Source organism: Sebastes umbrosus, chromosome 16 (genome assembly GCF_015220745.1).
Source record: "Sebastes umbrosus isolate fSebUmb1 chromosome 16, fSebUmb1.pri, whole genome shotgun sequence".
NCBI lineage: Eukaryota > Metazoa > Chordata > Actinopteri > Perciformes > Sebastidae > Sebastes > Sebastes umbrosus.
In genome coordinates, this window is record NC_051284.1 from 4,983,569 (window position 1) to 5,102,425 (window position 118,857).

The window sequence follows — 118,857 nt, forward strand, 5'->3', positions numbered from 1 at the left end:
AAAAAAAAAAAGTACATGCATTAAGTGCTTGTTACACAGTAGGTCACGAAAAGCTGATATAAAGCTTTCATTCAACGCTGACCATAACCATAACTTATAAACACAGCAAGCGTTTTATTAAACAGAGCAAGTGTTTTATTACAGCCTCATATGACAACAGTCACAAGTTTACAATCTTAAGAGCAGTTACAGTAATCCAGCATATAGACCAATCTTTGCCCTTTACCCAGTAATAGGCTTCACTGAGGAACACACCCTTGTGTACTGTATCTTGTATTTAGATCTTTTGATGGGCAGGATGGTTTTGAAAAAAAAAAAAGAAGTTACAGTATGTAAGGACATGTACAGTATATCCAGGCCATGCAAGAGTTGTGTGACATGAGTTCAGTGAATGTGAGAGAGGGGGGACATGATCTCCAGTTTTAGCCTTTTATTGTAACCAACCCTGTCTCCTACAAAATTGTGTTCCCATACAACTAATTTGCATTCTCAAATACGTTTCTATAAGTGGGCAACTCCGGGTTCTGATAAGTGAAGACAATGCAAAAGTGCCTTAAACTTGCATTCTTTCTAATAGCCAGCAGGGGGCGACTCCACTGGTTGCAAAAAGAAGTCTGGTTGTATAGAAGTCTATGAGAAAATGACCCTACTTCACACTTGATTTATTACCTCAGTAAACATTTTAAACATGAGTTTATGGTCTCAATCGCTAGTTTCAAGTCTTCTTCAATACAGCATGATGTTCATTTAGTAAATTAAGGTCCCATTTAGAGTCAAATAAACCATAAAGCAGGGGTATGCTTTAGGGTGGGGCTACCTTGTGATTGACAGGTCATTACCACGGCGTTGTCCGGTCTGCCAGTTGTCCGTGTTTTTGTCTTAGAACTTTAACCCCTTTCACAGTGTGTTTTCACGTCATGAAAGTTAACTAACATTTTGGTCGCTAAAAATGTCTTATTCAGCGTTCGGTTGTTCTTAGCTCCACCCTCTCGTGTCACTTTAGGTTGCAAAAAAAACAATATGGCGTCAGCCAAAATGCTGAACTCGAGGCTTAAAAAAAGCACTCCAAAAACCAATGGGTGATGTCACAGTGACTATGTCCACTTCTCTTTTATAATCTATGGTTTCGAGGGAAAAATATTTTCTCCCGGATTACAGTCGCTGTTTTAAACAGTTTTACACACATGGTTAAAGGTACAGTGTGTAGGATTTGGTGGCATCTAGTGGTGTGGTTGCAGATTGCAACCAACTGATTACCCCTCTGCTCACTCCTCCCTTTCCAAGACTGCAGTAACGTGAGTCGCCAAATGCTAAACCGTGGTAACGCTGTCCGCCTCGCTCAGAGGCCATCCTTACCATAATAACACCACTTTAGGAGCAACGGAAGTAAGACGGCATGTCACAAGCGTGTCAGAGAACTACGGTGGCCTTCAGGTAACATGAAAGTCTCTCTCTGAGTTTGTCCGTTCTGGGCTACTGTAGAAACATGGTGGAGCAACATGGTGGACTCCGTGAAGAGGACCCGCTCCCTATGTCGATATGAAGGGCTCATTCTAAGCTAACGAAAACAAAACAATTCTTAATTTCATCTGATTATACACTAATGAATACATAGTTATGAATATTATATTCCATTTCTGCTAATAGATCCCCCGGAATGTTACTCACTGACCCTTTATCGTTGTAATTTGAAACAAAGCAAAACAAAAACGCAACAAAACCACTTGGTTAGGTTTCGTAAAAAAAACATCATGGTTTTGCTTAAAATGACTGCGCTTGTTACGTTATTTAAGCTACGGACGTAAATTAAAGTAAGTGAAGGTGGACTTCTAGTTTCACACGGGACACAACCGCGGTCTCCTGGGTGAAAGTCCTGTGTTTGTTTGACCCATCCATTCACTGAGATCTCCTCTCTAAGGGATTTCCACGGACTGTCATTAGAAATGTATTTGTGATACGTTAAAAACAAACCGCAACAAAATATGTTTCCTTTGAAACATAATTCACAATGCAGTTTCGTTGTATGGGAATGTCATTTTCAGGAGACTAGGCTGATTGTAATGCAACAGCACAAAACACAGTATATCTTCTGTAACCTATTAGCTGCTCTCTTGTTGATTCAGTCGCATTAACTTTTACCAGCAGACCCAATAAAACACTTTGCAAGTGTTACAACAATAAACTCTCACTAATAAAAAGCTTTTCATCAATCATATGGGTTTTTTGATTGTTTCTAGTAACCAAGGGGTGGGGATGGGACCTTAATTTTCCTCGGGTTTACAACGTTCTTTGACAATTACATAAGGATTTGTCAGCTGGTGTGAAGTGACTTTATGGCGCACATTACAAGACGCCTGTACGTGGAACTCACACTATCACAAGGTCATGTTTTTCCTTGTCTTGTTCTTGCCCCTTTCAGATGTATTCTCATTGAAGAAGCCTGTACAGCACCCTGTGTTTTACACCCTGGTGACCAACGTGCAGTGATAGCAGATTTAGGGATGACTCAGTATAACACCGGGTGGATGTAAATGCTTGAGAACAATCCTTCAAATTATTCAGATTTCAGCCTGAATTAACTCTTTATTAGACACACAGCAAGCTGCGAGTCTAATCAGATAATATTACTATCTTTTTGCGTGCTCGTGTCTAATTGTGGTTATGGATTGCACTTCAGGTTATCACTAACCTGTAATCTGTTGTGCACTCTATAGTCAAACACAGATGTGCAAACATGCTCACAGGTTCACTTAGAGTACAAACTCAGACACTAAACACACAGATTTAAACAAAAGTATATTTTTTTGTGTGTGTCTATACGCCGCAAGGCCTCTTAAGTCACTAAATCTCTGTAGTAGTTGTCTGGGTTATCAGGGAGTATGTAAACAGGCCACTGTTTCAACTCAATTAAGCCAGAAAAATGTTGAAATTTATGGTCATTGCCCAATAGGTCAAGTCAATGTCAACCTTTATGTTCTGCAATCTACACATTTATAATCTGTCCAGTGTCACAAACACGTCTTTGATGTTCTGTTAAAGGTGGGAGCAGTAGCAATAGAACAGTAGTGTGTTCCTTGGGTTTACTTTCCACGTTCTAAGACAAATCGGCATCCACTACAACGCTTACTATTAGAAATTGAACCTTTGTGCTTTTAACAAAGTTAAACAATGATTACGTTGTGAGCGCAGAAAAACACTCCCATGAAAACATATCAGCATAGCACAGTACTTATTTCATTGGAACTTTGTCTCGTCCATATCCATAAAATTCACCAAAACTGTCCTCTATAGCAATTTTTATAGTTGCAGTCTCTGCTGTCTTGGAAACTCTGTTATCAATCACCTAATGTATGCTGATGACATGGTAATTCTCAGTCCATATAGTGCTGGGCTGCAGCAATTACTGCTGAAGGTGTGCTCACAATACGGCAAAGACTACGACATTAAATTGAATGCCAAAAAGAGTAATGTGATGATAAAAAAAATAGTTTTTTCTGTGTTTCACTTGTGCGATATTCCTTTCACGACATGCAAGGAAATAAAATACCTTGGCCATTTTCTCACTGATGATTGGAATGATGACAGAGATATCTATCGACAGTGCTGTAAACTATATGCTCAGGCAAATATGTTGCTTCATAAGTTCAGTATGTGTTCTGTAAATGTAGAATGTTCATTATTTAGAGCTTTCTGCACGCCTCTGTACACAGCTCATCTTTGGTTTAGCTACAAGAAAAGTAGTATGCTGAAGGCTCATAGTGGCTTACAATGATGCAATGAGGTTGTTGCTTCGGGTTCCCAGATGGCATAGTGCCAGTCAACTGTTTGCGCCCTCTGGTATTCCTACATGTGAGGCACTTTTAAGACATTTGATGTATAATTTTATTTGTCGCTTGGATGAGTCAGAGAACAGCATCATAGAGGCTTTAACCAGCCCGAGCAAGAGCTGCACTAGACAGTACTCATCCAGGCTCAGAAAACACTGGCGAGATAGCCTACATATGAATTGAATGATGAACTGCTGTGGTCTTACAGTATCTTGTATGTTTTTGTTTCTTTTTTCTTTTATTGCTATGGACCCTCCTGTGTGTCTGAAATAAAGTTTGAATTGAATTTACAGCGTTCATTTCTCCTCTCCTCTCCTGCTGTTTGAAAAGGTCTAGGGATTATGGGAAGTGTTCATTAAAGTGGGGGTAGGCAATATATTTTTGGCATGTGCTCCGGCTGGTGGGCGGTGCTTGGTATTTCCTCAACTGATCTCAACATTGCTGCCGGGTCACAAACGTTCTCATTCTACAGCTAAACAGTACACTACAAGATGATTCTGAGAGACGGCAAGGCTCCAGTTTGCCTGTGATTGGTTGTTTTCCTCCGGTCTGTGAAATCTTGCAGATGCCATTAGGAGGACACCGGAGGACACAGGAGGAAACAGAGGGACATGATTTTTTTTCAGATTACCTGTCTCATGCACTACTGTCAGGATACAGTGACCGTTTTATAAAAATAACTTTTTGAATCATATTTCTACCCACTGCAGCACCGCTGTATAATGTTAATGGGACTTTTAATTAAGCTTTCTTACTTTTGGAACAGAACCGGAAATTCCGGTTTCAGTACAGCTGTGGGTGGCAATATACAGTATATAGTCGATCCACTATTTGGTCCAGACTAAAATATCTCAACAACTGTTGGATGGATGGATTGCTCTGAATTTTTGTACAGGCATTCTCATCGCCCAGAGGATGAATCCTGACGACTTTGGTGATCCCCTGACTTTTCCTCTAGCGCCACCATGAGGTTAACATTTGTGGTTTTGAGTTATATGTCTCAACAGATATTGGATGAATTGTAGTAACTATAATAACTGATCCCTGACTTTTTATCTACCATCATCATCAGGAAAAAAATTATTTGTTCAATTAAGGGCTACAAATAAATATTGTTTTATTAATTAGCCTAATTAATCAGTTGATTACTTTCTTGATTGATCAATGAGTGTTTTTCAATAAAATGTCTGAAAATAGTGAAAAATACCTGTCACAATAAAGCCCAAGATGATTTCTTCAAACTGTCTTGCTAACTGTCCAAATATAGTATTTTTAGTTTAAAATGACATGACATTAAATAGAGAAAAAGCAGAAAATCCTAACAACTGAGAAGTTGGAACCAGAGAATGTTTGGCATGTTCGCTTGAAAAACTTCTCAAACTCCTCAAAATAGTTAATTGTTAGTTAATTGTTTCAGCCCTCATCCAACACTTTAGTTTATGACCGAATATCTGCAAAACTACTGAGATTCCCATCACCCCCAGCTGTTTAGTGCTAATGTTAGCACGCATGGGTGGATTATGAGACAACGGACCCTTGGGCACAGACATGCAAAAGGCCCCAACACCTCTCTGATGTAGGAGCAAGACACACACTTTATGGTTGTTTGGCCTTTTTGGTGGTCATTTTGTGTCTTTTATAGGTGTTTAGTGTCACTTTGTAATTGTTTTTTTTTTTTTTGTAATTATTTGTGTGGTCTGTGGTTGTTTTGCCCCTTTTTGTAGTCGTTTTGCATCTTTTTGTAGCTGTTTTGTGCCTCTTTGTAGTTGTTTTGTGGTTGGTACATGTCTCTGTGAGGGACATTTTGTAGGTGAAGGCCAGGGTGTGCACTGATAAAAGACTCGGTAGGCCCGTTCTGTAATTCATCCATGCTAACAGACTAAACTGAGATGGTGCACCTGGTAAACATTATAACAGTAGCACTGTCACTGTGAACATTTTAGCGTGATGATGTTAGCATTTGGCTCGAGGCACCACTGTGCCTAAATACAACCCCCTCGAGCCGCTAGCATGGCTGTTAGTGACACGCAGGTCCAGGGTTTTCTATTACCCGCACCCACCCGACCCGCAAAAATATGCATTAATCAACCACCCGAACCCGACCCAACCGAGAGTGGCACAATTGTCAGGACTGAGGTCTGAGACAAGGACAGAAACAAGCAGACTTGAGCGCCGCATCTCGCAGTGTGTGTGTGCAACGTCATCGCACAGACTATGTGAAATGACCACGACCTCTTGACAGCACATTACGTGGTGGTGGTGGCACGGAATGTGTAAAAATCCAACACAGTCTAATGGCAGTTTGTGAAATAGTCACAAAATGTAATCTATTTCGACAACGTATTTTTTGTGCGTTTTCCTACGAATGTCCAGTCTTTTCAAAATAAAACTACTTACTTATCCATTAAATTTCGTTACTATTTTACAAACCGCTGTGCAACTATGCTGTAAAATTACGTGCCGCCAGGGAAGCTGCTAGACATTTGGGGGCACTAGGCGTAATTGTTTTGTGGTGCCCCCACCCCAAAAAAAAAAAAAACATAACAAAAAAATCTAATAAATGAATAAATAAAAACAACAAATATTTGTTTAAATATTAGTATTTGTAAGAGAAAAGAACTGTTCAATTAGTCACACACAATGCTTTGTCCACACAGGGAAAGTGAGGAGCGCATGTCTCACTGAACGGCTGTTTCTGCTGCTGCTGCCAGCCCTTTCTTTAAAGTTTGCCTCTCATAATGGCCATTTCATTTCATTATAAGTGTCATTTATATTTATTTTAAACAGAAAAAGGTTAAGAAACGTGTGGTAATTTGTAAATAATAGTAATAATCCACCATTAAAACTCCATGCTATATTCATTCAGGGAGCTCTCCAAGTCACTGCATGTTCTACAACACTGTCCTGCAAATATTTCAGAATAAAAGCCTTGTGCAAACAAATGAAAGAATTCTGTCCACAGAAAAAAACGCTTGAGGGCTTTTATTTTGAAATGAAAGCAGGAAGTGTTGATTTAAAAATAAATCTTTACTTTTTTCGTGTCCGTAACATATTCTACAGATGTCTAGACATTGAAACTGTAGTAATGTCGCTGATATGATGTCAATATACAGTCAATAGATCACTTTCACTGTCTATTGCTGCTGTGAACTACGCTGCTTGCGTCAAAAATATGGTTGGTGTGTGTGTGTTTTAGACAGAGAGAGGGGAAGAGAAGGTGGACTATTGCATGCAATGTTTCTGTAAGTTATTAATAACTTACTCGGGATGCTGCTTTGTCAATTTGTCACCGCCCGCCCGAATGTGCAATATTTTCTAGTAAGCTCACCCTAACACCAGCCGACTCGCGGGATCTGGGTCAAACTGCGCATCATTAATGGCTGTAGACTCTTTTTGTTAACATTCAAAGAATATTTAGTCATGCTCATGCATTAAAGGCCTTCAAAAGTATTCTCATGCCAAAAAGTTCCCCTACAGTATACCACGCATAATAGGCCTGCACATCTTCATGTGTATACAACCAGACATGTTTTGGCATGAGTGTGTTGTTAATGAGTACTTAGGGGAAGGTGAACTCTCACAGTGTTTTGGGCAGGTCATCGTGGTCTGGGATTATTATCTGTCTGCTCTGCTTTGTTGTTAGTGAGACAGTTTGAGAGTGGCCTTGGCCTTTTATTTACTGGCTCTTCTATGTTCAACATGACACATTTTTGCACACGGCCTTGTTTAGGTATACTCTGACGTAAGGGTGAAGACAAAAACACAGATGAGCAGAGGGGAGGGGCGGTGATGCTCGCATGTCAGTGACCCTCACCAGACAAACACATGCAGGTAGATACACGTCCATCTTTTTTCAGTGACTCAGCAGCAGACAGAGTTTTTTTTTCAGTGTTTAGTCTGCCTCCTGTCAACCTCTAGACATTCACTAAAGGTGTCATAGTGTATCATAGCTGCAGGTGAGGATGGTGGAGAAGGCTGGAAATGGGATGATTGTTCAAGTTTTTCAGCCATCTGGTCAGTTTATCTGCCCTCATACTCTCCTCTCTGGCTACATCTTTCCAGTTTGTGGCTATGGCAAGCCGTTTTAACATTTAATAGCTCAGCTTGACTATCCGGAATTAACATTAGAGATATCCACAATTGCATTTTGACTAGTCGTAATTACATTGTGACTAGTCAGAATTCTTATTCCAGATATCTATAATGTCATTGTGACTAGTCAAAACGACAGTTAGAGATGTCCGTAATTCAGTTCTGTCTATCCTAAATAACAGTTACAGATAACTCAAACGTCATTATGACTAGTAAGAATTGTTGTGCATGATGTTGCTCATCAAGGCTTCCCATTGGATATCGGCCCAACAGAGCATCTGAACAGTTAGCAGAAGCTTTTGCTAACTTGGATAGTTCGGTAAAGTGTGAAAGATATTCACAGATTCAAACTTCCCGGATCATAAGAGAAACGTAATTAAAACACCAAAGAGGGCTCTTTCTAACCGTAGTAAGGTAGACAACGAGCTACAACCTCATTTTAATCACAATGAGCCTTTAGTCCTCCGAGCTGGATCATAATATTGGTCTCTGTGAGACGAGTGGTCAGCGACCGCTGTGGATCAGATAGTTAGAAAATGACATGAAATAGAAAGAGCTCATCATCAAGGAATCTGTGGCCAACGAGAGCTTTGTTCACTAGAGAGTTGTGGATGAAATTTACAGCGTATTGTAGATTTATTGTCTCCAGACACACTTTATAAACCCATACGGCTGCAGTGCAGCGCCATAGCATGTTTGAATAGCTTCAGCTCCCGTCCCATCCCCCCCCCTCTGACAAAATTACAGATATCTGCAACGTCATTTCACCTCATCAAAAATTTTAGATATCTGTAATTACATTTAGACTATCCGTTTTAGATATCTAAAAATGACAATGTAGATGTCTTCAATTGAGAGGAATTAAAAGATAATTAATTATCTTGAACTGGAATTCTGACTAGTCAGAATTAAATTGTAGATATAGAAACTGGAATCACGACTAGTCATAATTCAGTTGTGGATATCCATAATGACAAGCCCCGCACACATGAATGGCAAAAGTAGTTTGAATCGTACTAGTCAAAATATACTTATTTTTTCTTAATTATCTAAAATTAAAGTTTTGCCTAGTCAAATTAGAATTAGGGATATCTTGAATTAGAGTTATGACCGGGCAAAATGACGTTGCAGATATCTCTAATGAATCTCCTACCTAGCTATTAAACGTTAAAACGGCTTGCCACATGTGGCAGCGTCTTGCCTATACTGTTGTCAACTCAGCACAAGCCCATCTGTCCACTATAGTCTGATCACAGTAATTGTTAAAGCAGCAGTTGATTCCTCGTAAGAGAAAGTGAAACAAGATGGTCAATCGGTCAGGTTAAAAAATGCACACAAACACAGAGGTCAAACTGTCAGAGACGAGGGAGTTTAAGGTGGGTTGACTCAGAACATCAACCGTGTCACAGATGAGTCGAAGCCGGGTTACGGAGGAGAGGAAAAAAGGAGGAGGAAAAAAATACACGCATGACTTTAGAGGCAGAATGTGTATGTTGTCCTCCCATTGGCTCAGAACAGGGAGTTCAGGTCCAATGAGTTGGATGGAGAGGGACACGCATAAGGCAAACATTATCAGTTGACTAATACTGGAGCCAAATGTGAAAGACAAAAATCTGCAGTAAACACCCCCCCTATATGGCTGTTGTATAAGAATGTGATTAGAGATTGACTGCACTGTATCTGCCTTTAATTATTACCCCAGTAATATTTCTCTGGGTCATGTGTCTGTTTTTTATCATCTCATAACTTCATCACGTAAGTATTTACAGCAGTCATATTTTTTAATTGCAGTCCTAATTTAGCTTTATCGCCCACAGTTATCTCTGTGTAGTTGTTTTTCTTTTACCCAGCATGATCCGAGCAGATGTTTTGCTGGTCAATGATTAATAACCACAGAAATGCGATTAGGCAACTGGGTGCTGGTTACGAGGCGCGTAAATATGGGCAGATCAGAATATTTCAATTCTGACTGCAGTTAACCACAAAGGGTTTGAGCATGATGTCACTCATCTCTGTTCCTTAACAACCTCAAAGTCAGCAGTTAAAATAGTTATTTAAACATGACCTGCTAATATACACTGATCAGCCATAACAGTAAGACCACTGACAGGTGAAGTAAATAACATGGATTATCTCGGTACAATGGCTCCTGGCGCAGGGTAGGATATATTAGACAGCAAGTGAACATTTTGTCCTTGAAGTTGATGTGTTGGAGGCAGAAAAAAGGGGCCAGCGTAAGGATGTGAGCGACTTTGACAAGGGCCAACTTGTGATGGCTAGAAAGAAAATAGTTCCAACATGAAACCATTATATTCGAGTGAAGGCAGACATGTCTTCGTCTAATATCTCCTTGTCAACTCACACCAACAGTATCTAGATTGATAAATAGCACTAAAGGTTAGAGGAAACGCTTTTATATTTTTGGTATGAACTGTCCCTTTAATAGTACTAAATTTAATCTGGACAAACTGTTGATGTGCACCAACCCCTTAAAGGACGAATGTGTAGCATTTAGGGGGATCTTTTGGCAGAAATGCAATATAATATTATTAAGTAATTTTTCTTTATTGTATAATCACCTGAAAATAAGAATTGTTATGTTTTCGTTACCTTAGAATGAACCATTTATATCTACATAGGGAGCGGATCATCTTCACGGAGTCCGACATGTTGCGTCACAGTGTTTCAACAGTAGCCCAAAACGGACAAACCAAACACTTTTCCTACTTGGGCCGGTGTCGATAAAGTTACTCTACCGTCGCCGCCGCTCTCTCTCTCTTGCTTCACCACTCACTTCCCACTTACACACACACTGTACACACTGGCTCGGCTCCAAATGACCAAGCGCTACTCTTACAGCAAATGGCTCAAGAGAGGGCCATTCACGTTGTTGCGTTGGCCACCATAGTTCTCCTACACGCTTGGCACACGGAAGAGGCGTCAGTTGGTTGCATTCTGCAACCTCACTGCTAGATCTTATACACTGTTCCTTTAAACCTGATGAACAGAGACTTCAGGGCTGCAGTGTTGTTTTGCCATTCAAAACTGTCAGGAGTACAAGAGCTACTGTAGCTGCATTGTAAAAACATGTCACTTCCTGTGTGCCACCAGCCACACTAAGTTCCGTACATTGTCATTGTACAACTTACAGACACAAAGTCTACCATTAGTAGCAGATATATGTATTTTTTTCCCATATCATGAACAAAAATGGCCCTATAATGTTAATCCCATATGGTTGCAGTTTTTGTAACATGGCCCTGATGTCGTCAGTGATGATTATGCTACCTCATTTGCACTCTATGGGGAGCAATAGAGAGCAAATGAAGGGATTTCTAAGCAAGGAAAGACTTAAGAAGTCATTATGCTAAAGTACACAGTATAATATTTGTGTAGTATTAAAATGTCAATCATATGTGAGGTCTGCACAGTGTTTTAGCTGTCTGGCATGTTTCCTGTATAAACAAAGAAGTAATGCTGAGAGACTCTGTGGTGGCACTTCAAAGATGAATCCACAAAGAGCAAGTTTGTCCTATAAGGGATGAGCGTTTTTACTGTAATAAATAAGGTTCACACTTGCAAATGCGGATCTGGAAAGTTCTCCCATCTCAAGTTAAACAAGAAGTCTGTGTTCTTAAAAAAACTACATACTGTTTTCTGAATTGGCATGTAAGGTCAGACAGTGCACTGCAGGTCACACACAACACTTTGAAAGCACATCCACATGACGGATAGGTTAGTTTGGATGCGTTTCACGTGACCCGTCTGCTGCTCCCATGTATGCGGACGAGATAAAGAACATATACACAGACCTTTGTGTATGTTCATAATAGGGATTTAAGTTGTTTCCTGTGTGCCTGCAGGACAAGTGTTTTGACGTTTATATTAACAAAAGTGAACTGTGAAGTGTGATGCATTGGGTTGAGTGTTCTTTTTGCATGCATCTAAAACGTGACCTTGAGTTTAGTGCATGTTTTTGGTTTGAGTGTGAGTGTGTGTGTGTGTGTGTATCAGCATGACATGCATTTTAGCATTGAAAGGTGTTCTTACTGTATGTCAGTCTGGGTGCACCCAGAATGTATCCACAGGGAACAATATATAACACAGTCAGCTGCAGCTGCACAGTTACATAAAACCTGCACAAGCAGACACACCCTGATACTTCAAATATTCTCCATAGATTTTGCAATGTGTGTTATGTGATTTATTACGCAACTTCAATTCCACATGTTGAATAACCTATAGTCGGCAGGTTTGGTGGGGCGGCAGTAGATCAGTCCATAGGGACTTCTATTGGGAACCGGAGGGGTAGCCGGTTCAAGTCCCCGCATGGACCAAGTACTGAAGTACCAAGTGTGAACTGGTAGCTGGAGAGATGCCTGTTTGCCTCTTGGACACTGCCGAGGTGCCCTTGAGCAAGGCACCAGACCCCCCACTGCTCGGGGGTGTTAAAATAACAGAGTGAAAAAATTGAATTTCCCCTCCTGGTTCAGCAAAGTGCCTTTCTTCTTCTTCTTCTTCTAGTCGACGCGGAAACCTGCAAAAAGAAAAAGAAACACGTCCGAGACCGTTGCGTCCGTGCGCGGCGGAAAATGTTGGAAAAACGGAGCGTCCTACAGCAACACCTGCAGTACATAGGCGAGTATATAGCCCCTTTCCCACTGGACAAAACACCCACTAACACCCACTAATATCTTTTGTCTTTAGTGGGAAAGGTTACAATCGGCATTAGTCACGGGTATTTATCGGCTCCAGCTCCGATCAGCAGTGATGGAAACATGACACCCGGCTGGAAACGCTAATTTTCACCCCTTTTCCGGCTCGATGCTGTGTGACAAGCGTTTAAGTGAATATATAATGATTAAAATCGTCAGGGATTTGGACAGTTATTATCATTTATTGACGTACAAAACATACAATTAATATACTCTTCTCAAAGTCACCAGACTCCAGTCAGACAACAGTCATTTTACCTCGCTGATCATCAAAACTTACTTCATTCAATCTCGACAAAATAAAACTCATCAAAACCATCTTGGTTAGTCTATCCACTGTTGCAACACTAGAAAAATAGAAACATTAGAAGAGAAGGTACGCGATGCACTACCGAACGAGACGGGATTATTTGGCAGAGTAGTGAAGTGAAGACTGTGATGCTTTTATGGAGAGGTTGATGAGCTGATTCAAATTGACCTGGTGTGCCTCGTGGCTGCCCTGGGAGGAGCCAGCCACACTCACTGCCACACACATGCCCTGCCAGGAGAAAAAAGAACAGAGAGGGGAGAGAGAGAGAGAGAGAGAGAGAGCAAACACAAAAAAACCTACCAACAAAACCAAAATCATCACACCAACAATCACCAAATCTGGTTTGGTTGAAATAAACCCTTACTTGACCAAGTTAGATGTGAAAAGAAACTGCCATCATATGGTCTCCTCAAAGCCACCAGACTCCATTGACAGAAACAATAATTTTACTTAGCGGATCATTGTGAAACACACTTCATTCAAACTCGACAGAAACAAAATAAAGCTCATCAAAACCGTCTTTGTTAGTCTTTTCACTGTTACAACAATCACCAACTCTGGCTTATTTGAAATAAACCCTTAATTCACAGAGTTAGATGTGAAAAGAAACTGCCGTTATATGGTCTCCTCAAAGCCACCAGACTCCATTGACAGAAACAATCATTTTACCTCGCGGATCACTGTGAAACACACTTCATTCAAACTCGACAGAAACAAACTAAAACTCATCGTCTTTCCACTGTTCCAACAACTCTGGCTTCAGAGTTTGAAAGAGAGACTGAATCAGTAAAATGATTAATCAACTTTAACATTTTCACTGTTTACTAACCCTGTTTCCAGCTGTCGCGTGTTGTCGAACATGACACACCATTAAAAAAAAAAACAGAAAAGGCCAGTGCAACCGCAAGGCATACTTGCAATGGGAAAGAAGTTTATTTTTATCGGGTTTTCCCATGAAAATCTACATAAACGTGCTAATTTTGCTAGAAAAAGGGGGTAGCAGTGAACACTCACGACGCAGCCGATTGTCTACGTGAACGTGTGGTTAAAAAGCAAATATATCTCCGGCTTTACTCTTACACTATAGGAGTGTCATACTACTTTTGGAATTGCCACTGAAAGATTCCATTGAATATTAGATTGAGTTAGCAGGTGGGTTCTTTTGGTGAATTAAATAAAGATATATGATGCTGGTGATGTTTATGGCACCTCAATTTCAGCGAGCCTTGTCTCACTGTGGACAGTAAGCAGACTAAACCCCTGGTCGATTAGACAGAATGAGTGAGAGGCACAAGCCTTCTCACACATGCTGAGCCCTCATTGAACCGTGGCCAAACAGGTATGTGGCGTTTTGTTGTATAACGGTCACAGTCCTGTCACTCTCACTCCATTCCCCCCCTTCATACTTCCAACTATCCATACAGAGAAAAAAAAAAAGCAGAAATCTTTTCCCTCTTTAATGTCTGGAATTTTGCACTTTCCCTAAAAAAATCCCTCCCTTTCTTCAACTTTCATTCTCCTTGTCTCACCCTCCATCTCCCCAGCACTCTCATTTTCCACTCTCTGTCCCCGCCGCTCGCCTTCTGTCTTTGTCATTCACTCCTCCTCAGTGTTGCCTGACTTGCTCTGTGATATATGAGCCTCAAGAGGCCGTTTGTGCCTCTATGTCCTGCATTGTTTCTATTCTAGTGTGGGCCATTGTCAAGAGAAAGTATGCAGCAAAACACCAACAAACAAAAAACAAATACATAATGAAATCTGTACACATTTATTTAATTATGCAATAAGGACAAGAAATTACATTTTATTGGAAATGTCTTTGTGGATAGTGTAGTTTGGGTTTATAATATATTCTTTTGAATAGGAATATGTAGGAATATATTGACTGTGAGGATGTGATCTGTTTATATGATGACAACATTATTCAGTATACAGTGAATATTTGCTGCTTTGCATCTGGTTTGAATGTTAAGTCCAGTGTCAGTATAGTAACACCACCTAGTGGATACAAAAGCTAATTCCAGCATAGATGAGCTTTCCTAAAGGCTCTACATAGGACATGAATAAGCAAGTAACACATTTCAAATAAAAACAAGAATATTATAGGATTTCTCTAATATTAATATATCAGTATAATAGTATTTGGTATATTTAGATATTAGTTGTTAGCATTTTAATATTGTACATACAAATTGATTTTGTGCTGCCCATCACAACAACAACAAAAAGTGAAAACCTGTGTACACAAATCAATACATTACATTTTGTGACTATTTCACAAACTGAGCTGGTTGCTCAGACAGTCAACAGCAGAATGCCACTAAGTTGGCAAATGACTTGGTTTGTGGTCAGTGGGGTGAGCAACACACCGAGAGGCCAAAGAGCAACAGACAGACTGACTGCAGTGTTCTACTGACCACTAACTCATACACAGATACACGGGGCAAAGTAAGTGTTGACCCAGTATCCTTCCCTAGACTTTAATCTCTTTTTTTTAACCAAGTAGATTAACAACAGTCCCATGTTTACGGTGACATGCTAACAGACTGAACAGCACGTCGATGTCGCATGCCGTCAAAAACAAACAAACCTGACTCAACAAAAATGAGTCAATATTTTAAGGGTGGTTGAGGAGAAAGGATCAAAACTGACAAACTGCTCGTCACATATTAAATCATCACAGACTCTCAACATTTACAGTCTCATAACACACACACACACACATCCTGCCATGGCTTAGCCACATTCCATGATGTATTGTTCCCCATGTCCTGATCTACAGACAAATAATTCTATCACTAGGTCAGCTCACTGAGATCTTCACCTTGTTTTGCAGTTTTAATGAGTCATTGGAGGCTTCTTGATGTCATCTTCCTCCTCCACCTGTGTGTCTGGGTTGTCGATCTCTGCGCTGCCGGACGCTTCCTCCTGCTTCTTTCCACTCCACCGCTGTTTGAAATGGCTGTTGAGCCGCTCCAGGATGTCGATGGAGTGGTTGATGACGAGGGCCAGCCAGGCCAGGCCGAAGAAGATCCAACAGGCCATGAGGATGCTGTACCACTCTGGGTATTCTTTGTCTGGATTACTGTCTGTAAAAGAAAGACTCGATTAATACAAAGCGAAGTATAGTGTTAAAAAAAACTCAATGTGTTGAATCTGTTGACGATCGGCACTGCGCACTCTTAGAACTAAGGGTTTCACAAGGGCTCTTCCTGAACGTCTACCCGGAACCATTTGCTTCTGAAGAACCCTTTTTTTGAAGAAAGGCTCCTTCAAAAAAGGGTTGTAAAGGGGTGTGGGTTCCATTCAGAACGCTTTTCATCCAGAGAACCCTTTTTGTAAGAAAGAGTTCTCCAATGATTGTTGAAAGCATGGGTTCTAACAGCCCACACCCCCCGAAAACTGTGATTGTGAACCATGATTGTTGTGGGTGGCGCTGCACCACACCAACCTGGCTGGACGTGGTACCAATGGTCCCTGGCGACCCTGTTAAACTAAAACCAAAACTAAATTGTTGTAAAACCAGTTTAAAATTCTGAAGTTCAAGACTTCTCTGTGGACCCTCAGCTTAGACAATAGGGATTGATCTTAATTTTACTGTATAATATAACAGAAGAGTCTGGCACAATTGAAATCGACTGCACCACTGAAATAGTAAACGGCTGTAGTAGAACTAATTTAATAAAATCTCCTTGATCGGGAAGCATGAGTGTTGTAGGTTGCGCTGGACCACATTAGCCCGGCCCATTAAGGCTTAAAGTAAAACCAGGGTTAGGGTGTTAAAGGTTCTATGGGTAGTCCCCTGGGTTCTACTGTAGGCTATATGAAACCCCTGGGATATTTAAGAGTTCTTGGTAGAACCCCATGGGTGGGTTCTTGTTAGTACCCTTAGGTTGAAAGGATCTGGATATAACCCCCAGAGAAGGTTCTGGTTGCAACCATTACACCATAGAAGGGTTCTCTGTAGAACCTCTCATAGGGGGTTCTGGGTGGAACCTTTCACAGATGGTTTTAGGTATAATCTTTTATGTTAAGGGTTCCAGGTGGAAACTTTATAAAAGGTTCTATCAGGAACCAAAAAGGGTTCTACAGTGTGATTACTGTTGCCGTACCTGCCACAAAGTCTCCGAAGCCGATGGTGCTGAGGGTGATGAAGCAGTAGTAGATGGCCTGGGAGAAGGTCCAGCCCTCATGCAGCTGGAACAGAATCATGGGCACAACGAAGAAGAGCGCTGCTCCACACAGGTAAGACACCAGGTGGACAAAGAAGCGGGTACACTTCTGCCGAGAGAAGTGAGTCAAATTCCAAAAGAATCATTTTTCCACTTGAAAATGTGCGGAGACAAAATTTTCCAGAGTAATCTGAAACATTTAGGTGATTAAAGATCTGCTCACCCTTCGCCCGGTCTTCCCCTCGAGGAAGTCGGAGATGTTCCTGTCGATAGCGAGCATGTACTTGCCCACCCTGTTGAGCACCACCATGTTGAGCGGGATACCGATCAGGGCGAAGAACACGCAGAAGATCTGGCCAGCAGTGGAAAGGGGACTCATGTTCCCATAACCTGCAAAACTGTAAACTGTTAGTGTGTCGTCTCACTGTGGTGGAAGGACAAGAAGAACTGCAAGACCCTTTCATTGACAAACAAGCGTCATCTTGAAATAAATACACAATGAAAAAAAATAAAGAGGAGCACTTTTGCAAAGTGCCACATGCTCAGAAATCTCCAAAAACACATACAAAATAAAAAAAAACATGTATTTATTAATTAAATTAAAAAAAGGTCAAATAAAACAAACAAAACATATTGTGCCTGATATGGTGATTTCCCATATTATTCTAAATGAGAGGGTAATAGCTAGTTCACACTACATGACTTTAGCCCTGATTTTCACAGTTTTTGGTGCTTCCCGACAAAAGCTACAGATCAGAGGCAAATCGGCATTGGCTCGCATCGTGGCATCGATGCTCAAGCGTCGTGTGTGAACCGTTCAAAGATGTGAGTCGAGAGGCTCGACGATGCTCGCCAACGCTCGCTGATGCTTCGCAGACGTATTCCAGATATCTAACATGCTAAATATCTGGACCTGTTGGGTACCATGGATGTATGAAGAGAACTGGATACAGCGTTGTAGGCGAGCGTCCGTTCATTCCTATGAGAGTTGCTCAGTGGCGCGTGAAGCCAAAATGGCTGCCGAGTGATAGAGTACCCGGATCTACCGGCAATCTTCCGCATCCATTGGGGCCAAAGAGCAGGCGCAGTAGCGTTTCCTTGAACTCCGCCCGCCAGCCCCTCGCTCCAGCCTCTGTCTGGGTCTCATTCACATGAACGGAGAAAGGAGAATAACTCTGGATTCAGCTATTTTACAACTTTTAGGACCTAATGTTTTAAATAAGGGCTATTAGAGTGTTCGTACTGGGAAGTTGATTAACCTCAAAGAAATTTATTCGCTGATTTACCGACGTCTCTTTCCCAATGTAAGTCTTTTTGGGCCAAATGGCATCACGTAATGGATACAGAAGTTGTAGTACCACCGTTTGGCCACTACAAACATTTGCTTTAAAGCCCGGCGCTCTTCCTGGGGGCTTGGTGGAAATAGGCTATTTTGTAAACAACTGCCAACAACAACATCAGCATTGTGTCTCGAGTATGGTATCACGTTTTTTATCGTGTATTTTTGTGACAAAACGTAGTTTGGAGACCTCATGGGGGATTCCTCATGGTGAAATATCTTGTAGTGTGTGACCTCCTGTCGCCGGTCAGTCATGTAGTGTGAAAAACCACAACGACCTCAAGACTCCCGATTACAAGACAGCAGGTTTAATCTGATGACTTTGAAAGTCGTGTAGTGTGAAAAACCACAACGACCTCAAGACTCCCGATTACAAGACAGCAGGTTCAATCTGATGACTTTGAAAGTCGTGTAGTGTGAACTTGGCTTTATTCATACCAACAGGAATAAAAATTTTTGGGGGTCTAAAATGAGTAAAGAAAAACTGGACATACTATGGGTTGTTGACCAGGTTAAAAGCCTGATATTATCAAATCACAGATGTTTAGGTTGCACAAACCAAATTAGATTGTCTAGAATTGTTAGATTATTGTGTGATTAAAATCTCTGGGGTTTCATCCTGTGATGTCTAACCTATAGTTGTGACCACAGTGGCAGCAAACACAGCTGAGCTGGTGAATTTCCAGAAGCCGTCCGTGGTGTAGTTGCCTTTCAAACTCAGTCCTGCCTTGGATGCCTCTTGAACAACCTGAAACAGATCAAAATGACAAACTGGGTAAAAATGGTCAGAGTCAATTGAAACAATGGCGTAACTCATGGACTTGGGTCAGACCTTCTGACTCACAGTTATGTAACTCCTGTATACGTATTGATCCAATACCTTTTAGGTCAATAGAGTACAGTTGTCGGCATGACATGGTGAAGCCCCCTCTCAGCACTGTGTCAGCCAGAGCAAATATGTTGATACAGTCTGTTACATAAATGTCTCGAGTTCATCACCAGAGTGGGAAATTGCTCCAAAAGAAATACATAACAGTCTGAGACCTGTGACCTTGTTATCTAAGTCTTTAAAGGGGAACTACGCCCATTTTTAAAAATTCATACATGTTATTTCTATGGTCTAAGACGGTCGAAAAAATATTGGCAAACATGAACAACTCTCTCCCATGGACTGTATATAAGAAGTGGACGTGATCACTGTGACGTCATCCATTGGTTTGTGGACTGCCATTTTGATGCTTCGAGATTGGCATTTTGGCTGACGCCATCTTGGTTTTTGGCAACCGGAAGTGACACAAGAGGGTGGAGCTAAGTACAACTGAATAAGACATTTTTATGGGACCGAAATATTACAATTTACTTAATGAACACGACCTGATGAGCGACCTGTCAATCACAAGGTAGCCCCGCCCTAAAGCATCCCCTGCTTTATGGTTTATTTGACTCTAAATGGGGTCATAATTTACTAAATGAACATCATGCTGTATTGAAGAAACTAGTGATTGAGAACATAAACTTATGTTTACAATGTTTAGGGTCATTTTCTCATAGACTTCTATACTATCGGACTTCTTTTTGCATCCAGAGGAGTCACCCCCTGCTGGCTTTTAGAAAGAATGCAAGTTCAAGGCACTTCCGCATTGGCCTCACTTTTCCGACCCGGAAGTTGCCCACTGCTCTCTCCCGTCTCTCTCCGTGTTTTCCGCAGTTATGTTACGTTTAAGTACAAATTTGACTTATTATTTTGAAGGTCCAGTGTGTAGGGTCTGGCAGTATCTAGCAGTGAGGTGAGGTGATTGCAACCGACTGAAGCCTCTCCCGTGTGCCAAGCGTGTTGGAGAGCTACGGTGGCTGATGCGAAAACGCGAATGGCCCTATATAGAGCCCGTTGTAGGTCATTTGGAGCAGAGCCAGTGCGTAGAGTGTGTGTGTGTGTATGTGGGAAGTGAGTGGTGAAGCAAGAGAGAGAGAGTAGTATAGAATAGTAATAGTAGAATAGTTAACAGTGTTTGGTTTGTCCGTTCTGGGCTACTGTAGAAACATGGCGGTGCAACATGGCGGACTCCGTGAAGATGACCCGCTCCCTATGTCGATATAAACGGCTCATACTAATCTGACAAAAACACAATGATTCTTATTATCAGGTGATCAAACACTAAAGAAAACTTATGAATATTATAATCCATTTCTGCCAATAGATCCCCTTAAATGCTACACAGTGGTCCAGCCATGATGTCTTTCCTAAACCTAACTAAGTAGTTCTGTTGCCTGAACATAACTGCGACTGTTTCACGGTACGACGTGCTGTTAAATGACAATCGAAAAGCCGTTTCAAAATGTTAAGTTAACATCATAAATGAAAGTGGAAAGCCTGAATTGCCTTATCATGACATGCGGACATGTCGTGCTTTTTTTTTAGTACGCCTTCCCATGAGATTGGGTTGCAGTTGTAGCACGATGCAAATGCTCAAACTCTTGTCTCAGATTACCTGGCAAGAATTATCAACAATCTATTGTTGCTCTTACTATGCAAATAGTGTGTGCAACACAACGTGTTTTTCTCCAGAATGGATTTCATCAGATCAGATCATCTCATCGGTTTCCAATGAAAAGATTGCACAACTTTGTTGCTGTGTAAATCAAGTCAGGGCAGGGTTGGAGAAGCTGGTATTTGCATGGAAGAAGTTGCCTCTTTGCCACATAATGGACCTACAAGTGATTGCAAATGACCGTCCATTTCTTTCAGTGGCAGATTAGTTTGTTGTTCTTGTTCAAAGGATCAAATCTGTATTGCTGAATAGTCCGACTACTGTTGTTGATTACTTGAGTGATTTATTGGCAGTGAAGGTAAAATTGAAAACACATAACTGATATGAATCTCACGTCTTTTTAAATCAGTAAAAGTGGTTGTGTTGGCCGCTACACAGGAGTAAACAGTCAAATACTCAAACACTGCAAAATGTTTCAACTGTATGCTAGCTGTAAAAAGTAATGAAATACATTTAAAACATTCTCCATGTCTCCTCCTCACCCCATTCCTTAAACCTGAATCTCTTTTCATGCCCCCGAGCCTCACCTGAGCCACCGCCTCCAGGCCTTCTTGGTTCAGACAGGTGTACGTCGTGAGCAGCATCTCTTTGTTCGACAGCAAACGACCGATGTCCTTCTGTCCGAGATCTCCCTCCAGCTTCCAGAAAACCACCCCGCCGATCAGCACGTAGGTCACGTAGACCACCCCGAGCACGAGGATGGAGGACACCTGCGCCAAGTTGAACATCTCCTTTAGTCCCATCTCGGGGCTCCCTGGTACAGAACAAGCTCAGCGTCTTGACCTCTGCAGCCGGGGACAGCGAGGAGTGAGGGTTTACCTGCTCGGCTTCTCATCTTTCCATGCAGTTCAGGCAAATGAACCTCCACCCGCACTACTGTTTCAATCACTCCAATGACCTGCCATGCAAATTTAGAGGAGCGAAATGAGAAGAGGGAGAGTCAAAAGTACAGGTTGGGCTGTAGGTGAGGACAGCGGGTAAGGTCAAATGTTGGAGTTTCTGACCACTGTGTGAGCCACAGTCTATGAGGTCATGGAGTTATGGCAGGAGTCAATTCAAGACCGGTCACAGTAGTTGGCGTGTGGTTTCTAGAGGCACTGTACAATCTCTAGGACAGAGAAAAATAACACATTATACATGTATTAAGGCTGTCAAAGTTAACGTGATAATAACATGTTAATGCAAATTTGTTTTAACGCCACTAAATTCTTTAATGCATTAACACAACTTGCATTTTTAGGTTGTAGCGGGGCTCAGTTTTAAAGCTAGAGTGAAGATACTGGAATCATGTGAAACTAAAAAAACGACAGAATCCATTGGTACCAACCATGTCATACTAGCTCGTAGAGAAGGAGGTTAAATAACGCTCCTAACTTACGGTAAATTTTGGATGAGGAAAAACTGGCATGGCCATTTACAAAGGGGTTCCTTGACCTCTGACCTCAAGATATGTGAATGTAAATGGGTTCTATGGGTACCCACGAGTCTCCCCTTTACAGACTTGCCCACTTTATGATAATCACATGCAGTTTGGGGCAAGTCATAGTCAAGTCAGCACACTGACACACTGACAGCTGTTGTTGCCTGTTGGGCTGCAGTTTTCCATGTTATGATTTGAGCATATTTTCCTTTGCTAAATGCAGTAGCTGTGAGGGTTTATGGACAATATCTGTTATTGTTTTGTGTTAATTGATTTACAATAATAAATATATACATACATTTGCGTAAAGCAAGCATATTTTTCCACTCCCATGTTGATAAGAGTATTAAATTCTTGACAAATCTCTCTTTAAGGTACATTTTGAAGAGATAAAAAAATTTGATTAATTTCCGATTAATCATGATTATACATTTTAATCGATTGACAGCCCTAATAGGTATTTTAAGTTGCATTTCATTCTTCGGGACGACAGTTCTCACACCGACTGGTTTCAGACAGAAAGTGACAGTTCTCGCTCCGCTAACAGTTGCGGCCAGTTGGAGCCCTCCTCCTCCTCCTCCTGTATTCCAGCTGCCTCTCTGGGATTTGTCCTGTGTGCTCTCGGGTCACCTCACACCACCATCTTGATTAATGTGTTTGTTTAAGAGAGCCCTCTGTGCTCAATTCACCAGAGTTTACCGTCAGTACACAAACACAGATGTGGACTCACATGATCACACACACACAACATACATATACACATGGACACTTGCACAGAGTGACATTAGAACATTCTAATGAAGCATTTGGGTAATACAATAAAAAGTAAATAAACCAAAAGTACAAAAAGACACAGATTCATCGTTCAGCAGGTGTCCACAATTCAACCTGTTGTCTGAGGGTGGAAAAACATTACAGGATTCCTACCTGAGGAAAAACACTTTATTTCATATTGAGACTTTTACCCCGGGCCTGTATTTATCAAACTGCCAAAAGTAAAAAAAATAAAAAATGTCCTAATATGTACTCCCTTTTCATGTATTATAAATTATTTTGCTATATTATATTGTAAAATATTATATTGTATATTATAGCTTTCCATGTTAATTGCTAATATCAAAATGAAAAGCACATTTTTGCAGAAAAACATCTGCAATAAATCTAAGGATTTAAAAAAAAAAAAAAAAAATGGACAATCAAGCAGATGTAGGTTAAATTTTTGTTTCTAATTGGCTAGTCCTAATCAGAGCACACATGTGATCAATCACATGATCACTTGTGAGTAGAGTGACCAGATGAGAATGGGTCGTGTCTAGAAGGTACCCACAATTTGCAAAAACGTGCAAAAACTCTCTCGAGACTCGCTGCCCGACGACGACCTTAACCATTCGAGGTCAATGCCTAACCTCAACCATCCTGCTAGAGTCTTGCAACTTGTGGGTTACCTTCTGGACACGACCCTTGCGGTGAAATTCGGGACAGGGGAGTTGGAGGTAGGCGTGGTCAAGTGGCCGTGATTCATTACATTCAGTGTCAACGAACAGTAGTAATAGAGTGCTCCAGGGATGACGTATTTTTTGTAGGCCAACCAGGAAGTTAGCATCGCCCTGGGTTTCCTTAACAAAAAGCCAATTGGATTTTTCCATTGGGTTTTTGGATTATTGCAGAAAATTAACTCTGTGGCAAACAAATGTTTATGATACTTACACGTTTTGTTCAGCAAGATAATCACCGCTTTTATGATTTTTGAAGTGTGAATGCAATCGGCAGAAGTAAAAAGCTAACGTTAGACTGTACACGAACTACACCACGGTATACACAACGAGGCTGTAAAGGCGGACGAGTCGGCATGATGACGTTTAGTAGTTTCATTTAACCACTTGTTAGCGACCGCCTTTTTTAGATACAAAGGCTTCAAAATTCAGAAGCGGGTTACTTATTAACGTATTTTATGTCGTAGAACAAAACGTTAAAATCTCTTCAGCTTGTGTTAACCACAGACATTATTTCAGGCATCTAACTAAAAACCCATTCAATAAACCCATTGACTTCCAGATGAGGGAACCGGAAGTGCCAGAAATGCTAACTCATTTACGGGTTTTAGGACTCATTCCTGTAGCTCTGTAACACTTTGTTTGGATGTCGTAAGGCAGCGGTGATACATTGGTTATTTCCCCTCCCACTCCTCCCAGTACCTCCAGTAATGTTTTGGCTGGATGTTCACCAGGTCCTGGGACACCGATGGATGGATTAATTTCCTTCCATAAATGTTTTAATTCAACAACGGCATAGCTATGCGTCGTCGCTATGCATAGTTATTTATCAATTCGAAGCACTACTGCACATGGCTAAAAAACCTACAACAGCCAAAATTCACGTGAGCTACGAACATAACAACGCCCGTCTGTGGGCAACACCAAAATAATGTTTCACAACGATCAGTATTTAATGTTTCATTAGGCTATAACTAATCAAATCTCGGGTTTAGTCTAATTTTCCAATCCCAAATTACGAGCAGTTGTCCCGAATACTATATACTACAGTATACTATATACTATACTACATTGTCAGTAGGAGTTTCTAAATGTGTTCTCAAGTGTAATTCTTAGAAGTTTGATAAATACGGGCTCTGATCTACTGTACAGTACTGACTCCTTGGCTTGGTTGAGGTAGAATTGTCAAACAAAAACCTGTAATGTTTTTCCAGCTTATTTGCATAATATATTCAAACAATTCTCTCAAGGTGAAACGTAAAGCATTTAAAGAAGGAATAAATATGCTGGGGCATATATCTTACAAAAACAGATTTTGCTAATAGCTGCTACATCCGTTTTCTTACTGTACCATGTACCATCATATGTACAGGAAACTGCACTCGAATTCTACCAAGTGAATATTACATGCAGAAGACAATATAGAACATGTAAAACTTCCCATCTACAGTCCACTGTCAGATCTTTGACACGTCTTCTAGTTTACTGGATGATGCGTCCTCTTCCTCCTCCTGTTTCTTAAAGCCTGGATGAGTCAGGCCGATCGCATGCTCCATTACTCTGGCTCCCATGTTGAGGATGAGAGCAAGCCAAGCCAAGGCAAAGATGATCCATATGCCGGCGAGGCTGCGGTACAGAGAGATGTACTCCTTGCCCGGGTCGGTCCCTACAAGAATCAACATTTCAGTTCATCTCAGACGGAAACATCGGGTCAGAATGTAGATGTTCTCGCTTTATATACATTAAAATTACAACACGGTGATCGCCCCGAAGCATTAAAAGGCAGTTTTTATCAGTGGTCTTTCCACCACATTAGCGCTTGTTTGCTCTCTCTACTCACCCACCACATAATCTCCAAAACCAATGGTGCTGAGGGTAATGAAGGCGAAATAGAAGCCCTCGCCGAACGTCCAGCTTTCCACGTAACTGAACACCAGAGGAGGGATGACCAAAAACAGCAGGCTGCCCGTGATGAAGAACAAGCTCACTGCCAGAGGCTCGACTGTTTGCTATAGGAAAGAAACAGGTGAGATCCATACATAGGCATCAGTTGGGCATGACAAAGTGGTCTTTTCTTGGCATATCTTATCGGGTTGATCTCTACAGCGATGGCTAGCAAAAGCAAAGCAAAAATGACCATAAACTGTATCTCAGATGTTTTGGTTGCAAACAGACATGTAACTCAAGTCATTTGGTCTTAAGGCCCTGACACACCAAGCCAACGGTTGGCCACAGAGCATATTTTCTGCAATAATCCAAAACCCAATGGAATAATCCAATTGGCTTTTGCAAATGCAAATAAATATATGTGAATGAAAACATGGCTACAGACTAGTCCCCATCTCTGGTAGCAAATAGAGGATTAATGGCTAATGCGTCAGTACCTTGTGTGGAACAACCGAGACCATCCCCCTCTCCAGTCGACCCAGGTGGATGGTGAGGCACTTCCCCAGCTGTTTGAGGAAGGCCAGGTTCAGTGGGATTCCACACAGGGCGTAAAACACACAAAACACCTGACCAGATACAGTGCTGGGGGAGAGATTACCGTAGCCTGCGGACAAGACAGCGGTTTGTCATTATTTTGATTAAATCAGACAAGTTCAAATGCTGAATAGTGTAAAAGGTGCTCACCTATAGTTGTGACTACTGTGCCTGCAAAAAAGAAGGAGCTACTGAAATCCCAGTTGCTGGGGTTGGTTGAGTTGCCTGAGGGATTCACTCCCTTTTCCCAGGCATCCAAAATCACCTGAGAACACACACACAAACACGTGTATTAAAATGCTAGAATAAGGTCACACTCACCTCACTAATGCTTCCAACATCGACCCAATATCATGGGAATTTGTGTAACAGCTCAGTCGCACAACAGTTCGTGAAATAGTCATGAAATTTAATGTATTGATTTGTGTAATTTTTTTTCGTTATGGTCAGCACAAAATCAATTTGTATGTAATCCACGTAATTGTGAACCAGGAAGTCTAGAGAGCAGCAAACGCTGCGTATAGACGAGGTCGGGGTGGATGGGTGGGTCAAAAAACACATGAACTTGCCGAGGAGACTGGTGTTAGTGTCCCATGTGAAACCACAAGTCTAAGTTGATTTATTTGTCACGTAACTTCCGTACTTAAGTTACAGCACTTCCGAAGTTATTTAAACCCAAACCGCAATCTTTTTCTAAACCTTACTAAGGAGTTTTGTTGCCTAAGCCTAACTGAGTCGATCTACTCCTAAACCTAACTAAGTCGTTTTATTTTGAAAAGACTACAGCGGAAATTGACACATGGGTAACGTGTTGCTGGACATTCGTAGGAAAATGCACAAAAAATATGTTGTTGAATGTCGTGCTGAATGTCAAGAAAAAGAAGAGAAATTAGTGTCCATGTACACGAATCAAATAGATTCAATTTCGAGAGTATTTCACCAACTGCCTTGAATGTGTGTTATGTTTAAATAGCACAAAAATACAAGGACATTCTGCATGTCATGAGGACGCAGGTGACTGTAAACAGTCACAGGTACACACTATATGGTGTAAATGGAACGCCAAAAGCGAGACAGACATTTTTATTGCATGCTAAACACCGTCCGTATTATCGTGGCATCCATACGCGTTTTCGGGTGAACAGGCTGACCATGTACTCCATGAATCATGTTGGTTAATATTTGGGATCATGACCCACTTATTGATTTATTAAGTCAGGTTACTGTAACACCATTTATTGTATTTACTTAACCTAATCATAAAATTGATCATGAGCCCTTATTGTCATCATATTTACTCAGCGAAGTACAGACTTGTATACAATTAGGGGCCTTTTGTCAATCATCTCTACTTTGATCTGTATTTTAGCACGTTACCATTTTGAATAAACTGGCAAATTTGGTCTAATATGACAAAATCCAGATTAGTGTTACATTATAAATAAATGAATGTTCTACTGTTGTGCTTTAAGAGCACTTATGAGAGAAGAATTCCTTAAAGAACTGGGAAGAAAGTGAACCTGAACAAACTTCTCCAAGGCCGGTCCGTCCAGGCAGGTGTAATTAGCCAAGAAGTGCAACTTCTCCAGCTGGAAGTGGTTCCGGTTGTTGCTCTCAGCCTCCCGCTCCAGTACCTGGAAGATGGTGGCCCCGACCAGCAGGTATGTGAAGTGGGCCACGGTCAAAAGTGCCGTCCAGCTCACTTTGACCCGCATCAACTGGAAACTCGCCATCAACCTCCTCCAGCGCCGGAATGGACCCAAACACTGATGCTCAAACTCAGAGAAGAGGTTAATCACTTCAGAAAGGACTAACAATCAAAGTCTTGATGGAACACGCAAATCTCATGAATAGCTCCCCAAAGACAGCTTCCATTATTGCAGATTGTGAGATTCTTCTCCAAAAGAGCGTAAAGGAAATTGTCAAAAATGAGACAAAAATGTATTCAAAGTAAATGAGTTCTCTTACAGCCAGTTTTAAATCACAGCGACATCGAGAAACGGTTGATGTTTGGTATCTTGGGGCGACAGCTCTAAATGGATGACCCTCCGAACATCTCGACTCAGTGCTCTCACTCTGATTGGTCAGAGTTCCGTAGATGTCTGGGCTGTGATTTATGGGTTGCTCGGGTAACGATCAAACGCCTCTTCTCCATTAGTGCGACATCTGGACACACATATACACTTTCAACTGTTTCCACTAATAAGGAAGCGGTGGCAGCATCTCGTCAGCAGAACAAAAGTTAATGTTTGACCTGATTGCTGTCGGTCGTCCGAGCACCCACAGTTGTGGAGTGCTGATAACAGAGCCTTTCAATACTATTCTGCATTGTGGAGGCTCATTTTATCTGGTGAAGTGTATTTCAACCACAAACTATTGGATTCCTAAATTTACTTTGCAAAAAATTGCTGTTGAATTTGGATTTTGGAGAGGTGTAGAGAGCACCACTTGACCGTGGGCCGTAAACCAAAGAGCTGAAAGAAGTGTCATGAGAGAACCTAATGGGGTTTTATGGCTGCAGTGTTTAGAAAGCTGGCATGGGCGAGACACTACAGGCATAAACATCGATTTTTCATACACTGGTCAATTTTGCTTTCATGTCTTCTTTCTGGCTAGTGGAAAGAAAACATTAAAAACACAGATTTAGGTGTTTATTTTACTACTTGGTCTATTTGCGTCTGTAGATTTCTCCTAAATTCACCAAAAGTTAGCATTAGATAATGCTAAGCAAACTTTCTGTTGCTGTAGTTACACTAGCTAGACCCAGCTGCTGTTACCACCAGCGTTGGCATTTGTGCAGACTGAGTTAGAGTTTCTAAAGTCGCTAACTGAAGGTCCGTCACCGAGAAATATGACTGTTACAGTAGCTTGGGAAATAGCGATACGCGGGCACTGAATTTGATGAATTTACTGTTTATCAAACCACAAATGAGAAAAAAATTAGCTTGCTAACGTACCCTCTACTCCAGCCATTCTCAACCAGTGTGCCGCGGCCCACCGGTGGGCCTCAGAGCGCCATCTAGTGGGCCGCGGAGGCAGTGGTACTAGATTATTTTTTTATTATTATTTAGCAAAGTGAACAGGTAAAACCTAAAGGAGGTAAGATGCCAGCTGCCGTAAAACCAAAGCCTATTGAAGGAGGCTGAGACACGGGCGGACACGGGTCTTGTATTGGGTATAACACATGCGCAGTGTAACTGGAGCTGCGGTCGTGCGTTGCGATCGGCTCAATTTCGGCGAGTGCAGAGCAGATATTACTGCGCATGTGCGGTACCCCGAAGGCGCGTTGATTAAGTGTGACCCAACCTCCTTCAATAGGCCTTGTGTAAAAACACCAAACATCATCAGGTAGAGACAAACGTGTTTGCCACTGTTAGCTAGCTAACGTTCTCGGATGCAGTGAGACAAAATGGATCGGTTTTTAAAGCGAAAAAGTGATGTGGGAGACAACCCTGCGCCAGTAAAAGCTCCGAAGCGTGTGGTGAGGAAATATGACCCTGAATACATTAAATTTGGATTCGTAATGGCAGGCAGTGATGCTGAGCCCAAGGCACAATGTGTTGAATGTGGTGAAATCTTGTCAAATGAGGCGCTAAAACCATCGAAGCTCCAGAGACACTTAAACACAAAGCACCCAGGATGTGTCGAGAAGCCAAAAGAATATTTCCTAAGGAAAAGGGACGGGCTTCAGGCACAACAGAAAGTCATCACAACATTAACAACTCAGTCAAAAGCCACTTTGAAAGCTAGCTACATGGTTGCTGCTCGTGTAGCTCGTAGCAAGAAACCCTTTACGATTGCAGAGGAGCTTATTTTGCCAAGCGCTGTGGATATGTGCCAAGAGTTACTGGGGGAAGCCGCTGCAACCAAAATTCAGTCAATACCCCTCTCCAATGACACCGTGAGCAGAAGAATTATTGACATGAGTGATGACATCGAATGCCAACTTCTGGAAGGAATAAAGGCAAGCCCATACTTTGCCATACAGCTGGACGAGTCGACTGACGTTAGCAATGCCGCTTTATTGTTAGTTTTTGTAAGATACTGCAAGGACAGTAATCTTCACGAGGATCTATTGTTTTGCAAGGAGCTTCCAACAAGAACAACGGCAGATAATGTAATGCGCTGCCTTGATGATTACTTCACTGAAAAAGGTCTTGATTGGAAATACTGTACAGGTGTTTGCACAGACGGCGCTGCATCAATGACGGGAAGACATCGTGGTGTTGTAAAACAGATCCAGGAGAGGGCGCCAGACGCCAAGTGGACGCACTGTTTCTTACATCGGGAAAGTCTAGCTACAAAGCAGATGTCACCAGAACTGCATGAAGTCATGAACGTGGCTGTGAAAACTGTTAACTATATTAAGAAAAATGCACTCAACTCAAGGTGTTTTGCTGCTTTGTGTGAAAGACTTGATGCAGATCATTTGCAGCTGTTGTACCACGGTGAAGTAAGGTGGCTTTCAAGGGGACATGTGCTTAATCGCCTTTTTGAACTGAGAGAAGAAGTGCACACATTTCTGGAAGAGCAGCACTCCCCTCTTGCTGAGCATTACACTGATGGTAACTTTTGTGCAACACTGGCCTACTTATCAGATATATTTGATCAGCTCAATATATCAATGCATGGCAGAAACAGCACAGTGTTTTTGGTTTTAGACAAAATTGAGGGCTTCAAGAAAAAACGTATTCTGTGGAACAGAAGAGTCAAGGAGGGATGATTTGACGTGTTTTCACTCCTAAGTGAAACTTTGGAAGCCACTCCTCATGTCAACATATCCAGTGTTATAACCCAGCATTTGACTCAGTTGTCAGGAAAGTTTACAGACTACTTCCCAGAAGATGCACGAGATGGAAACCTTTGGATTTTGGACCCTTTCTCTGTGGATCCTGCTTCAGAAGACATAGCTCTCTCCACTGCGTTGGAAAATGAACTGATGGAACTATCAGCAGACAGCAGCCTGAAACTTCAGCTCACACAAGTAGACCTTGCTTCATTCTGGATACTGGCTGCCAGTCAATATCCCTCTCTGTCAAAACGGGCAATCAAATTTCTGTTGCCTTTCACCACCACCTATTTATGTGAGTCAGGGTTTTCCATTGTGGCTGTCACAAAATCAAAGGCAAGGAACAAACTGAAAGCAACTTTGAATGCTACTCTGCGTGTCAGCCTCTCACCCATCCCACCATGACTTGATCTCATTATTTCCCAGAGGCAAGCCCAAGTGTCTCACTGAGGGTAAGCAGAATATGTATTTTGGTCATTACAGCTGACAGTAGCACAACACATATCTACATCCCAGTTTATTATTTGTTGTATAAACATGTTAGGTTTTTTACTCATTTATTTGGGAAGGTGTGCCTCGGAAATGTTTTGACAATCACAAGTGGGCCTTAAGTTGCAAAAGGTTGAGAACCCCTGCTCTACTCACCCCCCGCCGCTAGGAGACTACTTCCCTGGGAGGAGAGTGGACAGGTGGCTGTTCAGACAGCGCAAACCCCAGTTCCATGGGTCGCAGCGGGCTGGTGGCCATGAAAATTTTTCTCAGAATTCCGAAATAATAATGTCTTTAATTCAGAAAAACAGAGCAGATTTTTCTCAAAATTCGTAGATAATAATCTTGTTAATTCAGGACAGACTTTTTTTTTCTCAAGTGGATGCATTATGCTTCCATAGGAAACCATTACATTTTTTTAAAGGTGATACACTTTCAACTTTCAATAAAAAAGACAAAATAAAATCACTTAATTTGTAAATACACTGTATTAAGGTTTTATTTCTTACATTTTTTTTTTGTATTTGTTTGTATAAATAGCGAAATACTACTTTTACAGCCTAGAACTGTTCTACAATACTATTTTGAGTGATTATTAGGGAATATTTGTACATTTTATAAGAGCCTGTGTAATTTTCTTGTATTTTGGGCTCCCGGTAGCTTTATACTTCATCAGGCGTATAGAAACCGCTACCATGCTTGTAGTCGGACAGTTTAAAAGGAGCTAAGACAAAAAAAATGAATGTAGAGAAAGTCGGCACAAATGAGCCAAAATCAACCTGAACACCAGAGGGGCTAAAAGCAAAGTTGACATTTGAAAGTGAACAACGGTCTACTATGTATGTGGGATGGTGGAATTGCTGTAAAACCAAAAATATTGGAGCTGTGTGTCATGTGTCATCGTCTCAAGAACACTCCCATTATTAAAGGAAACACTATGCTCTCTAAGCCAAGCTATTTGATAGTTACACACTTCATTAGCTACCGCTGCTATTTAGTCTGACGTAGAAACGTTTCTGGGATTTGTGTCTATTTTGGTGTCAATTAAAAAAAGAGCTTTAAGTACAAACGTCATGAAGAGAGCCACAGAAGTGACTGAGAGGAATAACAGATATCATGACTTGACCAAAGAGGGCTCTTTTTCTCCAAGGCAACTGGATGCAAATTTTGCAGCTGCTTGTCATCTGTCAAACAAATCAACGCAAAGCCATGCAAACAGGTTGTCTCCGATGTCCAAAGGTTGTCTTCTGTTTGGGTATAGGTGTGTAGCGAAGGCTCTGACGTGACAGGGTGGGCTGATTTTAATTGCCAGCTGACGTCGACGGATACAGCGAATGTGAGGAGCGCTGGGGCAGTCAGATGAAACCCATCCACTGTCTGATGGGATGGAATCTATCTAAATTGTGAATTGGCCAGTCCAATGCTAATATTCAACTGAATGTAACTTAGCTTGACTGATATTATCTACACTAAACTATCACATGAAATGTTACCATAATTGAATGAACGCATCCATTCAGCTCAATACACAATAATCATTACTCCATGCAAAGATATCTTCGTAATAGTATTTGAATTTCAAATACTGTATCTCAAGGAAGTCCTGTACAGACTTCCAGACACCCTGTCTGGGTGTTTCCTTGCCTTCTGCCCAGTGCATGCTGGGATAGGCTCCACCTCACTGTGTCCCTCAATAGCAGTGAGCACAGATGAATGACCCATTAGTGAAACTGCTGCACAATAATAGATTTTGCTTGTATAATATGCTTTTAACATCTCGTAAAGTGTACAATACTTGCAAATAGGCTCATATTTCAAGGAGATCTTAGAGTCACAGTCAACTCTTCGATACAGCCTTTGGAATGTAACTATGGATTTCCAGTATACCAGTAATGGTGTAACGGGGAATACATTTGAGTAATTTAACTAATGATGCAACCAAACGTCTGAGTCGTCCTTATGCCCTTCATGGCGGAAGTTTGTGAAGAGTCGCTTAAGGAAGTCAATTTTCCTAGGTCATTTTCTGGTCCTTTCCTAAACCTAACTAAGTAGTTTGTTTCCTAAGCCTAACCAAGTCGATCTATTCCTAAGCCTAACCAAGTTGCTCTTTTCCTAAACCTAACCAAGTGGATCTTTTCCCAAACCTAAATAATTTGTTGCCTAAGCCTAACCAAGTCAATCTTTTCCTAAACCTAACCAAGTGGATCTTTTCCTAAGCCTAACCAAGTGAATCTTTTCCCAAGCCTAACCAAGTGGATCTTTTCCTAAACCTAACCAAGTGGATATTTTCCTAAGCCTAACCAAGTCAATCTTTTCCTAAACCTAACTTAGTAGTTTTATTTTGAAAAGACTGTAGCGGAAATTGACACATGCGTCACGTGTTGCTGGACATTCGTAGGAAAACACACAAAAAATACGTTGTTTAAAGGGAAATTTGTGTCTACGTGCATTAATCAAATAGACTGAATTACGGGACTATTTCACAAGCTGCCGTGAGACTGTGTTGGCTGAGCAGCAGCTTCCCAAAGAAAACAGAATAGGCTGTTAAAGTGGACCAAACAACTGATAATACGTGTTTGTCACTGCTAAGTTCACATGGTGAAGTAACTCATAAACAACTTAGGCTAGTAACTGCAAAGTACTACAGTAATACGCGTTATGTTTATTTTTTACAGAATATCAGAAATAATCAGGAAATCTACTGTACATATATTACACACCTCTATTTACAACATTTTACACAAGATGTGTTACACTTAGAATAAAATGAAACCAGACAGAAATATGACATGCATTTGTCATTCTGCGTGAGGACACTTCCTGTGACAATTTCTTCTTTAAACACATATTGGAGCCAGCTGGTTTCTCCTGTTGTCCGCTCTTTCCTCTGATATCTTGAGACAACATTTGTTCAGATCAAATGGCCGGCGCTGGCTGTGATTTATACCGCTGGCCATTATATCACTGACACACTATCCGGGACGAAGTGTGTGTATGCATGTAAAAATCAGACAGGATGTGTGGCTCGTGTTTAGCAAACAATAGTTTTTTATGAAAAATCTAGTATGTTTTGGACCCAGTTGAGATCATTTCTTCACACATCCTCAGTCCATCGTGATAATGTCTAATAAATGTTTTTTTAGGGACAGATGTGGAGGTTGTACAAGCAGTCAGATGACAGGCTTTCATCAGAACTTCATGTTATTACTGAGGTGGGCCTGAAATACAGAAAAACAATGCAGGGCAGATTACACATCCAGATAAAAGCAGTATGCAACCTCAGGGTCTGAAAAGTGAAGCCAATGTGGAAGTGCCTTACACTTGTATTCTTTCTAATAGCCAGCAGGGGGCGACTCCTCTTGTTGCAAAAAGAAGTCTGATTGTGTAGAAGTCTATGAGAAAATGAACCTATTTCTCACTTGATTTATTACCTCAGTAAACATTGTAAAGATGAATTTATGGTCTCAATCACTAGTTTCAAGTCTTCTTCAATACAGCATGATGTTCATTTAGTAAATTATGGTCCCATTTAGAGTCAAATAGACCATAAAGCACCTTGTGATTGACAGGTCGCTATTACAGAGTTGTCCGGTCTGGGTGTTGTCCGTTTTAGAATTTTAACTCTCACAGTGTGTTTTCAGTTCATGAAAGTAACTTCAACATTGTGGTCGCATAAAAATGTCTTATTCAGTGTTCGGTTGTTCTTAGCTCCACCCTCTCGTGTCACTTCTGGTTGCAAAAAAACGAGTCGGCGACAGCTAAAAATCAAGATAGCGACGACCAAAAACCAGGATGGTGACGACCAAAATGCCAAACTCGAGGCTTCAAAACAGTCATGTCTAGATGGTTACCCAGAAGTTGCGAAAACTCTTGTGGGATGAAGATCAAGATGGTGAAGACCAAGAGGCCTGCGGCCAAAAACCAAGACAGCTGCGGCCAAAAACCAAGATGGCGAAAATGCAGAATTCAAAGCTTCAAAACAGTCATGCCTAGATGGTTACCCAGAAGTTGCAAAAACATGGAAAACTCTTGTGAGATGAAAATCAAGAAGTTGACGGCTAAAAACCGAGATGGCTGTGGCCAAAAACCAAGATGGCTGTGGCCAAAAACAAAGTTGGGGACAGCCAAAATGCGGAACTCAACGCTTCAAAACAGCCATGTCTAGATGGTTACCCAGAAGTAGCGAAAACGTGTGAAAACGTGAGACTCTACCCAAACCTTAACCATCTCGCGAGTTTCGCAGCGAGTTTCGCAACTTGTGGGTTACCTTCTAGACATGGCCCTTCAAAACCGTAGTCCACAAACCAATGGGTGACGCCACGGTGACTACGTCCCCTTCTTATATACAGTCTATAGTTGAAAGTGTTTGAGAAATAAACATGAAAAAGCCCCGAAAGTCTTTCCTTTAGCCATCAAGCAATATGTCAAGACAATGTGCTGTCCTTGCTCTTACAAACTCAAAATGTTTTTGTTTTGATTGTTTTTTGTCTTTATTTGAAGAGTAACAATCCCTGAATGAAACGCCCCTAAAGCAGCCTTCACTCTGAAATCATGCTGTCTGTTTCTTTTTGCCAGTTTCCCTACACTTCCCAGCATGCTCTAGTGACTTAAAAGCTGTTTTGATATAGGAGGGATATCACCATACGGGGGTTACCGAACAACCAAGGAGAGGGGCGTTTTCCTGTCAAAACACAGTCGCTATCCAGCTAAGTAGTGTCAAGGTAAAGAGGCATGAAATGAGTCTTCTTTGCCTGAAGTGGGGAAAGTGGGGAAAGAGAAGGAAGGATAGAGACTTCAGAGGGCACATGTGCTCTTCGGCCTGTTTTTCTGTCTGGTGTCTCTGCTCGTTTGGCCATCGTTCTGTCTGTTCACATGACCTCAGCCGTTCTGGATATCTAGTGGCAAACCACAAGACAGCCAAGTCCGCTTTCCTAGCGTGCCAAAGCAAGTAGCTACACGAGGGTCAAAGGAGAGGAGAGAGTGGAACGGAGAGAAGAACCACGTCAGAGCAAAAGCAGAGTAGTTGTAGAGCTAGAGAAAGTGAGGCAGCTACAGTAAAGGGAGTCAGGGGGAGACCTGTTTGTGTGAAATGATGGGATCTTGAACAAAAAAGAAATTCCCAACTAGTCGAGCACTGCTGCCAGGAAAAATCCAAAGTGAATCTGAAATCAATTTCAACTTATAAGTGGTAACTTATCAAGTGTTCTATCTCACAGGTAGTTTCTAATATAGAATGTGGTGTTTACTAATTAAAAATGACTCTCAAAAGCTCAAAACAAGACATTTATGGTGAAGTGCTGCAATACAAGGCATCACACCACCAGAGGGCAGCGTTGAATGCAAGATGCATATTGTGTGAGAGCTGACGGAGTATATTATTTCTTGCTTTGTGCGTGTGTGTTTGTGTGTGTGTGTGTGTTACCTGTCCTGTTGAGGAGGTTTTGCCTGGCTCTGACAAAGGCCAGGATGTCAGCATCAGCCTGCTGATCTCCAGTCATGGGAATAGAAGAGGATGAGGTGGTTGAGAGGGCCCTGAAATGTACATGTGTGTAATGTAGTATGATAAGATATCAGCATTAGTTCTTCACAGATTCTGTAACACAAGTAAGGAAATTATATTGCTCTAACTTGTAGCAATGTTTTTACTTTCAATGCATGTGTTGGGGGGGGGGGGGGGGGCATAAGCTTCAAAGCCCCTTGCCATTCTGAACACCACCATAGCTGTGAAATGTTTGAACTGTTCTTGTTCCGAATGCTTTAACCCTTTGTGACTCATAGGGACATTTTGGGCTTTTTAATTTTTCGATCATTTTGTGCTATGTCAACCTCAGCTCCTATAATAAGTCTATAATAAGCTGTGGAGCCAATTACACAAATGTTCCTAATGAAACCCACTAAAACCACAGATTTTGATCATTACAGTATAAAATCATGCATTCTGTAATATCAGGCTTTAAATCTTAGAGCCCTGGCTTCAAAAATTCTAGTTTTTACTATTTTCCACCAAATTGAGCCATGTTCTCATGTTTGCCCTGTGGGGCAAATACATGCTATTTCCCGGTCTCCACTAGGAGCATTGCTGCTGTATTATAAGTTTGATGCGATTCATTAAAATCAATGTTGTTGCCAATTATTGATATATCCCAGACTGTGAAAAAAAATCCCCTTGATATTTAGTATAAAGAAAATAAAATAATTCATTGTTATCAAACAACAGTGGCATTATGTAAACAAACAGGCATTTAAAGGGTTAAAATACAGAAAATTTATGAATATCCAGGACTGATGTTGGTTAAAACATTTAACTCTGTGAAAGTGGAAAATAATATTGATATAGAATATTTTAATGCAGTTTTATGAAGAAGACATTTTTGTTCTCTAAGGTAACAAGTGAGATTTTTTTTTTTTTTTTTAATCTGACACTGCACAAAAATAAAAATGCATCAAAATCAACATTGTTGCTAATCATTGACATATCCCAGGTGGTGAAAAAAAAATTGTAGCATTTCTTCATAAAGCGTTATGTAAATAAACTGGCATTTAATTGCTTAAAATTTATGAAAATTAATGAATATTTGGTAGTGATGATCAGAACTGAAGTTGGGTAAAAAACTTCCCTCAGTGAAAGTGATAAATAATATTAATATAGCATTTTATGGCAGTTTATTAACACAGATTTTTGTTTTTGATTTTTTGATTTTTGTCCCCTTTGAAGTGAAGCACAAGGGTTAAAGGTGCTAAAAGGGAGATTGGAAGCATTTCTGTTGCCTCTTCATGGCTCTCAATATGGCGCAAGTTGAGTCGCCGGTACGTAGCTAACGGTGCTAACAGTGAAAACAAGGGCAACACTGCCGACAGAGCTAACAGTGTTAACCCGGGAGGCACTGGACGGTGGGTGCTACGCTTCCGCGACGGCGCCATTGGTCGCAACACCGTGAGGCTATGTCAACAAAACACAGAGAAGCTCTGATTACAACACACTGAGGGAGAGTGACTTCATTCTCTGCTCAGGTAGACATTACTCCTCTATATCTTTACATAGACAATAGTTGATGATGATATATTAATGCTGATATCATAGACTCAGGTAGACATTACTCCTCTATATCTTCACATAGTTTATAGTTGTTTGATGCTATATTAATGCTCTGGATATCGTATAGAGAACCTTTAAGGAAACAAGCTAAACACCTTAACAGGTAACAGCTCCTCACATCATGGAGCCTCTGGATAAAACTATAGTATGTCTGTACAACAAGTGGTTGCTGGAGAGACGAATAAAAGCATACAGTACCGTATATGTCATTCACTGAGTGTTTCACTGTGGTTGTAAAAACGGTAGTTCCAGCAGCAGCGTTCAGGTCTTTAATTTGTTAAATAGAGTTTGGAGACATTACTTCACAATGACATAAAAAGTTATGGCCACGTTCATAAGTGGAGAGAAAACACGGCCCAGCTATAAAATCTACAGGTCCTGTAAGCTGTATGTGTAGACTTGAGAGCTACTGTAAACATGTGGCATATGCTACTCTATTGATTGCATGTGTGCATACACTTGAGAAATGTACAGATTGTGGTGAAATACACAGTTCGCTCGTAGGGGAAAATTGTTAAAACATTTTTTTACAGTTGGCCAAGTTTTCAGATGCTTTATCTAATAATAATAGCATGTCGAATGAGCAGAATGTCAGATAGAGAAAGACCTACAAAGCTACAGCTTTGCTCAATGTAGGTGCTATAATTTCATGTTTTCAAAGCCATGCATTCATTTCCAACATGCCACGCCAGCCCTCCACGTACCTCCACTCAGACGAAGGAGTGAAGTCAGTCACCCTCCCATCCGAGGACTCATCACGTCCTGCTGGGACAGCCGTCGAGGGAGGTACGCTTTTGGGGCCGAAGCTTCTGGAATAGAAAACAGAAAATGTAATAACTACAATTTCCTGATGACGAGGACAAAGTGTGACATGAAGTGTTATCCGGGAGTAGCTCATAGGAAAACAAATAAGAGATTAAGTGAAGCTAAACTGACCTGAGGTGTTGAACAGCAGTGGGAGAGTCTGGATTTGGGTCTTGGCCTGCTGGAAGGTCTCTCACTGTGCTGCTCAGACCAGGTCTACTGAATACAACAAGTTAGGAGAGCATTTCTTAAATAGTGTTACACCATAATTCCACAGATTATCTTGATCCATAGGTGCAATACAGCAAATGAAACTCATACAGTTGGTCTCCACTCACTGTATCTCATTCTCTCTTTGTTTCTCAGTATCATCACATACATGTGCTTGTGTTAACCACAAGAGGGAGCAACAATGCAAGTAGTTTTTATGCACACTGGGTGTCTGCATGTTCACCGAGTTCAATTTAAGACTTTTGAGAACTTTTTAATAGATAAAGAATGCAATTTAATATCTGTTTCAGTATGAAAGTATGATGGAAAACCAGTAGGGATGATATGGTCTAAGATTATTTGATATTATATCACATTTACTTCCCAGCAGTATATAACAGTAATTCCTGATGATACAGTAAATTAAATTAATGCAAGCAGGACCCAGATAAGTGGAAGAAAATGAATACGTGAATTCAAAATATTCAGTTAATTGACAAAGCGCTTCCTAGCTACTGTAGTGACAGTGTTTGCTACAGGTGTGACGGTGCTGACTGAAAGGATTAAACAGCCTCCTGCATGACCAATCCACCGTCACAACAATCCAACTTTTAGTTTAGAGGTTTGTAACGTCTCCTGACAGCCTGCAATCAGATACAAAAAAACATTTATAACTAACTACAGCAGGAAAAAGAAAATATTGAAGACTTTTTTATTAATATTTTTTTAATAAAGGCTGTCAATAGATTAAAATATTTAATCACGATTAATCGTAAATTAATCACACATGGATCTTAAAGGGAGATTTGTCAAGTATTTAATACTCTTATCAACATGGGAGTGGACAAATATGCTGCTTTATGCAAATGTATGTATATATTTATTATTGTAAATCAATTAAAAACACAAAACAATGACAAATATTGTCCAGAAACCCTCACAGGTACTGCATTTAGCATAAAACATATGCGCAAATCATAACGTGGCAAACTGCAGCCCAACAGGCAACAACAGCTGTCAGTGTGTCAGTGTGCTGACTTGACTATGACTTGCCCCAAACTGCATGTGATTATCATAAAGTGGGCATGTCTGTAAAGGGGAGACTCGTGGGTACCCATAGAACCCATTTTCATTCACATATCTGGAGGTCAGAGGTCAAGGGACCCCTTTGAAAATGACCATGCCAGTTTTTCCTCGCCAAAATTTTGTGTAAGTTTGGAGTTTATTCACCCTCCTTCCTGACAAGCTAGTATGACATTCCTTAGGTTTTCTAGTTGAATATGATATCAGTATCTTCACTGTATCTTTAAAACTGAGCCCGCTACAACCTAAAAATCGCAAGTTGCGTTAATGCCTTAAAGAAATTAGTAGCGTTAAAACAAATTTGCGTTAACACGTTATTACCATGTTAACTTTGACAGCTACTCAGGTAATTTATTGAGGAAATCTGAATCCAGTGCTTTTTAAGCAGACACCCTGAAGCAGTGAGTAGTGACGATGGCCAACGTCCGGACAAATATCGTGTTCATTGTTTCTGTGAATTTGAAATAATAACCATGTCATAATGTGTCACGGCAGGCTTGTGGCAGACGTGGGATGTCAAATACCACCTGTGTCACGGCAAATGCTAGTGTGCACCACCTCCTCTATACTAATACCCCCCATGGTTGGTGAAGAGACATTACCTTTCAACATTTGTTCAATATTTGTTCCATGGAAACAAGCAGTGATGGAGCTGCAGGTTTGTTGGCCATTAATCAAGTGCTATTCAAGCACAGATGTCGAAAGAGTAAAAATAACAGGAACGAATTGAGTGGAAATGAGTCAGTGAGGGGAAGACGTTTTTCCTTTTTACTTGTCTGGTTTCTGTATGTGAACAATCGGCTCAGTACAGACTCAAAATGAATGACCACTACACCTAAAACGTTAACGTCCACACTTTGAATAAGTCTACATTTACATCTGTTGGGAGGGATTGAAGGACAGAGAAAAAAAACATCATCATCAAAACGTGTCTCACCGAAATCCTGGAGGGCTAGGTGAAGACGGCTGCAGGGTTCCACTTGGCGACCCTGTGTGACATCTGGCTGTGGCCTCACACTCCTAGTCACAATCATTGAGAAACTACTGAACAGTTTTCTGGAACAGTTCTCGGCAAACATCATTCCATACCGATGACAGTTAAACACAATGTGGCCATGTGTACCTTACAGTTAGAGGGGAAGAGACGACCTCGGGTATTTTTGTGTTGTCTAGCTCTGTCGTGTCTCTCACTCAAAAGTTTGATCGATCACATGTGTGTTCCAAAAACAGGACGATAAATAGACGAACAAAGTTGTAAAGCTGCCTGCTTCCTGCTTGGAAGGCATAAAACTGCACATGCGAGGTCTGTCTGTCAGACTTCCTCTTCTTTCCAGTGATAAATTCCCAAAACCTTGCTCAGATGTGAGTGAGATATTGTTCACCATTCGTAAGATCAAAACCGAAGTGTAAAAACGCCAGCAGTGTCTGCTGGTCAGATGTCTGCTGCTTAACATCTTCTTTGTGGTTGGTTTTTCTGAAATGTGCACGACCATCAAAGGCCAGGCAAAGAGTGTGAGACCAGAGACTTAATTCTCTGTGAGTGTTCTTAGTTTGTGACAGTAGATGACGGTTAGCACGCCACCAGTTTGAAGAAACAGACAGGAGTACCAGCACGGGAGCAAAACGATGTGCTGCTGTAGACGGAGGCAGCTGCAAAACACATTTTAGACATCTAAAAGAATCAATATCAGTTTAAGTTCATGCTATATTTTGAATATTTTCACCGCTTTATCTTGCTGTCAGACAGCCCTTTCCGACGGGGAACTGAAGCCGTTGTATCCATCTATGCGCTAGCCAAAGCCACCAGACTCCATCGACAAAAACAGTAATTTTACCTCGCAGAACACTGGAGTTGCTGGTCTACCGCTGCCTCAATCGGTTAGTTTGTTTGTGTTATTGTGTGACTTTGGTGAATCCGGACTAACCAAAGTCACCCAATAACACAAACAAACTAACCGATGTTCTGCGAGGTAAAATTACTGGTTTTGTCAATGCGGTCTGGTGGCTTTGAAGAGAGAGTAGATAATGGCTTCAGTTCCCTGTATGCCTTTTTTTAGGTGTCTAAAATACGTTTTGCTGCTGCCCCCCGTCCACAGGTACATTGCTTTCTGTTTCTCTGTTTCTCTTCGCATGCCAGCCACCATCTACTGTAGGTGATACACTGACTATGGATAAGTACCTCATACAACCCCGCTACAAAAAAATCCAAACTATCCCTTTGAGTATTTGAGCACAAACACAAAACTATTATTTAGGACTGAAAATAAACACTGACTCACTTCTTGTCCCCCACTGTGTTGCTGAGTAACCTCGTGAACATGTTGTCTTTGTTAGGACTCTCGAGTGCTGAGACTGTGTCGATGCTGTTGCTGCGTTGCCTCTAAGCTGCTCTCCAGGCTCTTGTTTGGGTCACATCAGGAATTCTGTACAAATGAGTTTCCGTGTATTTTCCCTCCTACATACTATCTTCCCACCAGAGCCCATTCAGCATGATGCTGAACAGAGGCTGCAAGGGTCACACCGGTGCCGTTAAAAAAGCCTCCACAGTCAGAGACACATGCGTATCAACTTACAAAAGGTACATAGAGGCCAATATTCAGAAAAACACACAAAAGAAAACATCCATAAATATGGAGACAGAAATGAACAGACTCTGCCTTCCCTGGCTAATTTCAGGAACATATCTTTGACACGCTAGCCGTCATGCTTACAGAAGCTTTATGTGGTGTTGTCACATAGATAGGTGGATGGAAAATAAAGGTCCGTCACCTGCACGCTGGAAGCCTCCTGGTTCCACCACTTGTGGAAGTCTTTCTGGAGCTTGACCTTTGCCCTCTCCAACAACAGCTGCAGGTGCTCGATCTCTGTCCTCAGCGCTTTTAGACGGCCAATGGCGCTCTTGTAACTGACGGGGGGATATTAGCAGCACCAAATGAATCTTTTGTCCACGTTACACAGCATCTACTGTGTCTAATCAATCTAAGCAGTGTCTTGGGAGAAACATTTGGTATGTAATGCATTAAAATGCACTTATACTTCACTCACGCCTTTTTTTCTTGCTCAATGTGTTTGCACAGGTTTTCTTCCACCGGGTCGACCTCCTCCTCTTCCTGTGGGTGATTCCCTGCTACACCTATGGTAGGATTGGACAGGCATGTATAGATAAGAATGTGGACAAACTGTATATAAAAATCGAAATACAGTAATTTTCTTTTTTTTGTCTCAAGTCCAGGAGCTAGTAAGCGTGTGTTGTGCACAGTTTCCTTCAAAGACAATGTTTTAAGTGTTTGGCCCTGGATAATAGAAGCCAGGCTGCTGTGAAGCGTCCTCTGATGCGGGACTCAAAATAACAGGAAAAGCCTTTTGGCGCCTGAAATGGAGGGAGATGTTTGTGTGCCTTTGCGACCAGATTATCCTCATCAAAGCGTTTATGTCGCTGATCAAAACAGTCGGAAAAGAGTAAATGAAGGAGTCTTAGAGCTGTGACGCCCAGTCTTTGGTCACTAAGCTTTCAGTCAGCGAGGACTACTGCGGAGGCTTTGAAGTGGGCACTGCCGCACGTACGGTAAAAAGAGCACCCATAAACGATGCGTTCACAATGTTTACTGTCCCCGCTCTGAAAAGGAGTTCAATATCAAAAAAATGGTAAACAGAGATGACAGCTTTGTTCATCTTTTCAGTTGATACTTCAGGAGCCGACTGAATTTGAAGTCAGAGCATAAACCTGGATTCTCAGTTATTCTAAGTTCTACAAAAGGCAAGAGGCATTGTTCTTCTATAGACACATGGTGGGAATATTTATTTTTTTGTTCTTACCATGAGCTGCTCTCTGCCTCCTCTGCATCTCTAACTGTTTCTTCAACTCATCTGAGAAAGAGAGCACATTAGTACATGTTTAAAAAGATGTTCATCTTCTGTTACTCCACTTGAAACTAACCAATCCCTGTCTATGCTGTGATGATTAAAATCTACCAACTCCTCAATTTGACTAACTACGCCCGGCCTAAACCTGTGGGGACATAACGTGTTCGGTCGTGGACTGCCTTTTCGAAGCCTCGAGCCTCAGCCGCTCATACAAACAACTTCACACTCGACACTGCGCTTCCTTGGCTCCTGAGCAAAACACATGCCATGACATAGTTGCATCACATACCCAGGTAACGGCTACTCGTGGTCAGAAACACTGGTGAAATACACTCTGGTTCATAGGAAAAAAACACCCAGGGGCAGACTTTACCGTTAGGGAAGGTAGGCAACTGCATGGGGCCCCAACTAAAAGGGCCCCAAACGGCTATAGATTTTGTATGTTATTTCAATGTGAATTATGTTACTATTGTACCCCGAAATAACTTACAAATGGCCCCCAAAGCACTTAAAAAATATGAAACTAAACTGTACAGGCCTACTATTTATTGTCTACTTAGTAGGCTACTACATTTACCTGACAGAGAAACGTCACAGGTTATGTTACAGATTCAGATTTGACTCACAAAATGTAATAATTAAAATATGATGCATTATTATTTATTTAACTATCCAGCGTCATATTAGAATAGAAAGCGCCACCTTAAACAAACTTTAAGTCAATTTAAGTACACTGTGCTGAGCCCTGGAGCCGCTGCTGAACAGAGCGCTTGTTTATTCAAAGTGTATTAATATTGAACGTGTCGCATGTCCAAATTGCACCAAATTCGACAAAGCACTCCATGGGAAACCCAGCAATTCACCCGCCAAATGTGAAGTTGATCAGATGAATTGTTATCGAGATATGCGAAGGACAAACCTACACACCCACAGACAGACATTCTTTGTAGTTAGATGCAATTCTTTTCGGTTAAAAAAAATCCTATTTTAAGTCTCCTTTCAAACTTTGGAAAGCTCCCTCCAGAGCCACAGAAGACAACATACAACTGTATTCACAGGCTTACTCCTCATGATGATTAAACTGGACTTCATAAAATGAAAAAAATGGTGGAGGGCCCCTTCAATGGAGCAGCTTGTAGACATAGCCGTGATCTTAGTCCACAAGGGATGTTACCGTAAACACATGTCTTGTCTCTGAATTGTCTTTACACAAATTCTTGCATTGATGAACTTCATTGAGTTGTTTGCAGAAGATTATCTTAAACTTGCAGTAGGCAGAAAGTTTTTGGCATCATTGGGCAAAAATTCCATAAAAACCTTTCAGCATATTGTAATTCAAGTGTTCTGAGAGATAACTAGACTTCTGCACCTCCTCATGGCTCTGTTTTCAGACTTTAAAAATCTAGCCTGTGACGGGAGACTTTTGCCAATCACAGGTCATGTCAGAGAGAGAGAGCGTTCCTATTGGCTGTGCTCCGGCTGGTGGGTGGTGCTTGGTATTTCCTCAACTGATATCAACATGGCTGCCGGGTCACAAATTTTCTTATTTTACAGCTAAACAGTACACTACAAGATGTTTCTGAAAACATTTGAGGAGAGAAATAGGCATTACAGTAACAGAATATTGATTCATATTTGATCAGCGCTGCCTAGTTTGACCGTTTGATCGGAGTTTGCGAGTGATTGACAGCTGCTCAGAGATAGCAGACTCCAAATCAGCTCTGATTGCTTGTTTTCCTCCGGTCTGTGAAATCTTGCAGATGCTGTTAGGAGCGCCGGAGGACACACAGAGGAATACGATTTTTTTCAGATTACCTGTCTCATGCACTACTGTCCGGATATAGCGACCATTTTTATAAAAAACATATTTTTTTAAATCACAGTTGCTCCGTTTCTACCCACCGCTGCTTTAACTAAAGACTGCTGAGTTACACACATCCACAGTCAGCATGAACTCTCGTGACTCCAGTGAGCCAGGAAGCAGCATGAGGGAGGCGTTTGGGTCATTGCGTCTCTCGAGTGCAATGATACTGGGTTGACATATGGGTAAGTCATTTGTGTCTGTTTTTTGCTGTCTCTCTTCCCCTAATTGACGTCGTTAATTGCCCCATTGAAGATATTGAATTTGTGAGGCAATGCTTCAGTGGCAAAGGGCAACTGTAAAGTAAATGGACTAAAGCATACTGTATAGGCCATTTCTATCTACACTAAATCAGGGATAAGTTTACTATATAAGACAAGAAAAGGAGACCATTTCACATTGATAGTGTGTCAGATAGTGAGTGAAGTGAATGACCAGGTTAAGTATGAGGCAGACTAACAGATAAAAAAAGAGACATTGAATGGCAGTTCTGCATGTGGTCAGTTTCCATTACTATCCCTCAGGTCTTATATACATGTAGACAGCGCTGTGCTGTAATACGATCCTGTCGCCAATCTAAAAGCCGAGGTCCAAGCTCCAAAAACGAGAAATCCAGATGAAGTATCGTTTGGCAAAAAAAAAAAAAACAGGGTGTGTGTGTGTGGGGAGCTACCTTTTCATGCAACACCTCTCGTGGTGCCATAAAACAGTTGGATCAGAGCTCTCGCTTTGCCAAAGAGAAGAAGATGAAGACACTGAAACATGTGTCCTGCTGAAGTGACCTTGAGTAAATAGAGTTATAGAGATCCTGGGATTAGTAAAGTGTAACTATCATTATTACAGATTCCAGGTTGAGTTTTACATCAGCTCTCAGCATATCACTGATAAATGTTTTTGCAATGTGCCCATGCAAGACACAGACCAGCTCATCTTTCAAACACTCTTGACAAACTCTTTTTTTTAAATGCAGACCGCACTATTGGGGGTTTTGAGCAGACAGTGTGGACGTGAATGGATGATGTGAAACGTTACAAATGACACACAGGGACGTATTGTGCCCATGATGACACAGTTTTTTCCGAGTGCCTATATGGAGCACGGACCAGGGTTTGGGAACCCCTCACAAAAGCTATGTGTTTTCATACAAAGTCTGCAGTTGGACTAGCTGAGAATGTAAATGAGCTGAGACGCCCTGCGGCTCTACATTGTGGTCCGGTGGGCAAGCCCAAGTCTCCTAACAGACAGTACTTTCTAAAACATGACCCATGACTGATGTATAGTCACAATAATATAAAAGGATTAAGAAATATTCATGCTACGAGTATGCCATGTTGACAGGGTGAAGACGTGCAGGGAGCACATATATGTAACAGCACAGGCTGTTCTTATTCACCGTTTGTACTTATATCTACAAAAAGTAGGGCTGTCAATCGATTATAATATTTAATCACAATTATTCGCATGGTTGTCCAAGATTAATCACCAATTAATCATGCATTTTTCATCTGTTCAAAATGTACCTTGAAGGGAGATTGGTCAAGTATTTAATACTCTTATCAACATGGGAGTGGGCAAATATGCGGCTTTATGCAAATGGACGTATATATTAATTATTGGAAATCAATTAACAACACAAAACAATGACAATATTGTCCAGAAACCCTCACAGGTACTGCATTTAGCCTAAAAAAATTTGCTCAAATCATAACATGGCAAACTGCAGCCCAACAGACAACAACAGCTGTCAGTGTGTCAGTGTGCTGACTTGACACATATCACATATCTTGAGGTCAGAGGTTAAGGGATCCATGACCATGACAGTTTTTCCTCATCCAAAATTTAGCGTATGTTTGGAGCGTTATTTAGCCTCTTTCCCGACAAGCTAGTATGACATGGTTGGTACCTTAGGTTTTTCTAGTTTCATATAATACCAGTATCTTTACTGGTTTCACTAGCTTTAAAACTGAGCCCGCTACAACCTAAAAATCGCAAGTTGTGTTAATGCGTTAAAGACATTAATGGCGTTAAAACTAATTTGCACATTATTATCGCGTTAATATTTGACAGCTCTAACGAACAGTAATGCACTGTAACTAATTTGTATATAACCCACTCAATCGTGAGCTAGTACATAGTAGTATAAAGATGTCAAAGTCTGCTTAGGGAGGAGGTCGCTGTGGATGGATGCAACCGTGTCTCCTACAAAATTCTGTTCCCATACAACCAAACTGCATTCTCAATTACGTTTCGAGAATAAAACAACAACAAAAAACAACAAAACTACTTGATTAGGTTTAGTAAAAAAAACGTCATGATTTGGCTTAACGTTTTTTACGTTATTTAATCTACGGATCAAATTAAATTAACAATGAAAGTTGAGTTTCACACGGAACACAGTCAGCGGCCTTCAGGGTGAAAGTCCTATGTTTGACCCGTCCACCACCTCGACCGCGGACTATCATTACAAACGTATTTGTGATATGTCAAAAACAAAGGTAATCAGTGACAAAATATATTTCCCTCGAAACGTAATTGAAAATCCATTTTTGTTGTATGGAATCGTAAATTTTAGGAGACAGGGTGGATGGATGGGTTTTCCCGTGTGAAATCAAAAATCAACAATTTATTTTACTTTACTTTTGTTGTGTAATTTACTTACTTAACTAACGCCACGTGTGTAAATTATGTAACAAACGTAGTAATTATAACCCAATCCACAACCTTTTCCTAAAACTAACCCAACACATTCTCACTCCCAATTTGTCAAATACCACTACTTGGTCAGTGCCCCTCGGCATCGGAGACCGAAGCACGTGATACCCTTCTTGCGTTACTTTTGGACGGAGCGGGTACGGCGTGTCAATATACGCTTGTTACATGCGTAGTGTCCCTTCAAAATAAAATTCCTTTTTCACAGGAAGTTAGGTTTAGGCAACACAACCACTGAGTTAGGGTTAGGAAAAGGTCGTGGTTGACGCTAACCTCACTGACAAGTGACTCACGTAATGACTAAGGGGACTGACGGTACTAATGACTCACGGGTTTCACGGGACTGACGATACCGATGAGTCATGTGACAAAAATGTTACTTTTAGTTTCACACGGGACACGGACACTGGTCTCCTGGTTGAAAGTGTTTGTTTGTTTTGACCGGGTTGCTAACCAAGTAGTTTTGTTGCCTAAACAGGTTTTGCACTGCAGGGGCTTGCACAGGCACACTGATTGCTTGTGTTGTTGTGGGCCATTCATGGGAGAACACACAACACTTTTCATAAGATATCACACAAACTGTTGTATGAGGTCACATTAAACAGCAACATCAAGAGCACATGGGTCCAACACTACCAGCGTGGCTTACATCAGTCACGGCATGTACTGGAGCTGTTTCAAAACCCCAGTTTCACATGATGACTATTTATATTTGTCAGGTTCATGGTACAATTAGATGTGCTTTAAGCATGACTGATGTATTCCCAATCCCAGCAGATATATAATATTCTGCTGAAGCAATCTTAAGTATGGTGTGAGAATAAACTCTTGTTGCTGTTGGCCATACTATTAAAATATTGTGACAGAAGAGTCAAACATTACAGATTATTCGGTCAGAACATCCTGTTGAAGCTTAAGGATTTCAACAGTATTTGACTGACCTTCAATGACAAGAAAAATTCCATGAAAGATTAATTTGCATACGTGTCAAGTAATAGTGGTGTGCGGTGTGCTTACTGCAGTACGTCATTACACTTGAGTGCTCCTATCCCCCTTCCAGGACAAGACTGTGGGCTCAACAGCACAACCTCCTTCCAAACCAGGCAGGGTTTCCCCCCACATTGTTAGGAGACGTGCCGCCGTCTTAAAGGGCCGGTGTCAAACTACAAGCCTCTATAAACATTTGGTGATTTTTGTGGCCTGGAGGTTAAACGTGATATGCCGCACATTACCACGGCGAGCTCGAGATCCAAGGATCATACATACTATCCTGCTTCTCAATATCTGGGTGGGCGTCGATTCAAGTCTACATGATGAATAAACGCGCAAAGTAATATGAAAATCTTGAAAATATTTATATATTCATAATATCTCGTGAAAAACTCCCTTTTTCAGTGCTTCTGCACATCCATTTGGGTATCTGGAGTTCCTACCAACCCACAAACTGTGAAATAAGACGACCCAGTTTTCTGTGGACTGTTCTAGATCAGAAAACATGTGATTCAACAAGCCGTTCAGATTTGACTTCCCTTCCTATGTCACATTCAGGCTCATTAGAATATATCACCCACAGAGTGAGACCTACCTTGGCAAAGGTGCTCCTTATTTTTTCTCACAAGTCAATCAGAGCGGACTGGGCTTTTTCAGGAGGGGGTCTTAAAGAGACAGCCGCTAAAACGGTAAAGACATACTAGAAGTGCACCCGGAGAGCGCAGACCTCCGCCAAGACAGGTTTCATGTACGTCGCCTCCCCCCCAGATCTCCACCAAAATCTATTGGATTGTTCATTGTGCCTGACACCTACCCTCCAAAAACTTTCATTCAAATCCATAACGGAATTTAGGAGTAATCGTCCAAACGGACAAACAGACAAACCAACACCGGTGAAAACATAACCTCCTTCCTAGGCTTTCCTTTGGCCTTGGCAGAGGTAATAAACAGGAAGGAATAAGATAATGTGTTTTTTGAACATTAAAGCACGTAAACATGTTCTAGTAGAAACCCAAAAAGCAAGTACCTGAAAATGAGCGTAATATGTCCCCTTTAAAAGGGACTGTATTTCGTTTTTACACGTATAAATGTTTTTTGTTGTAACCTAACCGAAAAAAAATTAGACCTTCCACGACTTTCTGGGTTTCATCTATCTGCGTGTAGACTGCTTTTAATGTGAAGAATGCAGGCTGCTTTTTCCGGAAAATCCAACGGATGTGACACAGTCATGCACGCTCGCGAGTGCCTTTTTCAGCTCTGCTTACAGGGCTAACAGTGTGTAACTGTAGCTAATGTTTGGTTAGAATGGAGTCTACTAACGCCAACAAACGACCAGCCCCCACCACACCTCAGACTCCAACACAAACTCCACGGAAGCACAAAAAAAAAACAAAGTTATATTTGGAGGAAAACTAGTGTTGTGGGAGTGTGTGTGTGCACGTGGGAAGTGAGTGGTGAAGCAAGAGAGAGAGAGAGTGGCGGCGACTGTGTGGTTTCCCGTGTCTTGTATCCCTGCAGCTGATAAACTGATATACTAATAAACGACCACCACAAGACATGCATAGACACAAGTAAACATAAAAAGTTGTTAATACTAATCCCAAAAACATTACATAAACCACTCTAATGCGCAGCTGATCACATTAGCACTGCAAGAAGTCGTGTCAATCTAGTGTCCGCAGTGCAGAAATCAAGTTACAGTCTTCCTGCTTTGGAACAATCTTCTTGTACATGATATATACCTTTAAGCTCCAATAGACTTTCCTTGAAAATATATCTGAAAGTCTTCGGGTCGCTTCAGCAAAAAGGTGAGCAGAGGATGAAAGTGGGATACCAAAGCAGTTACCAGATGCTTCATCTTGGACTGTACTGCATAAATCCCCCCCCCCACATCTGGCAGAGAAATTGAGAGACGCCACTCATTTCCAGCTGCCCTACACCTTTCATGAGGTAGAAGATGTGCACCGCTGATCTCTCTGAATAAATATATATCCTTGCACTTTTTGGACCTAAGGGCTTGGAACGTATATGCTGCTCCATCCTGGGATTGGATTCCAGAGCCATATGCTGTGGCCAAGAACAATACAGTAAACCAGGGTAATGTTGGGACACTGATGTCTCCACGGGCTACCGCCTCTCCCTCTCTCCCCCTCTGCTACTGACCCTCACGCCGGGTACATCCATCAGAAAAAAAAAAGCAGCACAAAGCTTTTGCCTATATTATGCTAAATCTTTCCATGTTCTACATTAACCACGAGACACAGGTAGTGTAAAGTTTCCAAGAAGGGCTTCCAAGATGGCAAGGAAACACACTGAGCTAAACATTATGGTACTACTTTCCATCCAGAAGAGGCAACCACCTTCCACTAAAAACACTGTCTCTCATCGAGGAAGAATGCTGCACCTAACAATGTAATAATATCTGACAGCATCGAGATGTTTTTTGGGTATCTTTCCAAATGTGAATAAGTTGAAGAATTCAAATGTTTAATCTGATCCAAAAAGCATTCATTTAGTAAATCCAGTGTCCCCGTACTACATGTCTGCAGAACACATTTGAAGAGTTAATACTCAACATGATATCGCAGATTTCTACGTGATGTATGACATGTCTGATATACGACTGTGTCAGCACCTCACCAACTGAATGCTGAAGAAAAAACTTGAAATTCCAAGGGTGATAAGTGTATGCTGGCATGTATGAGGGGGTAACAGCCGAACGCTACCAAACCACCAAGCGTGATCTGAGGCAGCGACGATGCCAGGCGCTGGTGTGAGGCAAACCTATCCATTTCAATGGTATGTGAAATGAGCCACAAACACACACAGTCCAGGGGAAATTCATAAATGTAGCTTGCAATAGTAAATGCAAACCAGACTGAGCCCTAATAGCACATTTGAACTGATTTGAGTTTACTGGAAAATTCAACCGGAGAGCAGTGAAATCATTTTAAACTTGCTGCCACTTGGGTGGTGACAAGCCTTGTCTTTAAGTAGCATTTGTGACTTCAAATCAATGTGGACTCATGTCCAACTACAATGAGGCATGCTCTTTCATTTCTTTTTAAACTGCAGTGCATAGAATTGGAGCAAATATGATTAAAAAAAAGTTAAAGTCTGCTTCCTGGCTCACTGGAGTTACAAGAGTTCATGCTGACTGTGGATGTGTGTAACTCAGCAGTGTTTAGTTAATGCAGCAGTGGGTAGAAATGGAGCAACTATGATTAAAAAGAGTTATTTTTATAAAACGTCACTATATCCTGACAGTAGTGCATGAGACAGGTAATCTGAAAAAAAAATCATGTGTCTCTGGTGTCCTCCTGTGCTCCTAATGGCATCTGCAAGATTTCACAGACCGGAGGAAAACATCCAATCAGAGCTGATCTGGAGTCTGATGTCCAGCTTCCGTCTATGAGAGCCACGAGTCAATCACTCGCAAACTCCGATCAAACGGTCAAACTAGGCAGCGCTGATCAAATATTAATCAATATTCTGTTACTGTAATGCCTATTTCTCTCCTCAAATGTTCTCAGAAACATCTTATAGTGTACTGTTTAGCTGTAAAATGAGAACGTTTGCGAACCGGCAGCCATGTAGAGATCAGTTGAGGAAATACCAAGCACCGCCCACCAGCTGTAGCACAGTCAATAGGAAAACACTTTCTCTGAAATGACCTGTGTTCTTATGGTGCCTTCAAATGAAACTCGTGAGCTCGTATTTACAACATGGGAAGTCGTGTACACGATATGCTTGACGTTCAAGTGGTTAAGTCAAGTGGCTAAGCAGCAGCAATATTAACGTTACTGTCGGTGTCTAGAAGCCACAGAGGCTAACGATTTAGCAAGCTAGCAAGTGGGTAACGTAATGCAGGAAATGCAAAGGCATAAGAGGAAGAAGATTAGTCAGTTGGGAATATTAACATTTTCCTCAGACATAAATTTATTATAAAATTACGAAGAAAAACAATATACGACTGAAATGACAATATATTAACTTATTATGTACCGAAAATGAATTTCCATGGCCTCCTCCATTTCTGACAACGTCAACAAACACGTCACAAGTCGTGAACTCTGAGCTTTCAGAAACTTTCCATTTACGTGGTCGTGAATACAACAAGAGGGGGGCGTTCATATGGACTCTTCTCGTGAACACGGTAAACACGACCCCATTTGAAGGCACCAATAGTTCCGGGGGAAAGTTCCTGTGGTGTAAACTGGGCTAAAGTATTTTTTTTTTATTTAACCCGGTATAGATTATGTAGGAGTTTGCAGTGCACAAGGCCCACAGAATGCTGTTCAGACAGGTGAGTACAACAACACAGTATTTTTACTTGAGTAAAATATTCTAGTACTATTTCCATCCCTGCTGATGGACCATCCATGGAGTCAAAGTGATGACACATGGCAGTACATGCATGTATATGTTTCCCAACAGAGGAACTTGGAGTTAAACTTCATGAAGATATGGCTTATGCCAGGCCTCATTGTGGCATTCTAGTGAAGCCACCTGTCAAGGACAGTGCTGAGAAGAACACAGAGGTGTGCTAACAGAGTCGTCATAAAACAGCCTGAGCCAGTCTAGTAAAAAGCACAGGTTGGAAGAGTACAGAAGGGTGGGAGGAAATCAGAACGCCTCTCCGTACTGGAAAAGTCCAGGAATGTGCTGAGCGACATTTCTCCACTCTAGGGAAACAGAACCCCAACAGTGATCTGTTCATTAAGATTTTCCAGGCAGGTAGGCTGCTGTGTTTTGGGACCCAGGGAACGTTAACAGCAATGATCAGCGTTCTTTTGAGCTTGCACCATAGACTCTGTTTACCATCAGGTTAACGATGATGATGACAGTAAAATGTTGAATTTAACGTTTTCATAGCTCCTGCATGTAATGTAATTTACGGAGGGAGACTTACATCTGTGGAGACAACTTACTTATTCGGTTTCTGGCATCATTCAGTTTCTCCCCAGTTCCTCTGGCCTCAGCTGACCTGTTCAAAGGAATGCAGGTGTTAATGGGCAATGGTAGCAAAAAAAAAGACATTTGATGAATGTGGTTAAATAACAATAAGCACGCCCAACGCACAAAGATCTTTTTCATTTTGCAGGCAATAAAGAATTCAAAAGTATTAGCAGTGAAGTGTTGCATAAATCGTGTACTACATCTCTGTTGGCATGTTACTCAGAACACATAAACAGCCACTCACTATAGAGGTTGTCAAAGGTTCCGACAAAATCAGCACATTTTTAAACCAAGCAGCCTCTGCAGGTGTTAACAGTTCTAATGAAAATGACATGTAGCCAACTATGCAGTAAGTTCTTCTCAATGGCCAAAGTACAGCACTTTCATGCTTTACTGACAGCTCTCACTGAAATAGGGCATTTTTGAAAAATGAACTAGCAGTGCTTTCATTTTCATTGTGGTTTCACTCAGGCATCTTGATGGCTGAAAAAATCTACAGTACAAAAATGCATTTCATTAAAGGTAGTTTGGTAACACTTTCTATGTCTATACAGCCCGCTCTCATTCCAAGGATGTTAAATACCGAGGCTTTGTCACGGCCGTCGGCATTCGATACCGCCGCAAAAGGTATGAGATGCACCGGCGGCTCCATTAACTATAATGTAAACCCATCCACGGCAACAGTAAACGCTCATAGAAAGTGCGCCAATTGACTGTGGTGACGTAGTTTAAAGAGCAAAAAGACACACATGGCGGGCGGGAGTGGAGGTGGATGGGTCCAACAAACCTAAGGCTTTCATCCAGGAGACCGCTGTTCGTGTCCCGTGCGCTAAGTTTCATTTTCACATTACAATCAGCTGTTTGTTCGTGTTCCGTGTTCAGTGTCATTTTCACTGTACAGACAAAGGAGTTTTTGGCGCAACCATGTAGTTCTTTCCTAAACCTAACTATAGTGATTTTGATGCCAAAACCTAAAGTGACGCCAATGGGTGTGACAAAGCGGCAGTATGTGACGAGTTGGGATGAGAATGTGTTGGTCTATAATGCATATAAACATACTTCTAATGCATTTAAATCTGCTTATAGCTCTCTATAATTATATTTATGTAAATAAATACCACATATGCTCACATTGCTCACACTGCTCATATTGCAGAACAAGACGGTCTGAATTTTGGGCAACATAAGGATGTGAATTTATCAAAACTAACAACTAGTGATCACTAACCTCTGTTTGAGTAGCTTCTTGTTGTCTTCGATGGTCAGATGGTCCTCATGGTCCCTTATGAAGGTCTCAAAGGCCTCCTGCTTTCCCATAGACAGCTGAGGGCCTGAGAAAAAAAGAACCAGCACTAAGACAAATATTCTAATAATCAGAAGATACCGTTCATATCATATCACCAGGTCCATGCTGAAAAACATTTGCTAAACCTACAAACTGAAATCTACCATCCTAACAAGATTGCATGCTTGTCCAACCAATTCCCATTCTCATTCCCAGGGCGTCAAATACCGAGGCTTTGTCGCCGTTACAGTAGATACCGAGGCACAAGGCACCCTTGAGCATCGGTATGAGACGCGTCAATCCGTGTCAATAATAAACGCTCAGGGAAAGTGCTGTGGTGATGTAGTTTTAAGAGCGATAAGAGACACACCAGGTGGGCAGGAAGGGAGGTGGATGGGTCCAACAAACTCAAGCCTTTCATCCAGGAGACCGCTGTTGGTGTCCCGTGAGTCACGTTAGCTGTTCATTCATGTATTGTGTTCATAATGTTCAGTGTCATTTTCATTGTACAAACGTAGTAGTTTTAAGCCCGACCTAAACCTAAGCAAGTGTTTTTGTTTAATTCACAACATTAAGCACGTGTTTACTGCGACCAAAAAGTGACGCCGAGGGGCCTGAAAAAAGCGTCGAGTTGGGATGAGATGGCTTAGAGATGGATAAGATGGACAAGAGATGGATAAATTGGCTTTGTCATGCTACTGAAATAAATCTAGTAACCAAGGGGAAGTTGTGTCAGGTCCTGCTGTGCAGATTTGAGCAGTGAGACCTGAGCTGTACGCGTTCCCACATCCGCAGGTACTCAACTCCAATCTGGCAGCCAGATGCGAGCTGGAGCCCCACTGGTAGAGTTGACCTCCCTAATTACACAACTGAAGGACTATTAGCCTGCCATTCACTGTTTAAAGAGAACATAAACACAAATATAAACAGCATTTCTGAGCAAGTCAGCATTACATGGCGGATGCCCCCCCCACCTAATATTGGCAACTTGCCACATGTACGTAAGGAGACTACATAATTATGGACATAACATCCTGCTGATTGTTGATTTTTTTTTATAGGCTTGTAATATTATTTAACGAGCAGTTTTCTTAACGTGCCATTAATACATCTGCTTCAAATACTTTTATCAAAGGAATGAACCAAAACACAACGGTTCACACTGATTACGCAAATGGTTTCTGCAAACATCACATTTAATTGACAAATGGCTAAATTCCTGGATCTAAATTCTGGCAATATGGCATCACTTACTGGCAAAGGTCTGACGTTGGCCCACCCGGAAATATCCCTCCAAACTCTCATATTTTGGCTGGCATCACTACGGCATACGGAACAGGCCACAAGGCTTCATTTTTAATATTTAAAGATCTTCGATCAGAGTACCTAATAGAGTACCTAATGCTCTAAAGCAGTTGTTCCCCACCTTTTTCGTGTCAAGGACTGAAAAGATTTTGTTTGTTAGATCTGATTAAGACCAGCATTCTATAGTTGTCAACTACAGTTGAGGAGATAACCGTAGAGGAAGTGAAACCTGTGATCAGAATAGTCACTCTTGTGACTCTTACTCACATTGGGCTCACTTTTATAGCGAATTAAATAGTGAAAATAAACCATTCCCCATTTTTCTGGAGTCCCCCCCCTGGTGCTCTCTCAAGGACCCCAAGGGGTCCCTGGACCCCTGGTTGAGAACCACTGCTCTAAAGATAGCTTAGGAGAGGGACATAGGCCTTTTACTAAGTGCAGAGGAGCAGGGGAGGGGTTGTGTGGAAACTCCAAAAAAAAATTGTCAAGGGATATAGAGTGCTCCAGGGATGACGTATTTTTTGTAGGCCAACCAGGAAGTTATCATCACCCTGGGTTCCCTTGACAAAAAGCCAATTGAATTGTTCCATTGAGTTTTGGATTATTGCAGAAAAAAAATCTGTGGCAAACAAACGTTTATGAAATTTACATGTTTTGTTCCGTAAAATAATCTCCACAAATGAACACCACTTTTATGATTTTTTTGAAGTGTAAATGCAATTTCCAGAAGAAAAAAAAGGACGTTAGGCTATAAACGAGCTACACCACAGTCGCATGAACGTGAGTGTAAAGGCGGACGAGTCGGCGTGATGATGTTTAGTAGTCTCATTTAGCCACTTGTTAGTAATCGGCTTTTCAAAAATTCACAAGTGGGATATTTACTGATGTATTTTATATATCGTAGAAAAAAAACGTTAAAATCTCTTCAGCTTGTGTTAACCACAGACCTCATTTCAGGCATCTACCTAAAAACCCATTAAAAAAAAACCATTGACTTCCAGACAAGGGAACCGGAAGTACTAAAATGCTAACTCATTTCCATGTTTTAGGACTCATTCCTGTAGAACTCTATTAGGACTATCCAATTCAAAATTCTCAACTGATTTTACTGGACACCTTCTCGACTTCACAGACTAGGTCTTAGGGACTCAGTGGAGTGCTACCGGTGTCAGGTCCCAGACTCAGAGGGCACTTTATTTCACACCCTGTGGGAGTGACCGGTGATCCAAGACTTTTGGAAGCGGGTCCACAGATTTCTTACAGCAATTTCAGAGATTACTTCCATCTATGTCAAATGCCTGCTGTGAAAAAGACCTATTTACTCCCCAAGGAGACCAAAATGATATGTAGACACTGAATCATGTTGGCAGGTAATTATTAAGAACTGCCGCATGTAGCATAGTCAGACTGTGTTGTCATTTGTCCCTTTTCACATACTCAAACACATGAAGTCGCTTCGTGGTGATACATTGACTCTTAGAAGTTCGGTTGTGCAATCTATCAATCTATCAAATTTACAGTAACGAGGTCTATGTTTCCCACAAACCGACCATTTCTCCTGTATGCGAGCCTGCACTGGATTGTGTGATCTTATAATAGAATACATACAAACCAGCATTATTTTCACAAGATTTCCTTGGAGAACCCAAAGCTTGTTAAAAATGTGTGGATCTTTGTGACAAAGCTGTTCTCACCAAAGACACACACGGGATTAATTGCAGGACGGTCCGGAATTTTGTTTCTTTATTTTTGGAAAGTCTTGATTGAAACCAGCAGGCATCTCGCAGCCATACAGTGTGTTGAAAGAGCCAACCTCAACAAATCACTTCGAGGGTTTTTCGTGAGGGAAATGCACTCCGTTCGACTCTTGTAAAAAAGCAACATTCCAGGAATATCTAAGAGTGATATGACATCATATTATGTTGTACTAACATCATTTGTGGGGTAATGAGATCACATGGACCCATAGGCCAACTTTCCTAATTCTTCTTTTCCGTGCTTCAAGTGCTGACAAACCGCAGAGGTTTTTACAGGGGGAGGAATGTGTTGTGACTATTGTTGCTGGTTCAACAAATTTTTAGAAATGAAATACCAGAAGAATGACTCTACTGTTCCATCAATTTAAAAAGGAGCAAAATGTCTGACACCAACTGTTGCTGAAAAAAACTTGTGTGCTTGATAGAAGAATAATATTTATGGTACATTGTGTGTTCCGACTGTGGCCTTCTGCAGGGGGACAGTAGTATTTGACTCACTGAGGTGTCCTATTATCTTAGGCTTCTGCTTGTAGATCACAGGAAAGTGTGGAGGGCCTGGTAGAACCATCAGCGTCTCATTACATGCTAGCAGGGTTTACAGAGTAAGATCTAAATCTTCCTTTAAGTCTCAAGTCTCCTTCGACTTTCTGCGAGCTTAATGTAAGTCATCGGCAGCCTGAATTACAACAGGAACACCTTGTCCATCGATTAGAACAGTGATTCTCAAAGAGGGGTCCGGGGACCTCCAGGCGTCCGTGGCATGGTCCTCAAAATCATTGGCTATAAATTATAAGATTGTGCTGTATCATTAAAAAGTACATATCTACAGATGGGGACCATTTGCGCCAATAAAACAAGCATATTGTGTCCATTACTCCCACCCACGTTAGCTTTGGGCCAATAGAAACTCTGATATGATTGTGATACATCACGTCAAGGGTGGCACGGTGGTGCAGTGGTTAGCACTGTCGCTTCACGGCAAGAGGGTCGCAGGTTCTGTGTGGAGTTTGCATGTTCCCCCCGTGTTAGCGTGGGTTATCTCTGGGTTCTCCGGCTTCCTCCCACTGTTCAAAGACATGCACGTTAACTGTTGACTCTAAATGTCTAAATGGGATAAGCGGTTACAGATAATGGATGGATGGACATCACGCCAATCTGTCATGAATCGGTCACTTCGCTCAAGGCGCAACAAACCATTCCTGCTGCTGGATCCAGCGTTGGAGGCGGGGCCCCGGTCATTCCTATGAGAGTTGCTCATTGGCGCATGAAGCCTAAATGGTTCGACTTCCGTCTGGAAAAGTACCCGGATCTTAGCGGAGTAGCGTCCGAGATGATTGGCGGAGTATCGTCCGCTCGGTCACATGACTTGGTCATGGGGTCCCAACATCACGCCGTCGTCACGGCTTGCGCTCCAGCCTTGGTCTGGGTCTCACTCACATGATCGGAGGAAGAGAAATAACTCTGGATTCAGCTGTTAGTGCGTTTTAAAATTTTAAAAACGTAAGGGCTATTTAGGTGTTCGTACTGGGAAGTTGATTCACCTCAAAAAAGAAGTATCTGCTGAGTTATAGACGTCTCTTTCCCAATGTAAGTCTATGGGAAAAAGTCTTTTTGGGCCCAATGCATCACGTGACTGACAAGGAAGTTGCAGTAGCGCCGTTTGGCCACTACGAAAGTCCGGATCGACAACTGGCGCACTTCCTGGGGGCTTGGCTTAGCTTAGCTTATTAGCCAGCTAGCTAGCTGGCAAACATGGAGAAATATTTGAGTCAGTCCACATTGTCAAGCGACACTAAGACCAAACTAGCTAAATTGAAAAAAATATGACGACAGTTATATCAAGCGATAGCAACGGGAGACCAAAATGCGTCATGTGTCTTCAGGTGCTAGCGAACAAAGCCATGAAGCCGGCCAAGATAAAGAGACATCTGGTTACAAAGCAACCAGAATATCAGGGCAAATCAAAGTGGTATTAACATGATTCAAACTGAAATGTGTTTCTGTTTATCAAATCAAACAGGTCTGAAGTATTTAGGTTGAGAAGTTTTAGAACACAAATAGTTCAAACGGCATTATGCTTAATCGGTGTTGTGTTCTCCCCTTTAAGGGGTCCCTGGCCCCCAAATCTTTGAGAACCCCTGCATTAGAGAACTTTTTACGCTATCAAAACAATCTTAAGAGCACAATGAGAAAACACTGTACATCTGTACCTGTGGAAGAAGACAATAAATTAACCTCAAGAAAACTCACAGAGGTATCTCGGAGTATTCCAGTTCGCAATTTACAATGCACATGGTAGAAATCCCAAAGACAGCGGTCGTCAGAAAGAAAGACAAAAAAAAACAACTCCCTAATGATCATGTTTTATTCTACGCTGGCAAAGCTAAGAGCCCAGTACAGAAGGATGTATTATGGAAAATAGTAGAGTCCATTATACGCCATTCAATCAGCATGAATGGTTTCCATGGAAAGGTCATCATCATTACATTTACAGTTAATCTTCAGGGGACAGTGATTACCCTCGCCGTAACCATAGAGGCCGTTGGCTACGGCACCAGAACCCTCAGATTAAACCCAAATTAAAACATACGTAAACATTCAGTGACCCGTCGAGCATGAGGAAAGGATAAGTGCAGTGCATTTGTTTTGAATTAGGACGGAGTAAAGAACAATGATCTAATGTGCGCATATAGTTTGGTTATGAGTCTCCAAGTGGGTCATGGAACATAGCCACTCCAGATGTGAAGCACAGTGCACTGTATAAAACAACCGTGTGTGTGTGTCAATTGTGTGTTTCTAATATACGTAACAATGTAATGGCCTCTTGCGAAAAACTCTCCTGACACCAGGTGTGCTCCAGGATTCCACATTGGGAAGGTCAGATATACTAAAGTGTGAGAAGTGTCCTCTGTGATCCTCCTGGAACTGCTCAATGTGTTCTTAAAGCTTTTGCTTAAAGTGCAGAGTCCTTTCTGGACAACATCAAGGCTCTCCCTGCTGGTTAACAGCTGATGATGTTGCTTCTGCTCACAGCGTTTGGTTGCAAATAGAGCGGAAAGAGACAGACATTTTTCATGAAGTGTGAGAAAAACGGATGGACATTCCAGAGTGGACACGTAACTGCTAGCAAGGGACTGCAGGATCTGGGGATTTTTGAGGGGGGGAGCAACGTTTCCACAACATATACTGTACAGCACCAATACTGTTGGCAAAAGCACCTAATTTAGTCTTTCTTAGCAAAGCTGATTATGTTGCATTTTCTCAAGAAGTGACACTTTGACCTATACCAACAAAATTCAGTCTGCTCATAACTTTGTTTGTGAAAGGGCTGGCGATCGATTAAAATATGAAACCACGATTAATGGCATGATTGTCCATAGTTAATCGTGATTAATTGCAAACTAATCACACATTTTTTATCCGTTCAAAATGCACCTTAAAGGGAGATTTGTCAGGTATTTAATACTCTTATCAACATGGGAGTGGGTACATATGATTGCTTTATGCAAATGTATGTATATATTTATTATTGGAAATCAACTAACAACACAAAACAATGACAAATATTGTCCAGAAACCCTCACAGGTACTGCATTTAGCATAAAAAATATATACTCAAATCATAACATGGCAAACTGCAGCCCAACAGACAACAACAGCTGTCAGTGTGTCAGTGTGATGACTTGACTATGACTTGCCCCAAACTGCATGTGATTATCATAAAGTGGGCATGTCTGTAAAGGGGAGACTCGTGGGTACCCATAGAACCCATTTACATTCACATATCTTGAGGTCAGAGGTCAAGGGACCCCTTTGAAAATGGTCATGACAGTTTTTCCTCGCCAAAATTTAGCGTAAGTTTGGAGCGTTATTTAGCCTCCTTCACAACAAGCTAGTATGACATGGTTGGTACCAGTGGATTCCTTAGGTTTTATAGTTTCATACATAGACCACACATTGTGTTAATGTGTTAAATAAATTAGGTTTGTGACATTAAGTACACATTTGGGTAATTTCCAGTCTAGCACTCTAATCGTTACAAGCAGCCCCAACAAATAATGTAATTATCATTCTGAAGTGTTTGCTTGAAAAGAGGAGAGATGGCAAATGTGAGCACTGCTGAGTGATTCACTCACTTCGCGGGTCAATGAGTCAGGATGTGTAAACGGGCACCCTTTCAAACGTTACACTGAGAGAGAGAGAAGTGTGTTTAGTCTTAAACAGAAAATACAGGAGGAAGATCCATCACCGTTCCAGCCTGTTTCCTAATATAGGCCAATAGGAAACATGTCTGCCGCAGATCTTTAAATTACTGCGGAGAAGTTAAAACAACAGAAACATAAAGATGACATTCCAGAATATGGCATCATAAAGTGGGCATATCTGTAAAGGGGAGACTTGTGGGTACCCATAGAACCCATTTTCATTGAGGTACCCCTTTGAAAATGGCCATGCCAGTTTTTCCTCGCCAAAATTTTGCTTAAGTTTGCAGCGTTATTTTGCCTCCTTTGCGACAAGCTAGTATGACATGGTTGGTAAGAAAACTGAGCCCGCTACAACTTAAAAAAATGCAAGTTGCAATAACGCGTGAAAGAAATTAGTGATTGTCGCGTTAACTTTGACAGTCCTAATTTTCAATGCTTGGATTTAGTATGACTCTTGACTGACCGACTGCCTGAAACGCTCATTGTAAAAATGTGAACACTAAATGTGTAGTAGACATAAAGCACACTTATTTTCAAAATCATATACTACACTACAATATATAAAAACACATACAGACATCACCGTTGTCTAAGTGTGCGGTTGTAAAGCAGCAGATGCCACTCAGAAACCCATGGAGGTCATCATGTCCAATGAAATCAGAGAGAGAGAGAGAAAAGAGGACTTGCGGGGGCAGGTGAAAACAAATCTGTCTGGTGAGATGACCCAAATGATCCGTATTAGATAACATACCATTCTGAGAGACTAATGCACATGGCACATCATTTATCAGTGGCTTTATAAACCGCAGCTTCGTAGCCATCCATCACAGCGCTCCTCATTGTCCCTTCGATGACTGACTGATTCGCTTACTAATTCTGACTGGACCGAGTTCAAACATGTGTTTGTTTTTTTGATGGGCTCTTCTTTCAGAGACCCTGTTTGCAATTACCTCTTCGCTGGCCTTATTACCGCACTGGGCACCATTACACAAAAATGTCAAAAAAAGGGATGAGGGAGCTGTGGTTAGCACAGACAGGAGCGCAGCCTCAGTGTGATGAGTTGCTGGCTCGTACCCCTGTGCCCGGTGGCTATGACCGAGCTCGTTACAAGGGCTCAGGTTTATCATCACACTTAAGGCTCCACTTAACCGAATTTAAACAGGAAAAGACAAATAAATGCTGCTGCTGGCCGGGGAGCATATCTCAAAGCTTGATTGGCTTGACTTTCAGCAACCCTCCTCTACATTCCTCTGACATTTAAACCAAGTCCACGTCTAAAAAAGTTACAAGTAGACTGACAATCCAAGAGTCTGAAGTCTCTGCTACTTCCTCTGCCATCTCTGAGTTTTCGTTATACTTTCATTATAATCTCAACCCGCTAAAGTGGCATGCCGTGGTAAAACTACATGGAGATAACCTAATCGACTGCAACACTGTGATGACACTCAATTCAAGACCAGATGTCAGAGTAATCTGCCAGTTACTGGGACTGAGACAAACTGGCTTCTGTTTAATTAGATCAGATTCGCCAGATTTTTTATTTACTAGTGCAGTTAGATGATGCTGCTACAGCACCACCTATTGGCCTAATGGCGCCAAATATGTCATGGTCACTCAGATATCATATCTACATATGTCCACCAAATGTGGTTCCAATCGCACAAAGCGTTCAGGAGATATGACATTTTTTGTAGCCGTGACCACAGTTCAAAACAATCCAAAAAAAGTATTTTTTTTCCAGCTTGGTCCAGAGATGTTCTGTACCAAATTTGGTGAAGATAGCTCAAAATTTACAGGAGTAGCAAAAAAATCAGTTTTGGACAAAATTCTAAATGGCGGAACCCGTCGGTGAGAGAAATCACTCTGACTGGCTTTTCAGCTTAAATTAATCAGTGCACAAGAAGAGAAACGAAAGTGAGGAAAGCAAGCCAACAAGCAAAGTCAAGAGGAAAAACATCTTCATCTCATCTGATCATTCCAATACACGGACGTGTATGTATGTATGTATGTATGTATGCGTGTGTTCGAGTACAACTTGTTGGCCAAGGCAAAGGCGACGTGAGGTGACGCAACTGGTGGTCTCCGTCGCCACTAGTTCTTTGACGTCGGCTTGGTGTGTCCCCAGCTTTAGATGCAAATGGGCGGGGCTTATATAGATACATTTGTCTGGACCCACGAAATCTAGGAAAAAAAACAATTTTCTTTCTGAGAGTTCAGAAACATTAGTCACGGGCCAAAAAACTTACAGTTCATTGTTATTGTGCCACCATCTGGCCAAATAGCACTACACTTGACAGCTGATACTGCACTGTCCTGGGTTCTGAGCAATACACCCGCCAAGTGTGCAGTAGATTGGATGACCGGGTTCTTGAGATATGCAAATAAAACACACAGGTCAGACAGAGATTCCTTGCTTTATAGTTAGATATATTTGCCAAAAAACATAGTAAAAATCCTCTATGTTTAATATGTCTATGTTTATTTATTTGAGCTATATCCCTGTATTAGAATAAACAAAATATAAGAAGGAAGTATTTGGCAATTCCTTTTCATTTGACATTGACATGCTGCCTCTAAATGGAACAGACGGTTTCAGGTTTGTTATCCCGGTCAGGTCTGAATAGTGTCTCTTGTGTTTACATTGCAGCATTCTTGGCCCCTGGTCTCTTGGTCTGCTTCAGGTTCCGGTAAGTACTGTGGGTTTTTAAACTCATCGGCTTTTCATCAGCAACAAATTACAGGTTCAATATACTGTACTGTCTAATGTTGTTTTGCTGACACGATTACACTGGGCCACTTGGATGACCTCTGAAAGGAAACTCCTTAAATACATGCAATCCCACTGATGCCATTGTTTGGAAATGAGACAACGTAGGGGGATGTCAGACTCCTCGCTGTGCAGTAAAATCCAGAAATCAAGGATTTGTCATGCCCCACAGGCACATTTGAAAATCAGCATGACCACACAGAGCTGCCCACATTCCAATCAAGAGAGATCACCTGTCAGGCTCTCGGTGCTTAATTTATTACAAAGTCATTGCTTCTTCCAGGTCAGAGACTGAGTGTCATGGTAAATGGAGTCTGTGGAAATTTGTTTCATTTATACAGTACTTACACTTTTGACCCATTCTTACTATTTAGTAGCAGTGAGCAGCCACAGTGCAGCGCTGACGACCAACTCTATTTCTGAGGAAACCCACAAACACAAAGAGATCTCCACACAGAAAGGCCAAAGTCGGCCCTGGTGGTGTTCAGACCTAGAACCTTCTTGCTGTGAGATGACAATGACAACCACTGAGCCGCCAAGCTGCTTAAATAGAGTGCTCCAGGGATGACGTATTTTTGTAGGCCAACTAGGAAGTTGGCATCACCCTGGGTTCCCTCAACAAAAAGCCAATGGGATTTTTCCATTGGGTTTTGGATTAGGGCAGAAAACAAGCTCCATGGCAAACACATGTTTATGATACTTACATGTGTTGTTCAGCAAGATAATCTCCACAAATGAACACCACTTTTATGATTTTTGAAGTGTGAAAGCAATCGGCAGAAGTAAAAAGCTAACGTTAGGCTATACACAACGAGGATGTAATGGCAGACGAGTCGGCGTGACGACGTTTAATAGTCTCATTTAGCCACTTGTTAGCGAACGCCTTTTTTAAGACACATCAAGGCTTCAAAATTCACGAGTGTGATATTTACTGATGTAATTTATATTGTAGAACAAAACGTTAAAATCTCTTCAGCTTGTGTTAACCACAGACCTTATTTCAGGCATCTAACTAAAACACATTTAAAAAAAACACATTTAAAAAAAACACATTGGCGGCTGGTTAGCTCAGTCGGTAGAGCGAGCGCCCATGTATCGCCAAGGCTCAGTCCTAGCAGCGGTGGACCCGGGTTCGAATCCGGCCTGTGGTCCTTTCCGCATGTCATTTCTCTCTCTCCCCCTTTCCAACACTCTATTCACTGTCCTATCAATAAATACTTAAAAATCACCCCAAAAAAAAAACAAAAAACACATTGACTTCTAGACGAGGGAACCGGAATTGCTAAAATGTTAATTTTTCTCCGGGTTTTAGGACTCATTCCTGTAGCGCTATAGTGCAATCATAAAGGGTTGGCTCACCCACATTACAAATAACAATCACTACAACCAACATGAAATAAATCAAAGTACGAAACAATGCAGATTGTTTCGGTTTTATGTACCAAGGTTGTGAGATATCTGTCTCCGAGAATGCTGACACCGCAGCAATACAATAAAGGGTGTGATGTTATTTGCAGAGCTTACAGCAGGGGAAAAGACAACTATAAAATTCAAAAGCAGCATCTTTTTTCCAGAGACAGTGTCCCTGTTACTCTGCATAGTCCACATTGATGTGGACAGTTTCATTAGAACTGGGGTGGAGGCAAAGTCTGATATCTCAAAACCCAACGAAATAAAACCTTCTACATACCACTACGGTTGTAAGTTTAAGGAAACGTGTTTTATTGTAATTTGGTTGAACCAACGATTTTCATTTAAATAAATGTTATTTATGTTACTATCAATGTCAATCACCAAATGAAGTAACACAACGTTGACTGAACCTATGGCCCACTGATAAAAGCCTTTGCATTTGCAGCATTATGAACTGGGTGATTGTGGCAACATTACTGGGAAAGACCGTTTTCCATCACCCAACAGTGGTTGGGCCGCCAGAGAGGGTAGGCGGAGCTAACGCAACAGACTCGCTCTTCTCCTCACTTGTGTGTGAAGTGGCGTACTGTATTTTGGCACGTAAACGGTAATTCTAAAATTGCTTTGTAAAGACAAGTGAAAAAACAAACAGAATAAAGCTTCTTAAAGTACCTCTTTTCATGTACTGTGCAGCTCGTCCTCCATGGTCGGCTGAGATGATGTCCCCGCTTCCTTCTCTCAACAGTGGGGTTGTTGACCTCGAGGCTCTCTGGGAGGCCAGGCTCTGGCCATCGGTGATGTTAGCGAGCTGAGCTGCAGCATCCTGGGCCCTTTTTTTCTCCTTCTTCAGCATCTTAACGAGGATACCTGTAGGCTATGAGTTAAGGACTCTACTTGTTTCTATCTTGGACAAAGTACTGGATGGAAAAAGACATCTTTCACTTAATTGCACCTATTTCAACTAGGGTTGTCAAAGTTAACGTCATAATAACGTGTTAACGCAAACTGTAATTGTAATGGCTTGACTGAAGATACTGGTATCAAATGAAACTACAAAACCTAAGGAATACATTGATACAATGTCATACTAGCTTGTCGCGAAGGAAGCTAAATTAGGCTGATGAGGATAGGCGTTATTAGTCGGTATAAGCCTCATATATATGGATCAATAGGGGCCTACTACACCCACTAGTAGGTTTTAACATCTATTCACATGGTAGATCACCAAAAGAAGGTATAAAAGAACATGACAGCGATCTCTAGCGACCGTAGTAATTATGACTGCAGCAGAAGCGGAAGTAAGGCGCTGTAGTATAGAAAGTATGACACTCCATAAGGGGTGGAGGTCAGGGACGATGGATGGATCGGGATGGGATGGGAGTTGGCCTCCCATGTGAAACCAACAATGTATAGTTGTCTTTGTGTTCGTAGTTATTTTGACCCAAAACACAATGTTTTTCCCTAAACTTAACAAAGTGTTTTTTTTTGTAGTTTTTTTGTTGTAGTTGTAGTTTCATTGCCTAAACCTAAAGTAGTTGTATTTTTGTTGCCTAAACCTAAAGAAGTTGTAGTTTTATTGCCTAAACCTGATGTAGTTGTATTTTTGTTGCCTAAACCTAAAGAAGTTGTAGTTTTGTTGTCTAAACCTAAAGTAGTTGTATTTTTGTAGCCTAAACCTAAACAAGTTGTAGTTTTATTGCCTAAACCTGATGAAGTTATATTTTTGTTGCCTAAACCTAAAGAAGTTATATTTTTGTTGCCTAAACCGAAAGAAGCCTTTTGTTTGTGTTCAAAACGTAACGTTTTATCGTGTTTTACAACATGTTAAAACGTGTTACTTTATGTTTCACTTTCACTTTTTACAACGTAGTAGGCGTAGTAGGCCCCTAATGACCCACATCTATGATGCTCAAAGCGACTGATAACGCCTATTTAATGGCCTGATAATAATTAATAATAAGGAAATTTGGACTGAATTGTGAAAGTTAGACCCAAGGTGACAATATGCAGTGAAAGGGTAGCATCCATAGTGATTTCTTAAAGGCAGCCGGCTTCATTGTGGGCTTTTAATAATGGCAGAGTGCTGACATGCGCTCAGCGCCCGGCCCTACAGGCTCGGGGAAGATGGTCTGGGTTGAATCAGTGGAGAGGATAGGAGCCAGACAGGCTGCAGATACTCTACCAAGATTCCACAAAATCTTCTCCCACTGATGAGGTTGTATGTATGCGTTTGTCTGCTTGAATCCAACGTGTCTGTACGTCTGGGTGCGCTTGTGTGAGTGTGACAGAGTAATTGAGTGGCTACATGAGGAAGCTGAAAGGCAAGCATCGCCGCTTAGATCCCGTTCACATTTTTATTGCCATGACACGTTTCACTTCTCCACATGCAATGTCTCTATGCATTAGGACAATCTACTGTAATCGTTTCCTCTCTTCCATGTACTGTAACTTTGCTTCCAACTCTACGGCACTTATTCTGTATTCAATCAACCGCCTCCTGCTCAAACTGCTTTCAGCTGGCTTCACATATTTTTTAATACATACACCCGAGCACAGATTTTTGTTCAGCACTTTCAAATCTGATTATCAAATTGACACCTAGTGACTTGTGGAGCTGCTTTTACTGTATAACAGGAGGTGAGAAAGGAGAAGATGGTGCTAGCAGAGGCAAGTCTTTTGCAATCAGAACTGCTGATGGAGGAAAAATTGTAATTGTGTGAACTAGAATTGCATGGGAAAGCTGCGTAAAGAAAACACGATCAAGCCATTTTGCGGTAAGTTGCCAAGATTGCTTTTAAGATGTCAACAGAAAGCAAGAAATCAAAGCTCGTCACAGGTTAGCAGGTAGAGGGGCAAAAAGCTTAGCTCAAGTTATTCTATAAGGAGTATGCTTGTGATCTTCCTTTACATTACCTGCATGAATAAAACATTACAGTCTCATAAAATATGCATTCAGCTCCTACCATGTGTGCCTGTTTTTCCGCTATAAATGGAAGTGTGCTTGATGGCCTAATCACAACCCATAATTTAGAGACAACACATTAGTCCGTTCTTCAAGCACGGCCCTATCAATGAGATTAGCAGACATGGACTTGTGGCCAGACCGAAACTGTGGTGGTCAGCAGATAATTTGGGATGTTCAAAGAAAAAAAAAGTCAGAATGTCATTATTTTTGGATGATGAATGGACGTAGTTTTGAAGGAGTTGGAGACGTTAATTTATATTCCTGTCAGCCAATACAAAAGGGGATGTCAGTGGGAACAATAACATGAAGGAACCGAGTCTCCAATTACAGTTTCCAATGAAACCAACCATGCAGTCTTCTCAAAACTGCCAAGATCTAAACCCCGACGCAATTCCAAATGACCTATGGAAGCCAAGTTTTACAGAGAAATATGGCTGTTTCTGTGGCTCCTATGTCATTGTTTCATACAAGTCATTACTTCAGACTGTTGTTCACCAGGTTTTTCCATTATTGAGGTCTCTGGCGTCTGATATCTTCATTTATGCCGAACGCCACCGTGGACTTCGAGTATAGGATGAAAATTTCTTTTAGTGGGTTTTGCACGTTAGATCTGCGGGCTGCTTCACATGCCATGCTCTCGAAATGTGGTCGAGCTCAGCTCATGATGTGCATTCCATCTCTCCTTCTCATCTTTCTTGTCACTCTCTATTATGCTGTCCAATAAAGCAGACATCACAGGAAATAAAGAAAATGCCTTTAAAATTACCGCAGCTAGCAGAGGTGCAGTGCCAATCTCCGTGGTGCCGCACATTGCTCCGATTTCAATGTACCGTACAACACAAGTATGAAAAATCTTTTAAGATGCTAGATTATAATTACAGTATTAGAGGAAGGCTTGAGCAGTATGGGTGTCTCAAAAACAAATACTGTTGGAGTGAAGCTACTGCTTTTTCAAAGAGAGCTTCAGTATGATGAAGCGATTATATTTTCTTTTTCACCCTTTACCCTCTGAGACCCACAATAGACCTGATTTTGTCTTTTTTAGGGGGGTAAAGGGGATCTTTAGGGGGAGATAGCAGGTCAACAGTAGATGTCACATAGAAGTGATGTACATCATCTGAAGGCTGGGAACCTGAAGATTAATTTGAGATGCTGCTCAGCACTGTGTGATAAACATTTTCAAACTGCAAAAGGAACTGATTGAGGTGATTTCATTCAATCAGCAACTGATTTGCATATATGCTAAAACAGTATGCAGCTGGCAGCTAAAACCTAAACTCTTTAAACTTTAAATTGCTTTTTCTGGTACTTCTGGATGAAGTACGCAGCTGACTTGCAAAGTCACAATCAAGTGACAGAGACCAGCAAGTAACGATGATTACATACCAAGCTTGATGAGTCCCTGTCTCATCAGACCCAGATGATTCAACTTTCAAACTGTGATTCCAAAAGAGATTAAAGGCATTAATGTGTTAAAAATGTCACGATAGAATTCCCTTTTCGAAAGCAATTAAACTTAAATAGTTAATGTTTTTTTCAGAAAGCGCAACCCAAAGCAAGGTTCTTATCCCTGATATCCCTATTTGCTCTGCAGCCTTTTTCCAACAATAAATGTCAACCTGCTGGTGGCACTGAATGAAAAGTCAGGCTATCATTAAAGTCATTATAGGATGCATTGTCTGGGGACAAATGTCATGTTGCCAATCCATCAGGTAGATTGTCCACGTATTTCACTGGCTAATCAAAGTCCCTAGAGCCATGCTGCTACAGTAGTGGGGCTAAAAAAATAAGGAGCTAAACATCAGCACAGTACATAAACTACAACAGGAGGCTGTGGAGTCTATGAGCGATGAACTGTACGCCATTCTTTTTGATTGAGTGGAATTTGGACCACTGATGTCTCGATGTAAGAAATCATACCGAACAACGGCCAGAGATAACTATGAGATAACTTCTGTGCCGTATCACTGTTGAAATTATGATTTAGTATTAGCCAAATCTTTCCTGGATACATTCAACAGCACATGTGAAACATAAAACAGAATAATCTGATAGTTGAATAGTAAATACTTTATGTCCCTGGATCACTGCCAGTAGACAATATTTCCACAGAACATCTAAGACCAAGAGTTTAAGAGTTTGATGCTAAATAACAACCTGTTTAATGGAAGCAACTGCCAAATTAATGTCATTATTTTGACAACATGTGTGTCTATTATTTGCCCTTCAGGTTCTTTTTTTTTAATGAAATAACTTGTGAATGTGATGATGTTGGGTATCAGACTTTTAAAGGAGCAGTTTGTAGGATTTAGTGGCATCTAGTGGTGAGGTTGCAGAATGCAACCAACTGAATACCCCTCTTCTCAATCCTATAAAAACGCAATAGGCGCTCTCTAGAGCCAGTGGTTCTCAAACTTTTTCTGTCATTCCCCCCCTTTGGAGGAAGGAATATTTTCACATGTTCCTATGATGGTTGTTTCTTATAGTTTATTCAGTCGGTAGTCATAGTATGTTAAATACGTTGATATGATGAGGGTTAAAGGTACTGTTTGTGATTTCTTACACTTACACTCTTATAAATCATTGCCGGTCGGTCCCATGCTCGCTCGCGTGTGGCTACGCTGTTCCAACACAAACTACACGGAAGCACCAAAACCGCAAAGTTATATGTAACTAGTATGGGTGTGACGATTCACTCAGCTCACGATACGATACACGATATTGGGTTCACGATCTCGATACGATACGATATTATAACAATAATTTGAACAAAACTTGAATGATGAAAATATATGACTGAAAAAGTAGTCTTCTATTCAAAAGACACAAAATGCAAAACAATGCTGTTGTTTGCCCTATAGTTCCATTTTTTGTATGGTATCAGTCCTTCCTCCTGTCCTCTGTCCCCCTGTCCTCTGTCTTCCATCAGTCAGTATCAGTCTTTCTTCTACATGCGCAGTGTAACTGAAGCTGCGGCCTTGCGTTGCAATTGGTTCAATTTCGGCGAGGGTAGACCAGATTTTACTGCGCATGTGTTGTACCCCAAAGATAGGACGCTTACTCAGCCTCCTTCCATAAAGCCATGGGCACACTACCCGCATCAGGAGCGCATGGCGTCTGCGTCATGTGGTGGCTGCGTGATGCAGGAGTCTGGTGTTCACACTAGACGCGTGTCGGCTGCGTGTCGGCTGCCTGTCAGCTGTGTTTCTGCTGCTGCTGTCAGATGCGCGTCTCATGCGGGCAGTGTGTCCACCACTTAAGCCTTACAGAGCAGCAGGAAGAGGTTGCAGCTGCCCGGAGCCCGTATGTACGTAGTACCTATTATGCCCTGATATCGCGATTCAGTTTTTTGTCTCGACGATGCATATTGTCACGTTTTTATATCCCGATATTTCGCGGAACGATATTTCGTCACACTCCTACTAACTACCCATCCAGACGGGATAAGACTGAAGGGGCATGGTGGCGATCAACCTTCGTTTATGAAGGTATCGCGAACGCTCAGGTTCAAGCAAGGTCGCAAAATAATTAGACATTAGAAATGTGTATAAAACTAATGTTTGTTTAACATGAGATGAATGGATAGGAATTTGTCAAAACATATACGTCAAATTGCATTGAAGTCTATGGGACCTTCGGCTTTCTATCCCCCAAAAGGGAGGCCGGGCCTTGACTTTTTGCAAAGTACCCGTATGTGCCGGTCTGATGTATCATTATGTTAGTGGCGGATGTGTCAGAACTCTAGTGGAGTCAACTAAGCATTACCAGGTGTCCCACTCCCATGCGGAGTCTATTGTACCAGGCATGGGAACACACTGGGGCAGTGGGTAGAGATACAACCTTTTGTTTTACAAGGAACTCTGCCATGATTAACCCAGCGAGGACTCAGCGTCAGTCTGGGAACAGTAAGCCTGAAGCACATGAACCGACGGCTCCCAGTAACGGTTTTAGCAGAGTTAAGGGGTGGGGGACAGTTCTACAGACATGGAAAGCATGGTGATTAGCCAGCGGATACAAGCTTAGGTTGTAGAGATGGTCTGAATGTAGATGGGTATTAGGACTCTGGCTGGAAATGATGTCACCCCTACAGGGCTGGTCAACCCAAACTATAGTGTTACACGCTGCAGACAGACCACCCCGACCGAGGGATTGACAGTTTAGGCTACTGCAACTTTATATAACAAACTTCACAATGAAAGAACATAAGGGAATATGGTCAGCGGAGCGTGTGTATTACTGGCCCGAACGATGTGCTTTTAAACACGCACGACGTCAATTTTGGCAATTACGTTTGCATCATGTGAAAACCAGTGTATGACATTTTGAGAGGGAAAATCTACAGAGGAGAGGATTTCACATTACACACACTCGGTCCAAGAAATACTCCGGCGAAATATCTGCATGATAATATTCTATTTGTCTTGGAGGGCTGAGGTTTTTGCGGCTAAATAATCAAGCAGACATCTCAATTTTCCGACTAATGTGCTGTGATCTAATAACAAGCCGCAGCGAGAGGGGCTGAGGGGGAGAAATAATCCCATAAAGCTATTAGAAATATCATATTCAAAATGCAAATACCATGATTATGATTAATAGCAATTATGATTAAGTGCCGTCATTAGATGGAGATCTATCGGAACGCACATATTAAAATAACATTTCATGTGTATTTTTTGGGGCGCCGGTGATGAATGTATGACTACTTACGTTTCATAATTTATGTGTTTTGTAGAAGTGTAATCCAACCATGCGGGCAGATTTACTTTAGGATAAATACCTTTCTGCTAATGAACGTTTGGTCGGTAAGTGTGATTAAACTTGTGAGGCTGGACGCAGACACAAATTTAAAGTTGAAACCGACTGTTCTCAATTTATTTTTGCAGATTTTCCCCCCATTTTTTTTTTATCAATTTGCAATGCAAATTCACAATATGCACTGGGGAAGGTATAGACTGCCCAAATGAGTCTAAGGAACTGCAATGGGGAATCAAATGCAAGGTCTCTCTGCACTGCAACCCTGAACTTATCTAGACATTATGTGGAGGAGCAGTATGTGACAACGAAAATGTCCGAATCAGTTGGACCATAAATCAAACACACTTTACTGGCATGGCCCTTTTTAAAGGGGTCCCTTGACCTCTGACCTCCAGATATGTGAGATGGCGGCACCACATCAAAGGATACTGATCTCATTATCGCGCTGCGTCATCATCTCCTTTAATTTGGTCACCTCTGCTGCACAGTGGTGGCTCTCTGGAATGACCGCCTCAGTGTCCACTGTGGCTGCTGGTGACGCTTGCCCATCACCGTGCCCGTTTCCTCCACCTTGCTTGTCCATGATCATTATCTGTACCAAAAAAACATAAAAGAAAGATTGTTGACCTTTAATGGAAATTAAGAAAATCGCTTATTTTTTCCCCCTTTTTTGGGGCTATGGATATAACACAAATATTTTCAAGAATTACATAATCTGGTTGTGTTGCATTCCATCAAAAAAATGTTTTAAGGGACAGCTAGAGTCATAGACATGTAATCTTATACGATAAAACTGGTTTAAAAGTTCTTTAACTTCTCCATTATGGAGGACGGAATCTGCCAAAATCAAAAATGAATGAATAAATAAATATGTCATCAAATGAAGCAAAAATATTAAAAAAGAAATGTAGCCATTAATTAATTAATAGAATGTGACATAAATTGATATTTCTGTTTTAATTAGCTTCTTTTATTTATCTTTGTATTAATTCCCTTATTTATTTACTCTTCTGTTTATTTTACCTATAATTTATTTATGTATTTAATTTATTTGTTTTTTAATTAATTTATTTATTTTTGCATCAATTAATTTATTTATTTTTGCATGTATTTTTTATTTATGTTAAATATATAAAATTAATTATTTATTAAAGCATTTATTTATTATTTATTTTATATTTAATTTTAAATGTATGTAATTATTTATGTATTTATGAATTTTTTTATTTAGTCATGATTTTCCCCTTTTTTATTTTCACCCTTATTTATTCCACAAAACATATTTATTTCTGTATTCCTTTATACATTTCTTTACACATTTCTGCCTCATTATGCAAATGAGGATGCTGTCACTCAACGTGTGTCATCATAGGGACACACCTGATTTCGGCAGGTTCCGTCCTCCATACTCCGAGACTTATTTTGTAGCTCAATAAACGTCTAGAGGAAAAAGGCATTCTACTACATCTACTGCACTTGGGTTTGCTGTTGAGAAAAACACATTCAGTATAAACAACCATCTTATGCCATGAACTTAAACAAGCTGGAAAATGCGTTGTGGTATCATTTTGGAAAGTGGTGCTCTTCTAAATTCCGCGATATTCCCTAAACATTAATTAAATTCCCCTCTTTTCCCTGTCTGTAATATAACTCTAAGATTTCAATGCTGCTCCGGGCTTAAAGACAGGTGGAAAACATGTTAGAGGATTGGAGTTTTTTCCACGTGGAGAAGACCCGGTAGAAGAGGAAGGTACAGAGGAGGGGTGAGGCTGGTCACAGGCAGTTTTGGGGGACATAGACTTATTCAGTGTGCCTCGAAACAGATAGTGGAGCTTCCCCAGGTTTGTAAAATAACTTTTCCATGACACCACTGCACTGCAGTGTAACAAGAGTGCTAAATCACCGAGGTCAAATTGCGCATCTATAAGCTCACAGTGCCTGAAAAGATAAAACTGCAGAACTGTGGTTGAACGAGGACAAGCAGAGTGTTGAGCATGAAAGCGCTAGCCAGTGTCGAGAACAAAGAAGAGAGAAATCAAATTCAAACCAGATCCAAATTCCTACAGAATCACCGGAGTGTGACTGGGGTGATGCTCGGAGGAATGTAAACTGAACAGGAGATAGAGTTTGCGGATCATAACAAACTGAAGCAGAGATAAACAGACATTCAAGTGGGATCTGGAACTGCTTCTGGTGGCTGCTCCGACTCCAACCAAATCAGAGCGCAGGAACACCGTTTCCCCCCTACGCTCATTTAGCAGCATTTGAATACAGTCTAAATTATAACCGATATGACTTTCTCCAAAACAATAAACTTTAAGAATGTATGTTTCCTACCACCAACATTTGGCAAACATGCAAATGAAAAACTTTTTGCACGGCAGTCTGCATGACAAATTGTCAGTGGATTGGAAATAGAGCCAAAACCAAAATGATGTCCAGACTCCACTTATATAAACATATATACATATATACACCGATCAGCCGTAACATTAGGACAGCATGGGCACCCTGACCGGTCTGCCCCATACGCAACAAACTGCGATGTGTTCTGACACCTTTCTATCGGAACCAGCATTAACTTTTTCAGCCATTTGAGCTACAATAGCTCTTCTATTGGATCAGACAACACGAGCCAGTCTTCGCTCCCCACGTGCATCAATGAGCCTCGGTCCTGACCCTGTCACCGGTTCACCGGTTCTCCTACCTTGGACCACTTTTGGTAGGTCCTGACCACTGCAGACCGAGAACATCCCACAAGAGCTGCAGTTTTGGAGAAGCTCTGAACCAGTCGTCTAGCCCTTGTCAGAGTAGCTCACATCCTTACGCTTGCCCAATTTTTTCTGCTTCCAACACAAAGTTCAAAGTTCAAAATGTTCACTTGCTGTCTAACATATCCCACCCAATGCCAGGTGCCATTGTAACTTGATAATCCATGTTATTCACTTCACCTGTCAGTGGTCTTAATGTTATGGCTGATCAGTGTATATAACACATATTTGTTTTAATGCCACTAATTTCTTGAACGCATTAACAAAACTTGTAATTTTTAGGTTGTAGCGGCTCAGTTTTAAAGCTAGAGTGAAGATACTGGCATCATATGAAACTGGAAACCCTAAGGAATCCATAAGAGTAATCATGCTCATTTATAACAGAAACACTACACTGATACAACAGAAGAAGTTAGAGAGTTCAGACCATTGTTCTGTTTGTAGGTATATCTTGGCTTAGTTTTTAAACTGTCATGCCAATTCTTAAGAAGATCTGGTTTGAACACGTGCATGTCACATCACACATTGCCTCTAATTAGATGGCAAATAACTGCAAAACACCAAGTGTCTAGACTTCAGTCAGGCCGTGGGAAAATCAACAGCACTGGATACTAGAGAATCACTCATATAATTTCCAGTTAGGTTGTGGTTAGGCCTGAGGATAAGATCATGTTAATCATCAGCTTTTTTGTGATGATGAACTGATAAAAATTCTACCTTTCCTATCTGATGATACAGAAACCATCTCCAGTAGTAATAACCACATTAAAAATAGGAAAAGACATTTAGGTAGTAGAGTAAGGCATTTTCAAGCAGGGGACAGTAGAGGGAGCTATTTAGAGGAGCTGATTGGTCAGCTGGTCACTGCTGAGCTGATGGATGTAGGGAAGAGTGCAGAGATCAGTTCTGACACCTCACTAATCAAATGTGCTCTATATATTTGTCTTCCAGCCATTCAAGAGGCTTTCACATCAGGGACCGAGTATACTTTACCCCAATGTCCAGTTCATTTAAGTGTGAACACTGTGCACCCTACCCGGGCACGGTTAATCGATCCGGTTCACTTGAAAGAGGTGGTCTCGAGAACGGTTCATGTGTACTCGGGTACGGTTCGGATCAGGTGTGAAAACTAGCTTTACCAAAACACGGAAGTAGACTGCTATTTAGAACGACACGTCAAAATTATTCGACCGTTCTGTTAAAACATGGCCGCGAAAGGATCTGTCTGGTCTGAACATTGTAGTGACAACATGAATAAAATGTTGCGTAGATGATGATGCAACTGTACACAGGTACGGAACAACATTACTGATGTGAAAGCTGAGCGGCGGGGAGTGGAGAGGGGGGGTCAACCGTGCTCAGACATGGCACGAAGTAGGGGTGGGAATCACCAGAGGACCCACGTTACGACATTATCACGATACTTAAGTTACAATACAATCTTATTGCGATTTTAAACATTTTGCGATATGCGTCGTATTGTGAAGATATATTGCGATTTATAAAAATTTTTACTCTGTTCATCTCAGAGTTTTTATTCACATATCTTGAGGTCAAGGGACCTCTTTTGAAAATGGCCATGCCAGTTTTTCCTTGCCAAAATTTACTTTTACTTACTGTTTACTTATTAGTTAACTTTGCAGCATTATTTAGTGTTAGGTTTTTCTAGTTTTCTATGATACCAGTATCTTCCCTCTAGCTTTAACACTGAGCCCGCTACAACCTCTGAAAGACAGAATTGCGACCGAATTGTTGAGAGGTTAATAGTTAATATAATAAAAGATCAATACTGACGTCCGTGTATCGATACAATATTGCCATACAAAATCTTATATTTTTTCGAATACGAAGCAATCGTACGTCCATCACTGTTCCCTCACAGTGACAATAAACCTCAAGCACTAACACTAACCGACAGAATTCAAATGCTCAATTCATTGAACTAGCATAGCAAACTGAACTGAAAATATCTTCTGCTGCCACACCAGCATGGTGACAGCCCGTGGATCTCGTCATGGACAGGAGAGGGAAAAACAAGGAAATTATGGATGGATAGAGAGAATAACACAAATAGGGGGTTACACAGGGAGCATGCAGATACTGTAAATGTATTACCTTCAGCAGGGAGAAACAGTAGTGGATTTTTCTCATGTCTGGTCCCAATGACACTGTCACGTCTAGATCAGGGTCATCCAGAAAGGCCTTGAGTAATTCTTCCAACCTAAACACACACATACAAGCACGCAGATATCGTCTATAATCCTTAAACCAAAAAAAAATGCCACATTCCATGTTACAACTCTTCTCCATCACACTTAGCACAGACTCAACAGGCACGCAAACAGTTAATATTTAGTGCTTCTATGTTTAAAATGTGGGTCCGTTCAAAGAAAACTATTTACTTAAACGTGTGTTCCAGCTCCACTGTGCCGGCCTGTTGATAAACTATCACTGGATGATAGTCCAAACATTGGTTCTTCAAGCTCTGGAACCGGCCGCTGGAAAAGACCCGACAGGCAACCGGCCAGACGGATCCGGTGTAGGCACGACAACGTGCGGTTTCTATTTTCCGCTGCAGCGTGTTCAGCGCAGAAACACGCTACGTTTACATGACGAAGGACTTAAAACAAACGTAGCGGTCGTCTTTCAGGGCCCTGTGAGACATCAGCGGTTTTGTGATACAAAGTTTGCTTCTGGAGAATGCCCTTCAGTGCCATGTACAATATTTTGTAAGAGACAAAACATCATCTTCCAAACACCAGAATTTATAGTTTCCAAATAGTCTTTCCGTAAGTATGAGGTGATAATATAGCAAATGGAATTGACTTCAGCACGTGTGGGAATTGGGATTTATACTGAATCTTACAAAGCACTGAAGGGAGCAGAATATTCTTCTGGAAAGGTAAAAAATATGCATGCCTGAGGATGTATGAGCGTTTTGGAAATGTGACAACAAAATAAGCCAATTTATGTGCAATCACTCAGCACTGGGGATGAGTTAAGGCATAAACCGGAGAGGAAATAGCAACAAAAAAGTCAGCATGTCCAGAGAATGTGGTCACAACAGACATCATTAAAGGTTCCCTGCGCGAGTTTGACCTCGAGCAGCGGGGGAAATCGAGGATAATCGCTCGGGTTAGAGAGGACTCCCGAGGCGGACTGAGGGAACGAAGGCGCGGTAAACACATCAGCACTGGTGGGGGTGATGTGCCAAGTCCTCGATAGAACCTCTAGCCTGAACTCTGGCCCGGACTGACTGGGTCCCGAGCAGAAAATAAAGCAGTCCTGGCTGAAGCAGAGCCCTGGGAAACTCCATTAGATCTGGTTAAGCCTCAGTGAATGAGGTTTCAACTCAAGCATCGATGCATAGCCAACAGCATAAGTTATGTAGGCACTTGAGGCAAACCCCAAATACTTATAAATCATGAAACATATTTGCTCAGGAATCTCCGGTTCTGAGCATTACAGATACAAGTTAGAGTCCAAAAAAAGACCGTGTGCTCTCTTCCCCGGGTCTGAGGTGCACTGTAAACATCCTAGGAGGCTGACGGGGGCCAACGCAGCCTGCACTGTCCTGAGATGACTGGCTCACTGAGGTCACTTCATTATACCAGTCCAGTCGCCAGGAAAAAAAGGCTGGCACTGTACGTTTCTGCAAACCGCCAGTTTGTCAATTCACTGTTGTTGAAAGTTATGTGGTATAATAACCAGTATAACAAGCAAGACAGGCCACTAACGGTCGCTGGGTGGTGGATGGGTGGAGTGACGCTTGTTAGGAAACGTCATGTAAGAAAGTCTGTTGTGACGGTTGTTACGTTACCTTTTTAACGTTGTGTTGTTACATTACATTATCTGTTACTTACTAGCTGTTTAAATACGCTGTTTAATTGCGCTGTTACGTTACGCTGTTACGTTACGCTGTTACGTTACGCTGTTACGTTACGCTGTTACGTTACGCTGTTGCGTTACGGTTGTTGCGCTACGGTTGTTGCGCTACGGTTGTTGCGCTACAATTGTTACGCTGCGTTGTTACGTTGCATTGTTGTATTAAGGTTGTTGCGTTAAGGTTGTTGTGTTACGTTGTTACATTATGTTGTTACGTTACGTTGTTACGTTACACTGTTACGTTACGTTGTTACGTTACGTTGTTACGTTACACTGTTACGTTACGTTGTTACGTTACGTTGTTACGTTACGTTGTTATGTTACGTTGTTATGTTACGTTGTTATGTTACGTTGTTACGTTACGTTATTACGTTACGCTGTTACATTATGGTTGTTACGCTACGGTGTTACATTATGGTTGTTACGCTACGGTTGTTATGTTACGATGTTACGTTATGTTGTTACATTACGGTGTTACGTTACGTTGTTACGTTATGTAGTTACATTACGTTGTTACGTTACGTTGTTACGTTACGTTACGTTGTTACATTACGGTGTTACGTTACGTTGTTACGTTACGTTGTTACGTTGTTACGTTATTATTTGAACACAAACCGTGATCTTTTTTCTAGCCTTAACTGAGCAGTTTTGTTGCCTAAAACAAACCAATCGTTTCACAGCGTTAACCACGTGGCATTGTGCATCTCTGCAAGCCTGATACAAGGCTTATGTGAAACGTATTTATGAAACGTATTTTTGGTTCGGAAACATCAACATTCAACATATCCCGTTGTTTGCAGAAACGTACAATTCCAACATGTTTTTCTGCCGACTGGGGTTTATTATACAAACATACACACACACAAATATTGTACAACCCATGGCAAAAGGCCTCCTGTGAGCTCCTGTAGGACAGGGGTCTCCAACAAGTAGCTACCTGTTTCTGAGTGGCTCACTAAAGGTTCAAAGAACATCAAATTTGATCACGCAAATTCACTTTTTAAACCTGTTTAAATTTCTATCTAATCAAATTCACAGACATCCCGCTGCCTTCTGACACAAAATGATTATTTGCCAATCAGCTCTCAATTAAATGAATTACGCTGTTTTCAAGATTTGGTTACATCTGTGACGCCGTAACTTTAGGCGAAGGTTGGAGACTCCTGCTCTCTCAAGAACATCCTTTTTTAACTCAGTTATGCAGAGAGAGGATTGAAAAGACGAGGAATCAAGGAACAGGACGAGGCAACATACTTCTGGATCTCCTCTACGGTGAGCTGGTCATCCCTCTGTTCTCCTGTCACCATGGCCAGCTCGTCCTTCAGAGACTGGATCTCCCTCTTCAAACGGGCTATTAGCTGGAATACACACACATACAAAAAGCAGGGTTAGAGAGGTCTCCTATATGTGCACATACAGTACACACACAATGTAAAGCGGCGCACATTTGGCACCTACGGTACAAAACAAAGACACACACTAGCAGCACAAGCGCACGCAGACAGAGGCTATTTCGCTGCTGCCAAGTGATGAGACAATCCTTCTGAAAATTATCTTGCGGCTTATCTTGCTGATGCATTTTGAGGACAGACTTAAGTGATTCCAGACAACTGGATGCTCCAGCGAGAAAATGCAGGAAGCAAAACATAAATTAGCATTAAAAAGCTACGGTGGCAAAAAAAAAAAAGTACACATAAAACCCTGTGCTGCTGTCTGTCCACACGTGTTTGGTTAAGGCCTTGCACACTGAGCCAACGGGGTGGTTGCTGTTAGTAACCGCTGTCCGGGTCTGGTTACTGTTTATATATATATATAAAAGCAAAATATCTCACCAACTCCAGACATAGCTTCTTAAATAAGTAAGTACATAGATAGCAATCTTTGTAAAAAAAAGAAACAGTAACACCAAGAATGTCTATTAATGTTAGGGATGATCAGAGGAGAGACGATGTGATGGGACCAGGACATTGTTTCTATAAGCATCACTCCATTGATTAATACTGACAGCAATCTGTTTTCTAATCTGTGTACCCCAGGTACTGCGTTCTCCACCTGCTGAGCACAGGTAGGCCAGACAGCCGTTTTCATTTAACAGAATATATGACAAAAAGCTATTTAAAGGGGACCTATTGTGCTTTTGTGCTTTGTCCCTTTTCTTTAGTGTGTTATATATATTTTTTGTGCATGTAAAAGGTCTGCAAAGTTACAAAGCCCAAAGTCCACCCTAAACACAGAAACACTCCTGCTCCTGAACTGCTTGAAATGCCTTGATGGAAGTCCCGCCTTTTCTTCCGTAACATGGTGATGTCACTAAGTAACACAGTTGTACGTTTTGTTTGGCATGCCATGAAACATTAGATGTTAATAATTAACCGTTAACCGACATTAAGAATTTTAACCAATTAACGCTATCGGTTAAATGGTTAAAATAAACATTAAAGATTAAATAAAAAGCTGAGCAAAACTCAGAGGAGCGGCTCGTAACTTCAAGGAGAATAGCTGGTCCACCTTAACAGCCCACCTTAAGAGAGTCTGAGCCAGTGTTGTTGCTAACGCCTCGGCTAACCGCCTTCACTTAAGTTTGCAGGCGGCTGGCAAGACACGGGAGCAGTAGCATTTATTCACCGACAAATAAACTGTACACACACTGCTACTGCTACGTTCACATCTATAACGCCACCAATAACCCCACACTCACCGCCGCCACACACACACGCTCTGTCGGTAACTCGTGCTCATACACTGCAGCTGGTGATGAATGATGGATTAAACCTGTTTGTGCATCAGCTTTTCGTTGCAGCTGGGTGGCTCGTTAGGCACTAAAAATAGCACCGCTGCACGAAACGCACTAATCTTGTCAGTTAACGGTTAATAATCAGTTAACGAGAGTCGGGTATCAGTTAGGAAAAATTAGCACCCCTACCTGAAACAAAGGTAGTTAGAGTGGAGTTGAGCTGAAACAGAGTCCGAAGAGTTTGGTTCGGTTGACTAATCACAATAGAGGGCCAGCTGACCAATCAGAGTAGTCCCCGTACGGACCAACTATGGAGTGTGGACTGGTAGCTGGAGAGGTGCCAGTTCGTCTTCGAGGCACTGTCAAGGTACCATTGAGCAAGGCACCGCACCCTCAAAAACTGCTCCAGAGGTGCCATGCTATGGCTGACCCTGACACTGTGACCCCTCCGAAAATGTTGTTGACATTATAACCTTTAATCTTTGGAGGTAAGCGCGTCTCTCTCTCTCTTTCTCTCTCTCTCTCTTTCTCTCTCTCTCTCTCTCTCTCTCTCGTTTTCCTTGCTGAAAGGGTACATGCCTACAGAGGTCAGTCTAGGCGGGGATTAGCAGGAGTCTAGCTACCTAGCACCTAAAGGATTAGTGAACTCAGATCATGAATGAAGTGGCATTACATGTCCGTCCGACAGTAACAGCTCTTCTGACGGCACAGAACCATTTCAACTCGGTGTATCAGCTTTTTTGTGTGTCTTAATGCACCATTGACAAAGACATGTGACCGATTAATCAACTGTACATCTGTAGGACTTACTAAAACAGGAGCTGCCAGGATATAAAAGTAAATATTATTTGAATTGAACAAATGTAGCACCTGCTGATGGCAATGCCATTACTTCTACACTCCTGAAGGCAAGCACTCAGTTCTCTACATTACATATAACAGTGCTTTTTCATATCTATTTATTTCTTGTTCGTGCAACAGACCTGTTAAAATGGGATTAAATCTCCTGGTCCACACCAGGAGCAAGAGGTTAGAGGTGAGCCCACTTGACATGTGCCCCTTATTCTGATGTTAAGCAGTTACTAGCAGTGTGCCGTAACTTCATGTGAAAGGGACCACATACAGACGACCTATAAGGACTGATTGGCCTCATAAAACCTACAGCTTGATTTCTCTGCTGCTAATGTTAGAGATGTTAACTGGCCATTTGATTCATTTGCCAAATCCCTTGAAAAAGGGGGAGAATCAGTGCAAGAAGAGAATGACCCTTTCTACATTACATCTGAACAAAGATGTGTAATTACATGCTAATGGTAGGGAAGACAGGCCAACACCAAAATCAATGGATGGTGTAGTTATTGAGAAGGACGCCAGACCAGTTGTAATAAAAAAATCTTGCACAAATCACACCACAAAACAACACACTAAGCCACCTAAAAAAACAAGCGGTGATTGTTCTTTTTCTCACTTGACCCACTTTCTTTCTTCAGTATAAATCCCACTTAACTATCACCGCTGAGTCCGACCACACTGCAAAAATACTAAAGCAGACTGAAAGGCTGGAACCGTCTCAGTGGCAAAAGTAAGAGCAAATACAAGAGAAAGTGGCGACCGTGCGCCAGAATCACACGGTGACACAAAGTTGCTACAGAGCTAGGGAAGTTCTCAAGGTCAAAGGTCAGACTGAGTCATCTAATTTAGCAAAGCAGCACCACTTCTAGGAAACACGTCTTCTCGCTGGAAAGTCAAAACCAGTCATACAGTCAGACACTGTAAACTCGAGATGTTCTTGAGAAGAAACAGACCTGCAGTGTGGTTTTGGGTAGGTGCCACTGTAGCTCAACGAAAATTTCACCCCAAATCCACCCCGTATCATATTTTCTAACATCATGGCTGACCATCCTTCAACCAGAGCCGCTCCCTCTATCTCTTTTTTGGAGCCCTTGGTCTGATGTAATTCTCCCAGCTGCATCCTGACAAACCGACCGCCGTTTGTTGGTCAGCGGAATCGTGCAGTCTATTTCAGAAGCGCCGAGCCCACACTGGTACCACAGCACCACGGCAGGCTTCCATGCACTCTGAAGAAAAACTGACTCAGGCCATGTGACTAATGATGCCAGTATATACAGTATATCCTATGGCAAGCCCGAGTCAGTCTAATAATACAATGTGCACATTGTGACGGTGACGCAAAAAGCAACACATGCCACACAATTACGTTTGAAACATTAAACTTCTACAAACAGTCCTAACTTTAAATTATACATCTTCTTCTTGAATATAGCCTATCCTATCCATCTTGTGCAGATTACCATCCGCAGTAAACTATAAGCACTGCAGTATAACCACAGGTTACACCTCAGAGGCATATGTATTATATAAAGGGTGCCAACACATTTTCCATTTAAAAAATTCCATACTTTTCCAGACTTCTTGGTCGATTTTTCACACCGTATTTGACATCTGAGCACAAATAGCAATGTTTATTCAATGGTCAACAGTCAAAGTTAACGCAATAATATCATGTTAACGCAAATTTGTTTTAACGCCACTAATTTCTTTAACGCATTAACGCAACTTGCGATTTCTGAGGTTGCAGCGGGCTCAGTTTTAAAGCTTGAAACCGAGATGAAATTAGAAAAACCTAAGGAGTCCATCGGTCCCAACCATGTCATACTAGCTTGACGCGAAGGAGGCTAAATAACGTTCCAAACTTGCATTTTGGCGAGGAAAAACTGACATTGCCATTCTCAAAAGGGGTCCCTTGACCTCTGACCTCAAGATATGTGAATGAAAATGGGTGCTATGGGTACCCACGAGTCTCCCCTTTACAGACATGCCCACTTTATGATAATCACATGCAGTTTGGGGGCAAGTCATAGTCAAGTCAGCACACTGACACACTGACAGTTGTTGTTGCCTGTTGAGCTGCATTTTGCCGGGTTATGATTTGAGCATATTTTTTATGCTAAATGCCGTACCAGTGAGGGTTTCTGGACAATATTTGTCAATGTTTTGTGTTGTTAATTGATTTCCAATAATAAATATATACATACATTTGCATAGAACAGCATATTTGCACACTCCTATGTTGATGAGAGTATTAAATACCTGACAAATCTTCCTTTAAGGGACATTTTGAAGAGATAAAAAAAAAATTGTAATTTGTGATTAATCATGATTAGCTATGGACAATCATGTGATTAATCGCAATTAAATATTTTAATCGATTGTCAGCCCTAGAAAATATTGGCTTTAAAACCCAACTGTTCACATGTATGTTGCATTGTAACTATGTAGCCTATGCTATGATGTTGCCAAATAATTGCCAGAATATTGTAGCTAGGTACAGTAGCTCATACAAATCAGTTACCACCAAACCCAGACAAGGTCAATGCACGGAATAATATTCAAGCTGCAATGCTAAAGTGCAATGTTATTCAGTTTTTGTCATGGAAATTTAAATAACTGTATACTTTCAATCCCTACAGTAACAGAATGGACGTTCATGTACAAGTCACCGCTGAACTGGAGAAGAGTACTAAGGTCCATTCACTTTGCGTCACACGCCTAACTTCTTGCCTTGATTTCAACGACATCAAGCTCGGGCTGGGCAATATATCGAAATGATTTCAATATCGTGATATGAGACTAGATATCGTAATATCGTAATATGGCAAAGTGTTGTCTTTTTCCCCGTTTTAAAGGCTGCATTACAGTAATTTTCTGAACTTTCAAGACTGTTCTAGCTGTTCTATTATTTGCTTTTACCCAATTTGTCATTATGTCCACATTATTGTTAATTATTTATAAAAAATTTCAATGTGTAAATATTTTGTGAAAGCACCAATAGTCAACCCTACAATATCACCTCAATATCGAGGTATTTGGTCAAAAATGTTGTGATATTTGATTTTCTCCATATCGCCCTACATCAAGCTCGCTCTGGCACACACAGTAGTAAATATTCTGGCTGCGCTGGCTCTATTTATTCTAAGAAACCGTGAATTTTGTAATGTAGAAAACAGAATAGGGGCAATAGTTTGGAAACACAATTATTTTTCCATTTTTCCCATACCTAGAAATGGCTAAAATCAAATTCCATACTGTGTAGGAACCCTGTTATAGTATGCCACTCACAAACATGCTGCTATTATGGGGCCTCTTCCCACTACACCTAAACATGGGCGAGGTCTTTTATCCGACACAACAAAACGATAACACATGGGCTGTGTTCCATGCATGGCACCATTCAGGCATTTTTAAACTAAGGCAACCACACCACTACACTTACAAACTCTCGTCTGTCCTAACGACGGCCAGGAACCTTAGACGAGATAGATGAGGGACCCCGGGGAGAGCAACCACCCGCAGGAATTTTCACACCTGCTTCCCAAACATGTCTCTCTAGTTGGTTAGAAGCAGGATTCTGTTTGACTCATAGGTATGTGCTAATCAGAGCTGTCTTCTCAAGCTACATGTTGTGTGTAACTTTAAGTGAAGGGAGAGTCCAGGTTCAGGAGGGTCACCGCAGCCTTGTATTACCCTCCGCTAAGCTGCATAACAACACCTTAAGATCAACTTTTTTGACCCTTTAGGAATTAACAGAAAGAAGTTTGATGGCGAATCAGCTTAACTCAAATTAAGCACCCCCTGCACGCAATGCTAAAGTGTCCCTTTAAGGGTTACTTTGGTATTTTTCATCCTGGACCCTATTTTCCCATGTTTTTGTGTTTAACTGACTAATGGGGACAATAATTTCTAAAATTGGTCCAGTATTGAAGGAGAGCGCTGTAGACGGCAGTTGTTCACGGGCTGCAATGTAATCCTATTGGGGCAAGCTGGCACCGTCATTTACCTCTACTAAAAGTGCTTGTTTTTGCCACTGACAGGCTCTGATTGTCATTACAAGTGTCCGACAACATTATGAAATGAGTGTCGCTCAAGGAGAAGTCTCAATCTGAAATTTGGTGAGGTGACGCGTTGCCGGAAGACAACGGTGCAATAACTCCATGGTGGAAACGCGATTGCTAGCCGGGGAGAGTTTGTTGTGTTGGAGGACAGAAAGCGTAGCTTGGTGTGATGTAAAAGATTTTCAATGTCATGGCTGAATATTTAGATGATTTCCAAAATGTGGATGAGGTCTTTGAATTGGATGGCCGCCTGTATTTATTTGAGCCAGAGAATACGGATATTCAGAATGAGACTTGGACATAACAACAAACAGACCGGATCAAGCGAATGGTAAGAAAAAGGTTTAATTTCTCTCTAGGGCCCTTTCCATAATGTTGTCAGACACTTATAATAATAACAATCTGAGCCTGGTAGTGGCAAAAACAAGCACTTTTAATAGACGTAAATGACGGTGCCAGCTTGCCCCAATAGGATTACATTGCAGCCCTTGAGAAACTGCCGTCTACATCGCTCTCCTTCAATACTGGACCAATTTTAGAAATGATTGTCCCTATCGGTTACATTGACGCTGCTCACTTGCCCTTGTAGCTCGTTTCACGGTTGCCGGTTACAGCACTCTTCCTCAATACTGGACCAATTTAAAAAATTGTTGTCCCCATTAGTCACTTACACAAAAACATGGGAAAATAGGGTCCAGGTTGAAAAATACCAAAGTTACCCTTTAAGTACACACCCAAAAGATGGTGGAAGCATCTTGGAAGATCCAATAACCGTTGACAATGTCCTCTGACTGCAGACCAGGACCAGCGTGGTCTGAATGGAGGATTAAGACTGACCTTAGTGCTGTTAGAGAGACCGACAGAGCCAACCTTATATGGTGCGGTCACTGTGGCTGACTTCATTAACATCACAGGTCACTTTCAACACCTCATTCTTTCCCTGTCCGTGAGAGACGTGTTAAATGTTTAGTCTGCTCTGGCTGGTTTCCTGTCGTTCAGGTTTTGAAGAAGTGCATTCTGCAGCCTGTAGGCTACAGTACAGGACCGCCACGGCAGCGTGTGGTCTGAACGATGTACCAATCACTGACTGCAAGATTGTGAAAAGCAAACTCCAGGTTTCAAATCAATTACCACGGCCCGGCATGTCCAATAGTTTGTGTGCCTTCAGACGGGGGGCATGCCAAAAAAGTCTGAGTGTCACTCCAAAAACCACAATAAATGACATCATTCTAATCTGCAAACTGCACCGCTGGCTGCACTGTTTCTTTTTCTCAGTAAACCAGGCAGAGAGAGATAGAGGGAGAGACAGAGAGACGGGAGCAACGAACAAAAATGAGAAACACACTAAAAAAGACATAAACCGAGACAAGAAATTTGCCCGCGGAGTTTGGGTTTGCCTGGAGCTGAAACTGTGCCGGACCCAATTGGGAGCAGCCAGACACTGTCACAATTACTGGGCCGGCCGCAGACTCTCTTAAAAATACCTCTGTAGGGTTTGCAAGTGGCCAGCCAAGTCTCACTAGCAGTAATACAGTAGCAGTTGATCCTCAGGCATATCTGGGTGGGAGGGGAGGAAGCGGACATAGCTGTGATAACTTACTACTGTATATCCCCCCGAGGGGCCTTTACGACAACTCCCAGGTCTGCTTCCTGGCATGCTACAATAGGGGAAGGTGTGAAGTATTGTAAAAGGAGAAAGTGAAGGAGGGAAACCCTCGTCAAGGGTTAAAATATGGAAGTATGTGTAAGGTCTAAGAAAAAAACATTGTGGGCTCTGTAATCACACATGTTGCAACAATCCAATGACTTATTCTCACCTAAACTTTCTCTGCACTCCATCTCGGCCTCTGACCTCTTCTCTAACTTACAAAAATAAAATACAATGTATATATAGTTTATACAGTGCTAAGAGTGGGCCGGTACTCGCGCTTCTTTGTGTTACTCCTTGGCGCACCATGATTTTTTCTTGCATATTTGCGCCGCGCCTCATAAGCCGTATGAACATAAAAACTATGTGTGGAGCACCTGGATGAGCCGACGCATGACACAGGGGAGGGAGGGGTGGGGGGGGGTTGAGAACGAAGGTGCTGTAATTTATCAATACAATGTTCACGTCCTTTTTGTAAAATACTTAGCGGACTGTTCGCCATAACTTTTTGTTATTTGTGAACAAATATAATTAATGAAACGTGATTTAGAAGTTTACTGAATCTGCTCTTTTATTATTTATTTTATTATTTTTGCTCTTTGATTTATAGAATATGATTTTACGGGGCAATCATTTCCAGAAGAATTAAATGTTCAGAGGAAGGCTGTGACAAATAATAAAAATAATCATTTAACTAATAATAATAATAATAATAATGGTCCAAATGTCCAATGTCAAATTGCATAGTTTTAAGACAAAACCTTTCCCCCGAATCCATTATCTCTTGGTATCTTTTATTCAGTGTATGAATTCAGAATGTGTCTGTGTATAATATGTAGGAGCATCCTGACTGGGCTCCTAAAACCTCCATGAATAGCTCACACAGCTCAGCTCTGCATGCATACCTGCCTGTCTGTCTGGCTGCTGTTGAGTCAAGGCTATAGACATCCTATAATATATTATAGAGTGATGCTACAAATAACACAGGAAAGCACTTCAAGTGTTAACACTGTATACAAACACACCACCTTAACCCTATAATGTCCAGTTGGATTATTATTGGAGTATTATAGGCCTACTATAGAAGATGCATAGCCCAAGCATAATGATAGCAACTAGAATGGCACTCGGAGAGCGCAGACCTTCGCCAACGCGCAACTTTTAAAAACAGATACCAGCTCACAGCTGAAGGTACCGTGAGGTGGTCGACTTGTTATTAACACGGCCTCTCTCATTCAGCAGCCTTGTTATGTCTGTGTAACGTTACACTATGTTGTCTCTCATCCCGTCAGCTACAGCTTTGTTCTTTCTCACCGCGGATGGCCAGCAGCTTCCGCACACACATCCACACACGTATCTCTCTGCTCTCAGAAGGAAGAAGGAGGCGGGGTCACGCGTCAATTCTTAAAAATATTCCTGATTCCGGATCATGATCCGGATCACCACCAAAATCGAATGGATTGTTCATTGTGCTACAACCCATTCATCCAAAAAATGTCATTCAAATCCATCGCAAAGTTTTGGAGTAATTCCGCTAACAGACAAACAAACCAACAAACCAACAAACCAACAAACCAACAAACCAACAAACCAACGCCTGTGAAAACATAACCTCCTTCCTAGGCCTTCGGCCTTGGCGGAGGTAATAAAACCACAGCTGGTTATGACTGATACAGTATAACATGCTTAAAGAAATGATAAATAAATCCGAATAAGTCGCAAGAGATAGCTGATAGCGGCCGAAACACACGCCAACACGTGACTAAGGGGTGTACCGGCAATTCTTCTTTTCCACTTCAAGCACCGAGTATATAGCTACTAAATAAAATGACTGAAAGTAAACAGGCTCAGATCTAAAACATCTGGGAAGGAATGCGTGCAATTTGAGCGTCCTTGCATGTAAAGACATACAGTATATACACACTCGTCTCCAGCTGGATGCTTTTCAAGAGGCTCTAAGGTACTGGGATAAAATATGCCATAAACAGAATTGGAGGCATGTAAACAAGACAGAGAGCGAATGCAAACAGGAACCTGTGAGCAGTCTAAATAACACAAGACGGACAGGCGTCCACGTGTTGAAGGTGGAAAACTTGCTTCTTTCACAAAGACATGCGACACTGGAAAAACTAATTTGGTATTGGAAGCCTAAAGGGGACACTTAAGCACACGGTGGGTTACATCTAGTTACATTTAGAAGCTGGACTGTCACTGCAACTCATTGGCTGATCAATTTAAGGTCTGGAAGCTGTGAGGAGGGTCTGGCCATGATGAAAAGCCATGCTTCTGTGGTGCGATTGTGCGGCTAAGCCGTGGTATTTGTAGTGACTGGGGAAGTGCTGCGAGTGTCTGGCTGTCTCACCAGGGCAGGATCCAGTTCTTCGTTCAGTATCGCCTCGTTCTTGATGAGAGCCACGCGCTGAGCGAAGCGACACGTAGAGATGGACTCCTGAAGAACACAGTTTCAAAAAACGGAAGATTACTCCTAATCTATCCATTTGATATATTTACTCAAGCGAATGCATGCAAGAACTCAACAAAGACGACAAAATGTTCATAATCTATACTTTCTTTACAAGGCACAGCTTTTCATTCATTTCTATGAAGCAGAATATACTGTAAAACACTTCTGAGTATATTATGTTTTAAAAATGGAACAAAATATTGTTTTTGCATGTTTTAAACACAGATAATCCTATAATGGCATATTTTGGGTTGAAAAAAACGGGGGAAAGGGAGCTAATATTCCGAAAAAAAACCAACAACTCAGAATTTCCAAAATTAAAGTCGTACATTTCCGCAAAAAAAACTGTGATATTCTCAGAAATTAAAGTGGTAAATTGAACAGAAAAAACTACTTGAATATTTGAGGTGCTATAAAAAGACATCGCATATCTCTTAACTAATATATTACAAATGTTTGATTTTGTGCATGTATGTAGTCACAGATGTCCTCAACTCAAATATATCAGTCATTGTCAGGAATTATTTATTCATTTTTTTCCAGCGACCCAAAAGTCAAAGAATAAAAGACATTTCCCTCACAATTTAGTGTTTTTTTCTTATTAATTTATAATGGACACAAGTAACATGTTTTCTTGTGAATAAAGTCAAATTAATTTATTCATCATTATTATTATTATATATTTATTATTTCCATATATGTATTCTGTATACACCCTTTGTTAACAAAAAAAATCTGAGTTTCTTTCTCGTTAATATGTGACTTTAATCTCAGAGAATTTCTGATTTTTTTCTTGCAAATTTATGACTTTATAATCTCGAAGAATATTCAAGTTTTTTGTTATAAATGTGTTTTTTTGTCATAAATTTACCACTTTAATCTCAGAGAATATCCAAGTTTTTATCACATAAATTTATGACTTTAATCCTGTAAATTCTTACGACAGTTTTTTCTCCAGAAATTATTAATTTTCTTGCCTACAATGGCCTTATTATGCCGTCGTAGAATCCAGATGATGTTGTCATGTTTCTCCATACTTTTTTGGCAATCTACCAGAATATCCTGTCTGAACACAGTATAGGCAGAGCATCCTTACATCAAGGTTCCTCTTGTCCACTGCCAGTGTGGCAATCATGGTAGTCATGCAGTTTCCCCCGAGGCTGTCCCTCAGCACAGAAGTCAACATGGAGTTCCTGTAGGGAATATGGGAGCGGTTCTTTTCTGACAAAGCTATGATCACCTGAAGGAGAGAGCAGTGAAGAGGGGACGATTAGTAAATCAAGTCAGAGATGGAGGTCGCAAATGAAATAGCTGATAGTTGCTTGTCATTACTCTTTCCAACAGTGCAGGTCATTAGTTGCAAGATGGCCATTAACGTCTGACATCAAAATAAAAAAATATTCTCATGTTAGGCGTTAAACTTGCTGTGCCAAATCACAAACAGTAAATTAAGTAAATAAAAAAATGTATTCTATACCAAAATGTATTTCATTATTTATATAAAATATATTTTGTATATGAAATTGTTTGCACAATATAATAATTTAAATGAAAAAATTGTGTTTCATTAGTGTCTACCTGCTCCAAGTAGTGGAGGGAGAGGTTGATGTACTTGGCCTCAGTGAGCAGCTGCCCGTTCAGTCCAGTCTTGCTAACTCTATCCGACCCAGCCAAGTCCACCAGGTGGAGCTTGGAGCGCCGCAGCGTGGCTGAGCCTGGCTCACGCCTGCACAAGTGCACGGTGAAAATACAGTGGGAACGTGTGGATGCCTGGTTCATCGGAGTCTGGAGATGAGAGAAGACAGAACGTTGTGAAAATGCTGAAATATTCTAAGGTCTGCGTGAGAGTATACTGAAACCTCAAAAATCCGTACACATGGAGGATACAAAAAAAAGGGATTTTTTTTTATCCTGCATCTGCCGTGCCTTCCATATTGAAACAACAAAAAACATTTTTCCTTTGAATCTTATTTTCCTTGCTCCCGCTGGTTTGGAGATCAAAGCCACACCATGTGTAACCGATGAGCAGTAAACACATGGTGGCAGCTTTACAAAAGCTGAGGTTGATTTTTCAGATGGTCAGTGGAACGGCAGAAGTCAGGTTGAGACAGAAATAGAGTATGAGTCACTCGGCACAAACAAGCTTTATTAAGTGAGGAGGATGGGTCCCTCATGGGGTCCCCTCCGTGAGAGGATAAACAGAGGAAACGGACATTCACTGACACATAGTGCTGATCGTAAACTTCTTTCTGTTTTTGTTGTGGTTTAAAATAACAGCTTTTAATTAGAACTAGCACATCTTGACTTGAATTAGATCAGTGACAATTACACAAAAGAAAACGGATCTCAGCCTTGAGCAGAAGCTAAGATATGGACTTACTTTTTCCTCTCCGCTTTAAAACATCGTCTCAGACATACCAGGTCATACATTCTAAAAAAGGTGCTCTGACCCCGACTTGTTGTTGGCGTAAATGTGCCAACGCCTGCCTGTTAGGGTCATGACAGCTCACGACAGATCTTTCACTATCTTAACCCGCCGCTGTCATCTCTTTCCTCGGTCCAAATTCCCTTCACTCTGCACACGTCCCATGTCTGCTCCTCGGGGTATCCCTTAAAGTAATATGAAACAGCCCCTACATGTTGACAAGGGATCACATACCTAATAGGATTGACTGAAGAGTCAAGGGTAAGGATAGAGTGTCTCCGTGTTGATGAATCCGTTTTACAGGCTCAACACTGGCAGCTACATTCCACGTGCACCAACCAAATGCCAATCAAACCTGGGTACCAGTACCCTGTACTGTGAGTTTGTCAGAACTTAGACAGCCAGCTGTTTTTTATAGATTATTAAAGCTGCAGTGGGTAGGATCGGAGAACATATGATTAAAAAAAGTTATTTTTATAAAACAGTCACTATACCCTGACAGTAGTGCATGAGACAGGTAATGTGAAAAAAATCATGTTCCTCTGTGTTCTCCGGTGCTCCTAATGGCATCTGCAGGATTTCACAGACCGGAGAAAACCAACCAGTTAGAGCTGATCTGGAGTCTGCCGTAGTCTATGAGAGCCGGCTGTCAATCACTCGTGAACTCCAATCAAACAGTCAAACTAGGCAGCACTGATCAAATATGAATTCATATTTTGTTACTGTAATGCCCATTTGTCTCCTCAAATTTGTTCTTGTAGTGTACTGTTTAGCTGTAGAATGAGAATGTTTGCTCCAGCTGGTGGGTGGTGCTTGGTATTTCCTCAGCTGATCTCAACATGGCTGCCGGGTCACAAACTTTCTCATTTTACAGCTAAACAGTACACTACAAGATGTTTTATGTGAGAAACAGGCATTACAGTAACAGAATATTGATTCATATTTGATCAGCGCTGCCTAGTTTGACCGTTTTTTATCGGAGTTGGCAAGTGATTGACAGCTGCTCAGAGACGGCAAGGCTCCAGATTGGCTCTAATTGGTTGTCTTCCTCCGGTCTGTGAAATCTTGCAGATGCCATTAGGAGCACCGGAGGACACTGGAGGACACAGAGACACATGATTTCTCTCAGATTACCTGTCTCATATACTACTGTCAGGATATAGTGACCGTTTCATTAAAATAACTTTTTTTAAACATATTTGCTCCAACGCACCGCAGCTTTAAGTACAAATGACCTACTTGTACTTTACTTGAGTATTTTCATGTTATGTTACTTTATACTTCTACTCCTCTACATGACAGAGGGAAAAAAAATAAGTAGGCTTAACTTAAGTAGGCTATGTTATGTAAGCCACGTAGTAACGTAACATAAGTCAACTTTGACTTTTGGTTTCACATGGGACACGAACAGCAGTTTCCTGGGTGAAAGTCCTTTGTTTCTGGACCTAACTATCCACCCGACCTCCTCCCTACGAGGACTTTATCGCTCTTTATTATACGTAACCTGACTTCCTCCTTTATTCCCACCATAACTATGTCCATGTAGAGTGTCATAGTTTGCCGATAGGGCCACTGACTAAGCTGTATTTGACGAGTTGGGAGTGAGAACGGGCTGGATTTTAGTGTGACATATAAGAGACTGTTAATGCAAGCACTACAGTTGATACCAGCACTCATGGATGACGGTTAAAAGTATTCAAATACACTGGCAGCTGTCCATAGATAAGAAGTGACTGTTGGCTCTTATCTCTGAGTGTTATGACAACAGCACATTGAACACAGTTTGTATATTTAAATGGTTACGGACTGTGTGTTCATGTCCACTGAGGAAAAAGTGTCCACACAGGGACATTAAAGTATGCCTTAGCTGTGAAAAAAAAACAGCAGGACAATGCAACCTCATTGGAGTCATTTCCTTTACTCTCCTGTGTTCTCAATTGACCACATGTTGATCTTACATGCACCACATGCTGACCACACACGGTGCTGCAGTGGGTCAGCATAAAGGGGGGTAATCTGGTGCTACAGAACCCTGAAACGCTTAGAGATCGCTGAGTCAAAAGGTTAAAAGTGAAGTTTCATTCAGACCACCGGCTATGCACCCTATTCAGCCCCACAAGTTCAGGTTGAATAGTTAGGATGTAGAAAAGGGGCAAAGATCCAGGCCCCCGCATCCCCACATGTGAAGGGGAAGTGAAACAGGGACGCAGAAAAAAAAAAAAAAAAGAGCGGATGAGAGGAAATGTTTCCTGGTGAGGTTGAAGGAAGGGTGAGGAGTTGAGAAGGTGTGTTTTATTTCCTGTCCAATAAAAGTGTGGAGGGGATTGCCAAGACTCGAAGCGAGTGAGCTCATGGTCTGCCGAGTGCGGCCTCAATGGATGTGTCATCTTTTATCCACATGGCCGGGAGCGGGGAGAAGAAAGAAAGCGTTAGTGTTAACTCTATTTGAAGTCTATGTGGAGCAAGGACTTCTGGGAGGATTCTGGCAGTGACAAATTGATGGTTCTTTGTTTGCTCGGGGCTGAAGAGGAAACCTTCTTGTGAAGAAGTCCCAGAGAGGATGAGTTCACGAAAGTCTCTGTGTGTGTGGGTGGACTGTAGTGTGGGCTCCCCGCCTCGATTTGCCTGATCAACAGACTAATTTAACATCCAAGAGTGTGTTTCCACTGAAATATACCCCACAGCAGTGGACACTGGGAGTGTTTCTTCAAGGTAGATGAAAAACAAACGCGTTCTTGTTTTGCCAAAAAACTTTATGTGACTGTACTAGCTACTAAACCCATTTCCCAGTTCCAGAGAAATTCCATCTCAGATCCCATAACTATGTCCTTTGGATTGGTTTTGTTTCATGGACGACTCCCAGCCACATCAAATACTCTACGCAAGTCTCTGATTGAAACCTGATTATGCAGTTCACTTTTACTCTCTGTTATTTACTCACAAAGTACAAACAAGAGCAAACAAGGTGAGACCAGCCCCTTTGCTCCAAAACCTCAGGTTGCGAAGCAAAAGCTGACCCAACACATGTCTCATCAGCCTGGGGAGTCTGGGTGTCTGAGTGTAGAAAAGAACCACCACAACATAAACAGAAATTACAGAGAGAATGCTTGGTTTTACTGGGGAAAAAAAACATGGTAAAAAGGGACCACAGGGGACCAAAATAATATTTTAGAAGGGTCTTAAGGTAGCCTTTAGAGTGCATATTGCATTCGTGGACAAAAAAATACCATTTATGCCACTTACCCTGGGAGTGGACATGTATTCATGCATACTGACTACAATCCTTACTACAAACAGCATGAATGGTGTGTGAATTGTGAATGGTCTTTGGTACAAAACAGAGCCTCAAATCCAAATGTAAGTCTCTAGCTGTAATGATGGTACTTTTCTGCATAGAACTGATCAAATTTAATTAGGGATGTCAATCGATTAAAATATTTAATCACAACTAGCACATTTTTTATCTGTTCAAAATGTCCCTTAAAGGGAGATTTGTCAGGTATTTAATACTCTTATCAACATGAGAGTGGACAAATATGCTGCTTTATGTATATATTTATTATTGGAAATCAATTAACAACACAAAACAATGACAAATATTGTCCAGAAACCCTCACAGGTACTGCATTTAGCATAAAAAATATGCTCAAATCATAACATGGCAAACTGCAGCCCAACAGGCAACAACAGCTGTCAGTGTGTCAGTGTGCTGACTTGACTATGACTTGCCCCCAAAACTACATGTGATTATCATAAAATGGGCATGTCTGTAAAGGGGAGACTTGTGGGTACCCATAAAACCCATTTTCATTCACATATCTTGAGGTCAGAGGTCAAGGGGAACCCTTTGAAAATGGCCATGCCAGTTTTTCCTCACCGAAATGTAGCCTTAGCTTGGCGTGTTATTGAGTTTCCTACCCGACAAGCTCCTATTTGGAGGTTAATTATACATGTTTTAAGTGACATTAATGAACATCTGTCCTTGGCTACTTTTCTTTGATAGTCTTAGCCATTTAACGGTTGTATTTATGTACTATTTTTTGTGTAGTCTGTTTTTGTTTTGTCTGTATGTTTAACTGTTTGTCGTTTTTGTCTGCTACCACGAGATGACCCATAAGCGACTTATCCTAAATTAATAAAATTGTATACATACATATTAAGGGCATACTGGTATTGATAACTGTGAAATTTAAAAATAAAATATTGATATAATGTTAGTAATATACATATGATAATATCGTGTAAATAATCCAGCGGCTCTTAAATCACACTTTTGTCCAGTTATGGTTACAGACTCTCTCCACATCCTTACAAATGTATTTTGAGCATAATTCATTTGCTAAAAAAAGTGACAAAACACACAATAAACAAAATTAAAGATGAATTTGACTGATATCATTATTTATTTTTTCAAATTTTCTATATCGTGATGATATCGTTTTCGGGGAACTCTTTTAGCCACGATAACTGTGTAGTGAAAACATGATATTGTGACAGCCCCAGTCACAATATGTGACAACCCCCCCAAACCTCATACATAGAATTAAAAAGTGGAAGTCCCATCACACATTTCAGTTCATGGAGAAGCACGTGTTTCCCTCTTTCTTACCTCTGCAATCATACGATTGGTGTCACCCAGGAAGAGCAGGTTCAGAGCCTCCTCCTCATTGGCTGACTGCTGTAGGGAAAGGTTCCTGAGATGGATGTTCTGGTCTGGGTCTTCCATGATCAGCACCTTTCTGGAAAAGAAAGAAAATGTTGTTGAAGGGAAATTCCAGCATAATAAATGAAACTTGAAAATTCTGAATAAAAAATTACAAAGCGGAAAAAAAACCGGTCAAAACCCAAATAATCCAACACTGAAGCAATTATGAAAAACTAATTATACCAGTTATGTCATCCATTTTCCTTCCCCTTCGCCTTGGCCTTGCTCAATCCAAACAAACCACATCTGCAAGTCAGTGTGGGCCGCGACCCGGTTTGACACGTGCTTTATCTCTCCGGGGGTTCATAACTTGATAACAGACGGGGCTCGCTTTTAAAAACAAACAGGTGATTGTTTCTTGCCCACATCAAGCCATCTGAAACGCAGTGTGCTTGGACAGATGGGGCTGAAACGACTCCTATGATCTTACCGTATCATTTCCATCACGCCAACCAGGGTTGTGACAAGTATGGCTACTGGATTGAGATGTCGAAGAAGGTGGAATGACTGGAGAACACATGTGGATAATTATGTTAACATGTGTAGGTCATTGAGCTAGTTTGATAAAACAGTATTAATCTTAATGTGATTAAAGGGCCTGTACTCTGGCAGGGTTATTTTCCTAAACAGCCCCATCAACTCAAAATGTGATTGATTATTGTATTTTTACACAAATATAATAAATGATATAGCTGTTGAATTAATCTACAAGATAATTTACAGACTTTTTAAGCATTCAGAGGGTTGGAATGCTGATGCATGATGGAAATAATGCACAGATGGAGACGAGAAGTAGTAAAACAAGAAAAAAAAAATGAGTGCAGAAAGACGAGAAGGGGGTAGGCAGTGAAAGACAGAAGCAGACCGGCAGAGAGAGAGAAATTTGTCAGTGCCACAGCTTCTTCTTGAATCAGCAAGTGTGGCCACAGCATGGTTAACAACGGGCACTGTCTATTTCCAGAAGACTGTGATTTTGTGGGTATCTTAAACCTTGAGTTGGATCCTCTACGAAAAGAGGGAAGAAACTGAAATGGAACTGGTACAAGAAAATACAAGACAAACATCAAAAAACGATGTACCAAGTCGATGTTGCGCCTGGAAGTCTAGTTTGAGATGAATAAGTATGACAAAAAAAAAAAAAAAGGAGAAAGGAAAATAAGGTCATACAGAGACAAACCTCCAGACAGATGGAATTTATAATTACTAAGAAAGATGGACACAAACAAAGTAGGAATGAAGCAGGAAGAAACAGGGTGAACAGTTTCGAGCCCCCCTCCTCCTCTGGAATAACCTCCTTATGGACATCAGACAGTCTGATTCTGTGGAGGCCTTTAAATCCAAATTTAAAACCCATCTTTCTCAGTATCAATGTGTAATTTAAGCCTAGTAGTCCCGCCTCCGAGAATTATATTAATTTTAAGCCACTGCCTCAATAACCCTCTGTTGTTTATGTCCCACAAGCACTGCTGTGTGCCTCTGTCTCTCTCTCTATTTTCCATGTTAAAAGTTTTTTTTGGGGGAGTTTTTCCTTATCCGATGAGAGGGTTGTACTGTAAAAGACAGAGGGTGTCGCATCCTGTACAGATTGTAAAGCCCCCCTGAGGCAAATTTGTGATTTTGCGCTATACAAATTGCTTGACTTGACAGTTTCAAAGACAGGGCATGGTAAAGAGGGAAGCAAAAAATAGAGGACCAAATGGAGAGAGTGAGAAAAAGAGGTAGATGTTCACAAAAAAAAAAAAGAATTTCCCCCAGACCAGCTGCAGCAGTGACTGGCTATATATGAAAAACTATTTCTCCACATGACCCTATTGCTCTCCACTCCAGTGGCAACAGTCTGCCACCAGGTCGACCGCAGCCATTGCTGTCCCACAGTCTCATTATGTCAGTTGGCAGCTCATAGTGAGGTGGTAAATACTAGAGTCTCCATATTTCACCACACGACAACTCCGGGCCAAGCTGACAAATAGCTGTTCAGGAATAAGGCTCAGCTCAACCCACAAAGTGTTTAGGAGAATAATGAAGCCAAGGGGTGATTGGTCTTTGCAACTTAAAAAAAAAAGTGTATCTATCACTTATGTCCTCAAGGATAAATACATGACTATATGATGGATTGTTGACATTTTACCAATGTAACTGGAAGTCTGTCGCATCAAGCGCAGTAAAAGTAATACAGTAATAAAAAAGAACACTGACGGTAGGTCCTCCAGTCGAGATGCTTCATGTCGGGAGTCCAGAAGGTCATATCCCATCTCGTTGTAGATCTCCAAGTAGGAGACGTGTGTGGTATAAACCATACTGCTGTCCTGTGGAGCACAAAATATAGTATGTCAAATTGGACTGGGTGTATGAAGATGGAAACTGTAGCGTTTTAGACATTTGGCAAAAGCAAATGTTTAAATTTAGGTGCTTTGCAGCGCAGGGAAATGAAGGATGTCTGAGAGGCACAGTAGGGTACTATTTGACATTTTTTTCTTGTATGTATCAATGGGCCTCATGCAGGAAGCAATATAAGAACAAATTTCCTCTTATTTATGTTCGTACCCTCGATTTGTTCTTATTTTTTAATAAACAATCAGCCACAAGCCTCCAATGTACCACCGAGTGGGATTAATCATTCACCACACTTGGGTGAGAGCAGATTTGGATAGTGAAAAGCATTTGGTGCATCTGGAGTTGACTTCTTTCTTTTAACAAAAAATATATAATAGAAATTTAATAGAATGTTGCTGCATGAGGCCCAATCTGTGTGGCTTTATTGTACAAGTGAAACTGAATTGTAGAAAACAAGCTAACCCCGCTGTGCTGACCTGGGAGAAGCGTTCATACAGATATGAAAGGGTGCGGGGAACGATGCCACGATCACTGTAGCGCTCGGCCCCTCCTGTGATGGTGAAGGTCTTCCCGCTGCCTGTCTGGCCGTAGGCAAATATGGTGCCATTATAGCCAGCCAACACACTGCACACACACACACACACACAGATAAGCAGATTTAGCAGACAATTTCATTAAAATTGCTTTCTTGTCGTTGCATTCTCTTTTATTGGATAGTTGATAGAGAAAAGGCAGACTGGAAATGGGGGGAGAGAGAGGGGTATGACATGCAACAAAAGGTCCCTGGCTGGAATCGAACCGGCAACATTGCGGTCATATGGAATACTGTAACCATTCGGCTACCATATCCAATTTTTTTCATGCTAATCGACTATAGGTGGCAGGACAAGCCCGTTTTACAAGAACAGTAGATGTTCTCGGAGGAGCTTGGGGTCATGGAAGACTATGTTAAGGTTGGCCCACCCTAAAAGATTTTTCAAATCTTAACAGATTTTGAAAATGTGATATGTTCACACATAACAACATGTTACGTTCAATTTAACAGTTTTGTTCCTATGTGTGTTGAGCACCGATTTGGCAAAAACAACACACTGCACACTTACAGATTCCATTCATGAACAACAAGAGTCCCGACTAAAAAAAAAAAGGAAATCCCGCAAAATATCTCGCAATCGAACGTGACTTTAGTGTAAACAAACATGGCGGATGACTGAAAATTCAGGAATGATGGATGGATGAAGTCATAGAGACACGGTAAATAAACACTTGTGTTGTTGTCACAAATCAACAAGTTGGTCCTCCATTTCTGAGGTCCTTCTGACTACTACTTTTTGCTTCGCGTTTTGCTTTAGCCGCGGCCGCAATGACGGCGGTGGTTGTCCTTCCTTCTTCAGTCAGTTTGGTTCTCAATTGGCTATCGTTCTTTCCCACATGACGGTGTCGTCGTCTGACCTCGGTTCCCCACAAACAACATGTTATCCAGAGATATCGGATATCGGAGCGGCTGGGATGGACTTCCGAGCAGATCAGGGATGTAAAAAAACACTCTTAACATACCTCAGACCACAAGAATATCTGGAAAGATAATCTTTAGAACCATCAAAAAATTAGGGCTTTGCTGACCATTGTCAGGAGGGGGGAAACCCAAAATCGTCTTGATTCTCGTGTAGTGTGTACCTCGGCATTACTGTAAGTCCATGAGAACATATGGAACCGATCAGAACAGATGGGAAGTAGGAAATACAGTCTCACTGACATGTTATGAACATGTTATGACTTGGAAAAAAGCTTTGTCTGTACATAATTTGCATCATATGCCTCCTATAAAACACCACTATCTTAATTTGCAAGAGCGCAAGGGGACCGTCAAGTATATCCCCAAGCAGACACCAAAAGTCTGACTGAATTGAATGTGACACTTTAAATCCACAGGAAAAGATGGCCGTGACTGGAGAACTGCTATGGCGACAGACATCTGCCGGTGAGGGAGGAATGTCTCCGGAGTATGAGTGAAGGAAAAGGCCCCAAACCCACTCAACTAGGCAGGGCCTGGTAAATTTGGGTTTGGCACTGGACTGCCCCTTCTGCACGTGTACAGGGCCATGGAAACCAACAGTATCTAGTTCTATTTGAATGAGCGAATATCCAAAATGGTGGTGAAAAAAACAAACTTCTGTTTTGCAGTCTTGGAAATAAACCAGGAAGAAATAGTAAAATGACAGAGGGCCCCTCTGACACACAAGCTGGGATCAAAGGTGAGGATAAACTCTGTGCTCTCTGAACTTGCCAGTTGCAAGGAAAAGGATATCTTGACACTATATTTTTCAAGATGAATTATAAACAAACCTAAGCCTCTCGCTTATTCTAATGGAATTGCCAACCCAGTATTAGAGCAGTGTGTGGGTTTAGCTTCCTGTGTTCGGTACAATTCCACACCCTGCATACATAAGGGAAAAAAAACTGCATGTCAGTTTCTATAAAACGCTATGTCCACTTATGAGAAGGGTGGTTGGTTTGACGGCCATTGGGCGGCCATTTAATCTGGCATGAGTCACGGCCAGTGATTGGCAGCGGGGAGGAAAGACACAGGCTCTGTGTTTAGTTTAATGTCAGTGCTAATGATGCGGCCTCGGCACTGCCGCTGAGGCTTGAGCGTTTCCCAATGCTTTTTCCTGTTTACACCTCAGCTTTCCTGGAGATTGGCAAGTCATCGCCCCAGAAGATCCCTGTTCTTCCTGTGTTCTTTTTTTACAAGTAGTCCAATCTCTAGAGGTAATAGGGTTAAGAATGAAACTGAACAGACCCCCCCGTTCCCTCTGGGCTACAGGTTTCACAGCCTTGTGAAATGGGATTACAATCCAGATAGAGCGGTTTGCTTTGCCAGCCCAACATCATTACGTTGGCTCTTCCTTTACTGGAGCTATTAATGCTGGTTTGTTTTTAAACTACTGTGTTGGGATTGAAATGACTGGTTTCGGTTACACCGCAGCACAGACGGAGACTAGTGTGTAAGTAAACGAGTTAGAGCTTTTTGGCTAAACTTGATATGCGCCAAGTATGACGGAGTCCCAATCAAAACAACAACCTGACAGTTATTGCTAGTTGAGAGGATTGGCGACTGCGTGCGTGAGTTTTAGTGCGGTGACAGCGAAAACTGCTGCGATTCAAAGTGACTCCCGACTAAACCTGAATAAATGTTTCCTGACTACGGGGACTTTCAGGAAAAACATTGTGTCAGTCCAAATTGGATTCGGTTTGTGAGTACTGTAACCAGACATGCTTCTGTAGCTGGGACCATGTCAATATCAACATGAGCTTCATAGTTATCAGCACACCAACTGGGCTTCACATAGCTTAAAGCCCCCTTCCAGACAGTTTTACTTCCTGTTTTTTTGTTAACGTTCTCTCTCAAACAGAGAAATGGGGGTGTGGTTAATAGTCAGGCGTAATTCATTACCCATGGCAACCAGATTGCGTCGTTTTTCAACCCAGTTTAGATGAAACCAGCATAGATGAGTTTACTGTTTATCAGACCACAAATTAGACAAGAATTAGCGCAACACACTGACTCTCTCTCACTCGCTCTCTTCTTCACCGCCTCCTCCTGGCAAGGCGGACGTCTGGCTGCTGCTGCACCGAGGAGCCGCACCGCCGCATGCCGGCCACAGTGCACCGGAGGACGGATAGACATGTTGCAGAGGTTTGCCATTTGAAATACCGTTTTGGGACGTTTTGGAGGTGCACCGTCCACCAGCACCAGCCGCTCTCGCCTCAGCTCCAACACCGACACCTGACCGGGCCGCACTGTGATTCGTTTATTTCTCTAATACGATTTTTCTCAAGTTTTCTTTCGGGCTGAAAGTTGTGCTCCCCGTCATTCAAACCTGTTAAGAGGCCCGCAAACCTCCGGTATTGGCTGCTTTCTGTTAATTTATCTCCTAGAGGAGACAAAACAGTAAAGAAGAGAGCGAGGGAGAGAGACAGTCAGTGAGTTGTGTTGATTCTGCCAGTGGGATTTTGAGTAGTCTAATCCACTGTGTTGATTTCACCTGTTCACCACACACACAAATCCCATTGTGGAAATAAACACACTAAACTAAGGAGGAGGAAACTAAAAAATAAAATGAAAACCCTCAGTTAGCTAATGCAACAAGTTGGGTTAGCTAACTACAGCTAACTAGCTAACTAACTAACTAGAAAGACAAGCTGAAGGACAGATAAACAGATTTATCAGTTTGCTGCTGCTCAGACGCAAACGAGCATGAGTAAGCCTGCGCAAGCTTGGAGGATGACGTATGACTTGCAGCTTCTACTATAGTCATATGTCATATTCCCGTTTTAGCAACAACCTTCTTTTTTTAACTTTGAGCACAAAATTAAGTTATTTGTCAAAAAGATTTTGGCAAACAGTGTGGCTAATCAACTTAGTCTGGGAATGACTCAAATAAATATGGAATATCATAGAAATGCCAAAATACAGTCCACAGTACATCAGCCCCAGCTAAAGTGCCTTTCATAATCTCTTCCAATACTTTTTGTAGCAAGGATATGAGGCCTAAGTGTTGGCCTATTCCTGTGATTGTGTTTGAAGGCAACATAAATCATTTCAATAGGAAATGGGGGCTGAACAGGCAGAATAATTCCCTCCTTTGTTTTAGTCTCTGAGGTGAGACTTAAGAGGTTAAAACTTTGTAGAATTCAGATCATTCGGTGGGTAAACGGGGGCAAGGAGCTGACAGTGGTCTCAGAAATGTCTGATCGTGGAGACAGATTGGTCATGGCTAGACGGTATGACTAGTGTCCTCTAGGCTGCAGACAATATAGTCATATCAAGGACTAAAAGACGCCAAGCTCAAATTGATATGGCAAGACACAGCCTGGTTGCGACTGAAACGTTTTAAGCTGATGTTTACCATCTGCCACAACAAAGGGGGGGACTGTTAAAAGGTTAGCTGGGGAGGGCAACCCAATACCCAAGTGAGTGAACCCGTGTGAGTCAGGTCAAATACATCCAAGTTCTTAGTCAGCCAATCCAGACGTCTCACCATGCTGTTTACACGTCTTCTAGCTAAGATAATACGAAGCACTTGTGGGGATTCCGCGAATAGCCCCAACTGTGACTAAGAAGCCTGATGAGGAATGGAGGTGGTATAGGGCAAAACTGAGCCAGGAGGACAGGAGTTTGGAGAGGAGAAGGAGACGAAGAACCTTGTTCACATGGCAACAACACAACCAACATTTGATCACAGGAAATGCCAAGTGAATTCCCGCTCCTCTTGGCTGCCGTCTCTTTCGGAAGTCAGTCCTGATTTAACACCAAGTCAAGGGAAGGGGAAAAGCTCCGACAGACACTGTACAAGTTTCCCTCTGCGTGTTGAGGTATATTAGAGGTAAAGTGGCAAGGAAATGAAATTTACAGTTCTACTAATCGTAAATGCAAAAACATGCTGCATTGTGATTATTTTCTGAAAGCGTAGAATCCATCTACATTGAAAAAGGAGATTCATCTATAAAAATTCTGGTAGAGTTGCATGATATTAAAATGTGATGTCCAATTGTAAAGCTTCTCCTTTCAGTCGGTCAACCATATTAGTTCTCAGTCATCAACCATTAATTAAATATTAACTTTATCGAAAGTGGCTAAATTGGCTGAAATTAACTTGAATTGTCAAGTCACGATCGTAGACCAGACTCTTGTCTATTATAAAGGACTGTCAATTCATTCAATTATTTAATCGCAATTAATCGCATGATTGTCCATAGCTAATCGTAATTAATCGCAAATTAATCACACATTTTTTATCTCTTCATAATGTACCTTAAAGGGAGATTTGCCAAGTATTTAATACTCTTATCAACATGGGAGTGGGTAAATATGCTGCATTATGCAAATGTGTGTATATTTATTATTGGAAATCAATTAAAAACACAAAACAATGACAAATATTGTCCAGAAACCCTCACAGGTACTGCATTTAGCATAAAGAAATATGCTCATATCCTAACATGGCAACAGCTGTCAGTGTGTCAGTGTGCTGACTTGACTATGACTTGCCCCAAACTGCATGTGATTATTTATGATTATCATAAAAATGGGCATGTAATGACTAGTCAAAATGTAATACATTTTCACTTCATTATGTACTAACACCAGGGTTTGAAAATACGTTTTTTTTGTCTACAACTTCTGAAATCTTTGTAGAACACTTTAGATTTGTAAACATTGAGTCAGTGGTACCAGACAGTAAAAATATGGAATATATCATGTAACCTTAATCCCTGATTATTTTAACTTAATTGCTTTTGGCGTGGTGGCAGATGACCTGAAATTTGTACCTGCCACAGCCTACATTTACCCTGTATTTGGCAGGTGGAAGGTGCTAATTTAATTCCCTGAATAACACCCACATTTAGTAATAATCTGCTGCATTTTGTAATAAAAACAGCTTGAATGCAATACTGTATATAATAATTGCCCCCATATTACATATTGCAGTGGTTATTTCAAGATATTTTTAGGAAGGCTAAGGAATACAGTGACACGTGGTCTAGTTTTGGCCAAGGAAAGATAATCTACTGAATTAATTGTAAAATTAATTTTGAGTCAGTATGACACATGCTTGAAAGCATAAAATATTGTTATAATGATTTGTTATGAATGAAAACATTCATTATGGTTGGTAATTAAATAATTTAATAATGATAATTACTTTTTCATGAAAAAAGTACAAATCCAACATTTTGTAATAACCATTGCAATATGTGATAAGTTATTACAAAATGCAGGGAAATTTATTAAACATTGTGTTCAGACTGTTTACTACAAAATGAAGCAGATCATTACCAAATGCGGGTGTTATTACATAATGAAGTGATACATTTTGTCTTATTATTACATAAATACGGTGGCATATCAATATTTAAAATATATTTTACGTTTAAAAACAGGCCCCTATTTCCATTAAATTGAATAGTACTGACAGATGAGTTGTGGGCCAGGTTTTACTCTAATGAACGTGGTCCTCGTGTACGACAAATGAAACGACAGCTCGAAAAGAGTGAGCAGCTACGGTATAGCTCTGTGTTGTGGCTTGGAAATGTTCTCACACTCGCGATGGCACAGTGTGCCATCTCGCCTGCCAGCTCAGTCCACTTAGTGGTTTAAGTATGTAAAGCACGCCAAAAATCACAGACACCCTCCATTTCCATCTTAAAAGAAAGCTGAGCTTTACTGACTTCCTGTCAACAAGGATGGCTGAAGCCTGTGTGGCCTGACCACGACATGGAGAGATGAGCATCGCTGGGCGCAGGTGGGTTGACGAAGAGTTTAAAGGAATTATAGAAGCTTTCAAAAATTGCCTGGCATTAAAAATACAAACATTTTACTTTACGTGTGTCATTTTGAGAAGTTAAATGTCAGTAAGATTTTACCCGTCTGCAACTGGTTTGGCGATGTTTTCAAATATCTCTTCCTGTTTGGCGGCCCGATCAAACACCTTTAGGAACCTGAAGAAGAACAAAGACAGTACCACCGTCACAATTTACTACTATAACATACAGTACATTTACATTGCTGGTTTATCTCAAACATCCAAGGCTCAACTCAATCACCCACAGCAACACTAAACAAGCACAAAAAAAGCAGTCTATTTAATTCCCCAAGTGGATGAGGAGGAGTTTAGTCATCCTGTTCTCTAAAGCCCATCATGTTTTATCCCACAGAAAGATGAGAGTGATGTGAGAGGAATCCGCCCAAGAACATTGTTAAATGTGGAAATTTTATTTCTATAAGGGCACAAGGGAACCTCCAGAAGACTATTATAAGACTTTGTGGTTTTCAAATGCTCTCGGTGTCCACTGCTGTCTGACTCCCTAACTGTGAATTTAGGGCTTGGAAGCGTGGCATGGGCCCTGCCCAGAGGGTATATAAGCCTGCAGCTTTCACCACCGGCGTTAAACAGATGTTGTGGCTCCGCACTGACAGAACTGGTGGGTGAATAATTCATGGGAAAAAAGTTCTTATGCAACTTTGAGAGCGTAAATTCTGGTGGGCAACACACCTTCCTCTATCTTTATTCATTCTAAACTCTACAGCTACGTCACTCGTGCAGATTTTAGCTGAAGAATAATTGAAATCAAGAGCTGAAGTGGTCATCTATAAGATTCTTGCTTTTCCCAATTTAAGTGTACACAGGAGGTGGCCATTGTTTCAGTGTTCTGCACTCACTTCAAACTGGAGCTAATTATACTTTTATTATATTATATTATATTATATTATTATTATTATTATTATTATTATTAAGACACTGTATGTAGGATGCATGCAGTTATATTTCTTATCAGTGTCCGAAATTAACTAATTAATTAAAATACATTTTCTTCTGTGTAAAAAGTAGCATTTGGTCAAAAAACAAGATTTTGCATATGGGCCCCAAAAAAGCGTCTTGAAGTTGGAGGAGCTGCTGCACAAGATGCAGTTGTCATGGGGAGATACGCAACATGTTGCCACGGACAAAATGCGATGGAGAGATCTCATAGCAGCCTTATTACCCACCGGGGAGGAAGAGAGGAGTAAGTAAGTAAATAAGCGGTTAATATTAGTAACATAATTTGAGCTCTTGTGGAGTTTTGGCTCCTCATAGTTAACGTAACGTTAACGTAACGTTATCATCAGCTCACTCGCTTAATGCAAACGTTGGCTGCTAACTGGTTAGCTGGTTAACTGTAACGTTACTGTTAACATCAAACAGTCTAACATTAATAATAGCAAGTTTACCTCATTGACTTGGGTTGAATTCCCTGTTGCCGCTGCGGCTGTCGTTAGGTCAGAGGTCAGCGGTATGTGTTGTGTGTGTTTTGTCGTGGAGGTTTAATTTGAGAACTGTGCGCTAGACAAAACGTCATTTTCATCGCCGTTCATTGTAACGTTAGCAGGGTATTTTTCTTTCAACTCTCGTCCCCAATATTAATTTTCATCCTGCCCGATCCTATTTTTTCGGCCCCGGGAAGATGGGGCGTCCTTAAGCTCGAGCCTTTTGAGGAGTTGAAGTATTTATTCACCGACAAATATCCTAAACTGTACACACACTGCACTGCTACGTTCACAGCTGTAACATTGTACCTTCATACTCGCTCTCTCTCTTTAACTCGGTGTGTGTGTTTGTGTCAAACTCTGACACATAGAGCAGAGGACAGAAGCAGCTTAAATGACACCAAGACGCAGTAGAGACTCTCAGTGTGACCAGCTTATCGTTTTTTATTATGACTTCAAAGACCCCACCAGTTGAATTTGCTTAGGCCAAATTAGTTGGCTGACTTTGGAAATTAAGCAAATGGAAGATTTTATAGATGCAAATCCAGCTGGCTGACACTCTACCTGAACTTGTAGCACTCCCTCTTGTTGTTAACAAAGCCGTCAGCCACATCCCTGGGCACCACAAACTCCAAAGAAGCACCTGTCGGCTCCTCGTTGTCCACAGAGTACACCTGAGGGAGCCAGAGACAACAGGAGAGTCAGCCCTACAGTGGAACAAGGCTTACTGTTTGTTATCACAGGGCAAGGTAGAGGGCCTAAGAGAATATAATGGGGAGTATGTGAGAGTAACCATGTAGGCATTCATCTAACTCTGTTCTGCTCTCTTCACTGTTGAAAGAGCTGTCTCCTGTACATGTATGAACTGTATGTTCTTTGACTGTAATGTATGTTGTTATACATTATATGCATGTCTAAAATATAAGTTTGGCCACTTGTGGTTTGGATAATGCAAGCCCCAGAATGAAAAAGATGGAGTTTATGAAGCATACATCCTATGGAAAGCGATATATAGCAAAACAAGCAATCATGATCAGTGCACAGTGTACTAGACAAGCTCTGCAATTTCACCTCCGCTCAGCAAAGCCTCAGGGAAGACGAGAAAAGCTGTAGAACATTAAACCAATATAGATTGAGCTCTAGCAGTGGAGGACATTTAAAGCGAGGCCGGCTGGGTCAATCTGAACACCCCCACCCTCGACATATGTTCTGGCATATGTTTTTCCGACGGACACTGATGCAATTACAAGTCCCCAGGGTAACAGGAATAAAAGATAAGAGCTAAATGATTGGATTGTTTTTCAGTGTCACTCTGCCAGCAGTATCGCCTCCTCCCGACCACCACTGTGGTTCTGTTGTCAGAGCCCCAAAAAAGCCCTGAGGAGGTAACTGTGTTCATTTCATTTTGCTGGATATTGTCAGCTCAAGCTAAAGTGCCACAGAAACCCTCAAAGTGATTTGATCAGTTCTTCCATCAGCTGTTGGGCTCAGACAATAAAGTGGGTTTTAGGGAGAATAGTGAGGAGCGCCGCCACTGCCAGGGGGTGCTTCTCATGGAAATTAACTTTTTTTTTACATGTGTATCCAATAAAGACGGCCCTCATCTGATAGTAGGTGAACAATAGCATGTGTGCACTTCATTGCAAAAAAAAAAAAACGACAACAAATCAACACCAGCGGATTGGTTGGTATTATTGTATAAGCTTGACACCAGCTTTAAATTAATCTGATACTGGCTCAGTATGTTTCACTTTGAGTGAAGATACTGGCATCATATAACACTACAAAACCTAAGGAATCCACTGGTACCAACCACGTCATACTAGCTTGTCGCAAATGAGGATAAATAACGCTCCAAACTTACACTACATTTTGGCGAGGAAAAACTGGCATGGACATTTTCAAAGGGGTCCCTTGACCTCTGACCTCAAGATATGTGAATGAAAATGGGTTCTTTGGGTACCCACGAGTCTCCCCTTTACAGACATGCCCACTTTATGATAATCACATGCAGTTTGGGGCAAGTCATAGACAAGTCAGCACACTGACACACTGACAGCTGAGAGTTTGCCATGTTGTGATTTGAGCATAGTTGTTATGCTAAATGCAGTACCTGTGAGGGTTTCTGGACAATATGTGTCATTGTTTTGTGTTGTTAATTGATTTCCAATAATAAATCTATACATGTACCTCCCATGTTGATAAGAGTATTAAATATTTGACAATCTCCCTTTAAGGTACATTTTGAACCAATGAAAAATGTGCAATTAATCACAATTAACTATCTAATACAACAACTTTAATATCCAGTATGGTCTGAAAAGAGCATCTCCAGATATAAAATTAAGGGGGAAACAAAGAAAACTTGTGAGTTTTGTGCACAAAAGAAGTCACATGTAAACATACTGAACATCAGCAAAAACGTCTAGCTGTTAGCTTCGACAATTAAACATTTTAGAATTGGTATCAGCCCCAAAACACCCATTAAATAGGAGATAAATATAGTATAGTCACTTTACCGTGTTTCTGAATGTTTAGGTTGCTTGCTGTATGGATGGAGTCAATGACAACACAGACCTATTCACATATTTTGGCATGTCACAGCAAGAAAAGTGCAGGTGTAATTAAAACCATTAATTGCATTCAGGTGTGCCAGTTCCAGGGCCCTGGTACTGTATTGTAAATTCCTTCTATCTTTCTATCACCTGAATGATTTACTGGGACACTTAATGGAAGGGAGGTGGGCATCAATATGTATGTCATTAGCTACACCTGTGCTTTCCCTGCTGTGACATGTCTGTTGTGAACATGTTATATTAAGTGTAGCAAATGTAAACACAACTTGAGCAGTATTATGTAAGATAAGATAAGATAAGATAAGATAAGATAAGATAAGATAAGATGAACCTTTATTAATCCCCGGAGGGAAATTCAGGTGTCAAAGCAGCAACATCAGCAAACATCAGCAAACAGAGCAAAACACAGGAGAGGTAAAGGTATACAAAAATTATAAAAACAATAATAGAGATATAAAAGATAGTGTAAAGTGTGCCAGTGGTTAGAGTCAAAGATGGTTGCAGGTAGTGCGTGTAGTCCTCATAGTTCTCATATGGGGGTCAGCCTTGGTTGTGGAACCTGATGGTTACCATCATTTGGCATGTCATAGCAAGAAAAGTGCAGTGTGTTCCAATCCATCTACTTCCAGAAGTACACTTCAATGTAGTGCACTTTGTGCACTCTGTACTCACTTGAGTAGTGCGTACATTTCAACGGGGTAGGGTCGTCTCAAATCGAATACTCTGCGGCGCACTGACCGGAAATGACGTTTGAAACATTTCACCGCGGCTCGCTACCCGCCCAAAATATCTTCTGAAAAAAAATGAAAGCAGAGTGGAAATTACGTTTCCAACGTCGTCGCCTACTCCTACGATGTGTCCTCCTGCTGGCTGAAAGGTCAGCGGTATGTTTACGTATTGTATTGTTTTATTCTGTTATCTACGTCTGTTTGAATAGTGGTCGTGGCTCCGCCCCTTCCGCTGCGTAGCCAAGATGGCGACAGTTGAGTGTGGAACGTGTCCAGCGTTCCACACTCAACGATCTGACCGTTTTGAGTACAACATCCGGGTACTTTGAGTGCAATGCATTTTGCCGTACTTCCCAGTGTGAACGCACTTATGCACTCAAAGTAGTAAGTGGAAGTACAGAAGTACGCGGATTGGAACAAAACATTAATTGCATTCAGGTGTGCCAGCTCCAGGGCCCTGGTACTGTATTGTAAATGTTTAATCACCTGAATGATTTATTGGGACACTTAATGGAAGGGGGGTGGGCATCATTATGTAAGTCATTAGCTACACCTGTTGCTTTCCCTGCTACAGTATGACATGCCTGTTGTGACAACGTCATGTTAATTGAAAGGCCTATAAAAGGAGGCTGGGACACGCGTCATATCTGCGGGGGTATTACACATGCGCAGTAGAATCTGGTCTGCACTCGCCGAAATTGAGCCAATCGCAGCGCACGACCACAGCTTCAGTTACACTGCGCATGCGTCATACCTTGAATAACAACCCCCATGACCCAGCCTCCTTCTATAGGCCTTGTTTAAACGTAGTTTTAGCTAGTTGTCCACTTACCGTCGTAGTTTTCTTAGTGGGTTTAATTCGACCAAATATCTGTATCGTCTGTTTCACCATTTTGTTCCTCTAAAAAGGTAAACAGTTTAGTGTGGTTGGTGTTCCTCAGACACACACATGTAGCTGGTTAGCTCCAGGTTAGCTCGTTAGCTGGTTTTAATGTGGCTCTGTGCTCACTGTAGTTTGTTGCAGCCGGTTGCTAGGTGACGGCGGTGCGCTCCACTGACAAAGATCGTCTATATCCGTGAAGCTGATTCATCAGAGCACAACAACTTGTCCACCTTTCCTTCTCATTCTCTCTTTCACCTCAAATGACTTATTATGGCATGAGTCAGAGCCAGTCAGAGATGTCCAGGTATGAGTGTGTGTGTGTATAGGAGGGGGCATGTGAATCAATTAAATACATTGTTAGAGGTAAAAAAAAAAATAAAACAGGGATTCATATCATAGATGATCTATTTATTTTCTGATGTTTGTAATTCTCTACTGAGCAGGTGTTTTGTAGATTCAAGGCAAAAGGTCACTGCAAGTTCAGTGACTCATTCGGTGTTGACAGAAGTGTATTGTAAGTGCACTGTAAGGCACTCCCCACACAGAGGTTACTCCTGTCGTGATGCACATGGGTGCAACCGTAATTTACTGATTTGACATTTGTCATAGATAGATTAGAAAATAGGAAACCACACACCTGCTGTGTCAATAGGTACTGTAGATGTTGCATAAAAACCTTTAAATATAAACTTTAAAATATGACCAGCAGCAAACCATAGCGTTGAACTTTTCTTTGATCCACCACAAGACAAAATTATGTGTTTTGGAAATGAAAGTGTGTTAAAATCAGATATAATAATAATATTAATATTAATAATAATGATTAATTATTATTATCATAATCATCACCATCCTTTTAACTTAATTTTATATTTATTTTTAGATTTATTTTATCACTATCAGGGCTGAGAAAGTCGGATCGGTGCATCCCCAAAGCACACACACACAGACACATCATATTGCACCTGTTGATGCACAGCTTTATAGGTAAATTTCATTGTTGTGGTTGAAGTTGTATGCCAGTCTTTGAATAATACCACTGACAGTATATTACCTGCACAGTATGAAGCTTATAAAGAACACTGGCAGAGGTTATAAAAAAGTTCAGGGATCCTCCAGGAGAAAGCACAACATGCTCTCTCTCTCATAGAAACTCATAAAGGAGCAGAGATTCACTTATCAGCTGATTTACACAGAACCACATGTCTTGTATTTGGCAAAGTGGGGGGGGTGGCTTTGACCCCGTCTCCAATTTCTGTTTCTGGTATTTCACCTGAACCCTGTTTGTCCCCCCCCCCCCAAATATAGCCTACTAGGAGGCCTACACTTCCAAGCTGTACACCAGACAGCACAGCGTACCGGGAAGGCCTCATGGTTTCATGGTGGCATTCAGGCGAATGTATCATGTTTGTTCCAGTGCATTCCTTGGTGCCACAGAAAATGCTTCTTGTGTGGCTCCTTGTTTTCAATAGAGTTCTCTGTGTGTGTGTGTGTGTGTGTGTGTCTTGTTGTGCATGGTTATAATATACAAACTGCTGCTTTTAGTGGGCAGTTTGGTTTAAATGTGTAGATAATCATATACCAAGTTTGCTATTAAGAATGTGTGGCATTATACAAGAGTGTGGTTGTCTCTCCAGTAGGTTATTACTCTCAGACTGTTGTGTCTGAGTTACTGACTCTGAGTTGGAAGAAAGAATTAAAGCAGCAGTAGGAAAGATTGGTGCAAATATGATTAAAACAAGTTATTTTTATAAAACGGTCACTTATATCCTGACAGTATAGTGCATGAGACAGGTCATCTGAAAATAGTCATGTGCCTCTGTGTCCTCCGGTGTCCTCCAGTGTCCTCCGGTGCTCCTAATGGCATCTGCAAGATTTCACAGACCGGAGGAAAACAACCAGTCAGAGCCGAGCTGGAGCCTTGCCGTCTCTGAGCAGCTGTCAATCACTCGCGAACTCCGATCGAATGGTCAAACTAGGCAGCGCTGTGCAAATATGAATCAATATTCTGTTACTGTAATGACTATTTCTCTCCTCAAATGTTTTCAGAAACATCTTGTAGTGTACTGTTTAGCTGTAAAATAAGAAAGTTTGTGAAATGACTTGTGATTGGTCAAAGTAGATTTTTTTTAAAGTCTGAAAACAGAGCCATGAGGAGGTGTAGAAGTCTAGTTTTCTCTCAAAACACTTGAATTACAATATGCTGAAAGGTTATCAATGTTTGCCAAGTGATGCCAAAAACATTCTGCCTACACTCACTTTAAAGAGCACTAAG

The 118,857-nt window shown here is 41.3% G+C and overlaps 3 protein-coding genes and 1 long non-coding RNA gene across 11 annotated transcripts; 1 reads left to right on the forward strand and 3 right to left on the reverse strand.

Moving 5' to 3' along the window:
• Window positions 1-14,730: 14,730 nt before the first annotated feature.
• Window positions 14,731-22,235, reverse strand: kcnk17 (potassium channel, subfamily K, member 17). The gene is made up of 5 exons (XM_037796348.1): window positions 21,532-22,235; window positions 19,089-19,203; window positions 17,340-17,506; window positions 17,057-17,225; window positions 14,731-16,033 (listed from the first exon to the last, which is right to left on the reverse strand). The coding sequence occupies exons 1-5, from the start codon at window positions 21,745-21,747 to the stop codon at window positions 15,783-15,785; spliced, it is 918 nt and encodes a 305-aa protein (XP_037652276.1). The 5' UTR covers window positions 21,748-22,235; the 3' UTR covers window positions 14,731-15,782.
• Window positions 22,236-24,239: 2,004 nt separating this feature from the next.
• On the reverse strand, window positions 24,240-28,665 carry LOC119504298 (potassium channel subfamily K member 16-like). The gene is made up of 5 exons (XM_037796349.1): window positions 27,919-28,665; window positions 26,549-26,663; window positions 26,302-26,468; window positions 25,758-25,926; window positions 24,240-25,583 (listed from the first exon to the last, which is right to left on the reverse strand). Exons 1-5 carry the CDS (start codon window positions 28,129-28,131, stop codon window positions 25,375-25,377), a joined length of 873 nt encoding a protein of 290 aa, XP_037652277.1. The 5' UTR covers window positions 28,132-28,665; the 3' UTR covers window positions 24,240-25,374.
• A 5,653-nt stretch (window positions 28,666-34,318) lies between these two features.
• On the reverse strand, window positions 34,319-117,128 carry kif6 (kinesin family member 6). 8 transcript variants are annotated; one of them, XM_037747462.1, is made up of 23 exons: window positions 116,532-117,125; window positions 112,960-113,069; window positions 111,015-111,089; window positions 104,060-104,207; window positions 103,446-103,555; window positions 101,154-101,283; window positions 95,698-95,904; window positions 95,216-95,359; window positions 94,018-94,104; window positions 83,615-83,718; window positions 80,591-80,696; window positions 76,134-76,296; window positions 68,657-68,851; window positions 56,481-56,583; window positions 55,225-55,280; window positions 44,686-44,736; window positions 43,915-44,002; window positions 43,639-43,774; window positions 41,807-41,889; window positions 39,709-39,795; window positions 39,477-39,581; window positions 37,099-37,208; window positions 34,319-34,894 (listed from the first exon to the last, which is right to left on the reverse strand). In XM_037747462.1, the coding sequence occupies exons 1-23, from the start codon at window positions 116,589-116,591 to the stop codon at window positions 34,881-34,883; spliced, it is 2,472 nt and encodes an 823-aa protein (XP_037603390.1). In that variant the 5' UTR covers window positions 116,592-117,125; the 3' UTR covers window positions 34,319-34,880. The 8 variants fall into 8 exon arrangements, 5 of the variants coding, with proteins under 5 accessions (XP_037603390.1, XP_037603389.1, XP_037603388.1 ...); XM_037747461.1 differs by lacking the exon at window positions 34,319-34,894 and adding an exon at window positions 35,442-36,628 and having other exon boundaries at window positions 39,477-39,578; window positions 39,709-39,792; window positions 116,532-117,128; XM_037747460.1 differs by lacking the exon at window positions 34,319-34,894 and adding an exon at window positions 35,443-36,628 and having other exon boundaries at window positions 39,477-39,578; window positions 116,532-117,127.
• LOC119475021 lies at window positions 36,629-54,217 on the forward strand. Its single transcript, XR_005203711.1, has 4 exons — window positions 36,629-36,638; window positions 42,043-42,046; window positions 49,014-49,019; window positions 54,080-54,217. It is a non-coding gene; the product is annotated as an uncharacterized LOC119475021 (long non-coding RNA).
• Window positions 117,129-118,857: the final 1,729 nt, after the last annotated feature.

Bases quoted from the DNA above. Each gene is read 5' to 3' on its own strand.
- kcnk17 (XM_037796348.1), bottom strand. From the start codon at position 21,747: ATGGGACTAAAGGAGATGTTCAACTTGGCGCAGGTGTCCTCCATCCTC. The intron at 17,226-17,339 runs GTGAGCAGATCT...TTCTCTCGGCAG, and splicing joins AGGGGAAGACCGGGCGAAGG to AAGTGTACCCGCTTCTTTGT. The intron at 16,034-17,056 runs GTACGGCAACAG...TTTCTTTTACAG, and splicing joins CTTCGGAGACTTTGTGGCAG to ACAGTAATCCAGACAAAGAA.
- kif6 (XM_037747458.1), bottom strand. From the start codon at position 116,591: ATGGTGAAACAGACGATACAGATATTTGGTCGAATTAAACCCACTAAG. The intron at 111,090-112,959 runs GTAGAGTGTCAG...GTTCTTCTTCAG, and splicing joins AGGGAGTGCTACAAGTTCAG to GTTCCTAAAGGTGTTTGATC. The intron at 104,208-111,014 runs GTAAAATCTTAC...GTGTGTGTGCAG, and splicing joins GCCAAACCAGTTGCAGACGG to TGTGTTGGCTGGCTATAATG.
- LOC119504298 (XM_037796349.1), bottom strand. From the start codon at position 28,131: ATGGCGAGTTTCCAGTTGATGCGGGTCAAAGTGAGCTGGACGGCACTT. The intron at 26,664-27,918 runs GTTCACTTTCTT...GTGTGTTCTCAG, and splicing joins CCTTGGAGAAGTTTGTTCAG to GTGATTTTGGATGCCTGGGA. The intron at 25,927-26,301 runs GTACTGACGCAT...TCTTTCCTATAG, and splicing joins TCTCGGTTGTTCCACACAAG to CAAACAGTCGAGCCTCTGGC.